Below are 144,179 nucleotides of genomic sequence, written 5' to 3'. Positions count from 1 at the left end.
AAGCGAAAGGAGATACCAGTGAGGGTTGTGCTGAAAGAGGCAGCACCTTACTGAGGCGCACTACCGGTGGCCGGAACGCCGAGGAGGTAAAGAGTTTCAAGCCATACCTCAGACCTACGGCAGGGCAGTTAGCTTTAGGCGGACTGTCTCACGCATCACCCAGGAAGGCAAAGGGGGGTACCAACAGGAGAGGGGCGCAGATAGAGTCCCGGAAGATCTCCGAGCCTCCCCGTCATACGGGTGCGTTCCTACCATAGTATCTGGAGGGACGAGGAAGATCATTGCGAATTAAGTTGTTGTGAGGGAACACGAGAAACAGACACAACAGTTGTGGGGTACTTTCCATAAGCACAGCAGGGAAGGACTGCAACACATAGCGCTAGAAGGAAGGCACCGATTTCCACCTGCAAGGAGAGCTCTGGAAGTGTCATTGGACCGGCCGGACTTGCGCAGCCTGGTGAGCCGTATTCTGGACTGAGGACCCAGAGAGCTTCAGTAAAGAGGTAAAGAGACTGCAACCTGGTGTCCTCGTTATTTACCGCGACCTGCACCCCACAACTGCACCGCTACACCGTTACTACACCACTTATTGCACCGGACGTCCCCCATTGACAGACAGGGCCACGGACCGGGTCTAGCCACCGTGACAACCCCAGGACTGAGACCTAGAGGCCCGGCTCCGGGTACCCCTCGGCCCTGCGGCGGTGTGGGGGCGCTCCATATCCAAATGTGATACTGTGGACTCGAGAAAAGTAGTATTTCTTGTCAGGAGACAAAGAGGCAAGCTACAATTCTAGCGCCTACCTGATGGACGGCACAGTTACACCTTCAAACTCCATGATTTTTGGTGTTGGAATATTATACTGCAAAGTCTGTTAGAGAAGCTGTGATATAGCTCTATAGCGAAAGAATAAGGGAATTTTACTGTACACGTGACATATTAAGGTCACTTTCTACCTGAGTGACACATTATGATGGGTGTCACACTTTTTACGAACTGCTTGAAGGGAAAGATTAAAAGCCTGAATGAGAATTTTATTTCATATTGTTCCCAAACAATAAAACCCACTGTATAGTCTACGTCCATTTAGTAAAAAAGGAAATGAGTGCACCCACAAGTCTTGTCTCTTGTCAGTCTAGAGAAATGCCTTTGTTACCAAATTGTGTCCCTGCTCCTGTGTTCTTGGAAATTATATATATTAGGTTAAAGGATCTCAATTGCTTTTCATTGTTAGGAGGAGCGTTAATGTGTAGGTGACATGGTTGGACAGGTTTTTGCAATTTAGACTTGTCATTTTCTCTTTGATCCCTTCCGAGTTCAAAGATTTTTATAGTGTTTGGTTCCTCATTTTTCTGTTGATACTTCTGTCTTTTCTGAAATGACGGCACCATTTAATGAGTCCTAAGTATCTGTACAGACTCAAGCCTTGATAGAGTCTGTGTCATGTAGGTAGTAGGTGAACTAGCTGATGGTGTATTCTAAATGGTTTTAGTGTAAAAACGTAACCTTTCGAAATATTTCAGTGTGTGTTGTATATACATGTGATGTAAGTATTTCCCCATGATAACACTTCCAGCTTAGTGCTCTGGAAGCTCCGTTTTTGCTGTTATGTCTACCTGGGGAGGCGTATTTTCCAAAGCCATTGGTGATGATGGGCAGATGTTTTGCAGCATGGACAGGTGATGTTGGTGCAGCAGAAACATCCAGGTGGAAGAATGGAAACTGTTGTGGCAGAATGGCAACATGAGAAGCAAAAGGGAATCACAGAATTTGAGAAAAAAAGAGTTGAGATGATGGCAATAGGAGTTACAGAGCTGTAATCCAAAAGAAAGCAGAGGAGATTCAGCGATGAAGAACTGGTGAATTGTACAACAATACGACTGCAAAACAGGCAGTGATATATCAGAGTTACCCAGCAGAGTATCAGAAATAATGGAGCTGAGTCTGTGACCGATAGCATTCCAGAGCTGACAGTTGTATGGCAGAGTTACACATTGATGTAACAGAGCTGTGATTGTCAAAGAGACCAAAGCAGAGTAGGCATAGTGATATAGTAGTGTCACCCAGCAATGTAGCAGAGCTGGGTCTGTTAGTAGTGATAGGCAGAGCTGGCACAGCAGTATGCACAATTATCAGGCAATTTGTATTTCTGATAATTGATTTTTATTATTGTACATTGCTGTTGGTCAATCCAAAAGGTTGATGAATATGAATAAACATTTATTTTCTTCTATTTAAGAAACAAAAAGTGAGGTTTTGCCTTTCTTAGGAGAATATCTATGTGTGGATAATTTTGGGGCAACTATTAGTGTGCAGAATTATTATGCAACTAAATGAAAATGTAAATATGCCCGTCTCAATTGTTTATTTTCATCTGTTTAAGTGAGAATAGTAACCAAAGAACTCAAAATGTACAAAATACACTTAAATATATATTTATTATTAGGGATCGGCTCTGCAGTAGACGCTGGTTCATACATGGGACTTACTTCGTTGGTTCAAAACAAACAAAAGAAGTTCATAAACTGTCCGCGTTACAAAATATAGGAGCCTCTTCGAGGTAAACAGAGGTATCACAGAACAAAATGGCAAATAACAAGTCCATATAACATACGGGTTCAGCTGTTTAAATGTGAGTCTTTTCCTCTCAAACTCCAGCAGAGTCTGAGCAGCGCATACAAGGCATCATCACCTTGCAACCCACAAAAACCCAAACCCATATTCTGGGTTCATAAAACCACTTATCAGCACTAAGTGTGCTGGAGCCTGCTTCTCCTGGCCCTACATCACCAAGACTGGGCATCTCGGGGACACACACTTCCCATCCACGACCTGTCCATCTGCTACTATATATATATATATACTGTATATGTATATATATATATATATATATATATATATATATATATATATATATATACTGTATATATAAATAAATCTATAAATATATTGTATCAGTGATCAATAGTCTGCCCCCTTCTTTTTAATAACACTCATAAACCTTCCATCCATGGAGTCTGTCAGCTTCGTAGTCTACTTCAGATCAACTTTTTTGGCAGCACCAACCACCTCCCTGACTTTATTGTACTGCGAGTTGAATTTGGGTTTATCATCAACCTGAAAATGTCCAAATAGTTCATCTTTAAGAATACCAGCCCCTAGCAGTATAGCACCTCCACCTTGTTGGAGTCTGAGTTGAAGTGGGGGTCTGTGCCATTACTGATCTAGCCACAGGCCCATCTCTCTGGGTGGTCAAGAGTCACTTTAAACTATCAGTCCATAAAACCTTTGATAAATTTGTCTACAGATATTTCTTGGCTCAGTCTTGACATTTCCACTTCTGTGTCTTGTTCAGTGGTGATCGGGTTTCATCCTCCTCACCTTGGACATGTGTCTGAACACTTTGTGCTTCTGGACAGAGGAGGTTGCAGTTCTGGAATCTGACAGCCCTGGAGAATAATGGCTTCTTGAATGCTTCACGTTTGGTTCTTCTCAAATCTTTGGCAATTAATGTACGGCTTTTCTTCTCAACATATTTCTTGCATCCCTGTTGACTATTTGCAACAAAACATTTTAGGGTATGTGCCCACGATCAGGAACTGCTGCGGGTTTGATGCTGCTTATTTGCAGAGATTGCAGTAATTTATTCCAAATGGTGTGCAACTAACTATTAATCTCATTGTGCCAACAATTTTATCGGGCCCATTTTTGGGGTTTTGTGTGAAATTATGTCCAATTTGCCATTTTTTTCTCAGTTTTTTTGTGTTGTTCCAATGCACACAAAGGAAATTTATATGTGTATAACAAAACGTGTAATTGCAAAAATTTTCGGGGAGGAAAACTTCATTTTCAGGAACAATTTCAAGGGTCCCAACACTTTCGGTCATGACTGTGGATAAGTATAAAATTATGAATCCATAAGTTTCCCTCTTATATCAATCTAAGTTTTCACTGCAAAAAGTTTAGAAGTTTCATTCATCTTCAGAGTACAGGAGAAGCAGTTTTTACATGGAGACACACAATAATATAGATGATCTTGGTTCTGTGGGAAAACTTTGAACTGTGATATTTTCCAGTTCAGTTTGCAAGGCAAATACAGTCCCTACATTGTATTCTAATATATATCTTTACATCGTTGTTTTTCAAGCCTTAAACCTCATCCGTTTTCAAATGTTATCATTCCTTTTTAATGCTTTTTTCATGGAGGAAAATCACAAAGTGCTGTGTATTTTACTTCAAAGGCCTGATTTGTTCAGGCTATTTACCTTATTACATAGTTTTATACTATGAAGAAAGTAAGGAATAGGTCACAAGGAGCGCAAACAAAAGCCATTCCTATGTGTTTGAATAGAGCCGGGTTTGTGCTGTTGTTAAGGTAAACGTCCCAGGCTATAATCATTTAGGGAAATATGAAATAAAGGCAGAAAAAAAGGGGGTATACTGTTACAAATGATGATCAAATGTGCAAAGTCACAGCCTGCCTCAGGCTGATATTAAAAGTCCTGAAGAGTGAATAATATAAAAGAAGGATTCTAGAACAGACGGATCTCACTTTGCGCGGTGATTGAGGTAAGTTACTTCAAAGTGAAAAGCAAGAAGAAATGTAATATTGGATGTTGTCATACTGCGTGCTGATGTCTGATGGAGCTCCTACTGTTTTTCTGTTGGTGGAGCTGTTGCTTTTGCTTACTAAAACTGTGGCAATCTTACGCATTATAACGTTTCATTTTGCCAATTCATTAAACAAATAAATTACTCAATTCTTGATACATATTACACATTAAATGGAACCAGTTCCCAGGGTTTACCAATATAAAGTATACCCTTACTGCCTGTTTTACAGTATTCTACAGTATTCTAGGAAGATGTATTTGAGTCTTCGACCCCCCCCGTGCATCATGCTCCCACATGGCGTGGTTTTTTAGTCCAATGGGTGTCACTGGTCTTGATCCGGCACCTCCTCTCTTGTCGCAAATGCCATCCTCCTTCCTTGCTTCATGTGGATGATGCGTCCTACTTCATCCACGCAGTGTCCTCCAGTCTCACACAGAGACAGAAGGCCGCATATGGTTATTTGGTTACCTGACCACTGAGGCCTGTGACTGGCTGCACTGGTCAGATGATTGGAATATGATGTCATCCGAAATGCTTCCAATAGCGTCTTCTTCCAGTCACTTGATTAGTGAAGCTAATCATAGGCCTCAGATGTCAAGTCACTGAAGAGCGGGAAATTATCTCTTCCTTTCCCAGTATGACATCACTGAAGGGCCTGAGAAATGAGGGATTAACCCAGACAGTATATCTTATTTTATTATTTTATCAGGTCTTTCATTTTTATTTATAAGCCAAATATTCCATCTTAAGCATAAATACATCAAACCACTTCCTGAACCAATATCATATACTATGCTGCACACCAAAGGCACAGTAATTTATTATACAGTTCCCAGACACCTCTGAATGAGGGTATTTTCACATGACCGTTTTCTCTCCATTCGAGAAAAACAGTCCAATTATTCTGATCATAATGTGCACAGCCCATTAAAATATCATGGGTTCCAGTGCTGCTCGTGAAAACCACTGGTAGTACTCATCTGAGACAATAAGTTGTGTGTCCAAGTCCTTATAGAGAGGGAGAGATGTCCCTGTATCTACTATGGGGTCAACGCAGTAGAGAAGCAGGAGCAAACTGGTCTGAAAAATGACAAATGGGGCAAAAAAGAAGGACTACTTAGTGCTATTAATTGACACCTCAAGGGGAAGATTACTGTTTTGTTGCTACGTCTTAAAGGGAACTTGTCACCCCCAAAATTGAAGATAAGCTAAGCCCACCGGCATCAGGGGCTTATCTACAGCATTCTGTAATGCTGTAGATAAGCCCCCAATGTATCCTGAAAGATGAGAAAAAGAGGTTAGATTATACTCACCTGGGTGGGCGGTCCGATCCGATGGGCGTCCGGGGCCTCCCATCTTCTTACAATGAAATCGTCTTCTTGTCTTCACACTGCGGCTCCGATGCAGGCGTACTTTGTCTGCCCTGTTGAGGGAAGAGCAAAGTACTGCAGTGCGCAGGCACCGTGAAAGGTCAGAGAGGCCTGCGCACTGCAGTACTTTGCTCTGCCCTCAACAGGGCAGACAAAGTATGCCTGCGCCGGAGCGGCAGCGTGAAGACAAGAAGAGGACATCATCTGATGAAGACAGGAGGCCCCGGTCAGACCGGACCGCAGCGGGACCGCCCCTGCTTGAGTATAATCTAACCTCTTTTTCTCCTCTTTCTGGATACATCGGGGGCTTATCTACAGCATTACAGAATGCTGTAGATAAGCCCCTGATCCTGGTGGGCTTAGCTCATCTTCGATTTTGGGGTGACAGGTTCCCTTTAATATTGAGAAACTTAAAAAGTTCAGAATAGTTCTAGCTAAAGTGTTAGTATTTTAATTTTAGCTGATAGAGATTCTCCTTGTGCCTATGTCATGTATCTGTTAACTTGCTCCAATGTTCTCTACTACAGCAATATGTTTTTATGGCATTTTAGAAAATATTTAGCCCATCATTAGTCTTGTTTAGGGTGTGATTCATTAAAGGACTTATAGTATTTAAAGAGTTTACTGGCAAGGCTACCATAAGCAGCTGAGTCCTGTGGTCAGCAGACACGTAAGCCTCCCAGAACCCTTTTTACTTTGTTACGTTAATTAATTGAATTTTAATTCCAGTTACATTCTTTCAATCCAAAGTTATTAACTCTATAAAACACAGTAATTACTTGCAAAAGCTGCTTAGAAATTAAGCCGTGGGGATCCAGGAAGCAGATTCCATTGTTGAGCTTTGAAGACATCACTAGACCGGTAGATCAATACCCTATGTACTGAAGAAAATGGCCCATTGTTCGCATCAATTTTATTTACAGTATACAAATTTTGTGAAGTTTTTAATTTCCTTATAGAGAATGTATCATCAGACACAATTTATTAAATCTTCAACAATAATTGAAAATTCATTTTTGTTTTAATCATATTTAGTGATATATTTTTTGCTGCTCTAAAAATGCAGTGTTGGCAATAAAACCGCTATGTACATTATGCCCATTTTTGATTATTTTGTTAATGCTGTTTTAATATGTTTTTTAAGCATTCATTTGAATGATTAAAAAACAGCAAACAACACTGAAAGAATTGAATACTGTCCATTTAAAAATGAAGCAAATCCATAAATTCAAGGAAATAAAATAGTGTGAGGGTATGTGCACCCGGTGCCATTTAGACGAACGGCAGAGCCTGCAAGGCAAAGGCAATTTATGAAAATACTGCAGTTGTTTTCCTGAGGTGGCTTCGCCAGTGGATTTGCCTTCATTCTTGTGGTACTGCTGGCGTTTTCCTCCTATACTATAATTATAGAGAAACCACAAAAGGAGGAAAAAAGAGGAAATAACCTCCACAATTCTAGAGAAAAAACCCAACAAAACAGGCAAAGGTGCTTACCTGTCTAGGCCTCAAATCAAATGCACTATCATGTTGCAGTGGGCCCAAGAAAAGATGGCGACTACAGAGGTGCTGTAATACCAAATGAGACAGCCTGCCTACAATCAGGGATTGGCTGTTTGGTACACCAGTGCAAACAGATAATCTGCATGTGGCAGTGTTCACACAGAAAATGCAAAGCATCTGGATCACAGCCTATTAATAATCACCCTGTGGTGGTCTGCCCAGTGCCATCTGTACTGCGTCCTGTGTTAACAGAGGCCACAATTTACAAAGCCATCTAGTGTTGTGAATTTGCTTTTTGGCTCCCTCTAGTGGTTACTAGTGATTTGACTCTGGATATGTCAGTCATCCCTTGTATGCTCACCTGGGCCGTTAGTTCAGGGGTGTTGCTATATAAGCTCCCTGGACCTTCAGTTCAAGGCCTGGCAACGTTGTAATCAGAGCTAATCTGTTGTGCTCTTGTCTACTGTTCCTGGTTCCTGCTAGATTAAGCTAAGTCTGCTTTCTTGCTTTTTGTTATTTGTTTTTGTTTGCATTTTTGTCCAGCTTGTACTTAATCTGTATCCTGTCCTTGCTGGAAGCTCTAGGGAGCTGGTGTTCTCCCCCCGGGCCGTTAGACGGTTCGGGGGTTCTTGAATTTCCAGCGTGGATGTTTGATAGGGTTTTTGTTGACCATATAAGTTATCTTACTACATTCTGCTATTAGTAAGCGGGCCTCTCTTTGCTAAACCTAGTTCATTTCTATGTTTGTCATTTCCTCTTACCTCACCATTATTATTTGTGGGGGGCTTGTATCCTACTTTTGGGGTCCTTTCTCTGGAGGCAAGAGAGGTCTTTGTTTTCCTCTTCTAGGGGTAGTTAGTTCTCCGGCTGGCGCGAGACATCTAGCGACCAACGTAGGCATGTTCCCCGGCTACTTCTAGTGTTGGCGTTAGGAGTAGATATATGGTCAACCCAGTTACCACTGCCCTATGAGCTGGATTTTTGTACTTCGCAGACGTACCTATTTCTCTGAGACCCTCGCCATTGGGGTCATAACAGTTTGCCAGGCCAGTATTAAATGTTAAATGCATTGCAGAAGCGGGATTATAAGAAAGAAAATTCTGAGTTTTTTTTTTTTCTCTCTCTCATTTTTTTTTCTTTTCCCCTTTACCTCTGAGTGGCTCAAGCTTGCTGCAGACATGAATGTCCAGACCTTGATTACAAGTGTGGACCAGCTTGCTGCTCGTGTGCAGGGCATACAAGATTATGTTACCAGAAATCCTATGTCAGAACCTAAGATACCGATTCCTGAATTGTTTTTCGGAGACCGATTTAAGTTTAGAAATTTCAGGAATAATTGTAAATTATTTTTGTCCCTGAGACCCTGTTCATCTGGAGACTCCGCTCAGCAAGTGAAAATTGTTATGTCTTTTTTACGGGGCGACCCTCAGGATTGGGCCTTCTCGCTGGCGCCAGGTGATCCGGCATTGGCAGATATTGATGCGTTTTTTCTGGCGCTCGGTTTACTTTATGAGGAACCCAATCTTGAGATTCAGGCAGAAAAAGCCTTGCTGGCTATGTCTCAGGGCCAGGACGAGGCTGAAGTGTATTGCCAAAGATTTCGGAAATGGTCCGTGCTGACTCAGTGGAACGAGTGTGCACTGGCCGCAAATTTTAGAAATGGCCTTTCTGAAGCCATTAAGAATGTGATGGTGGGTTTCCCTATTCCCACAGGTCTAAATGATTCCATGGCCCTGGCTATTCAAATTGACCGGCGGTTGCGGGAGCGCAAAACCGCAAATTCCCTTATGGTGTTGTCTGAACAGGCACCTGATTTAAGGCAATGTGATAGAAAAACCGCAAATTCACCTATGGTGCTGTCTGAACAAACACCTGATTTAATGCAATGTGATAGAATCCTGACTAGAAATGAGCGGAAAATTCATAGACGCCAGAATGGCTTGTGTTACTACTGTGGTGATTCTACACATGTTATCTCAGCATGCTCTAAACGTCTAACTAAGGTTGTTAGTCCTGTCACCGTTGGTAATTTGCAACCTAAATTTATTCTATCTGTAACTTTGATTTGTTCACTGTCATCTTATCCTGCCATGGCGTTTGTAGATTCAGGTGCTGCCCTGAGTCTTATGGATCTGTCATTTGCCAAGCGCTGTGGTTTTTTTCTTGAGCCATTAGAAAATCCGATCCCTCTTAGGGGTATTGATGCTACGCCGTTGGCGGAAAATAAACCGCAGTTTTGGACACAGGTTACCATGTGTATGACTCCTGAACATCGGGAGGTTATACGTTTTCTTGTTTTGCATAAAATGCATGATTTGGTTGTTTTGGGGTTGCCATGGTTGCAGACCCATAATCCAGTCTTGGATTGGAAGGCCATGTCAGTGTCAAGTTGGGGATGCCGTGGAAATCATGGGGATTCCCTGCCCGTGTCTATTGCTTCTTCTACGCCTTCGGAAGTTCCGGAGTATTTGTCTGATTATCAGGATGTTTTCAGCGAGTCCAGGTCCAGTGCACTGCCTCCTCATAGGGAGTGTGACTGCGCAATAGAGTTGATTCCAGGCAGTAAGTTTCCTAAGGGAAGATTATTTAACCTGTCGGTACCTGAACATACCGCTATGCGTTCATATATTAGAGAGTCTCTGGAGAAGGGGCATATCCGTCCTTCTTCTTCCCCTCTTGGTGCGGGATTCTTTTTTGTGGCCAAAAAGGACGGATCTTTGAGGCCTTGTATTGACTATCGGCTCTTAAATAAGATCACTGTCAAATTTCAGTATCCTTTGCCGCTGTTGTCAGACTTGTTTGCCCGGATTAAAGGTGCCAAGTGGTTCACCAAGATAGATCTTCGTGGTGCGTACAACCTTGTGCGCATTAAGCAAGGAGATGAATGGAAAACCGCATTCAATACGCCCGAAGGTCATTTTGAGTACTTGGTGATGCCTTTTGGGCTCTCTAATGCGCCTTCAGTTTTTCAGTCCTTTATGCATGACATTTTCCGGAAGTATCTGGATAAATTTTTGATCGTTTATCTGGACGATATTCTGGTTTTTTCTGATGATTGGGACTCGCATGTAGAACAGGTCAGGATGGTTTTCAAGATTTTGCGTGAAAATTCTTTGTTTGTTAAAGGCTCAAAGTGTCTCTTTGGTGTACAGAAGGTTCCCTTTTTAGGGTTCATTTTTTCCCCTTCTGCTGTGGAGATGGACCCAGTCAAGGTCCGAGCTATTCATGATTGGACTCAGCCCTCGTCAGTTAAGAGTCTTCAGAAGTTCTTGGGTTTTGCTAACTTTTACCGTCGTTTTATCGCTAATTTTTCTAGCGTTGTTAAACCTTTGACGGATATGACCAAGAAAGGCTCTGATGTAGCTAACTGGGCTCCTGCTGCCGTGGAGGCTTTCCAGGAGTTGAAACGCCGGTTTACTTTGGCGCCTGTTTTGTGCCAGCCTGATGTCTCACTGCCCTTTCAGGTTGAGGTGGATGCTTCGGAGATTGGGGCAGGGGCCGTTTTGTCTCAGAGAGGTCCTGGTTGCTCTACTATGAGACCTTGTGCCTTTTTCTCTAGGAAGTTTTCGCCTGCAGAGCGAAATTATGATGTGGGCAATCGGGAGTTGTTGGCCATGAAGTGGGCATTTGAGGAGTGGCGTCATTGGCTCGAGGGTGCTAAGCATCGTGTGGTGGTTTTGACTGATCACAAAAATCTGATGTATCTCGAGTCTGCTAAACGCCTGAATCCTAGACAGGCCCGCTGGTCATTGTTTTTCTCCCGTTTTGACTTTGTGGTCTCGTATTTACCAGGTTCGAAGAATGTGAAGGCCGATGCTCTGTCTAGGAGCTTTGTGCCTGATGCTCCTGGAGTCGCTGAACCTGTGGGTATTCTTAAGGAAGGAGTTATCTTGTCAGCTATTTCTCCGGATCTGCGACGTGTGTTGCAGAGATTTCAGGCTGGTAGGCCTGACTCTTGTCCACCTGACAGATTGTTTGTGCCTGCTAGGTGGACCAGTAGAGTCATTTCCGAGGTTCATTCCTCGGTGTTGGCAGGGCACCCGGGAATTTTTGGCACCAGGGATCTGGTGGCCAGGTCCTTTTGGTGGCCGTCCTTGTCTAGGGATGTGCGGTCTTTTGTGCAGTCCTGTGGGACTTGTGCTCGAGCTAAGCCTTGCTGTTCTCGTGCCAGCGGGTTGCTCTTGCCCTTGCCTGTCCCGAAGAGACCTTGGACACACATCTCTATGGATTTCATTTCTGATCTTCCGGTGTCTCGGGGCATGTCTGTCATCTGGGTGATATGTGATCGTTTCTCCAAGATGGTCCATTTGGTTCCTTTGCCTAAGCTGCCTTCCTCTTCCGATCTGGTTCCTGTGTTCTTCCAGAACGTGGTCCGTTTACACGGCATTCCTGAGAATATTGTGTCGGACAGAGGATCCCAGTTTGTTTCCAGGTTCTGGCGATCCTTTTGTGGTAGGATGGGCATTGATTTGTCGTTTTCGTCCGCTTTTCATCCACAGACTAATGGACAAACGGAGCGAACTAATCAGACTCTGGAGGCTTATTTGAGGTGTTTTGTCTCTTCTGATCAGGATGATTGGGTGACCTTCTTGCCGTTGGCTGAATTTGCCCTTAATAATCGGGCTAGTTCCGCCACCTTGGTTTCGCCATTTTTCTGCAACTCTGGTTTCCATCCTCGTTTTTCCTCGGGACATGTGGAGCCTTCTGACTGTCCTGGGGTGGATTCTGTGGTAGATAGGTTGCAGCAGATCTGGAATCATGTGGTGGACAACTTGAAGTTGTCACAGGAGAAGGCTCAGCGTTTTGCCAACCGCCGCCGCGGTGTGGGTCCCCGACTTCGTGTTGGGGATTTGGTATGGCTGTCTTCTCGATTTGTTCCTATGAAGGTCTCCTCTCCCAAATTTAAGCCTCGCTTCATTGGTCCGTACAAGATATTGGAAATCCTTAATCCTGTGTCCTTTCGCCTGGATCTTCCGGTGTCGTTTGCCATTCACAACGTATTTCATAGGTCCTTGTTGCGGCGGTACGTTGTGCCTGTGGTTCCTTCTGCTGAGCCTCCTGCTCCGGTGTTGGTTGAGGGCGAGTTGGAGTACGTGGTGGAGAAGATCTTGGATTCTCGTCTCTCCAGGCGGAGGCTTCAGTACCTGGTCAAGTGGAAGGGCTATGGTCAGGAGGATAATTCCTGGGTGGTCGCCTCTGATGTGCATGCGGCCGATTTAGTTCGGGCCTTTCACGCCGCTCATCCTGATCGCCCTGGTGGTCTTGGTGAGGGTTCGGTGACCCCTCACAAAGGAGGGGGTACTGTTGTGAATTTGCTTTTTGGCTCCCTCTAGTGGTTACTAGTGATTTGACTCTGGATATGTCAGTCATCCCTTGTATGCTCACCTGGGCCGTTAGTTCAGGGGTGTTGCTATATAAGCTCCCTGGACCTTCAGTTCAAGGCCTGGCAATGTTGTAATCAGAGCTAATCTGTTGTGCTCTTGTCTACTGTTCCTGGTTCCTGCTAGATTAAGCTAAGTCTGCTTTCTTGCTTTTTGTTATTTGTTTTTGTTTGCATTTTTGTCCAGCTTGTACTTAATCTGTATCCTGTCCTTGCTGGAAGCTCTAGGGAGCTGGTGTTCTCCCCCCGGGCCGTTAGACGGTTCGGGGGTTCTTGAATTTCCAGCGTGGATGTTTGATAGGGTTTTTGTTGACCATATAAGTTATCTTACTACATTCTGCTATTAGTAAGCGGGCCTCTCTTTGCTAAACCTAGTTCATTTCTATGTTTGTCATTTCCTCTTACCTCACCATTATTATTTGTGGGGGGCTTGTATCCTACTTTTGGGGTCCTTTCTCTGGAGGCAAGAGAGGTCTTTGTTTTCCTCTTCTAGGGGTAGTTAGTTCTCCGGCTGGCGCGAGACATCTAGCGACCAACGTAGGCATGTTCCCCGGCTACTTCTAGTGTTGGCGTTAGGAGTAGATATATGGTCAACCCAGTTACCACTGCCCTATGAGCTGGATTTTTGTACTTCGCAGACTTACCTATTTCTCTGAGACCCTCGCCATTGGGGTCATAACATCTAGGCCCAACTGCATCTGAAAAAGTAAAAATAAATAAAGTGCACAAGAATATATCAAAATATGTGAGGTATTTGTTATGGTTCTCAATGGCAAGAGAACATAGCCCAGCAAACATACGAACTAGCTCTTGGAAGGATGGAAACTAAACTGACCATGAACTAAACCTGCCGCACAACTAACAGTAGCCGGGTAGCGTAGCCTGCGTTTTATCCCTAGACGCCCAGCGCCGGCCGGAGGACTAACTAATCCTGGCAGAGGAAAATATAGTCCTGGCTCACCTCTAGAGAAATTTCCCCGAAAGGCAGACAGAGGCCCCCACAAATATTGGCGGTGATTTTAGATGAAATGACAAACGTAGTATGAAAATAGGTTTAGCAAAATTGAGGTCCGCTTACTAGATAGCAGGAAGACAGAAAGGGCACTTTCATGGTCAGCTGAAAACCCTATCAAAATACCATCCTGAAATTACTTTAAGACTCTAGTATTAACTCATAACATCAGAGTGGCAATTTCAGATCACAAGAGCTTTCCAGACACAGAAACGAAACTACAGCTGTGAACTGGAACAAAATGCAAAAACAAACAAGGACTAAGTCCAACTTAGCTGGGAGTTGTCTAGCAGCAGGAACATGCACAGAAAGGCTTCTGATTACAATGTTGACCGGCAAGGAAGTGACAGAGGAGCAAGGCTAAATAGCGACTCCCACATCCTGATGGAAACAGGTGAACAGAGAGGATGATGCACACCAGTTCAATTCCACCAGTGGCCACCGGGGGAGCCCAAAATCCAATTTCACAACAGGTATTAGTTAATATTATGGCCACAATGCCTAAAACTGGCAACCCACGTCAAGGGTCCTCACATTTGCCAGTCCTACTCTAACAGCAAAAACCACAAAAGGAGGAAAAAAGAGGAAAAAAACTCCACTATTCTAGAGAAAACACCAAAAAAAACAGGGGAAGATGCTTACCTGTCTGTTAGGGGTTGAGTTCCCGTCTCTGCACAGGGGGAATCTCGGGCCATCTCTGCTGCGGTCTCCCATTCTTCTACTGCCGCAGTGGAGTCTGCTCAGCGGAGACGTCGGTCCCAGCGTCTCGCTCAGTCTGACTCTGTACAGAGAGTTGCTGCTGCTTTTCCTGCTTCTGCCATTGAAGTCAGTGCTGGGCAGCGGCGAGCAGACGCTTCTGGGACTAAGTCCTGCTTTTCTCGTTCTGAGCATGCCCAGAGTAAGATCTCTCAGTGGAGATCGAGGGTCACATGATCAGACACTGCAGCTAAGGTCCTGTAGGTGCTCATGCTCTGTGGCAGCCTCTCATTGGTCCTTCCAAGAAGGTCCTGTACGTGCTGCAACTATTTAAGGCTCACATGGCCGCACGGCCATGCGCTAGTATTGCTCTTTATTTATGTACTTTGCGCCAGTGTGGTCTTGTATGAGTGTGTTCAGGGACCCAGCTGAAATAAGCCCCTAGAATGCTGGCACCTCCGGCGAGGAGTTTGTATGCTTGGGTATTCAGGGATCTGGCCGAAATAAGCCCTTAGAATGCTGGCACCTCCGGCGAGGAGTTTCGTGTGCATGCATGACCACTGACTGCTCTTGTTTTGGCAGTTAGCCTGTGCCTCTGTGGAGTCTAACAGGGCGTAGTGCTTTGAGTTCACGGCTGCTCTGTGAAGTAACAGAGTTAGCTAACACCGCCATTTAGTTCCGCTATTTACTAGCAGCAGGTTCTCCTGCACGGTGGACCCCGGGCTGCGAACGCATCTGTCATAATAAAATCTATATATTCATTAGGTGCATTCCACTAGCCCTAACATAATACTAGCGCCAGGGTCTGGCTAGTAAATGGCGGACATACAGCAATCTTTGCGGTATATCCAACAGCTGGAGGGTAGGTTGGCAGCTCTCGAGAGCTCAACCTCAGCTGTGGATATTTCCGCAGTTGCTGTAGAGGCTGCTAGCGTTGTTGCAGCAACCTTGTCCACTGCCACCCCTGTTCCGACATTTTCACGCCTCCCGCTGCCAGAAAAATTTTCTGGAGAAAGCAGATCTTGTAGGGGATTCGTGAGTCAGTGCTCTATTCACCTCGAGCTACTGGCTGCACGTTTTCCCACAGAGCGGGCTAAAGTGGGATTTATTGTGTCCCTCTTGTCGGACAGGGCATTGGAATGGGCTACGCCGCTGTGGGAGCGTGACGATCGTGTGGTGCAGAGTGCTCTGTTGTTTCTGAGCACTCTGAAACAGGTCTTCCTAGGACCTCAAGTCACCCATGATATGGCACTCCAACTGCTGGCATTAACTCAAGGTGAGTCCTTGGTCAGCCAATTTGCCATCCATTTCCAAACTTTAGCTTCAGAGCTGGAGTGGTCGGATAAAGCCCTTATCCCCATATTTTGGAGGGGGCTGGCTGATCATGTTAAGGACGCTCTTGCTAATAGAGAGATTCCAGCCACACTGGGGGAGTTAATAACTGTCTCTACCCGTATTGACCTCCGTTTTCACGAGCGGAGGTTAGAGCGAGTCCAGTGTAGGCAGAGGTTTCGGCTGGCTCCCACCTTCGCCAAACCTCTGGAATCCAGGTTCCTGAGTCACATGAGTCCAGGGAGGTGTCTCGAGTGGGTTCTAAGTCCCGGACCGCTTAGACACCCAAGGTCTGTCATGTTTGCCAGCAGTCTGGACATCTTGCCACCAGATGTCCCCAGCGGTCGAGGAGACGTCAGCCTCTAATGGTAGTCGGTGGAGGTACACTAGATACGGCGACGTTTGCCTCAAAATTGTCCTTTAAGGGGACAATTATTATTGGCTCATCTTCCCACTCAGTAGAGCTCTGCGTGGATTCTGGGGTGGAGGGCAATTTTATGTCTTCCGCCTTCGGCCAACGTCACGCAATACCCCTGGTTATGCTAGCGCAACCAGTTACGGTACGAGTGGTGAATGGGTTGACACTCCCCTCACAGATAACTCACCAGACCATTCCTTTTACTCTGTCCATGTCGCCATCACATCAGGAGACAATATCTCTGCTCGTCATACCTGAGGGAATTGATGAGGTCCTGTTGGGAATACCTTGGTTACGGTACCACTCTCCACATATCGAGTGGTCCTCAGGCAGAATTTTGGGATGGGGTGAGTCTTGTGAGGGTAGGTGTCAAAGGGAGTGCGTTCAGGTTGCTTGTTGTGAAATTGGATTCTGGGCTCCCCCGGTGGCCACTTGTGGAATTAACTTGTGTGCATCATCCCCTCTGTTCACCTGCTCCTATCAGGATGTGGGAGTCGCTATATAACCTTGCTCCTCTGTCAGTTTCATGCCGGTCAACAATGTAATCAGAAGCCTTTCTGTGCATGTTCCTGCTACCAGACAACTCCCAGCTAAGTTGGACTTTTGTCCTTGTGTGTTTTTGCATTTTGTTCCTGTTCACAGCTGCTGTTTCGTTACTGTGTCTGGAAAGCTCTTGTGATCGGAAATTGCCACTCTGGTGTTATGAGTTAATGCTAGAGTCTTAAAGTAATTTCTGGATGGTGTTTTGATAGGGTTTTCTGCTGACCATGAAAGTGCCCTTTCTGTCTTCCTGCTATCTAGTAAGCGGACCTCGATTTTGCTAAACCTATTTTCATACTACGTTTGTCATTTCATCTAAAATCACCGCCAATATATGTGGGGGCCTCTGTCTGCCTTTTGGGGAAATTTTTTATTTTTTTTTTCCTCTAGTTCTGAGTGTGCTCTTAATTGAATCACTTGCTAGTCTGCCTATACTGCAGCCTTCCTCCATTTTTCTCCTTCTAATCCTTGAATGGCTCTGTGTTCACCTGTTTCAAATGGATCTTCAGAGTGTAGCTACAGGTTTGAATAATCTCGCCACAAAGGTACAAAATTTGCAAGATTTTGTTGTTCATGCACCTATGTCTGAGCCTAGAATTCCTTTGCCTGAATTCTTCTCGGGGAATAGATCTCACTTTCAAAATTTTAAAAATAATTGCAAATTGTTTTTGTCCCTGAAGTCTCGCTCTGCCGGAGACCCTGCACAGCAGGTCAGGATTGTAATTTCCTTGCTCCGGGGCGACCCTCAAGACTGGGCTTTTGCATTGGCACCAGGGGATCCTGCGTTGCTCAATGTGGATGCGTTTTTTCTGGCCTTGGGGTTGCTTTATGAGGAACCTCATTTAGAGCTTCAGGCGGAAAAGGCCTTGATGTCCTTGTCTCAGGGGCAAGATGAAGCTGAAATATACTGCCAAAAATTCCGCAAATGGTCTGTGCTTACTCAGTGGAATGAGTGCGCCCTGGCGGCGATTTTCAGAGAAGGTCTCTCTGATGCCATTAAGGATGTTATGGTGGGGTTCCCTGTGCCTGCGGGTCTGAATGAGTCCATGACGATGGCTATTCAGATCGATAGGCGTCTGCGGGAGCGCAAACCTGTGCACCATTTGGCGGTGTCTACTGAGAAAACGCCAGAAAATATGCAATGTGATAGAATTCTGTCCAGAAGCGAGCGGCAGAATTTTAGACGTAAAAATGGGTTGTGCTTCTATTGTGGTGATTCTACTCATGTTATATCAGCATGCTTTAAGCGTACTAAGAAGCCTGACAAGTCTGTTTCAATTAGCACTTTACAGTCTAAGTTTATTCTATCTGTGACCCTGATTTGTTCTTTGTCATCTATTACCGCGGACGCCTATGTCGACTCTGGCGCTGCTTTGAGTCTTATGGATTGGTCCTTTGCCAAACGCTGTGGGTATGATCTGGAGCCATTGGAGGCTCCGATACCTCTGAAAGGGATTGACTCCACCCCATTGGCTAGTAATAAACCACAATACTGGACACAAGTGACTATGCGTGTTAATCCGGATCACCAGGAGGTTATTCGCTTTCTGGTGCTGTATAATCTACATGATGTTTTGGTGCTGGGATTGCCATGGCTGCAATCTCATAACCCAGTCCTCGACTGGAGAGCTATGTCTGTGTTAAGCTGGGGATGTAAAGGAACTCATGGGGACGTACCTTTGGTTTCCATTTCATCATCTATTCCCTCTGAGATTCCTGAATTCTTGTCTGACTTTCGTGACGTTTTTGAAGAACCCAAGGTTGGTTCACTACCTCCGCACCGGGAGTGCGATTGTGCCATAGACTTGATTCCGGGTAGTAAATACCCTAAGGGTCGTTTATTTAATCTGTCTGTGCCTGAACACGCTGCTATGCGAGAATATATAAAGGAGTCCTTGGAAAAGGGACATATTCGTCCTTCGTCATCTCCCTTAGGAGCCGGTTTTTTCTTTGTGTCTAAGAAAGACGGCTCTTTGAGGCCGTGTATTGATTATCGACTTTTGAATAAAATCACGGTTAAATATCAATATCCGTTACCACTGCTTACTGATTTGTTTGCTCGTATAAAGGGGGCCAAGTGGTTCTCTAAGATTGATCTCCGTGGGGCGTATAATTTGGTGCGAATCAAGCAGGGGGATGAGTGGAAAACCGCATTTAATACGTCCGAGGGCCATTTTGAGTATTTGGTGATGCCTTTTGGTCTTTCAAATGCCCCTTCAGTCTTCCAGTCCTTTATGCATGACATTTTCCGCGATTATTTGGATAAATTTATGATTGTGTATCTGGATGATATTCTGATTTTTTCGGATGACTGGGACTCTCATGTCCAGCAGGTCAGGAGGGTTTTTCAGGTTTTGCGGTCTAATTCCTTGTGTGTGAAGGGTTCTAAGTGTGTTTTTGGGGTTCAAAAGATTTCCTTCTTGGGATACATTTTTTCCCCCTCTTCCATCGAGATGGATCCTGTCAAGGTTCAGGCTATTGGTGATTGGACGCAACCCTCTTCTCTTAAGAGTCTTCAGAAATTTTTGGGCTTTGCTAACTTTTATCGTCGATTTATTGCTGGTTTTTCTGATGTTGTAAAACCATTGACTGATTTGACTAAGAAGGGTGCTGATGTTGCTGATTGGTCCCCTGATGCTGTGGAGGCCTTTCGGGAGCTCAAGCGCCGCTTTTCTTCCGCCCCAGTGTTGCGTCAGCCTGATGTTGCTCTTCCTTTTCAGGTTGAGGTCGACGCTTCTGAAATCGGAGCTGGGGCGGTGTTGTCGCAGAGAAGTTCCGACTGCTCCGTGATGAGACCTTGTGCTTTTTTTTCCCGTAAATTTTCGCCCGCCGAGCGGAATTATGATATTGGGAATCGGGAGCTTTTGGCCATGAAGTGGGCTTTTGAGGAGTGGCGTCACTGGCTTGAGGGGGCCAGACATCAGGTGGTGGTATTGACTGACCACAAAAATTTAATTTACCTTGAGTCTGCCAGGCGCCTGAATCCTAGACAGGCGCGCTGGTCGTTGTTTTTCTCTCGGTTTAATTTTGTGGTGTCGTACCTACCGGGTTCTAAGAATGTTAAGGCGGATGCCCTTTCTAGGAGTTTTGAGCCTGACTCCCCTGGTAATTCTGAGCCCACAGGTATCCTTAAAGATGGAGTGATATTGTCTGCCGTTTCTCCAGACCTGCGGCGGGCCTTGCAGGAGTTTCAGGCGGATAGACCTGATCGTTGCCCACCTGGTAGACTGTTTGTTCCTGATGATTGGACCAGTAGAGTCATCTCTGAGGTTCATTCTTCTGCGTTGGCAGGTCATCCTGGAATCTTTGGTACCAGGGATTTGGTGGCAAGGTCCTTCTGGTGGCCTTCCCTGTCACGAGATGTGCGAGGCTTTGTGCAGTCTTGTGACGTTTGTGCTCGGGCCAAGCCTTGTTGTTCTCGGGCTAGTGGATTGTTGTTACCCTTGCCTATCCCGAAGAGGCCTTGGACGCACATCTCGATGGATTTTATTTCGGATCTGCCTGTTTCTCAGAAGATGTCTGTCATCTGGGTGGTGTGTGACCGTTTCTCTAAGATGGTCCATCTGGTTCCCTTGCCTAAGTTGCCTTCTTCTTCCGAGTTGGTTCCTCTGTTTTTTCAAAATGTTGTTCGTTTGCATGGTATTCCGGAGAATATCGTTTCTGACAGAGGGACCCAATTCGTGTCTAGATTTTGGCGGGCATTCTGTGCTAGGATGGGCATAGATTTGTCTTTTTCGTCTGCTTTCCATCCTCAGACTAATGGCCAGACCGAGCGGACTAATCAGACCTTGGAGACATATTTGAGGTGTTTTGTGTCTGCGGATCAGGATGATTGGGTTGCTTTTTTGCCTTTGGCGGAGTTCGCCCTCAATAATCGGGCCAGCTCTGCCACCTTGGTGTCCCCGTTTTTCTGTAATTCGGGGTTTCATCCTCGATTTTCCTCCGGTCAAGTGGAATCTTCGGATTGTCCTGGAGTGGATGCTGTGGTGGAGAGGTTGCATCAGATTTGGGGGCAGGTGGTGGACAATTTGAAGTTGTCCCAGGAGAAGACTCAGCTTTTTGCCAACCGCCGTCGTCGTGTTGGTCCTCGGTTTTGTGTTGGGGACTTGGTGTGGTTGTCTTCTCGTTTTGTCCCTATGAGGGTTTCTTCTCCTAAGTTTAAGCCTCGGTTCATCGGCCCGTACAGGATATTGGAGATTCTTAACCCTGTGTCCTTCCGTTTGGACCTCCCTGCATCCTTTTCGATTCATAATGTTTTTCATCGGTCATTGTTGCGCAGGTATGAGGTACCGGTTGTGCCTTCCGTTGAGCCTCCTGCTCCGGTGTTGGTTGAGGGTGAGTTGGAGTACGTTGTGGAAAAGATCTTAGACTCTCGTGTTTCCAGACGGAAACTCCAGTATCTGGTCAAATGGAAGGGATACGGTCAGGAGGATAATTCTTGGGTCACTGCCTCTGATGTTCATGCCTCCGATCTTGTCCGTGCCTTTCATAGGGCTCATCCTGATCGCCCTGGTGGTTCTGGTGAGGGTTCGGTGCCCCCTCCTTGAGGGGGGGGTACTGTTGTGAAATTGGATTCTGGGCTCCCCCGGTGGCCACTTGTGGAATTAACTTGTGTGCATCATCCCCTCTGTTCACCTGCTCCTATCAGGATGTGGGAGTCGCTATATAACCTTGCTCCTCTGTCAGTTTCATGCCGGTCAACAATGTAATCAGAAGCCTTTCTGTGCATGTTCCTGCTACCAGACAACTCCCAGCTAAGTTGGACTTTTGTCCTTGTGTGTTTTTGCATTTTGTTCCTGTTCACAGCTGCTGTTTCGTTACTGTGTCTGGAAAGCTCTTGTGATCGGAAATTGCCACTCTGGTGTTATGAGTTAATGCTAGAGTCTTAAAGTAATTTCTGGATGGTGTTTTGATAGGGTTTTCTGCTGACCATGAAAGTGCCCTTTCTGTCTTCCTGCTATCTAGTAAGCGGACCTCGATTTTGCTAAACCTATTTTCATACTACGTTTGTCATTTCATCTAAAATCACCGCCAATATATGTGGGGGCCTCTGTCTGCCTTTTGGGGAAATTTCTCTAGAGGTGAGCCAGGACTGTCTTTTCCTCTGCTAGGATTAGGTAGTTCTCCGGCTGGCGCTTGGCATCTAGGGATAAAAAACGTAGGCATGCTACCCGGCCACTTCTAGTTGTGCGGCAGGTTTAGTTCATGGTCAGTATAGTTTCCATCTTCCAAGAGCTAGTTCTCATATATGCTGGGCTATGTTCTCTCGCCATTGAGAATCATGACAGTTGCTACTTCAGAGGTACCTGCAGATCTATCCTCTCTCCCCAAGCAATACTGGTCTCATGCGGACGTGTTCTCCAAAAAGGTGGCGGAGACCCTTCCGCCTCACCGCCCTTATGACTGTCCTATTGACCTCTTGCCTGGTGCTGAGCCTCCTCGGGGTCGAGTTTATCCGTTATCTCTCCCAGAGATGGAGTCTATGTCTCAGTATATCCAAGAGAATCTGGCAAGAGGGTTCATCAGGAAGTCAGTGTCGCCTGCTGGGGCTGGGTTCTTCTTTGTTCAGAAGAAGAATGGAGAACTGCGTCCATGTATAGATTACAGGGGTCTTAACGCCATCACCGTTAAGAACAAGTACCTATTACCCCTGATATCTGAGCTTTTTGATAGGCTACGGGGAGCAAGGGTATTTACAAAATTAGATCTGCAGGGTGCTTACAACCTGATTCGCATCCGTGAGGAGGACGAATGGAAGATGGCTTTTAACACCAGGGATGGGCACTATGAGTATCTGGTGATGCCGTCCGGGCTCTGTAATGCCCCAGCCATTTTCCAAGACTTTGTGAACGACATCTTCCGGGATATGCTCACCACCTCGGTCGTAGTCTATCTGGATGATATTCTCATCTACTCTCCAGATATTGACTCCCATCGGAGAGATGTTCGCAAAGTCTTTGACCTCTTATGGGCAAACTCCCTCTACGCCAAGTTGGAGAAGTGTGTGTTTGAGCAGGAGTCCTTGCCATTTCTTGGTTATATCATCTCTGCCCAGGGTTTGGCTATGGATCCTGCCAAGCTACAGACCGTGATGGACTGGCAGGAACCCCATTCTCTTAAAGCGGTGCAGCGCTTTATGGGGTTCATTAACTACTATCGACAGTTCATTCCACACTTCTCAACTTTGGTAGCTCCCTTGGTTGCCCTTACCAAGAAGGGAGCAAATCCCAAATTGTGGTCTTAGGAGGTCTCCAAGGCCTTTAATTCCATAAATGTAGGATAGCTGCGGAGACACCATCACGTGTTTCTCATATGCAAGCAGTGAATAGCCAGACCTTTCCCCGGGAAGGAACAACCACGGGAAGGGCAGCATCCAATAAAGGAAAACATCCAATACAGGAAAACCACCTATGCCAAGCATGGTATCCATCCACAGACAGCTGTTTCGGGGTGTTTGCCCCTCATCAGTGTGGAGTAGGAATCTGGCTATTAGGAGCAGTGCCTAGTGAAAGGCTGTAAAGGCACAGATGATTGGCCTCGGGGAGACCAAAACATCCAACACCGCGGAGACACCATCACGTGTTTCTCAACGCAGTGATCCAGAACACTGCCCCCATCCCTTATGGGAAATATGCAAACGCATGTAGGATAGCTGCGGAGACACCATCACGTGTTTGTCATGCGTTGAGAAACACGTGATGGTGTCTCCGCGGTGTTGGATGTTTTGGTCTCCCCGAGGCCAATCATCTGTGCCTTTACAGCCTTTTACTAGGCACTGCTCCTAATAGCCAGATTCCTACTCCACACTGATGAGGGGCAAACACCCCAAAACAGCTGTCTGTGGATGGATACCATGCTTGGCATAGGTGGTTTTCCTGTATTGGATGTTTTCCTTTATTGGATGCTGCCCTTCCCGTGGTTGTTCCTTCCCGGGGAAAGGTCTGGCTATTCACTGCTTGCGTATGAGAAACATGAGATGGTGTCTCCGCAGCTATCCTACATGCGTTTGCATATTTCCCATAAGGGATGGGGGCAGTGTTCTGGATCACTGCGTTGAGAAACACGTGATGGTGTCTCCGCGGTGTTGGATGTTTTGGTCTCCCCGAGGCCAATCATCTGTGCCTTTAATTCCTTAAAGTCACACTTCGCTAGTGCTCCCATCCTACATTGCCCCGATGTAGACAAACCATTTATCATGGAGGTGGATGCCTCATCTGTTGGTGCTGGAGCAGTTCTCTTCCAAAAAGATGCTCAGGGTGGGAAGCATCCTTGCTTCTTCTTTTCTAAGACCTTCTCACCAGCAGAGAGGAATTATTCCATCGGGGACAGGGAGTTGCTGGCCATGAAGTTGGCTTTCTCGGAGTGGAGACATCTCTTGGAGGGAGCTCGTTTTCCTTTCCAAGTCTTCACAGACCATAAAAATTTGGTGTACCTGAAGACAGCCCAGCGGTTAAATTCTCGCCAGGCTAGATGGTCCTTGTTCTTCTCCCGGTTCCATTTCACCCTCCATTTTCTTTCGGGGGAGAAGAACATTCGTGCCGACGCTCTCTCTCGCTCCGTTGTGTCATCTGTGGAGGAGGAAGAGGAGCCTCGGCTTATTGTCCCCACTGAGAGTCTTAGAACCATAGCTCCGGTTTCGCTAGAGTCTGTGCCTCCGGGCAAGACTTTCGTACCATCCAGTTTGCGACCGGAGGTTCTCTCGTGGGCTCATTCGTCCAGGGTGGGTGGACATTTTGGGACAAAAATGACATCTGAGCTGTTGGCGAGGACGTACTGGTGGCCACATGTGGTCCGTGATGTCAGGGATTATATTTAGGCGTGTCTCCTGGGCCAAAAATAAGTCTCCTCGACAATGGCCAGCTGGGTTACTCTATCCATTGCCGGTGGCAGACAGGCCCTGGGAGATGGTCGGGATGGACTTTGTGGTGGGTTTGCCCAAGTCTCGGGGCTGTACCATCATTTGGGGTATCACTGATCATTTTTCCAAAATGGTGCATTTGGTGCCGCTTCCTCGGTTACCTTCGGCACGGGCCTTGGCAGCATTGTTCATAAAGCACATCTTCCGCCTACATGGTATGCCAGACAAAATTGTCAGTGACCGGGGTCCCCAGTTTGCGTCTCGGTTCTGGAGAGAGCTTTGTCGTCTTCTCAGCATTGAGTTAAATCTCTCTTCCGCATATCATCCCGAGACGAATGGATTGGTAGAGAGGGCCAATCAGACCTTGGTCACATATCTGCAACATTTTGTCTCAGCCAGGCAGGATGACTGGGCATTCTTTGCTACTGTGGGCAGAGTTTGTGCTGAACAATGCGGTAGCCGACTCCACTGGACAAACCCCATTCCTCCTCAACTATGGTCAGCATCTGCGGGTACCTGTGCCTATGCCCGTGTCTTCTGCCGACTCCAGGGTGGCAGACTAGGCTGTGGAAGCATGGGATATTTGGGACCACACTCTGGATGCCATTCACTCCTCCAAGGAGAATGAGGTCCTCCGCTGATGCACATCGGCGCCCCGCTCCGACCTTTGCTCCTGGCGACTTAGTGTGGCTCTCCGCCCGTAACATCAGGCTGCGTGTTGAGTCCACTAAGTTTGCACCTCGCTACTTGGGTCCTTTCAAGGTCCTCGAACAGGTTAACCCTGTGGTCTATCGTTTAGCCCTTCCGCCATGCATGGGTATCACCGACACCTTTCATGTGTCTCTCTTGAAACCTGTATACATGTCCCGGTTTTCCGAGTCATCTGCCGGGACATCGGGTTCGTCTACGGACAATTACTAGGTGAATGCTATTTTGGGGTGCAAGGTGGTTTGTGTCACAAAAATTTTATTTGGTGGACTGGAAGGGTTACAGTCCTGAGGATAGGTTCTGGGAGCCTGCTGAGCGCATTCGGGCTCCGCAGCTCATTGCTGCCTTCGAGCATAGCGAGGTCCATGGAGGGGGGGCCCTAGGAGGGGGGGTAATGTTAGGGGTCGAGTTCCCATCTCTGCACAGGTGGAATCTCGGGCCATCTCCGCTGCGGTCTCCCATTCTTCTTCTGCCACAGTGGAGTCTGCTCAGCGGAGACGTCAGTCCCAGCGTCTCGCTCAGTCTGACTCTGTACAGAGAGTTGCTGCTGCTTTTCCTGCTTCTGCCATTGAAGTCAGTGCTGGGCAGCGGCGAGCAGATGCTTCTGGGACTAAGTCCTGCTTTTCTCGTTCTGAGCATGCCCAGAGTAAGATCTCTCAGCGGAGATCGAGGGTCACATGATCAGACACTGCATTCAGTTAAGGTCCTGTAGGTGCTCATGCTCTGTGGCAGCCTCTCATTGGTCCTTCCAGGAAGGTCCTGTACGTGCTGCAACTATTTAAGGCTCGCATGGCCGCACGGCCATGTGCTAGTATTGCTCTTTATTTATGTACTTTGTGCCAGTGTGATCTTGTATGAGTGTTTTCAGGGACCCGGCTGAAATAAGCCCCTAGAATGCTGGCACCTCCGGCGAGGAGTTTCGTGTGCATGCATGACCACTGACTGCTCTTGTTTTGGCAGTTAGCCTGTGCCTCTGTGGAGTCTAACAGGGCACAGTGCTTTGAGTTCACGGCTGCTCTGTGAAGTAACAGAGTTAGCTAACACCGCCATTTAGTTCCGCTATTTGCTAGCAGCAGGTTCTCCTGCACGGTGGACCCCGGGCTGCGAACGCATCTGTCATAATAAAATCTATATATTCATTAGGTGCTTTCCGCTAGCCCTAACACTGTCTAGGCCTTGAATCAAATGCACTATCATGGTGCAGCGGGCTCAAGTAAGGATGGTGACTACACAGGTGCGGTAATACTAAATGAGACAGCCAGCAGGCTCTAGTCTGCATTCCCTTTTCAGAAACCTCATTGGTCACTAAAAGTCTGGTTAGTACTACAGTAACAGAATATACAGAGGAGAGATGATGGAGGAGGGGGATGCTGCTGCAGTCTCTCTGCCTAGAGGAGTATATAGTGGGAGGCAACTAGAACTTCTCTAGCTACATACCTGGAAGATACAAAATGCAATGTATCTATCTATCTATCTATCTATCTATCTATCTATCTATCTATCTATCTATCTATCTATCTAACTATTATCTATCTATCTATCTATCTATCTATTATCTATGTATATCTATCTATTATCTATCTATCTATCTATCTATCTATCTATCTATCTATCTATTATTTATCCATCTATCTAATTATTATTCTAAATAAGAAAATATATTTTCAGCGAACAATTTTATATGAAAAACTACTTAAATGATTATAATTTTACACTTAGAAAATAAAGTACATTTCTGACGCCGGTTTCTTCTCTCGTGACTCATGTGAATGTGACAGTGGCCATCATCCTCATTAGGGACATGATGACATCTTACTATACAGAACTCTGACTGTGGTCAGTGATTGGCATTAACACGTGTTCAGCAATGTGTTCGCTGCCAGTGATTAAGTCATGATTTATTTATGTATAAAGTAACAAGTTTGACATAGGTAACACAAGCCGTTTTATCAGTGTATAATCAGAATGTCAAGCAGGGATCAGGCCCCGCTTGTAAGCATGTATAGCCGTCTACCTAAGGTAATATGACTCAAGATAAATATTTATCAGAGTATTTAGTAACTTACAGATGCCACATTATACTCCAGTTCTTGCTTCTAAGCCCATGTTTTATTATTAACCGAGACATAGTCAGATATATGTTAACATAGTACCAGAAGGCTGCTAACGAGCTGTCACAAAGTGGTATTGTTATCAGAAAGCATATGTAAACTAGTATATTTAGGTTTTCAAATCCTGGTATGATTCCCATCCTGTGCACCTAAGGGTCTCCAGGTCATTTAGTATTGAAGGACAGATATAATTGACTATCGCTTATTTAATTTAAGGCAGATGAGATAGCAGATCTAAGTTTGTCAGATGGAGCCAAGTTGGCACAGTTCATAGTCACAATTTAATGAGGGAACTGACTTAAGTTTATATGGCCATCTTAAGCCAGAGCTCGCTGGACTAAATGCAACAATTCATTGCATCTTTTTCCTCTTCGTTGGCCAGAAAGTCAAATCTACACAGCCACTTTTTTTGGAATAATTCATAGTACATTTTTAGGAAGCAGAAGCTTCCCCCCCTACGATATGCTCTGCTAACATTTCAGAACAGTGCTAAGAGTCACATGTAAAGCGCCATGGAATAAATGGCGCTATAATAGTAATAAATAATAATAATAATAATATGAGTGGCAGAAAAGTTGCAAAAGTCACCCCTTTTTTAGAAGTGAAACAGACGTGCACCAAGTTTGCAACTTTTTTTTCGCGTGGAAAACTAAAAGCTCAGTTTATCAAGACTAAAAGGTTCAGTTGACAATCAAAGGTACAATATTTAAGAAGTTAGTTATAATGCCATTTGTTATGTATTTATAAATTGATTATTTATTATCATTATATAAAAATCTACAAGGCGGGAGATTTACTTAGCTAAATGCTCCAGAGTTCTGTTGCCATCTTTCTTGACTTGCACCTATTTATTATGTGTTTTAGTTACTTTCTGTGCTTGTCCAACAAGGGGACATAGTTTCTTTTGAGGGGCTTAGTGCAGAGAAAAAGAAGAAAAAGGAAGGAGATCCAGCTCAACGATATAGTGAAAAGTCCATAGTTTTATTTCACCTCGAAAATAGCATCGTGTAAGGACAAAACATCAGCATACAAAAGAGTTAAAAGCCAAGATCAACGCGTTTCCGGTGACTTCAACGCGTTTCCGGTGACTAAGCACCCTTAATCATGATTAAGGGTGCTTAGTCACCGGAAACGCGTTGATCTTGGCTTTTAACTCTTTTGTATGCTGATGTTTTGTCCTTACACGATGCTATTTTCGAGGTGAAATAAAACTATGGACTTTTCACTATATCGTTGAGCTGGATCTCCTTCCTTTTTCCTGTTGTTCACGCCCTGACACAGCGGTTCCGTGCTCCGAAACCTGGGGAATGTCGGTATGGTGAGCTGGACTTTGTTCCTTTACTCAGAGAAAAAGAAGACATTGTCCAAAAAATGTGCAAATTTCTGGCACAAAGTAAGCCAACTATTAGGTGGTGTCAACACTTAGACTAGATAGTTTAAAGAGTGCCCGATTTGACGGTCTGGTCTAAGTTTGAACTGTCTAAGAATTAGATAGTGTTGATAAATTTGACCCAAAGTATCTCCAAGAACTACCCGGTGGTCTTGGGCAATCCTTGGCATACTCCCTATTCGATATTACATAATATATTATGTCTACCTGACCCCCATTGTGTATGATTTAGTAATAGGGTGCAGGGTATGCTTTTGTTTGGTTACGTTACTAGGCGTTGTCGTAATGTTTATGAAACTGTCGAAAAGAAGCGAGAAGTTTCAGTGTCTTATTAAAAATATTTTATTGACAGATTTTTGTATGTGAATTTTTCTTTATGACAATATATCAGACATACCATGAATGCTACAACGAATATCCCTGGAATGTTTTCTCTGAGTCTCTGGGTGTGGGTGCAAAGTGCTTACACCTTAACGGCTGTTCTTTGTATATTCACCTGACATTCGTCTGTTGTGGTTTAACTTCATTTTAAGTGGAAATGTTTAAACAAACATCAAAAAGGTAAGTAAAAGGAGCCTTTCACCTGATAAGATGTAATGTATTTACTGTCATGTCTGTACCCCAGTTAGCCAATCTATGGCTCTTTTGTTATGAGGAACTACAACTTGAAGCATGGACTTTGCAGGGGAGCCACAGATTGGACACCATTTTTCTATTGCATAGTTTAATAAGAAGGATAGAAATGTTTTAGGCACTGTGTCAATGGAGCTTGGCTTATATTTTAATGGGATGTAGCCAAATAGAAATGGGAAATGTTTAAGATGTGTAACAGTGCTCAAAAATGTTGGTGCAAAAAAATTGATCTAAAGTAAGCTAAAGTAAGTCAATCATGAAATGTTTGTTAGGAGAAAATGTTTCAAGAACTGTTACATTTATGAGACATGGGATGGATTTGAGTCATCTACTCTAAAGCCCCCCCATACTAAAAGAACTAATGTTGTCAGAAGCCACTGATATCCATGGGTTCCAATGACTAGCTAATGTGTATGGAGATCCCAAGCAACTGATTGTTGGCGAAGTTATGAATCCAGCGTCTCCAATTTTGGATTGTATTTTTCTCATGGAGACAAACTGCCGCATTTGATGGCAACATTCTCATAGAGAACAAGGTAGCTCTCATCTGAATGAGCACTCCTGTGTATGGGAGAGCAGGTGGAGAAGGCTGCAGGCCATAGATTGGCCAAAGCATTGTTCAGCTGATAGCCATCTCATGTATATGGTGGGCCGAATCCTGATATATCTAATTTTAAAGGAGTTGTCCATCACTCAGACAACCCCTTCTCAATCATTTTTCTCCCATGTAAATTAATTACTGCTATACTCCCCTCTGATGCAGGCACTCTTTTAAAACCCCTTACTGACCTCGGACGGGATAGTATGTCCGAGGTCAGCTCCCCTGCTTTGATGCAGGGCTCCGCGGTGAGCCCGCATCAAAGCCGGGACATGTCAGCTGTTTTGAACAGCTGACATGTGCCCGCAATAGCGGCGGGTGAACTCGCGATTCACCCGCCGCTATTAACTAGTTAAATGCCGCTGTCAAACGCAGACAGCGGCATTTAACTACCGCATCCGGCCGGGTGGCCGGAAATGAGCGCATCGCCGACCCCGTCACATGATCGGAGGTCGGCGATGCTTCTCCATTGTAACCATAGAGGTCCTTGAGACCTCTATGGTTACTGATCCCCGGCAGCTGTGAGCGCCACCCTGTGGTCGGCACTCACAGCACACCTGATTTTCTGCTACATAGCAGCGAACAGCAGATCGCTGCTATGTAGCAGAGGCGATCGTGCTGTGCCTGCTTCAAGCCTCCCATGGAGACTATTGAAGCATGGCAAAAGTAAAAAAAAAAAAGTTAAAAAAAATGTGAAAAAAATAAAAAAAATATAAAGGTTTAAATCACCCCCCTTTCGCCCAAATCAAAATAAATAAAAAAAAAAAATCAAACCTACACATATTTGGTATCGCCACGTTCAAAATCGCCCGATCTATCAATAAAAAAAAGCATTAACCTGAACGCTAAATGGCGTAACGAGAAAAAAAATTGAAACGCCAGAATTACGTTTTTTTGGTTGCCGCGACATTGCATTAAAATGCAATAACAGGCGATCAAAAGAACATATCTGCACCAAATTGGAATCATTAAAAATGCCAGCTCGGCATGCAAAAAATAAGCCCTCAACCGACCACAGATCATGAAAAATGGAGACGCTACGAGTATCGGAAAATGGCGCAATTTTTAATTTTTTTTTTTATAGCGAAGTTTGGAATTTTTTTTCACCACTTAGGTAAAAAATAACCTAGTCATGTTAGGTGTCTATGAACTCGTAGTGACCTGGAGAATCATAATGGCAGGTCAGTTTTAGCATTTAGTGAACCTAGCAAAAAAGCCAAGCAAAAAACAAGTGTGGGATTGCACTTTTTTTGCAATTTCACCGCACTTGGAATTTTTTTCCCGTTTTCTAGTACACAACATGGTAAAACCAATGATGTAGTTCAAAAGTACAAATCGTCCCGCAAAAAATAAGCCCTAACATGGCCAAATTGACAGAAAAATAAAAAAGTTATGGCTCTGGGAAGGAGGGGAGTGAAAAACGAACACGGAAAAACGAAAAATCCCAAGGTCATGAAGGGATCAATATTGTCAACCTTTGCTCTCATAGGGCTTGTTTGACATTGTTATGTCACGAGTAGAGATGAGCGAATATGTTCAGGAAATGATCGTCAAACATAAATTCGCCACGAATATGGTGCATTAATAAATAGGAAAAAGTCGGTAACATTCGGTACAAGATAGATTAAAAGCTGGCAACTCATGTGCTGCGTACAGTAAAATCACAAAGTGTCAGGTTAGAATAGAATAGATAGAATAGATATATACACATAGAATACATAGATATATAGATGTCAGTGACACACACACACATATATATGTATATTCAGTATATTACAAAGGTAGATAGAAGAAAAGCCAGCGATTCAGCAGCCGCGTAGTGTAAAATCGTTGCAGGAGCCGACAGGATAGAAGAGACGGACTACATACAGTAAATACACAAATAATAGGTAGGCAATGTGATAAATACAATTAGTACAGTGTTTTTTTTTAACTAGCATTGGGAAAGCCGACGGCTGGGGTTGTATGTTTATAGCCTGGGAAGGGGGTAATACCCATGGAGCATCCCATGATATTACTGTAATATCATCTCACAACTGTATACTTAGCCTTTACTGGCTACTTAAAATGAAGTACCCTAAAAAAATGACGTAGGGTCCCCCTATAATTAATAACCAGCAAAGGCTTTGTAGACAGCTGTGGGCTGATATTAATAGCCTAGGAAGAGGCCATGGATACTGGCTGTTAGGAGTTGAGTTCCCACTGCTGCACAGGGGGAATCTCGAGCCGTGTCTGCTGCAGTCTCCCATTCTGCATCGGTCGCAGTGGAGCCTGCTCAGCGGAGACGTCGGTCCCAGCGTCTCACTGAGTCTGATATTGTGCAAAGGGTTACTGCTGCCTCTCCAGGCTCTGCTATTGTACCCTGCACTGATCTGCGATGAGCAGGCTTTTCTGGGACTAAGTCCTGCTTTGCACACACTGAGCATGCCCAGGGTAAGATCTCTCAGTGGAGATCAAGGGTCACATACTGCAGCAACTTCCATTGGTCCTCCAGGAAGGTCCTGTACCTGGTCAAGTTCTGTGGAAGCCTTCAATTGGTCCTTCTTGGAAGGTCCTGTAGGTGCTGCAGCTATATAAGGTTCTCATGACCGCACGGCCATGCGCTAGTGTCAAATATGTATGAGCTCAGCGCCAGTGTGGTCGTGTGTGTGGTCAGGGACCCGGCTGAAATAAGCCCCTTAAATGCTGGCACCTCCAGCGAGGAGTTTTGTGTATGCAGTCAGGGACCCGGCTGAAATAAGCCCCTAGAATGCTGGCACCTCCGGCGAGGAGTTTATGTGTGAATTCAGGGCTGGCTAATAGCAGATAGAATTCTGGCTCCACCGGAGAGGAGCTGCATGTTGGTTGGACTGCATGACCATTGTCGGCTCTACACAGTAGCTGTGTCCCCTGTGAGCTAAACAGGGCACAGCGTTCTCTTTACTACGGGCTCTGTGAAGTAACAGAGTTCGTTTATTCTATTTTGCTTCGCCGCCTTACTTAGCAGCAGGTTCTTTCCTGCACGGAGGATCCCGGGTTGCGAACGCACCTATCCCATCTAATAAATATATTCGGTGCGTTCCGCCAACCCTAACACTGGCCCCCCCAGGCTAAAAACATCATCCCACCACACAGAAAAAGGTGAGGAATATTGTTTGTTTTTTTACCTCTTTTGCAGATGACAAGGGCATCGAGGAATAGGCGAGTTCATAAGTATGGTTTAATTAAGATTATTAAAGGAGTCTGTGTCTTTCTTTCAATTAAAGGACTTTTTCCTGTGTGTCTGTGTTTTCATACAATGTGATTATGGGGTTAATAATGGGGGTGTCTTATTGACGCCTCTCCATTACTAACCTCTGGGGTTGATGTCACCTGACAATACAAAGGTGATATCAACTCCTCCCCCCAACTATCACGCCACTTGACATCACTACAGGGCAAGTGGGAAGAGCGAGCCAAAGTGCCAGAATTGGCGCATTTTAGATATGCGCCTTTCTGGGGCGGCTGAGACATGATGTTTTTTTTCCTGTGATGGCCAGTATCCATGGCCCCTTCCTAGGCTATTAATATCAGCCCACAGCTCTCTGCATGGCCTTTTTCCTGGTTATTAATTATATGGGGATCCTACATCATTTTCTTAGGATCCCCCATTTTAAAAGCAAGTAAAGGCTAAGTGTACAATTGTGAGCTGATATTAATAGCCAGGGAACCTCCATGGGTATTACCCCCTTTCCAGGCTATAAACATCGGACCCCAGCCATCGGCTTTCCCTCTGCTGGTTATGAAAATTGCGCAGAAGCCCACACCATTTTTCTGAAAAATAATGTTTTATTAATTAAATACATGTACAGAAAGCTGCACACACACTGTACTAATTGTATTTGTCACAGACATCTGTATATCTACCTATTCTTTCCATGTTTACTGTATATAATCCATCTCTTCTATCCTGTCGGCTCCTGCAGTGATTTTACAGTACACAGCAGATGAATTGCCAGTCTATCTATCTATCTATCTATCTATCTATCTATCTATCTAATATTTAAACATATATATATATATGTGTGTGCCACTGACATCTATATATATGTATTCTATGTGTATATATCTTTTCTATCAATTCTATTCTAACCTGTCAGTGTGATTTTACTGTATGCGGAACATGAATTGCTGGCTTTTCAAAGGACATCAGTGCGTAAAAGTCAGACAGCACTCACATGGTCCGAGTGCTGTGAGATTTTTTTTCTCGCACTCATAGGCTTCCATTGGCGAGTCTTGGCCAAGTCTCTGTGGCAATCGCAGCATGCTGCGATTTTACATGCATGCCGAATACGGCTGGGAAAATAAATCCTGATGTGAGCTGCCCCATAAATTAACACTATGCTGAGTGCTATGCGATGTTTTCTTGCATAGCACTCGCCCTTATTCTATGGTAATGTGATGCTGGCCTTCATCAGCTGCTCATGCGGTGTAAATAAATAATGAAAAAATCCTGCATGGGTTCCCCTGTGGTTTTGATAACCAGCCAGGCAAAACCCACAGCTGGGGGCTGTAACCATCAGCTGTCAGCTTCAGCAAGGCTGATTAACAAGAATAGAGGGGTGCCCACACCATATTTTTTAATTATTTAAATAAATAATTTAAAAAAATGGCATGAGGTCCCCCCATTTTTGACAACCAGCCTTCCTCAAACAGACAGCTGGGGGCTAATATTCTCAGGCTGGTAAGGCGCCATGGATATTGCCCCACAGCCTAAAAATAGCAGCCTTCAGCCACACAGAAAAGGCACATGTATTAGATGCACCAATTCTGATGCTTTGCCTGGCTGTTCCCACTTGCCCTGTGGCAAGTAGGGTTCATATTTGTGGGGTTGATGTCACCTTTGCATTGTCAGGTGACATCAAGCCCACAGCTTAGTAATGGAGAGGTATCTATAAGACACCTATCCATTACTAATCCTATAGTTGTATGATAAATTAAGACACACTGAGAATAAAGTCCTTTATTAGAAATAAGACTAAACACAGTTTTCCATTTTTATTTAAAAATAACAAACACAGTTATACTTACCTAATGCCTAATTACACCGCAGCCCTCGTTCTCCTGTAATAAAATAAAAATTAAAAAAACAAAAATATACCACACCTGTCTGTCATTCTGTCCCACGCTGTAATCCATGTCTGGGGATTAATAGTTTTCAGCCTGGACGGTCGCATCTTGAACCACTGGTGAATGAGCTGCTGCAAGCGCAGCCTCAGTGACTAGCGGTGATGTCATCGAGGTTACCTCCGGTAGGCTGCGTTTCTAGCAGGGCTGAACTGCCATGACCTCTTCACCGTGGGAAAAAGTCAGCTATGTGGTCACCGCAGTTCAAGCTCAGTGACTTCACCGCACATCATAGATAAATCCACCCTTTATCTAATAATAACCACTAACAACCTCCAGCCATGCAGCAAATGGTATCTCTGATAATGAGTTCTAGCCTGGACCCAAATTCTATAGGAGCTGGGAGTTGCTAACAGTGCACGGCTGAGAGTCTTAACACTCCAGGAGCTCTCAACAGAGAATGTTAACACCTGCACTGACAAAAGAAATTTATACCATTTAATAAGAAGGTGAAGTGCTTCTAATCAGTGCAAGAGAAGGAGAAATTAGAAGCTGTGTTCTACTGGCTCCTCTCTGTCACGGGGAACCCGTGACACCAGGTAGGTTTAATTTACATACAAAACTAAATCATAATATATCATATTATCAGGGCTGTTCAGTACATATATGAACTGATAGGATTTTCAAGTGGCTGTTGCTTCAATCAAGTGAATGAGATTCTGCAATGTAAAAGGAAAAAGCTGATAAAACAGCCTTATAATTCATGGGCAATCAGGTAAGGGGACCGCTGGAATTCAAGGAGTGATGTCATGGTTCCCAATGGCAAGGGAACGTAAAAAACAAATAAGTAACGAACGAGCTCTCGGGTGATGGAAACTCGAGTTGACCGTGAGCTAAATCTACCACACAACTAACAGTAGCCAGGGAGCATACCTACGGCTTCCTATATGCCACGCGCCAGCCGGAGGACTAACTACGCCTGGTAGAGGAAGAAACAGACCTGGCTTACCTCTAGGGAAATACCCAAAAGATGATAGCAGCCCCCCACATGTAATAACGGTGAATTAAGAGGAAAAGACATACACAGTATGAAAGTAGATTTAGCAAAGAGAGGTCCACTTACTAGATAGCAGAAGGATACAAAAGAGGACTTAACGGTCAACTGAAAACCCTTTCAAAAACCATCCTGAAATTACTTTAAGACTCCTGTGTCAACTCATGACACAGGAGTGGCAATTTCAGCCCGCAAGAGCTTCCAGCTACAGAGAATTACAAAAACTGCAAACTGGACAAAAGGTACAAAACAAAAGGACAAAGTCCACTTAGCTGATCAGCAGACTAGTAGCAGGAACATGCAACCGAAGGCTCTGGTTACAATGCTGACCGGCAAGGAAATGACTGGAGAGCAAGGCTAAATAGGAAACTCCCAAACACTGATGGAAGCAGGTGAACAGAAGAAGCAAAGTGCAAACAAGTCACCAGTACCACCAGGGGAGCCCAAAAAGCGGATACACAACAGAGTGAAATGACGAGTGAAATCTAAACAAGTGCGTTCTACATATTATGTGTAAAAGTGATCTTATTACAAGAAAGATCCATCACAAGAAAGACCTTCAAGAGATATGCAGTTACCTTTCCATGTGTCCATCGGTGTTTGTTTGCGAGGTACTTGTGCTGTGAGAGTAGCGTGTCTTAGCACGCTGATGCGTATAGCCCTGGAACAGGAGTGTCGACTTCAGAGGAAGAGGTGGGCGGAGATGATGACGCAAACTCCCAGTGTCTGATGGGAGTTGATGACGTTCGCGTTCATGAGTGCGCATATGCAGTGATCCGAATGGCTAGAGACTGCTGAAATAAGCTGAGAATGAAGGGGAGACATGCGCAGAAAGGAGACTGTTAGAACATAGCAAAACGAGGGACATCAGTAAAACGTGCAGAATAGAATAAGGTGCAGAAAATTGGAGGAGTGCAGAAGTGATGTAAGAAGAGAAACCAAAAGAAAAAAATGGGAAGGAGAGTAAAAGATTAAAGAAAAGGGAAAGATATCTAAAAGAGCAGGAGAAGACAAACTCCAGTACCTCGTGGACACGTAGGAAGCGTGAAATAAAACAAAATATATTAAATGAGTTATATAAAAGGAGGAAGTATAGCAATTTCAGGCAAATTCCCAACAAATATCTATGTTTATTCAAACCATGGGGTTCTAAAGTTTGTTACAGTGCCTTGCGAAAGTATTCGGCCCCCTGTAACTTTTCAACCTTTTCCCACATATCATGCTTCAAACATAAAGATACCAAATGTAAATTTTTGGTGAAAAATCAACAGCAAGTGGAACACAATTGTCAAGTTGAACAAAATTTATTGGTTATTTTACATTTTTGTGGAAATTAAAAAACTGAAAAGTGGGGCCTGCAATATTATTTGACCCCTTTAACTTAATACTTTGTTGCGCCACCTTTTGTTGCGATTACAGCTGCAAGTCGCTTGGGGTATGTCTCTATCAGTTTTGTACATCGAGAGACTGAAATTCTTGCCCATTCTTCCTTGGCAAACAGCTCGAGCTCAGTGAGGTTTGATGGAGATCGTTTGTGGACAGCAGTTTTCAACTCTTTCCACAGATTCTTGATCGGATTGAGGTCTGGACATTCTAACACCTGGATACCTTTATTTGTGAACCATTCCATTGTAGATTTTGCTTTATGTTTGGGATCATTGTCTTGTTGGAAGACAAATCTCCATCCCAGTCTCAGGTCTTTTGCAGACTCCAACAGGTTTTCTTCAAGGATGGTCCTGTATTTGGCTCCATCCATCTTACCATCAATTTTAACCATCTTCCCTGTCCCTGCTGAAGAAAAGTAGGCCCAAACCATGATGCTGCCACCACCATGTTTGACAGTGGGGATGGTGTGTTCAGGGTGATGAGCTGTGTTGCCTTTACGCCAAACATATCGTTTGGCATTGTCACCAAAAAGTTTGATGTTGGTTTCATCTGACCAGAGCACCTTCTTCCACATGTTTGGTGTGTCTCCCAGGTGGCTTGTTGCAAACTTTAAATGACACTTTTTATGGACATCTTTGAGAAATGACTTTCTTCTTGCCACTCTTCCATAAAGGCCAGATTTGTGCATTATACGACTGATTGTTGTCCTATGGACTGACTGTCCCACCTCAGCTGTAGATCTCTGCAGTTCATCCAGAGTGATCATGAGCCTCTTGGCTGCATCTCTGATCAGTCTTCTCCTTGTTTGAGATGAAAGTTTAGAGGGACAGCTGGGTCTTGGTAGATTTGCAGTGGTATGATAATTCTTCCATTTCAATATGATCTCTTGCACAGTGTTCCTTGGGATGTTTAAAGTTTTGGAAATAATTTTGTATCCAAATCTGGCTTTAAACTTCTTCACAACAGTATCACGGACCTGCCTGTTGTGTTCCTTGGTCTTCATGATGCTCTCTGTGCTTCAAACAGAACCCTGAGACTATCATAGAGCAGGTGCATTTATACGGAGACTTGATTACACACAGGTGGATTATATTTATCATCATTAGGCATTTAGGACAACATTGGATCATTCCAAGATCCACAATGAACTTCTGGAGTGAGTTTGCTGCACTGAAAGTAAAGGGGCCGAATAATATTGCACGCCCCACTTTTCAGTTTTTGAATTTCCACAAAAATTTAAAATAAGCAATAAATTTCTTTCAACTTCACAATTGTGTTCCACTTGTTGTTGATTCTTCACCAAAAATTTACATTTGGAATCTTTATGTTTGAAGCATGATATGTGAGAAAAGGTTTGAAAGTTCCAGGGGGCCGAATACTTTTGCAAGGCACTGCATGTTTAAATCCAATAGGCTTCTCTCGCTTTTAGTTTGTGAATTCTATTGCCCCCTCGTCTGGTCATTGGAACTGTTTCCAAGATCTGTCAGAGTTTGGCAACATTATGTCTGGCAGATACAAAATGTGATAGAATAGGTAGCATGGTCTGTTTGCACCTTATGGTAGATTTATTGTGGAAGATGCAGTCTTGGATATGTTGTCTTCAACATATCGGTTGAAGACAAAATGTCATGAACATGAACATGAATATTAACATATCATGTCTTCAAGATATCTGAGAATGCATGGACATTTGATTAAGTAGACTACATATTAAGAGTCACAGGGAAAAAAAATGAATGGGAAAGCTTTTGCCAGACCTAGGACCGGAGAAGGTGAAAATATTCGAACATTGAGGCAATGGCGACACCTTTTCTTTTGATGTTGATAGTCAGCTACCCGTGGGTCTTCCTTATTTCAACTTAAGATGGCCTAGAAGGAAATAATGAAAAATATCATGAACTCTTCAAAATTGCATCAGAAACCATTTCTGAAAAAGAAAGACTCCAAACACTTCACCAAAAAAAGTGTTTCCTGGAATGGTTTACATTTGAAAAACTCGCTGTTTCTGAACTTCTCAAAGTCAGAGTGACTATAACTTTGTACATCAGATTTGGGATCCAATGTTGGTTTTTAATAAGATCCAAGATTTAATATATTACACTTTTTGACAGTTTTGCATCAACTCCATTGAAAAATAATCAATGAATACGATTAAAGATAAAAAAAGATGCAAAAAACGCAACTTCATAATTTTATCCACCACCCAGTTTGAAGCTCATTGTATTCTCTATACTGTAAATCCAGTAACATTTCCTATATGACACAGTCTCAATATGTTGACTGTCAGTTTCTTATGAATTAATTTTCGCTTGTCACAAGAAGATCTTTCACCACTCCACTTTGGAAGCAGAAATACTGTATATACATTGCTGGCAGGCAAATTTGAAGATAAAAAAAAAGATAAGAACTAGAATTGGTGTTGAAGGAATGAAATTAACTTTGGGACTGACAAGAATTGGTCTTGTTATCACAGCAAAGAGAAGGAGAAGCCCAGAAGAATTAATAGGTGAGATCTATCAGAGTAATTAGAGGTGTTATTAAAATGTTTCAGTGAATAATTCTTTCTTTACGACTAATGCGCACGGTATTCAATTTAATGATCACGGGATAGAATTAAGTAATTTCTATACAAAGGAACAGTTTTCTGGCAAGCATGAGTGACATTAAAGGTCAAAACTAAGTTCAAGCAAAGTTAAAAATACAATTAATAGCTAAAGTTCCTCTAAGAAAATTAAACTTTCCATTTTCCAGTGTTTAACATTCTCCTGATGTAGTTTAATATAAAGCAGAAGCAGAAAGAAAGCAACAAATTGGTTCAGCTTGGTCATAATTTAGCTGACTCACTGAATATTTTCTAATTTTCATTGGGCTAGTCTTCGGAGTCTAATGTATTGTATGTTTTAAATACTTTATTAAAGGGGTTGTCCACTATTTGGAAAACGCCTTGGATATCCCTATATTTCCCCCATTAAAATAACAACATATACTAACCTCTGGTGTTCCAGTGGTGTCGGCACTGGCTCTCCCGGGGCTTGCGTGACTTTGTCACGTGATCCCTGTGGCCAATCAGCGCAGGCTTCACTCTCACCTCCTATGGACAGATCAAGATATCCAGAGGATGTGTGAGCTGCTGTTGCCCTGTCACTTCCTCCAGATGTCAATTGCGTCCATAAGAGAGAAAAGTGAAGTCAGAGCTGATTGGATGCAAGGATTGTGTGACATAATGTCATATGAGCCTTAACAGAGCCAGAGCGGACATTGCTTGAACAGCGCCGACACCGGAGATGAGTATAAGTGTTATTTTACTGGAGTAAAACAGGGATTCAGAATGGGTTGTCTGAGTAGTGGACAACCCCTTTATATGGAATGTGATATTATAAAATGACCTAATATTTCATTCAAGACTTTGGCCCCGATGCTCTTGATTCAGGAAGTGGTGTACACCTCTTAATGAATCAGGTGCATCTGAAAAGTGGTGTCTCAGCATTTATCTTACTTCAGTCAGGGGCTGGATTAAGGTATGCTACAGCTTGTTATGAACTAGATGGGCTAAAGCACTGTAAGGTGCTAGAATGTAGTAGCGTTGGTCGAGCTGATGCTCCAAACTGCCCTGGCACTTGCAGGAAAATTGTGTCCCTGTCCTAGTGTGCTGTCTTGTATATGGTGCATTGCACTCATTTGCAGGCCACATGCCTCCTCTGTCTTCAATTCTCCATATTCAGGAACAGCTGCATACAACTCAGAGGACACCCCGTTCTTGGCAACACATAAGTTTAATGGACAGTTCAAGTACATCAAATTTTATTGGGGATAGCACCCTCCGTTTCTTGTTTCAGTATTACAGTATGTTTCCTGCTTTGCTTTCTGTTCTTCCTGAACTATCCCTATATCCACAAATCCTGTGAGCACCAGGGATTTCATGTTCAGTCCCGCTGTCTTTGCCTCACGCAGTTTCAAGTCCATCCTCCTTTGTACGGAAGGGGTTAAAGTGCTCTCCATAGCACTTGTTTCGAGCTGTAGGCTCCGAATGTCAGAGGAATGTCCGCAGGGAGTCTTGCAAAGCCTCATATCGCCCAGAACACTTTGTATTTGCTTCTGCTATCAGCCTACTGCACCTTGAACTTTACCTAGTCACTTAGCAAACAAACTCTCCATCTCTATCTGATCTACTATTGGGAAATTCTTTTAAAACAATGGCCCTCAGGCCCACATAACAACAGCTACCAAACAGTTCATGGGCACAGCCCAGTTTCTTCAATCTAGTTGAGACATCAAGTCGTCCATTTTTCTTACTGGTATGCATGACCCCGCACTCACTGAATTGGGACCCCAACATGCAGTGTCCAAGTTCTTCTAACTAGAAGCCCATTGACCGACACGCAAACAGCTCCAGCAATCCAGGAGCACAGTCCATAAAGTCCTTACCCGGCTCGAACATCGGGTTGTCCATTTCTTCCCCCTTTGCGAACAGTCCCTTCAATTGCACAATGCTGTCCCCGTGTCAGGCTCGCAGTCCCTTGGAGAAAAGTTAATGGATAGCATGGGGCAAAGTTCAGGGAAAATGGGACAGAGTCCATAGGGCAATTTGCACAGTTCATAGGGATAAAAAAAGGTTTGGGACCACTTAACAGTTCACAATCCCTTAATTCAGCAGAGTGGTACGCAAACGTGTACAAAACAAACAAAGAGGGAGGAAACACAAAAACTTTGACCATTCTGGCCAACAACTGGGGTTCCTGGTCAGTGCTGGGCCTCTTGCCCATGGGAATGCAGAACAGTTCCTTCCTTCTTTATGTGCAACGATCACTGCTGAAATCGGTCACAGCTGATCTGTTCTCCATGACCGCAATTTAAACTCCATGGCCGTCCTAAAACCCATATCTTCTTGGCACCTGATTTTCCCACATATATTGTTAAGTGGGACCTTTGGCAGACATACAATGCGGTTGCAGCACCTGTTGCTGTGGATAGGATTGAGGCCTTGGTGCTGCGCATGGAAGAAGCATGGCTGGATGCAGCGTCCCTGCTGCTTCTGCGGTAATGTATCACTGTTTCTGACAGTGTAGGGCTTATACATGTACGAGCCCTTTCTGCCCGTTGATCTTGCTGTGGTACGGTAGCCACCTGGAGGGTCGCATCTTACAGCCGCACTGCCTGAGGATCTTCCTCTGGAATCAGGATTGCCTCCACTGCATATCACCTCTGTGGCACATCTTCTTTGATGAAGCACACACAGGCCCACACTTGAAGAGTGAACACGTGCCTCAAGGATCTGACATTGGCATATACACGGTGGCTGGTCCAGGTCTATTGGATGAACCCAAACAACTGCTGGGGGCTGAAATACTGAATGTGACCATGTGTCATCAGTTCACTGACTTCTCCATCTCTGGGACACACCAGCTGGGCCCTCACCCACTTCTCCAGCTTCTACTTCCCTTTGATCATTTCGACTACCCACCAGGCTGTTGTGAATTTGGATTCTGGGCTCCCCCGGTGGCTACTGGTGGAATTGAACTGGTGTTTTCATCTTCTCTGTTCACCTGTTCCCATCAAGATGTGGGAGTCGCTATATAACCTTGCTGCTCTGTTAGTTGCTTGCCGGTCAACAATGTTATCAGAAGCCTCTCTGTGCTTGTTCCTGCTCCTAGACAACTACTAGATAAGTTGGACTCTTGTCCATGTTTGTTTTTGCATTTTTGTTCCAGTTCACAGCTGTAGTTTCGTTACTGTGTCTGGAAAGCTCTTGTGAACAGGAATTGCCACTCTGGTGTTATGAGTTAATGCCAGAGTTTTAAAGCAATTTCTGGATGGTGTTTTGATAGGGTTTTCAGCTGACCATGAAAGTGCCCTTTCTGTCTTCTGCTATGTAGTAAGTGGACCTCAAATTTGCTAAACCTATTTTCATACTACGTTTGTTATTTCATCTTGATTCACCGCCAATACATGTGGGGGGCCTCTGTCTCCTTTCGGGGTATTTCTCTAGAGGTGAGCTAGGACTAATATTTCCCTCTGCTAGCATTATTTAGTCCTCCGGCTGGTGCTGGGCATCTAGAATCAACGTAGGCATGCTACCCGGCCACTGCTAGTTGTGTGTTAGGTTTAGTTCATGGTCAGCTCAGTTCCCATCTTCCAAGAGCTAGTTCCTATATATGCTTATGCTATGTTCTCTTGCCATTGAGAACATGACAGTTTGACTGGCCACTAAAGGGTTAAAATCCTTGGCTGAGAAAGGAGAGAAATAAGAAGTCTGCTGAGAATTTTTTTTTTTTTTTTTTTTCTCCTTCTAATCTTTGAATGGCTCTGTGTCCACCTGTTTGTAATGGATCTTCAGAGTGTAACTGCAGGTTTGAATAATCTCGCCACGAAGGTACAAAATTTGCAAGACTTTGTTTGTCATGCACCTATATCTGAGCCGAGAATTCCTTTGCCGGAATTTTTCTCGGGGAATAGATCTGGGTTTCAGAATTTTCGAAATAATTGCAAATTATTTTTGTCCCTGAAATTTCGCTCTGCCGGAGACCCTGCACAGCAGGTCAGGATTGTGATTTCCTTGCTCCGGGGCGACCCTCAAGACTGGGCTTTTTCATTGACACCAGGGGATCCTGCGTTGCTCAATGTGGATGCGTTTTTTCTGGCCTTGGGGTTGCTTTATGACGAACCTCATTTGGAGCTTCAGGCAGAAAAAACTTTGATGTCCCTATCTCAGGGGCAAGATGAAGCGGAAATTTACTGTCAAAGATTCCGTAAATGGTCTGTGCTTACTCAGTGGAATGAGTGCGCCCTGGCGGCGACTTTCAGAGAGGGTCTCTCTGATGCCATTAAGGATGTTATGGTGGGGTTCCCTGTGCCTGCGGGTCTGAATGAGTCCATGACAATGGCTATTCAGATCGATAGGCGTTTGCGGGAGCGCAAACCAGTTCACCATCTGGCGGTGTCCACTGAGAAGTCGCCAGAGAGTATGCAGTGTGATAGAATTCTGTCCCGAAGCGAGCGGCAGAATTTTAGACGGAAAAATGGGTTGTGTTTCTATTGTGGTGATTCTACTCATGTTATATCAGCATGCTCTAAGCGCACTAAAAAGCTTGATAAATCTGTTTCCATTTGCACCTTACCGTCTAAGTTTATTCTATCTGTGACCCTGATTTGCTCTTTGTCATCTATTACCACGGACGCCTATGTCGACTCTGGCGCCGCTTTGAGTCTTATGGATTGGTCCTTTGCCAAACGCTGTGGGTATGATTTAGAGCCTTTGGAGACTCTTATTCCTCTGAAGGGGATTGACTCCACCCCATTGGCTAATAATAAACCACAATACTGGACACAAGTAACTATGCGTATTAATCCGGATCACCAGGAGATTATTCGCTTTCTGGTGCTGTATAATCTACATGATGATTTGGTGCTAGGATTGCCTTGGCTGCAATCTCACAACCCAGTCCTCGACTGGAGAGCTATGTCTGTCTTGAGCTGGGGATGTAAGGGGGCTCATGGGGATGTACCTGTGGTTTCCATTTCATCATCTATTCCCTCTGAAATTCCTGAGTTCCTGTCTGACTATCGTGACGTCTTTGAAGAATCCAAGCTTGGTTCATTACCTCCGCACCGAGAGTGCGATTGTGCCATAGATTTAATCCCGGGTAGTAAATACCCAAAGGGTCGTTTATTTAATCTGTCTGTGCCTGAACATGCTGCTATGCGAGAATATATAAAGGAGTCCTTGGAAAAGGGACATATTCGTCCATCGTCATCTCCCTTAGGAGCCGGTTTTTTCTTTGTGTCAAAAAAAGACGGCTCTTTGAGACCATGTATCGATTATCGGCTTTTGAATAAAATCACTGTAAAATATCAATATCCATTGCCGTTGCTGACTGATTTGTTTGCTCGCATAAAGGGGGCCAAGTGGTTCTCTAAGATTGACCTTCGTGGGGCGTATAATTTGGTGCGAATCAGGCAGGGGGATGAGTGGAAAACCGCATTTAATACGCCCGAGGGCCACTTTGAGTATTTAGTGATGCCTTTTGGTCTTTCAAATGCTCCGTCAGTTTTCCAGTCCTTTATGCATGATATTTTTCGCGATTATTTGGATAAATTTATGATTGTGTATCTGGATGATATTCTGATTTTTTCGGATGACTGGGACTCTCATGTCCAGCAAGTCAGGAGGGTTTTCCAGGTTTTGCGGTCTAATTCTTTGTGTGTGAAGGGTTCTAAGTGTGTTTTTGGGGTACAGAGGATTTCCTTTTTGGGATATATTTTTTCTCCCTCTTCCATTGAAATGGATCCTGTCAAGGTTCAAGCTATTTGTGATTGGACGCAGCCCTCTTCTCTTAAGAGTCTTCAGAAATTTTTGGGCTTTGCTAACTTTTATCGTCGATTTATTGCTGGTTTTTCGGATATTGCTAAGCCATTGACCGATTTGACTAAGAAGGGTGCTGATGTTGCTGATTGGTCCCCTGACGCTGTGGAGGCCTTTCGGGAGCTTAAGCGCCGTTTTTCCTCTGCCCCTGTGTTGCGTCAGCCTGATGTTGCTCTACCTTTTCAGGTTGAGGTCGACGCTTCTGAGATCGGAGCTGGGGCAGTGTTGTCGCAGAAAAGTTCTGACTGCTCCGTGATGAGGCCTTGTGCCTTCTTTTCCCGTAAATTTTCGCCCGCTGAGCGGAATTATGATGTTGGGAATCGGGAGCTTTTGGCCATGAAGTGGGCTTTTGAGGAGTGGCGCCATTGGCTTGAGGGGGCCAGACATCAGGTGGTGGTATTGACTGACCACAAAAACTTGATTTATCTTGAGACCGCCAGGCGCCTGAATCCTAGACAGGCGCGCTGGTCATTATTTTTCTCTCGGTTTAATTTTGTGGTGTCATACCTGCCGGGTTCTAAGAATGTTAAGGCGGATGCCCTTTCTAGGAGTTTTGAGCCTGACTCGCCTGGTAACTCTGAGCCCACAGGTATCCTTAAGGATGGAGTGGTATTGTCAGCCGTTTCTCCAGACCTGCGGCGGGCCTTGCAGGAGTTTCAGGCGGATAGACCGGATCGTTGCCCACCTGATAAACTGTTTGTTCCTGATGATTGGACCAGTAGAGTCATCTCTGAGGTTCATTCTTCTGCGTTGGCAGGTCATCCTGGCATTTTTGGTACCAGGGATTTGGTGGCAAGGTCCTTCTGGTGGCCTTCCCTGTCACGAGATGTGCGAGGCTTTGTGCAGTCTTGTGACGTTTGTGCTCGGGCCAAGCCTTGTTGCTCTCGGGCTAGTGGATTATTGTTGCCCTTGCCTATTCCTAAGAGGCCTTGGACGCACATCTCGATGGATTTTATTTCAGATCTGCCTGTTTCTCAGAAGATGTCTGTCATCTGGGTGGTGTGTGACCGTTTCTCTAAGATGGTCCATTTGGTTCCTCTGCCCAAGTTGCCTTCTTCTTCCGAGTTGGTTCCTCTGTTTTTTCAAAATGTTGTTCGTTTGCATGGTATTCCTGAGAATATCATTTCTGACAGAGGGACCCAATTCGTGTCTAGATTTTGGCGGGCATTCTGTGCTAGGATGGGCATAGATTTGTCTTTTTCGTCCGCTTTCCATCCTCAGACGAATGGCCAGACCGAGCGGACTAATCAGACCCTGGAGACATATCTGAGGTGTTTTGTGTCTGCTGACCAGGATGATTGGGTTGCTTTTTTGCCATTGGCAGAGTTCGCTCTCAATAATCGGGCCAGCTCTGCCACTTTGGTGTCCCCGTTTTTCTGTAATTCGGGGTTCCATCCTCGATTTTCCTCTGGTCAGGTGGAATCTTCGGATTGTCCTGGAGTGGATGCTGTGGTGGAGAGATTGCATCAGATCTGGGGGCAGGTGGTGGACAATTTGAGGTTGTCCCAGGAGAAGACTCAGCTTTTTGCCAACCGCCACCGTCGTGTTGGTCCTCGGCTTTGTGTTGGGGATTTGGTGTGGTTGTCTTCTCGTTTTGTCCCTATGAGGGTCTCTTCTCCTAAGTTTAAGCCTCGGTTCATCGGCCCGTATAAGATATTGGAGATTCTTAACCCTGTTTCCTTCCGTTTGGACCTCCCTGCATCCTTTTCTATTCATAACGTTTTTCATCGGTCATTATTGCGCAGGTATGAGGTACCGGTTGTGCCTTCCGTTGAGCCTCCTGCTCCGGTGTTGGTTGAGGGTGAGTTGGAGTACGTTGTGGAGAAAATCTTAGACTCTCGTGTTTCCAGACGGAGACTCCAGTATCTGGTCAAGTGGAAGGGATACGGCCAGGAGGATAATTCTTGGGTGAATGCATCTGATGTTCATGCCTCTGATCTGGTTCGTGCCTTTCATAGGGCCCATCCTGATCGCCCTGGTGGTTCTGGTGAGGGTTCGGTGCCCCCTCCTTGAGGGGGGGGTACTGTTGTGAATTTGGATTCTGGGCTCCCCCGGTGGCTACTGGTGGAATTGAACTGGTGTTTTCATCTTCTCTGTTCACCTGTTCCCATCAAGATGTGGGAGTCGCTATATAACCTTGCTGCTCTGTTAGTTGCTTGCCGGTCAACAATGTTATCAGAAGCCTCTCTGTGCTTGTTCCTGCTCCTAGACAACTACTAGATAAGTTGGACTCTTGTCCATGTTTGTTTTTGCATTTTTGTTCCAGTTCACAGCTGTAGTTTCGTTACTGTGTCTGGAAAGCTCTTGTGAACAGGAATTGCCACTCTGGTGTTATGAGTTAATGCCAGAGTTTTAAAGCAATTTCTGGATGGTGTTTTGATAGGGTTTTCAGCTGACCATGAAAGTGCCCTTTCTGTCTTCTGCTATGTAGTAAGTGGACCTCAAATTTGCTAAACCTATTTTCATACTACGTTTGTTATTTCATCTTGATTCACCGCCAATACATGTGGGGGGCCTCTGTCTCCTTTCGGGGTATTTCTCTAGAGGTGAGCTAGGACTAATATTTCCCTCTGCTAGCATTATTTAGTCCTCCGGCTGGTGCTGGGCATCTAGAATCAACGTAGGCATGCTACCCGGCCACTGCTAGTTGTGTGTTAGGTTTAGTTCATGGTCAGCTCAGTTCCCATCTTCCAAGAGCTAGTTCCTATATATGCTTATGCTATGTTCTCTTGCCATTGAGAACATGACACCAGGCCTTCTTGGGTTCTGGGTCTGGGGTCTCTTCCTATTTCATCAGTGGCTGGGTGTGAGGGCTGCTTCCCAGGCCAGTATCTCTTTAGGGGTCAGATGTGTGATCACCAGCATAGCCATCACCAATTCTCTCCACCCTGCTGCCAGGCCTTGGCCACATTGATATGGCTGCCTCCATCTTATAATTAGGTTCCAGTTCTTGAGCCTTCGCTGGGGTCTGGATCCTACACCGGGGTGTCTTCAGGGACGTCTGTGGCTCTCAATCCTACCAGTTGCACTTCTCCCTCCACCTGAGCCATCTTCTGCTTCCACTCCTCCATGCACAGAATGCGATGCCATAATATTGCCCATGACCCTCAACCGGGTGACCGTACTGCTCTATCACAACTTATTCGCTGCTCTCCTTGCTCACTATCAATGGTGCTGACCTTCTCTCCCATTGTCTACTATACCATTGCTCCGCACCTTCCTGGGCTGAGCTATCTTTTGGGTCATGTGCCAGTTTCGTTCTTTTCCACCGTGACCATCTGGGATGGATACCACTCATGACCTGCCGACCTCTCCAGACAGGACACCTCCCAAGCTTCGCGCCTTTTTGATCTCCCAACACCCATGATGGGCGGAGCTTCCTCTGCCTCATGCGCCACCGTTCGCTATCTTGGGCTTAGCTGCAGTTGCCGTCTTTGTTTTCTCTGGAATCTTCCCCTCATCCTTCAAATTTTCTTGGTGCATGATTTTGTTCTATCGACTGCACCACTTGTAAAGTGCCAGAGGGCGGTAACTGTGGTCGAGCTGGTGCTCCATAATGTTCTTTACAGGAAAATCGTGTCCCATTCTCAGTGTGCAGTCTTGTGTAGGGTGCATTACATTCACTTGTAGGCCTCTTGCATACGATGTCTTCAATTCTCCATATTCAGGAACAGCCGCACACAACTCAGGGGACACCCAGTTCATTTGAACACATAAAAGTTTACTGGACAGTTCAAGTACATCAGTTGTATCATGCAGTATTGGGTACAGCACCCTCAGTTTCTTGTTTCAATAATATAGTACATTTCCCGCTTTACTTTCTGTTCTTCCTGAACTATCCCTATATCCACTGAAACTGTCAGCCCCAAGGATTTCCCTTTCATCTCTACAGTATGTCCGAGATTAGTTACCTTTCCCTCACGTGATTCCACGTCCATCTTCCTCTGTACGAAAGGGGTTAAGGTGCTCTCCATAGCACCGGTTTTGAGCTGTAGGCTGTGGATGTAGCAGGAATGTCTGCAGGGAGTTTTGTAAGACCTCATACCGCCCTCTGGCACCTTACAGCATTACACCCCCGTCCCACCTCAGTTCTGCCTATTTTGGAGAAGCTGTGAGAAACTGTTGTGAAAACGCCAAAAGTTACAAAATATTTGCGCAACTCCAAGTTGAGTAACATTTTTGTGACTTTTCAAAGCTTTTTACACCACTTTTCTGTTTTAAAAGCTTTGATCATTTTTATGTTTAAGATATTAATATTATTTCTTAATTTTACAAATCACTTTTTATATTTAAAAAAAACATGAAATATTGCATTTTTCCTCTGGCCACTAAGTCCCTCCATTGGCTGGCATTTCCTGTTCTGTAGAGAGTAGTCCTCTGCAATCCTCTTATTACAATAACAGGCAAAATTACATTGAAGGATAGCACCTTTATGAAGGTAAAAACAGCTCACCTCCTCTCCTGCTTTCTGCAGAGCGACTTCTACAAAGATCATGCCCACAACATTGTTCCCTCTACTGTCTATGCTCAATGTGGTTAATGTAAAGTGCACATCTGAATAGCAGTTTAGGCACACTGATTGCCTCCATAATCATGTGCAGAGTATAGAATAAAAAATCAGCAATCAGAAAATGAAAACGGCTTTATAGATAAATTCTCTTTAAATGGATTGTTCAATTTGTTTGCATACCAGAAATCACAGCTCCTGACTAATATTGTTGCATTCAACAGAAATATCTGGGCCTTAAATGACAAAAGGTCCCTGAATTCCAAATTGACCATTAATCTTCATTTGGTACCTGATTGGTTACACATGGTGACCACCTGAGATTCCTTTACTATATAGTAGTATATGTGGCCATGATGCAATCTCTTAATCTCAAGCCTATTATTTAACAGGTCTATGTAAAAGGCAGAATAGACTACTCATTGGCATCTGTGCATTTACTCTTATGTAAAATGAAGTGCACCATGTTGGGAACAAGGTTTTTACATCATTACATGTTAAAAGAAATCTGTCAGCAGGTTTTTGCTATGTATTCGGAGGACAGCATGAGGTCAGGGTTAAAACTCCAAATTCAACAATGTGTCACTTATCAGACTGTGTGCTGCTGTTTTAGTGAAAATTGTATCCCTAGGACATTATCATTGCTGTGACTAGCTAGTATGTGCTTGCTAGTCCAACTCCACCCTTTCCTGTGATAAGTAGCTCACTGTCAATAGTCTATGTACACAAAGAGCCAGATGTGGGCCAGGTTAGCTTTCTCAGCTCTGCTTCATCTTATATCTAAAAACTCTGATTGTGTCAGAACTGCTGCACCCAGTAAACTAAGTGATAAATTGTTGGATTCAGGGTCTCTTTACCTACATCATGCTGCTCTCAGATGAGGTAGCAAAAACCTGCTAACAGATTCGCTTTATCTTTATCCCCTTCCCTACATTTGAAGTATGTATACGTCATGGTCGGGAATGACCTCCTGACCAATGCAGTATATATACGTCGAGTGATCGCCGCCGAGTGTCAGCTGAATCTGACAGCTGAAACTTGTTTCTCAATGCCAGGAGTGATGCCCACACCGCTCCCAGCACATTATCCCCATAAATGCTGCAATCACAGTATATAACGAGCAGGCAGACGGAAGAAAGCCCATCTGCCCTTGGATCGGCGTTCTGGAACTGTCATCGCGGGATGCCGATCATTGCCATGGTGACCAGGCATCATCATGATGACATACAGGACACCAGCAAATTAGTTAGATTATGCGCAGTGCATGACCTAACTAATTTGAGTCTGCAGCACTGACAGATTATAAGGTATAGCAAAGCACCTGCATTATAACTGCGATCAGACTGCAGAAAGTGAAAGTCTCATAGTGGGAATAAGTAAAAAAGTTTAAAAAAAGTTGTAAAAATATATTTTTTAAAGAATTACAAAATAAAAAAATATATATATATTGTACCCATTAAGAAACATTATTATGAATTTTTTTTTTTAAATAAAAAATAAAAGTACACATATTTGGTATAGCAGCGTCTGGAACAACCTGTTAGCCTCTTTGGTGAACACTGTAAAAAAAAAATAAAAAAAACAAGGCAAAAAAAAACAATGCTTTATCATCATACCACCGAACAAAAAGGTGGAAGAAAATGGGATCAAAAAGGCAAATGTAAATAAAAATTATATAGCTGAAAACATCATCTTGTCCAGCAAAAAAACAAGCCATCATACAGCTCAATCAGCTGAAAAATAAAAAAGTTGGGGCTCTCAGGATAAAGCGATGCAAAAATAATTATTGTTTCTATAAAATAGTTTTAATTGTGCAAAAGCGTAAAAACATAAAAAAAACTATATAAATGGGGTATTGATGTAATCAAACTGACCTGAAGAAAAAAAAAGCTGCCATATCAATTTTACCACATGCGGAATGGCATTAAAAAACCCAATTCCTGCATTGTTGGTTTTTGTTTATTATGCCTCCCAAAAATTGGAATAGAAAGCAATAAAAAAAGTAATGAGTTCGAAAATGGTACCAATAAAAACATCAACTCGTCCCACAAAAAACAAACCCTAATATGACTTTGTCAGCAGAAATTTTGACAAATTATAGCTCTCAAAATATTGTGATTCAAAAATTTATTTTTGAAAAAAAAGAGTCTTTTAGTGTGTGACAGCAGTCAAACATAAAAACCCAATATAAATCTGGTATCGCTGTAATCGCACCGACCCGAAGATTAAAGTTGTCTAATCACATATGCTGCTGGAGTAACGGTGAAAAAATAAATAAAACCAATTCTTCACTTGCTGTTGATTTTTTCATTCTTCCTCCCAAAAATCGCAGAAAGGATTGGCGCACATTTATTCTGCCATTTGTGCTGATCACTTATATCGATGTTTCCATGTAAATGTCTGAAATACGTGATTCAGATGGAACACTGGTGGAAGATTCCCTATTATAAGGCAGATAGAGACACTATGGATGTCGTCTGATCATGTGATCCAGCGACCGGCGGTGTCCGTTTTTTTAGGCATGCGTCAGCCACAGTTTTGTGCACCTCTCAAAAAAGGACACCACTAAACAGAGGCCAGATGGAATCCAGAGTAACTGTGCTGCCTCATTATATTGAGTGCCTCCCTTTGGGGTTTCATTTGAATTACGTCACTCAGAGATTTAGATGAAAACTCTGATGTAAGTGCTCAGCGTAGGGAGCCGGATAAATGTGATCCAAAATGTTATGTAGAATGTTCCCAATAAAAGCTTCAACTCAACCAACAATAAAAACAAGTCCCAACTCAAGTACGTCATCTGTTAATGGAAATATAGGGGGCTTCCACATTACTGGTAGCACAAAGGCTCTGGAAAAGCGAAATGGCCCTCATCCTCTAAAAGAAATTCAGCAAATTCTGTGCTCCAAAGTCCAAATGCCCCCTCCTTTCTGAGCCCCAGTGTGCCTAAACCACAGTTAATGTCCACATGTTTGGAATTTCTGCAGTGATGAGAGCGCGCCTAATTTACAGGTGCATGAGCTGGGCAGCACAACGTACTGGTCACAACAACGGCAATTTGCAATTTTCACTCACAACATCAAAATCGTCACAACACCTGTAAATAAATTCCCCAAAGCGTATCATTTCCAAGATAGGGTCACGTGAGGGAGGATTCTGCTCTTCTAGCATTTAGGGGCTCTGTATATGGATACCTCCTGTATAACAGTACTGCTTAGTTATATGGCAAGACTCGGGAGGGACGGAATGCTATTTGCCAATAGCGTCCCTCCCAAGTCTCACTGTCTGGCTAAATACAGGACAGTACTATACAGCCACTTACAGAGTATTTCTATAGTCAGCAGAAATTGGGGGACAAATTTGATGCCATTTTTACCCATTTCACAGTGTTTAAATGTAAAATCTGGGGCTAACACAAAATATTTGTGGTAAAAATTTAATTATTTTTTTCTTCATTACCCAATGGAATAAAATTCTGGTACCCACTTGTGGTGTCAATACGATCACTGTACCCCTAGATAAATTCTTTGAGAGGTGTAGTTTGTAAAAAGGGGTCTCTTATGGGGGGTTCTGCTGTTCTGGCACCTCAAATGCTCTGACAATGTGACATGGCACCCTCAAACCAGTCCAGCAAAATGTGAACTCCATTATGGTACTTCTTCCCTTCTGAGCTTTGCACTGTGCCTCAAAAGTAGTTTTCGACCACATATGGGGTACCATCAAATAAAGGCAGCAAGGCAGCACTCTGTAGTGCTATAGCTTGCAAACATGAAATATGAAAATTGAATTGCATTACTGCACTAGAAATCTGAAAAATTTAGAAAGCTTAGTGCATAATTTGGCCAATTCATGTGTACCAGGTAGCCATGTTAAGGCATTTCTCGTTACCAGGACCTATCAATGCCAATCCTCTATACCAGGTACACATCAATTGGCCAATTTATGAGCTAAGCTTTCTCAATTTTTCATATTTCTAGTGCAGTAATGCAATTCAATTTTCATATTTCATGTTTACAAGGTATGGCGTTACAGAGTGCTGCCTTATTTATTTGATTGTATGCAAGTTGGTGACTCTAGGTTAGCACATGTTCACACCTAGTCTATGTTTGGATGTGACGGTCAGTTTTTTTTAAAATTCAGATAGAAGGGTATGCTATCCTTGCAAAAATAAAAAAAATATTTTTGTGGGAAAATTTTAATTTTCACAGCTGAATGTTATAAACTTCTGTAAAGCACTTGGGGGTTTAAAGGTGCACAGTTCAACACACATCTGGATAAGTTCCCTGTGGGATCTAGTTTACAAAATGGTGTCACTTGCACTGTTTAGGCAAACCAGGGTCTCTCCAAACTTGACATGGCCTATGCTAATTATTCCAGCAAATTTTGCATTCAAAATGTCAAGTGGTGCTCCTTCCCTTCCAAGCCCTGCTCTGCGCCCAAACAGTAGTTTTCCCCCACATATTGGATATTGGCATACTCAGGAGAAATTGTACAGCAAATCGTATCATGCAATTTCTCCTGTTACCCTTGTGAAAATGCAAAATTTGGGGGTAAAAAAACATTTTTGTGGTGAAAATGCAATTTTTTGATTATCGCGGCTCAACGTTACAAACTTCTGTGAAGCATTGGGCCCGCTTCTTTTTAACATATTTATTAATGATCTTGTAGGGGGCATGCAGAGTTGAATTTCAATATTTGCACATGACACTAAACTCTGCAGGGTAATCAATACAGAGGAGGACAATTTTATATTACAGGATGATTTATGTAAACTAGAAGCTTGGGCTGATAAATGGCAAATGAGCTTTAATGGGGATAAATGTAAGGTCATGCACTTGGGTAGAAGTAATAAGATCTATAACTATGTGCTTAATTCTAAAACTCTGGGCAAAACCATCAATGAAAAAGACCTGGGAGTATGGGTGGATGACAAACTCACATTTAGTGGCCAGTGTCAGGCAGTTGCTACAAAGGCAAATAAAATAATGGGATGTATTAAAAGAGGCATAGATGCTCATGAGAAGAACATAATTTTACCTCTATACAAGTCACTAGTTCGACCACACTTAGAATACTGTGCACAGTTCTGGTCTCCGGTATACAAGAAAGACATAGCTGAACTAGAGCGGGTGCAGAGAAGAGCGACCAAGGTTATTAGAGGACTGGGGGTCTGCAATACCAAGATAGGTTATTACACTTGGGGCTATTTAGTTTGGAAAAACGAAGGCTAAGGGGTGATCTTATTTTAATGTATAAATATATGTGGGGACAGTACAAAGACCTTTCTGATGATCTTTTTAATCATAGACCGGTGACAGGGACAAGGGGGCATCCTCTACGTCTGGAGGAAAGAAGGTTTAAGCATAATAACAGACGCAGATTCTTTACTGTAAGAGCAGTGAGACTATGGAACTCTCTGCCGTATGATGTTGTAATGAGTGATTCATTACTTAAATTTAAGAGGGGACTGGATGCCTTTCTTGAAAAGTATAATGTTACAGGGTATATATATATTAGATTCCTTGATATTGTGTTGATCCAGGGAACTAGTCTGATTACCGTATGTGGAGTCAGGAAGGAATTTTTTCCCCAATGTGGAGCTTACTCTTTGCCACATGGGTTTTTTTTTGCCTTCCCCTGGATCAACATGTTAGGGCATGTTAGGTTAGGCTATGTATTGAACTAGATGGACTTAAAGTCTTCCTTCAACCTTAATAACTATGTTACTGTGTTACTATCTTAGGATTCAAAGTGCTCACCACACATCTGGATAAGTTACCTGAGGGGTATAGTTTCCAAAATGGTGTTACTTGTGGGCGGTTTCCACTAATTAGGCACACCAAGGACTCTCCAAATGCAACATGCGTTCGCTAATTATTCCAGCAAATTTTACATTCAAAAAGTCCTTTCCTTTCCAAGCCCTGCCTTGTGCCCAAACAATGGTTTTCCCCCACATATAGGGTATGCTCAGGAGATATTGCACAACAAATTTTGCAGTCCATTTTTTTTTTGCTATCCTTGAAAAAATAAAAATAATTGGGTCTAAACTAAACTTTTTGTTGCAAAAGTTAAATGTTCATTTTTTCCTTCCATATTCCAAAAGTTCCTGTAAAGCACCTGAAGGGTTAATGAACTTTCTGAATGTGTTTTTGAGCACCTTGATGGGTACAATTTTTAGAAAGGTGTCACTTTTGGGTATTTTCTGTCATATATGCCCCTCATATGTAATGTGGTCCCTAAAAATAATGGTTTTGTAATTCTTTGTGGAAAAATTATAAATCGCTGGTCAACTTTTAACCCTTATAATTTCCTAACAAAAAAAACTATGCTTCAAAAATTGTGCTGATGAAAAAATAGACATGTGGGAAATGTTATTTATTTACTATTTTGTGTAATATAACTCTGATTTAAGGGCATAAAAATTAAATTTTGAAAATTGTTACATTTTCGTCAATTTTTTTTTCACAAATAAACTCAAGTCATATCGAAGAAATTTTACCACTATCATAAAGTACAATAGGTTATGAAATAGCAATCTCAGAATCAGTGGGATGCGTTGAAGTGTTCCAGAGTTATTACCTCATAAAGTGACAATGGTTAGAATTGTAAAATTTGGCCTGGTCAGGAAGGTGAAAACAGGATCGAGGGTGAAGAGGTTAAGTAGCTTTTCATCTTATACATTACATTTTGAAGCTCTCATGTCGAGACTGATAGGTACAGGGTGGTTGGCACCTCACTGACTTTGTTTGTAATAATCGCCTGAGCCCCTAATACAAATACCAATTGTAATAATGAAAATATTTTTTTTCAAAAAGTTTCTGACCAGGCACTACATAGTTACCTAGTTATGTAAGTTGAGAAAAGAAGTAGATCCATCAAGTTCACCCTTTCTCCACCACCAGTTATACATTCTATAGATAACTTATTTATAACCCACAATGCCATTTGTTGCGAGAAAAGCATTTAGCCCTTTCTAAATGCTGCTATAGTGTTTGCCATTACTACCTCTTGTGGTAGGGCATACCACACTGACTACTCTAACTGCAAATAACTCTTTCATACTTAGCTTCTGTAAATAAATTAGACAAGTCTATAGATATTCAGATAAAAGGACAGATGTGTCCTTTGTTGTCTTTTTTCTTGGCTCGGCATATCCCAAGATATTTCGGGGATCATATTCCCATTGAGCTGATATTGTTGACTTGTCACAAGGATAGGTCATCAATATCTGGTTACCAGACAACTCCTTTTATCAAATTCAAGTAACTGCAAAGGTAGAGGCATCTGTATTGTATGATCTACTGTACCATCTCACATGTATGTAAACCCAGTGTTGAACCTAAAGAATAGGTATGCCATTTTCATAGAGCTTTCCTTTGGCGATTGTTCTCTTGACAGATAGAAAATACGTCCTTCACTATGCACAAGCCACTTGAGCACTGTATCACATAATATGACAATTGTGAAAGTTGGAAGAAGAGTAAATGACAGACATTTTTAGTTATTAAAGCTTTCGAAATTCCATCAAAATCTGACCTCTGGTCTGGTCGAATCTACAGACCCTTGAAGAGTATAGTCACAATTTCCAGATCAGACTTGTTGGATACCTTTTTTCAACATTCCATGTTGTTTACATAATATGACTTCCATCAAACCCTTAATGAAAGCTTCAGAGATATCAGAGCTTTCTATTTCATCAGGTGCAACGACTGGAAAATAGAGAGTTTTAGAAAACATCTCAACAAGTATCACGTAAGCCTAAAACATCAAATGCCAACATGCAGCCTGCGAAGTGTTACAGGTCAGTGAGAGACCTTTACATTCCTAAAGTCCAAGGTTTTAATTTTTCTTCTGTCATGTAAAGGTCATATGCTGAGCAAGTTAAGTATTCTAAGGGGGTGGGAGGATTACTCAACGCTTCAATTTTCCATTTAGGATTACAATGTTTCTAATGCATCAATCAAAATGCTCAAAAGGAATATGCTAGTATTCTAGTAGAAAAAAAAATAATAAAATATTTTGAGCTGTAGTAAGTTGGTCTCCTCTAGGATCTTTTAAATTCCAGATGAATATTTTGGAATAAAATACACAATTAATATATCATACCAATTTTATCTATCCATGAACGTTATCCCTTTTAGTTTCCCTCTGTATTTCTTTACAAGAAACATTTACAATTCTTACTGCTTTGACATATTGATTCCATCTTGTCAGAAGAGGCTGTTTTTTAAATGTCAGAAAATGTCAATATTCATTTATTTTGACCATTTGTCTATTGTGGATTATCCACATTTGACAGTTTCAGGTAAGGAATTGTGGAGAAAAACAGTGATTTTCTAAGGACCTTGTTACTTTTTAATACCACCATGTATAGTTAGTGGGTTAAAAAATGCCCTAACTCCATCAAGTTCAACATTTAAACTTACAAGTTCTAGTTGATCAAGAGGAAGACAAAAAATGCTTTGAAAGCAATGATTTACCATAGATTGGAAAGTTTCCTTTATCAACCCTAATCGCAATATGAGAAAACTCTGAATCAACATTTTGTATTAATAAAATTACCCTGTATATTGCGTTTTTCTAAAGAAGATGACCCACCCCTTCTTAAATCTATCCACACTATTAAGCCATCATCGTATCCTGTGGGAACATGCTCCAGTATTTTACAGTTTGGACAGTTACTTTATATTTTGGACTTAAAAGATTAAATGTCTTTTACCATACCAAAATAGTGACCGTGAGTATTCTGTAGGAGGCTACAAGAAGAAAAAGGTAATGCGTTAGTTTTGGTAGGGACAAATGTAGGCTGTCATTTACATATAATTTAAGAATGGTCAAACTATCAAACTATTAACTTACAGCTAGTGTTGAGCGATACCGTCCGATACTTGAAAGTATCGGTATCGGAAAGTATCGGCCGATACCGGCAAAGTATCGGATCCAATCCGATACCGATACCCGATACCAATACAAGTCAATGGGACTCAAGTATCGGACGGTATTCCTGATGGTTCTCAGGGTCTGAAGGAGAGGAAACTCTCCTTCAGGCCCTGGGATCCATATTAATGTGTAAAAGAAAGAATTAAAATAAAAAATATTGCTATACTCACCTCTCCGACGCAGCCTGCACCTTACCGAGGGAAGCGGCAGCGTTCTTTGTTTAAAATTCGCGCTTTTCTTTCCTTACGTGAAGTCCCGGCTTGTGATTGGTCGCATGCCGCCCATGTGGCGGCGACACAACCAATCACAGCAAGCCGTGACGTAATTTCAGGTCATTCAGTATTTTAAAATTACGCTCCGGCTTTGTGATTGGTTGCGTCGCAGTCACATGGGCGACGCAACCAATCACAGCAAGCCGTGACGTAATTTCAGGTCCTTAAGGATTTTAAACTTACGTCCCGGCTTTGTGATTGGTTGCGTCGCAGTCACATGGGCGCCGCAACCAATCACAAGCCGTGACGTCACGGGAGGCTGGACACGCGCGCATTTTAAAATGGGCGCGTGTCCAGCCTCCCGTGACGTCCCGGCTTGTGATTGGTTGCGGCGCGGTCAACCAATCACAAGCCGGGAGGCTGGACACGCGCGCATTTTAAAATGGGCGCGTGTCCAGCCTCCCGTGACGTCCCGGCTTGTGATTGGTTGCGGCGCGGTCAACCAATCACAAGCCGGGAGGCTGGACACGCGCGCATTTTAAAATGCGCGCGTGTCCAGCCTCCCGGCTTGTGATTGGTTGACCGCGCCGCAACCAATCACAAGCCGGGACGTCACGGGAGGCTGGACACGCGCCCATTTTAAAATGCGCGCGTGTCCAGCCTCCCGGCTTGTGATTGGTTGACCGCGCCGCAACCAATCACAAGCCGGGACGTCACGGGAGGCTGGACACGCGCCCATTTTAAAATGCGCGCGTGTCCAGCCTCCCGTGACGTCACGGCTTGTGATTGGTTGCGGCGCCCATGTGACTGCGACGCAACCAATCACAAAGCCGGGACGTAAGTTTAAAATCCTTAAGGACCTGAAATTACGTCACGGCTTGCTGTGATTGGTTGCGTCGCCCATGTGACTGCGACGCAACCAATCACAAAGCCGGAGCGTAATTTTAAAATACTGAATGACCTGAAATTACGTCACGGCTTGCTGTGATTGGTTGCGTCGCCGCCACATGGGCGGCATGCGACCAATCACAAGCCGGGACTTCACGTAAGGAAAGAAAAGCGCGAATTTTAAACAAAGAACGCTGCCGCTTCCCTCGGTAAGGTGCAGGCTGCGTCGGAGAGGTGAGTATAGCAATATTTTTTATTTTAATTCTCTCTTTTACACATTTTTACATTAATGTTGTTTCGATACCGATACCCGATACCACAAAAGTATCGGATCTCGGTATCGGAATTCCGATACCCGCAAGTATCGGCCGATACCCGATACTTGCGGTATCGGAATGCTCAACACTACTTACAGCCATAAAGACAACTCCTGCTCAAAGACGTTAATATGTCATACGTTTGAGAGAAGGGTACTAGTCTGAGCGACCACGTGTTACACAGATGACCAATCATTTGAACGTTTTAGCTGCAAGCTGCTTGCCAGTGGTTTAGAAATTGACAACTGAAAAGCATGGTCTCTTTTTAGCAAAAGCTCCATTTTTAATATTTTCCTGACATCCACCATATATGTCAATAGCAGTTTGGAGAAATGTATGGAATAGGCACATGAGCCAAGACCTGTCAATAGCTAGCTTTGATCCTAACAGTTTAACTGATAAGATGTTAAAATCAAAAGCAACCACTGCATCTAAGCAGTTTCACAGAGGTGTACCCCTAGATGAATTGAGATACATTTTGTAGATAAAAAAGACTCTGTCATTCCCCTAATATAGTTTTATTATTATTAAAGGGGTTATCCACTTCTTGTACAACCCTTTCTCATTCCTCATGTTTGGCATCGGTGTTGGCACTCGCGCTTCTGTGGCTCACATGAGGTTATGTCACATGAGTGCCCACCCAATCAGCGCTGGCATCACTGTCCCCACTTACAGACAAATTGAACATCAAGAGGAGAGAGCAGCCACAGTCCTGACTTCCCATTGATGCTGACACTGCTGGAATGGCAGGGCACCAGATGTCAGTATAAGTGATTTTAATTTAACTGGACTAACCATAAGGAATGAGAAGAGGTTGTCCAAGTAGTGGACAACCCCTTTACATTTTCCCGAAGAAATGCATTTAGGTACAGTATAGCTACTATGTTTACAACTTTTTGGAGGAAAAACATAAGGACTTGATGGAAACTTTAAAACTGGGATCTGTAATTGGCATGAAATTCTCACCAGATGCTGGTAACAACCTGTCATGGGGTTATTGCAAGAGGAGCCAGAAGACGGCAGCGTCTGATTGCTCCTACTCCTGCGCTGAAAGGAAGCACTTCTCCATCTTTTTAAATGGTGTTTATTTCTTTTGGCAGAACCAGGGTTAATCAGCCATTTTGGCAACTCAGGGAGTATGAGCTCTCAGCTGAGCTCGGTTAGCCACTCCCATCTGGGTCCTGATTCAAACCCATGTCAGAGCTAGCTTTTGCTGCATGGCTTGGAGAAGAGGTGATTATATGAGGAGTTTTGGAGGAGTTATCTGTTACTGTTGCATGGTTTGTAAGTGTGATAATTCCCTTCCCTCCTCTTACTTTGCTTATTCCCCCATCCTCTAGTCCCCGCTGAATTCCTCAGTTTTATTAATTATTTATAACATCATTTCACCATAAACTGGCAACAACCAGCTGCTCCCCGCAAGATTTTAGACAGAAAGAAAATAATTAACAGAAGAGTTATCCAAGAGAAAATGACCACCTGTGGAGAGCTATGGAAAGATCTGGAATCAGCAGGTACAATTGTTTCAAAGGAAAACAATAAGTCAACCTCCATGGCCTGTATGCACGCTCACCACACAAGACTTCATTGCTGAATAAAAAGCATGTTCAAGCATGTTTAAAGTTTGTCCAACAAAATTTAAACAAGCTTGTGAAATGCTGGGAGAATATAGTTTGGTCAGATGAGACCAAAATTGAACTCTTTGAATGCCTTAATACACACCATGTTTGGAGGCCAAAAGGCACTGTATATCACCCAAAATACACCATATCAATAGTGAAGTTTGGAGGTATGAACATCTTGGTTCAGGGCTGTTTTTCAGCATATGACATAGTCAAACTTCAAATAAATGTAGGATGATTGAATAAATGTACCAAAACATTCTTCATAAAAATCTGCGCTGCCATCTACCAGGATGATGAAGATGAAATGAGGGTATCCCAAACACACAGCCAAGTAAACTCTCAATTGGTTTCAGAGAAAGAAAATAAATCTTCTAGAATAGCGAGCCAATCACTTGACCTTAATCCAGAGGCATAGCTAGGGTTTTGGTTCAGGGAGGGTGAAACTTCTGAGTGGGCCCCTAAACAGGTAACTGGATTACAACTTGGTGACGCACTCTAATAGTGGAGGAGAACCTCAGCAGATGACCGCGTTATTACTGAAGATAATCTCTATATAAAGACCAGCATAGATATTACCTCCATATGGTCAGTGGTATGGTTGAGCGAAACGGATCGGACAAATTCAAAAATTGCCGACTTTCGGCAAAGTCGGGTTTCATGAAACCCGACCCAATCCTAGTGTGGGATCGGCCATGAGGTCGGCGATCTGCGCGCAAAAGTCGCGTCTCATATGACGCTTTCAGCGCCATTTTTCAGCCAATGAAGGAGGACGCAGAGTGTGAGCAGCATGATGACATAGGTCTCGGTCCCCACCATCTTAGAGAAGGGCATGACAGTGATTGGCTTGCTTTCTGCAGCATCACAGGGGCTTTAAAGGGGCCGACCGCCATCTTACCTCTGCCGATCTTAGCATAGGGAGAGGTTGCTGCAGCTTCATCAGAAGAAGGGATATAGTTATATAGTTAGGGAGGGAAGATTAACCCCCAAACTGCTTGTGCTGTAGCGATTTCCACTGTCCAACACCACCTTGTTTTGCAGGGACAGTGGAGGCTATATTTTTGTGCATCAGCTCTGTAGCTTATTAGGCTGCCTTATAAGGCTCCCTGATAGCTGCATTGCTGTTTGCACGCTGCTGTGCAAACCAACTGCTTTTTTAAAAGCAAAAATCCTGTTGCTCCTTTCTGCACAGTTATCTTGTTTATTTGTCCACACTTTTGTGTGCAGCAGTCCTTTTTATTGCTGCCATACTTGTCCTGAGATCATTGTAGGGAGATTGAAATTGTACTACAGTCCTTGAATTTTTTCATATATCTTCCAGCCACTTTCTGTCACTTACATTGTGTTGTTTTATACACTGGGCCTGAGTTTTGGTTCAGTCTCCAAAAAAAAAAAAGTGAGATTCAAATTCTCACAAAGTGGATATACTTCAGTCCTGTTAGTTTGTCGTATGTCAGCCAGCCACTTTATGCCACTTACATTGTGTTGTTTTATGCACAGGGCCTGAGTTTTGGTTCAGTCTCCCCCCCAAAATAAGGGAGATTTAAATTCTCAACAAGTTTATGTACATCTTCTACCTTGTTTACTGACTTCTCCAATTCCTCCATTTGCAGCTGCTGAATGTCCACCATAGGCCATTTTTATACCTCCCTAAATGGGCTGACTTCCCCCACAGGGCTATGGTCACCACCTGGCGCAAGCACCCGTGCGAGTGCCGTTTGCCTGGACAGGTGGGTGGGACGACTCTTGGGCGACGGCACTGGCACAGGGTCCCTCATAGTACAATGAAGTGTCTCTGACGGTGGTGATGCACAACCAACGTCAGACACACCGTCGTAATATGAGGGGCCCTGTGCCAGTACCGCCGCCCACGAGAGAGTGTTCCCCCCAGCTCGAACAGTGCTCTACCACTTGCAATACTTACCTCTCCCTGCTCCACCACTGTGTAGTCTGTGCTGTTAAATCCTTCAATGTCACTACCAATACAAATTTGTTGAAATGATAGATGATAGTTAAAATATACAGGGGCCCTGGCCTCCATTAAGACCAGTTAATACTTTGCGCCTACTACCACTGTCTGCTACTCAGCAGAGGAGCCCACCCCTGTACCTAGCTATGCCACCTGTTTATTTATGAACAGTTTTTTGACAGACATTTAGCCCACTTTATTATTTGGGCCTACTAACTGTGTCTGCCACTCATTACAGTTTTCCTCCACTGAACAAAGCAATGCCGCCTCTTTAGTCCTGTTACCACATTTGAACTGCATTTAGCCTACTTGATTATTTGGGCCTACTAACTGTGTCTGCCACTCATTACAGTTTTCCTCCACTAAACAAAGCAATGCCACCTGTTTAGTCCTGTTACCAATTTTGAACTGCATTTAGCCTACTTTAATATTTGGGCCTATATCTGTGTTTCCTCCTCATCCTGCCCATTGCCCAGCCACTGCTAGATGAGTCTGCTGGTACATTGACCCAGACCACTATATTCCCCTTGCACTCTACACAGCCAGAATCTGACCCTGCTGAAAGTCAGGTTCCCTTCCTGCATACTATACCACCTTACACGGGGACAAGAGGAAGGTGCAGATGAAAGTGCAGGTTCCTTCATCAGGTGGGGGGGCTGTTGTGAATTCCGTTCTCGGGCTCCCTCCTGTGGTCGTGAATGGTACTTTGGTGAGTTCTGTCCTTGGACACCCTCTGGTGGCTTTGAGTGGAACTGCTGATCTTTGAGGTTGGCTTTCTCAGCTGCTTTCGTTTATTGCTTCTGCTCGCTTCCCTATTTAACTCTGCCCAGGTCGTTAGTTCATGCCAGCTGTCAATGTCTCAGTACTGGTTCAGATCTCTCTTGGAATTCTCAGATGACCTGACTACTCCAGCAGAAGCTAAGTCCTTGCTAGTCATTTGCTGTTCATTGGTTTTTGAATATATTTTTCAGTACATGCTATGTTTCAGTCCAGCCTGCTATTATGATATTTCCTTGCTAGCTGGAAGCTCTGGGGGTGCAGAGCTGCACCTCCACACCGTGAGTCGGTGTGGAGGTCTTTTTGCACACTCTGCGTGGTTTTTGTAGTTTTTTATACTGACCGCATAGTTCCCTTTCCTATCCTCTGTCTTTCTAGAGAAGATTCGGCCTCCTTTGCTAAAATCTGTTTCATTCCTGTGTTTGTCACTTCCCTCTTAACTCACAGTTAATATTTGTGGGGGGCTACCTTTACTTTGGGGAATTTCTCTGAGGCAATGTAGGCTACTATTTCTATCTTTAGGGGTAGTTAGCTCTTAGGCTGTGAAGAGGCGTCTAGGGAGAGTTAGGTACGCTCCATGGCTATTTCTAGTGTGTGTGATAGGATTAGGGATTGCGGTCAGTAGAGTTACCACTTCCTCAGAGCTTGTCCCAGGTTTTCTGTTTTAACCATCAGGTCACTTCGGGTGCTCCTAACCACCAGGTCATAACAGTACAGCTGGCCCACAAAGTGTTAATGCAAGAGGGATAAGAGAAGTTCTGAGTCAATTTTTTTTTCTTTGCAGCTTGTTTGTCTTTCTTTTCCCCTTAACCTCTGGGTGGTTCAGGACTCAGGTGTAGATATGGATATTCAAGGTTTGTCCTCTTGTGTGGATCAACTCACTGCTAGGGTACAGAGTATTCAAGATTATGTAGTTCAGAATCCGATGTTAGAGCCTAGAATTCCAATTCCTGATTTGTTTTCTGGGGATAGATCTAAATTTTTGAATTTCAAAAATAATTGCAGACTGTTTCTTGCTCTGAAACCCCGATCCTCTGGTGATCCCATTCAGCAAGTAAAGATTATTATTTCTTTGTTGCGTGGTGACCCGCAAGATTGGGCATTCTCCCTTGAGTCAGGAAATCCTGCATTGCTTAATGTGGATGCATTTTTTCTAGCGCTTGGATTGCTTTATGACGAACCTAATTCTGTGGATCAGGCAGAAAAGATCTTGCTGACTCTATGTCAGGGTCAGGATGAGGCAGAAGTATATTGCCAGAAGTTTAGAAAGTGGTCTGTGCTTACTCAATGGAATGAGTGTGCCCTAGCAGCAATTTTCAGAAAGGGTCTTTCTGAAGCCCTTAAGGATGCTATGGTGGGGTTCCCCACGCCTGCTGGTCTGAATGAGTCAATGTCTTTGGCCATTCAGATTGATCGGCGTTTGCGTGAGCGCAAAGTTGTGCACCATTTGGCGGTGTCCTCTGAGCGGAGGCCTGAGCCTATGCAATGTGATAGGACTTTGACCAGAGCTGAACGGCAAGAACACAGACGTCAGAATGGGCTGTGTTTTTACTGTGGTGACTCCTCTCATGCTATCTCTGATTGTCCTAAGCGCACTAAGAGGTTTGCTAGGTCTGTCACCATTAGTACTTTGCAGCCTAAATTTCTCTTATCTGTTACTCTGATTTGCTCACTGTCGTCCTACTCTGTTATGGCATTTGTGGATTCAGGCGCTGCCCTGAACTTGATGGACTTAGAGTTTGCCAGGTGCTGTGGTTTTTCCTTGGAGCCTTTGCAGAGTCCTATTCCCTTAAGGGGGATTGATGCTACGCCATTGGCCAAGAATAAACCTCAGTACTGGACTCAGCTGACCATGTGCATGGCTCCCGCACATCAGGAAAATATCCGCTTTTTGGTGTTGCATAATTTGCATGATGTTGTTGTGTTGGGTTTGCCATGGTTACAGGTTCATAATCCAGTACTGGATTGGAAATCAATGTCTGTGTCTAGTTGGGGTTGTCAAGGGATACATGGTGATGTTCCTTTGATGTCAATTTCTTCTTCCACTCCTTCTGAAGTCCCTGAGTTTTTGTTGGATTACCAGGATGTATTTGATGAGCCCAAGTCCAGTGCCCTACCTCCTCATAGGGACTGTGATTGTGCTATTAATTTGATTCCTGGTAGTAAGTTACCTAAGGGCCGACTGTTCAATTTATCTGTGCCAGAACATGCCGCTATGCGGAGTTATGTAAAGGAGTCATTGGAGAAAGGGCATATTCGCCCGTCTTCGTCGCCGTTGGGAGCAGGGTTCTTTTTTGTGGCCAAGAAGGATGGCTCTCTGAGACCCTGTATAGATTACCGCCTTCTCAATAAAATCACGGTCAAATTTCAGTACCCTTTGCCTCTGTTGTCTGATTTGTTTGCTCGGATTAAGGGGGCTAGTTGGTTTATCAAGATTGACCTTCGAGGGGCGTATAATCTTGTGCGTATTAAACAGGGTGATGAATGGAAAACAGCATTTAATACACCCGAGGGCCATTTTGAGTACCTGGTGATGCCATTCAGGCTTTCTAATGCTCCATCTGTGTTTCAGTCCTTTATGCACGACATCTTCCGGAAGTATCTGGATAGGTTCATGATCGCATATTTGGATGATATTTTGGTCTTTTCAGATGATTGGGAGTCTCATGTAAGGCAGGTCAGGATGGTGTTCCAGGTCCTTCGTGCTAATGCGTTGTTTGTGAAGGGCTCTAAATGCCTCTTTGGAGTTCAGAAGGTTTCCTTTTTGGGCTTCATTTTTTCCCCTTCTACTATCGAGACGGATCCTGTCAAAGTTCAGGCCATTTATGATTGGACTCAACCTACATCTGTGAAGAGTCTTCAGAAGTTCCTGGGCTTTGCTAATTTTTACCGTCGCTTCATCGCTAATTTTTCTAGTGTGGTTAAACCTTTGACTGATTTGACGAAGAAAGGCGCTGATGTGGTGAATTGGTCCCCTGTGGCCGTTGAGGCCTTTCAGGAGCTTAAACGTCGTTTTACTTCGGCCCCTGTGTTGCGTCAGCCAGATGTTTTGCTCCCTTTTCAGGTCGAGGTTGATGCTTCTGAGATTGGGGCAGGGGCTGTTTTGTCTCAGAGAAGTTCTGATGGCTCCTTGATGAAGCCGTGTGCTTTCTTTTCTAGAAAGTTTTCGCCTGCCGAGCGTAATTATGATGTCGGCAATCGGGAGTTGTTGGCTATGAAGTGGGCATTTGAGGAGTGGCGACATTGGCTTGAGGGAGCCAAACATCGCGTGGTGGTCCTGACTGATCACAAGAATCTGACTTACCTCGAGTCCGCCAAGCGGTTGAACCCTAGACAGGCTCGATGGTCACTGTTTTTCTCCCGTTTCGATTTTGTGGTCTCATACCTTCCGGGATCTAAGAATGTGAAGGCTGATGCCCTTTCTAGGAGTTTTTTGCCTGATTCTCCGGGAGTCCCTGAGCCGGCTGGTATTCTTAAAGAGGGGGTGATTCTGTCTGCCATCTCCCCTGATTTGCGGCGGGTGCTGCAGGAGTTGCAGGCTGATAGACCTGACCGCTGCCCAGTGGAGAAACTGTTTGTCCCTGATAGATGGACTAGTAGGGTTATTTCTGAGGTTCATTGTTCAGTGTTGGCTGGTCATCCTGGGATTTTTGGTACCAGAGATTTGGTTGCCAGGTCCTTTTGGTGGCCTTCCTTGTCACGGGATGTGCGTTCTTTTGTGCAGTCCTGTGGGACTTGTGCTCGGGCCAAACCTTGCTGTTCTCGTGCCAGTGGGTTGCTTTTGCCTTTGCCTGTCCCGAAGAGGCCCTGGACACATATTTCCATGGATTTTATTTCAGATCTTCCTGTCTCTCAAAGGATGTCTGTCATCTGGGTGGTTTGTGATCGGTTTTCTAAGATGGTCCATTTGATACCCTTGCCTAAATTGCCTTCCTCCTCTGATTTGGTTCCATTATTTTTTCAGCATGTGGTTCGTTTGCATGGCATTCCGGAGAACATTGTGTCGGACAGAGGTTCCCAATTTGTTTCTAGGTTTTGGCGGTCCTTTTGTGCTAAGATGGGCATTGATTTGTCTTTTTCTTCAGCGTTCCATCCTCAGACAAATGGCCAAACCGAACGAACCAATCAGACCTTGGAAACCTATCTGAGATGCTTTGTTTCTGCTGATCAGGATGATTGGGTGACCTTCTTGCCATTGGCCGAGTTCGCCCATAATAATCGGGCTAGTTCTGCTACTTTGGTTTCGCCTTTTTTTTGTAATTCTGGTTTTCATCCTCATTTTTCTTCAGGGCAGGTTGAGGCTTCTGACTGTCCTGGTGTGGATTCTGTGGTGGACAGGTTGCAACAAATTTGGACTCACGTGGTGGACAATTTGACGTTGTCTCAGGAGAAGGCGCAATGTTTTGCTAACCGCCGTCGCTGTGTTGGTCCCCGACTTCGTGTTGGGGATTTGGTTTGGTTGTCTTCTCGTTATGTTCCTATGAAGGTTTCTTCTCCTAAGTTCAAGCCTCGTTTCATTGGTCCTTATAAGATTTCTGAAATTATCAATCCTGTGTTGTTTCGTTTGGCCCTTCCAACTTCTTTTGCCATCCATAATGTGTTCCATAGGTCGTTGTTGCGGAGATATGTGGCGCCTATGGTTCCTTCCGTTGATCCTCCTGCTCCGGTATTGGTTGAGGGGGAGTTGGAGTATGTGGTGGAGAAGATTTTAGATTCTCGTATTTCGAGACGGAAGCTTCAGTACCTGGTTAAATGGAAGGGCTATGGTCAGGGGGATAATTCCTGGGTTGTTGCCTCCGATGTCCATGCTGCCGATTTGGTTCGTGCCTTTCATTTGGCTCGTCCTGATCGGCCTGGGGGCTCTGGTGAGGGTTCGGTGACCCCTCCTCAAGGGGGGGTACTGTTGTGAATTCCGTTCACGGGCTCCCTCCTGTGGTCGTGAATGGTACTTTGGTGAGTTCTGTCCTTGGACACCCTCTGGTGGCTTTGAGTGGAACTGCTGATCTTTGAGGTTGGCTTTCTCAGCTGCCCTCGTTTATTGCTTCTGCTTGCTTCCCTATTTAACTCTGCCCAGGTCGTTAGTTCATGCCAACTGTCAATGTCTCAGTACTGGTTCAGATCTCTCTTGGAATTCTCAGATGACCTGACTACTCCAGCAGAAGCTAAGTCCTTGCTAGTCATTTGCTGTTCATTGGTTTTTGAATATATTTTTCAGTACATGCTATGTTTCAGTCCAGCCTGCTATTATGATATTTCCTTGCCAGCTGGAAGCTCTGGGGGTGCAGAGCTGCACCTCCACACCGTGAGTCGGTGTGGAGGTCTTTTTGCACACTCTGCGTGGTTTTTGTAGTTTTTTATACTGACCGCATAGTTCCCTTTCCTATCCTCTGTCTTTCTAGAGAAGATTCGGCCTCCTTTGCTAAAATCTGTTTCATTCCTGTGTTTGTCACTTCCCTCTTAACTCACAGTTAATATTTGTGGGGGCTACCTTTACTTTGGGGAATTTCTCTGAGGCAAGGTAAGCTACTATTTCTATCTTTAGGGGTAGTTAGCTCTTAGGCTGTGAAGAGGCGTCTAGGGAGAGTTAGGTACGCTCCACGGCTATTTCTAGTGTGTGTGATAGGATTAGGGATTGCGGTCAGTAGAGTTACCACTTCCTCAGAGCTTGTCCCAGGTTTTCTGTTTTAACCATCAGGTCACTTCGGGTGCTCCTAACCACCAGGTCATAACAGGGGGCATACTCGTTGGCGACATCACTGGCACAGGGCCCCTCATAGTACGCAAAAGTGTCTCTGCCAGTGGGAGGCGCCACCCGCCGTCAAACACACCGCCGTACTATGAGGGGCCCTGTGCCAGTGCCGAGTGGGCCCCCTCTGCTTGCTCAGGATCACAGCACTTGCAAAGTTTAAATACTTACCTCTCCCTGCTCCACCGCCGTGACGTATTCCGCGTTTCCTGGGCCCACAAAAATCTTGAGCCAGCCCTTCCCCCCCACAACTTAAGCCAAATGACCCCTAATTTTCAATGCCTGACTATTATTATAAAGTAAATTAAGATTGACAAGCTTAAGTAATAAGAATTGATGTTTTTGGCATTAAAATCGGCACTGTAGGTGTTTTCCTGTCCTCCACTCACTGCCGACTTTGATTCCCCATTGACTTGCATTGGGTTTCGTGTTTCAGTCGGCCCCCGACTTTTCGCAATAATCGGCCAATTTCACCAGACCCAACTTTTGACAAAGTCGGGTTTCGCGAAACCCGACTCGATCCGAAAAAAGTAAAAGTTGCTCAACTCTAGTCAGTGGTAGATACCAGTCCTACAGAACATATAAGAGCTCACAGCACAGTTACAGATAATGACTTACTGCTGACGTTCTTTCTGATGGAATCATTCATTTTTCCCGTCTTTTCCATCTGGCCCAGACTAACATGACAACTTCATCCAGCCACGGCTGCAGAAAATACAACAAAGACACATTTCACTTCTCACATTCCAGCCATCACCATCTATTCCCAACCTGCACAAATTCCTCATCCTGCTGATACCTCAAATACTGAGCCACTGCTGCCATATGTGACCCTATTACTGCACCTGCTGTGTGGTTCTCTATGCCTTCTAAATTCTAAAGCAACTCTCTAGAATATAGTAATGCCGGGTGCAAGTGCCCTACAAAACAGTGCCCATATTTTGCCCCCTAGAAAGTAATAATGCCCTCTTTGTGCCCCTTTGACAGTCACAGTAACATGAGTTCCCCTATAACAATAAGTGCCCACTTTACATTTAATAATATCCTGAGTCTCCTCCTGTACAGCTCCCCTATACACAGTCTGATGCTCTCTTACACAGAGTATAATGCCCCCTCACAGTACCACCCACACTGTATACTGACCCCTTAGTAGCCCCAAACTGATTGATGGCTCCAACACTGTATGATGGCCCCTTCACTGTAATCCACACACTGTATGATGGTCCCCTAGATAGCCTCCATATAGTATAATGCACCAGATAGTTCTCAATATAGTATAATGCACTCCTATAGACCTACTCTATATTGTATAATGCACCCCCCATAGGTAGACTCTATTCGACAAGGCAGCACCCATAAGCAGACTCTATAGCACAAGGCACCACCTGTTATGGACCTGGTGGTTAGGTGCACCATGAATGACCTGATAGTTAAACACGGAATCGGGATGAGCTCTGGGGAAATGGGAACTCTGCTGACCGCAAACCCTACTCCTATCAACACAACTAGAAATAGCCGTGGAGCGTGCCTGACTCTGCCTAGACGCCTCTTCACAGCCTAAGAGCTAACTACCCCTAAAGAAAGGAAACAAAGCCTCACTTGCCTCAGAGAAATTTCCCCAAAGGTAAAAGCAGCCCCCCCACAAGTATTGACTGTGAGTTAAGAGGAAATCACAAACACAGGATGAAATAGGCTTTAGCAAAGGGAGGCCAGTCTAACTAAACAGATTGAGGATAGAATAGGGATCTTTGCGGTCAACACAAAAAACTACAAAACCACGCAGAGTGTGCAAAAAATACCCCCACACCGACTCACGGTGCGGTGGTGCCACTCTGCACCCCCAGAGCTTCCAGCTAGCCAGACAGTTTCATGATAGCAAGCTGGACTAGAACTTTAGCAAGAAAAACCATATGTAACAAATGAACAAGCAGGAACTTAGCTTCGCTGGAGTAGACAGGTCCTCAGAAAGATCCAGGAGAGAAGATCTGAACCAGTACTAGAACATTGACAGCTGGCATGGAGTAACGATCTGAGTGGAGTTAAATAGAAATTCCAGCCTAGCCCTAAACGAGGGCAGGTGGGAAAGGAATCTCAGAACCAGCAGCTCCACTCACAGCCACCAGAGGGAGTCCATGGACAGAACTCACCGAAGTACCATTCATGACCACAGGAGGGAGTTCGAGAACGGAATTCACAACAGTACCCCCCCCTTGAGGAGGGGTCACCGAACCCTCACCAGAGCCCCCAGGCCAATCAGGACGAGCCAAATGAAAGGCACGAACCAAATCGGCAGCATGGACATCAGAGGCAACAACCCAGGAATTATCCTCCTGACCATAGCCCTTCCATTTGACCAAGTACTGAAGTTTTCATCTCGAAATACGAGAATCCAAAATCTTCTCCACCACATACTCCAACTCCCCCTCGACCAACACCGGAGCAGGAGGATCAACGGAGGGAACCATAGGCGCCACATATCTCTGCAGCAACGACCTATGGAACACATTATGGATGGCAAAAGAAACAGGAAGGGCCAAACGAAATGATACAAGATTAAGAATTTTAGAAATCTTATAAGGACCAATGAAACGAGGCTTAAACTTAGGAGAAGAAACCTTCATAGGAACATAACGAGATGATAACCAAACCAAATCCCCAACACGAAGTCGGGGACCAACACGGCGACGGCGGTTAGCGAAACGTTGAGCCTTCTCTTGGGACAAGGTCAAATTGTCCACCACATGAGTCCAAATTTGCTGCAACCTGTCCACCACAGAATCCACACCAGGACAGTCCGAAGGCTCAACCTGCCCTGAAGAAAAACAAGGATGAAAACCAGAATTACAAAAAAAGGTGAAACCAAAGTAGCCGAACTGGCCCGATAATTAAGGGCGAACTCAGCCAATGGCAAGAAGGTCACCCAATCATCCTGATCCGCAGAAACAAAGCATTTCAGATAGGTTTCCAAGGTCTGATTGGTTCGTTCGGTTTGGCCATTTGTCTGAGAATGGAAAGCCGAAGAAAAAGACAAATCAATGCCCATCTTAGCACAAAAGGAACGCCAAAACCTTGAAACAAACTGGGAACCTCTGTCAGACACGATGTTCTCCGGAATGCCATGCAAACGAACCGCATGTTGGAAAAATAATGGAACCAAATCAGAGGAAGAAGGCAATTTAGGCAAGGGTACCAAATTGACCATTTTAGAGAAGCGATCACAAACCACCCAGATGACCGACATCCTTTGAGAAACAGGAACATCTGAAATAAAATCCATGGAAACATGCGTCCAGGGCCTTTTCGGGACCGGCAAGGGCAAAAGTAACCCACTGGCACGAGAACAGCAGGGCTTAGCCCGAGCACAAGTCCCACAAGACTGCACAAAAGAATGCACATCCCGCGACAAAGAAGGCTACCAAAAGGACCTAGCCACCAAATCTCTGGTACCAAAAATCCCAGGATGACCAGCCAACACCGAACAATGAACCTCAGAGATAACTCTATTAGTCCATCTATCAGGGACAAACAGTTTCTCCGCTGGACAATGGTCAGGTCTATCAGCCTGGAACTCCTGCAGCACCCGCCGCAAATCAGGGGAGATGGCAGACAATACTACTCCCTCTCTGAGAATACCAGCTGGCTCAGGAACCCCAGGAGAATCAGGCACAAAACTCATTGAAAGGGCATCAGCCTTCACATTCTTAGAACCCGGAAGGTACGAAACCACAAAATTGAAACGGGAGAAAAACAGCGACCAACGAGCCTGTCTAGGATTCAACCGCTTGGCAGACTCGAAATAAGTCAGATTCTTGTGATCTGTCAAGACCACCACGCGATGCTTGGCTCCTTCAAGCCAATGTCGCCACTCCTCGAATGCCCACTTCATAGCCAACAACTCCCGATTGCCAACATCATAATTACGCTCAGCAGGCGAAAACTTTCTTGAAAAGAAAGCGCATGGCTTCATTACAGAGCAATCAGAACTTCTCTGAGACAAAACAGCCCCTGCTCCAATTTCAGAAGCATCAACCTCAACCTGAAAAGGGAGCGAAACATCTGGCTGACACAACACAGGAGCCGAAGAGAAACGACGTTTCAACTCCTGAAAAGCCTCAACGGCCGCAGAGGACCAATTCACCACATCAGCACCCTTCTTGGTCAAATCAGTCAACGGTTTAACAACACTAGAAAAATTAGCGATGAAGCGACGGTAAAAATTGGCAAAGCCCAGAAATTTCTGAAGGCTCTTCACAGATGTAGGCCGAGTCCAATCATAAATAGCTTGGACTTTAACAGGATCCATCTCGATAGTAGAAGGGGAAAAAATGAAACCCAAAAAAGAAACCTTCTGAACTCCAAAGAGACACTTAGATCCCTTCACAAACAAGGAATTAGCACGAAGGACCTGGAACACCATTCTGACCTGCTTCACATGGGACTCCCAATCATCCGAAAAGACCAAAATATCATCCAAATATACGATCATGAATCTATCCAGATACTTTCGGAAGATGTCATGCATAAAGGACTGAAACACAGAGGGAGCATTAGAAAGGCCAAATGGCATCACCAGGTACTCAAAATGGCCCTCGGGCGTATTAAATGCTGTTTTCCATTCATCGCCCTGTTTAATATGCACGAGATTATACGCCCCTCGAAGGTCTATCTTGGTGAACCAACTAGCCCCCTTAATCCGAGCAAATAAATCAGACAGTAGAGGCAAAGGGTACTGAAATTTGACCGTGATTTTATTAAGAAGGCGGTAATCTATACAAGGTCTCAGAGAACCATCCTTCTTGGCCACAAAAAAGAACCCTGCTCCCAATGGTGACGACGATGGGCGAATATGCCCTTTCTCCAAGGACTTGAAAAGTCGTCCCTTAGGGAACTTGCTACCAGGAATCAAATTAATAGCACAATCACAATCCCTATGAGGAGGTAGGGTACTAGACTTGGGCTCATCAAATACATCCCGGTAATCAGACAAAAACTCAGGGACTTCAGAAGGAGTGGAGGAAGAAATTGACAACAATGAAACATCCCCATGTACCCCTTGACAACCCCAGCTGGACACCGACATTGATTTCCAATCCAATACTGGATTATGGACCTGCAGCCACCGCAAACCCAACACGACCTCATCATGCAGATTATGCAACACCAAAAAGTGAATATCCTCCTGATGTGCAGGAGCCATGCACATGGTCAACTGGGTCCAGTACTGAGGCTTATTCTTGGCCAAAGGCGTAGCATCAATTCCCCTCAAAGGAATGGGATGCTGCAAGGGTTCCAAGAAAAAACCACAGCGCCTGGCAAACTGTAAGTCCATCAAATTCAGGGCAGCGCCTGAATCCACAAATGCCATAACAGAATAGGATGACAAAGAGCAAATCAGAGTAACGGACAAAAGAAATTTAGGCTGTACAGTACCAATGGTGACGGACCTAGCGAACCGCTTAGTGCGCTTAGGACAATCAGAGATAGCATGAGTGGAGTCACCACAGTAAAAACACAGCCCATTCTGACGTCTATGTTCTTGCCTTTCAGCTCTCGTCAAAGTCCTATCACATTGCATAGGCTCAGGCCTCTGCTCAGTGGATACCGCCAAATGGTGCACAGTTTTGCGCTCACGCAAGCGCCGATCGATCTGTATGGCCAAGGACATTGAATCATTCAGACCAGCAGGAGTGGCGAACCCCACCATAACATCCTTAAGGGCTTCAGAAAGACCCTTTCTGAAAATTGCTGCCAGGGCACACTCATTCCACTGAGTAAGCACAGACCACTTTCTGAACTTCTGGCAATATACCTCCGCTTCATCCTGACCCTGACACAAAGCCAGCAAAATTTTCTCTGCCTGATCCACAGAATTCGGTTCATCATAAAGCAATCCAAGCGCCAGAAAAAACGCATCTACATTACCCAATGGAGGATCTCCTGGCGCCAGGGCGAATGCCCAGTCTTGAGGGTCGCCACGCAACAAAGAAATAATGATTCTTACTTGCTGAATAGGGTCACCAGAAGAGCAGGGTTTCAGAGCAAGAAACAGTTTACAATTGTTATTGAAATTCAGAAATTTAGATCTATCCCCAGAAAACAACTCAGGAATTGGAATTCTAGGCTCCAACATAGGATTCTGAACTACATAATCTTGAATGTTTTGTACCTTTGCAGCGAGTTGATCTACACTAGAGGACAGACCTTGAATGTCCATATCCACACCTGAGTTCTGAACCACCCAGAGTTTAAGGGGAAAAGAAAGGCAAAACACACTGCAGAGGAAAAAAAAATGGTCTCAGAACTTCTCTTTTCCCTCTATTGAGATGCATTAACACTTTGTGGGCCAGCTGTACTGTTATGGACCTGGTGGTTAGGTGCACCATGAATGACCTGATAGTTAAACACGGAATCGGGACGAGCTCTGGGGAAATGGGAACTCTGCTGACCGCAAACCCTACTCCTATCAACACAACTGGAAATAGCCGTGGAGCGTGCCTGACTCTGCCTAGACGCCTCTTCACAGCCTAAGAGCTAACTACCCCTAAAGAAAGGAAACAAAGCCTCACTTGCCTCAGAGAAATTTCCCCAAAGGTAAAAGCAGCCCCCCCACAAGTATTGACTGTGAGTTAAGAGGAAATCACAAACACAGGATGAAATAGGCTTTAGCAAAGGGAGGCCAGTCTAACTAAACAGATTGAGGATAGAAAAGGGATCTTTGCGGTCAACACAAAAAACTACAAAACCACGCAGAGTGTGCAAAAAATACCCCCACACCGACTCACGGTGCGGTGGTGCCACTCTGCACCCCCAGAGCTTCCAGCTAGCCAGACAGTTTCATGATAGCAAGCTGGACTAGAACTTTAGCAAGAAAAACCATATGTAACAAATGAACAAGCAGGAACTTAGCTTCGCTGGAGTAGACAGGTCCTCAGAAATATCCAGGAGAGATCTGAACCAGTACTAGAACATTGACAGCTGGAATGGAGTAATGATCTGAGTGGAGTTAAATAGAAAATCCAGCCTAGCCCTAAATGAGGGCAGGTGGGAAAGGAATCTCAGAACCAGCAGCTCCACTCACAGCCACCAGAGGGAGTCCATGGACAGAACTCACCGAAGTACCATTCATGACCACAGGAGGGAGGTCGAGAACGGAATTCACAACAACCACCCCATAGGCAGACCCTGTAGTAAAAAGCAGCACCCCATAGGCAGACCCTGCAGTATAAGGCAGCACCCCCATAGGCAGACTCTGTAGTATAAGGCAGCACCCCCACAGGCAGACTCTGTAGTATAAGACAGCACCCCCATAGGCAGACCCTGTAGCATAAGGCATCACCCCATAGGCAGACCCTGTAGTATAAGGCAGCACCCCAATAGGCAGACCTTGTAGTATAAGACAGCACCCCCATAGGCAGACCCTGTAGTATAAGGCAGCACCCCAGAAGGCAGACCCTGTAGTATAAGGCAGCACCACCATAGGCAGACCCTGTAGTTTAAGGCAGCACCCCCATAGTGAGACCCTGTAGTATAAGGCAGCACCCCCATAGGCACACCTTGTAGTATAAAACAGCACCCTATAAGCAGACCCTGCAGTATAAGGCAGCACTCCCATAGGCAGACCCTGTAGTATAAGGCAGCATCCCCATAGGCAGCATCCCCATAGGCAGACCCTGTAGTATAAGGCAGCCCCCATAAAAAACAATAATTAACACACTGTCAGTGTCAGCGTCGGTGATGTCAGATGCTGATGGGGGATGATGGGAGAAGGAGCGTAGAGCTCCTTCTCTCATCAATGCTGTCAGCTGTATCAGCTAAATGCCAATACAGCTGACCTTGCAGTGATGGGTGGGGGCCCACTGCTGGCACCAAGCCCCCCTGCCTGCTCAGGGGCCCCATAGCGGCAGAGCAGTGAGATCAAATTTTCCTGCTCTGAGTGCTCTGATACAGCTACAGTAGCGTAGCTCTCGGTGGGCCCACTCTGAGCATCGAGCCCAGGGTGATGGCCCCCTCTGCCCCCCCGGTAGCTACGCTACTGCCTGAATCCAATAGAAGATTTATGGAAGGAACTAAAGCTCAGAGCTCACAGACCTTCGGAATTTGAAGAGTGTTTGTGTGGAAGAATGGGCCAAAATCATACCTGAGCAATGCATGTGACTAGTTTCTCTATACAGAAGGCATCTTCCAGCTGTCATCATTAACATAGGCTTTTACACAAAGTATCACGTTCATTTTATTAAGCGTGTTCAATATTTTTTCTCTGTGTGATTTCTCATAACTTAATTTATAGATATCTATGGTTTGATTTCTTTGCCTGTGTGGATTGGATGGGTTGTTACTGATATCTGATGAGAATTTCATAATTTTATGTCAATAGCGCCTTTATGTATATATTGAAAATTGGTGATGTGTTTAATACTTATTTAATCTCCTGTATATATTTATATGCTGGCCTACAAGTCACTGTTTTGTGACAGACAAGACTCTCCCATGTGAAATCTGTAACATCCACTTGTAAATGATCTGAAATTTTCTAATGAGAGGCCTTTTTGCTAAGCTGATGTTGAACATGATTCCCCAGAGGGAAGATCAATTGATTTTCTATGAAAAGAAGGAAATGAGAGATGAAGAATTACAAACACCAGCATGTCGAACTCTGCAACTATGGTTCAGCAGTTTACATCATTAATCATCCTTATACTGTGAGCGGTTTCAATTTATTTTGCCACATGGTTAGTTGCAGTATAATGCATTTTACTCCCTGACCTATGACACATGACATTTATACTTAACATTAAGAGAAGGACTGCATGCATTTATATACATAGTACATGTTTTGGGTTTAAATCTTTCTTTAGTCAAAAGAAGAATGTTACCTTGTTAATCTTATATTGCCACTTGTTCATATATTTATGGAATATGTCTGATTTTTCGAATTACTCACATAGAAATAAAGATTTATTGCCTATAACATACTGTAGGTAGTTGGATATTTATTCAATATGAGATCAATAAGTATATCAACAGACATCAGAAATTGTAACAAATTGATCCAAATTGGACATCTTTGCTTTAATAGAAAGCTATGATTGTAGCGATAATTGCTAGATAATACATTTAAAAGAAGTTTTCAACTTTTTGTTAGAAGATTTCCCCAATGACAAAACATGTTGCAGTTGTGTAACTAGTCTGATGTGTCCTGGTGCAAAATTTGAACCTGGGGCCCCACCTCCAAGTTGGTCTGATGTATTGGCCGTTGTAGCACTCTAAATCCTATAAGGACATACGTGACACCCCTCCCGTTATGTAGCATCATGGGCCCCTTCCTTTTATATATGTCCCCCATCCTCATATGTATGTCCCCCATCTTGGTAACATGTTCCAGCATTCCATACTGGTATATACAGTGGGGCAAAAAAGTATTTAGTCAGTCAGCAATAGTGCAAGTTCCACCACTTAAAAAGATGAGAGGCGTCTGTAATTTACATCATAGGTAGACCTCAACTATGGGAGACAAACTGAGAAAAAAAAATCCAGAAAATCACATTGTCTGTTTTTTTATCATTTTATTTGCATTTTATGGTGGAAAATAAGTATTTGGTCAGAAACAAACAATCAAGATTTCTGGCTCTCACAGACCTGTAACTTCTTCTTTAAGAGTCTCCTCTTTCCTCCACTCATTACCTGTAGTAATGGCACCTGTTTAAACTTGTTATCAGTATAAAAAGACACCTGTGCACACCCTCAAACAGTCTGACTTCAAACTCCACTATGGTGAAGACCAAAGAGCTGTCAAAGGACACCAGAAACAAAATTGTAGCCCTGCACCAGGCTGGGAAGACTGAATCTGCAAAAGCCAACCAGCTTGGAGTGAAGAAATCAACAGTGGGAGCAATAATTAGAAAATGGAAGACATACAAGACCACTGATAATCTCCCTCGATCTGGGGCTCCACGCAAAATCCCACCCCGTGGGGTCAGAATGATCACAAGAACGGTGAGCAAAAATCCCAGAACCACGCGGGGGGACCTAGTGAATGAACTGCAGAGAGCTGGGACCAATGTAACAAGGCCTACCATAAGTAACACACTACGCCACCATGGACTCAGATCCTGCAGTGCCAGACGTGTCCCACTGCTTAAGCCAGTACATGTCCGGGCCCTTCTGAAGTTTGCTAGAGAGCATTTGGATGATCCAGAGGAGTTTTGGGAGAATGTCCTATGGTCTGATGAAACCAAACTGGAACTGTTTGGTAGAAACACAACTTGTCGTGTTTGGAGGAAAAAGAATACTGAGTTGCATCCATCAAACACCATACCTACTGTAAAGCATGGTGGTGGAAACATCATGCTTTGGGGCTGTTTCTCTGCAAAGGGGCCAGGACGACTGATCCGGGTACATGAAAGAATGAATGGGGCCATGTATCGTGAGATTTTGAGTGCAAACCTCCTTCCATCAGCAAGGGCATTGAAGTTGAAACGTGGCTGGGTCTTTCAACGTGACAACAATCCAAAGCACACCGCCAGGGCAACGAAGGAGTGGCTTCGTAAGAAGCATTTCAAGGTCCTGGAGTGGCCTAGCCAGTCTCCAGATCTCAACCCTATAGAAAACCTTTGGAGGGAGTTGAAAGTCCGTGTTGCCAAGCGAAAAGCCAAAAACATCACTGCTCTAGAGGAGATCTGCATGGAGGAATGGGCCAAAATACCAACAACAGTGTGTGGCAACCTTGTGAAGACTTACAGAAAACGTTTGACCTCTGTCATTGCCAACAAAGGATATATTACAAAGTATTGAGATGAAATTTTGTTTCTGACCAAATACTTATTTTCCACCATAAAATGCAAATAAAATGATAAAAAAACAGACAATGTGATTTTCTGGATTTTTTTGTCTCAGTTTGTCTCCCATAGTTGAGGTCTACCTATGATGTAAATTACAGACGCCTCTCATCTTTTTAAGTGGTGGAACTTGCACTATTGCTGATTGACTAAATACTTTTTTGCCCCACTGTATGTCCCCTATCATGAGCATATATAGGCCCACCCTGGTATGTATGCCCCTCATCTTGGGCCTATCCTGGTATATATGTCCCCCATCCTGTTATATATGTCCCCTATCCAGGGCCCCTTCTTGGTATATATGTCTCCCATCCTGCGCCACTTCCTGACATGTATGTCTCCTATTCTGGGCCTTCTTCTGGTATATATTACCCCCATCCTGGGCCTCTTCTTGGTATATATGTCCCCCATCCTGATACACATGTACCCGATCCTGGTAAATATGTCCTCCATCCTAATATACAGGTCCCCATCCTGGTAACACAGGATCACAGCTCTGGCAAAAATGAAGAGACTACCACATCAAAACTCAGACCTGAACCCCATTGAAAACCTCTGGACTGTAATCAAGAGGATGATGGATGGTCACAAGCCATCAAACAAAGAAGAACTGCTTACATTTTTGCACCAGAAGCAGTGTGAAAGACTGGTGGAAAGCATGCCAAGACGCATGAAAGCTGTGATTAAAAATCTTGGTTATTCCACAGAATATTGATTTCTGAACTCTTCTGGAGTTAAAACATTAATATTGTTATTTCTAAATTATTATGAACTTGTTTTCTTTGCATTATTTGAGGTCTGAAAGCACTGTTTTTTTTTTAATTTTGACCATTTCTCCTTTTCAGAAAAAAACCCCCAAATTTATTGCTTGGAACTTCAGAGACATGTTGTCAGAAGTTTATAGACTAAAAGAACAATTTACATTTTACTCAAAAATATACCTATAAAGAGACATATCAGATAAACTGAAAATTTTGCAGAGGTCTCTTAATATTTTACCAGAGCTGTATATGTCCCCCATTCTGCTGCTGTTCTTTAAAACATAAAAAAGAGATTCTACTCACTTTCCTCCGCTTCTACGCCACATGGCATCCTCTTTTGTAGCTGACAGCTGACTACAGTATGCAAGTCATTGTCAGCGCATGATATCACTGCCATGCACAGCCAGTGACTGGCACGCTGATGTCAGCTGCTGGCCTCTGATTTGCCGGCAGCGTGTATTCCGGTGCAGGGACCTGGCGGGTCTCTGCGCGGCAATGCATTTCAGCTGAATGTGCATCCTCAGAGCTGAAAGGAGCTGGAGTTGGTGTTCTCAACAACCATTCAGATCATTGTTTTTAATTTTCTTATAAAAATTCAAACACAATTGAAGTGATTTGATTTGTTGTCAATTTTGTCTGCAATATCTTGTTTGGTATTTCTTAATATTACATTTTAATTTTGCCCAACGACCTTTACTATAGGCCCAGAATATTTTGGTATAATTTCGGTAATATTTTACAACTTGATACATTTTTTACGAACTTTTATTCAGTTATTTTTCTACTAAATGAAACTCCTCTGTGTATTATTGAATGCTAAAAATTTGTATACCAACAAGAATACGGTAGTTCATTGACTTGACTTGACTTGTTGATGGATTCTGTCCTCTTGCTTTTTAGTTAGTGAAGACATGTGCAAAGTGTATAAACCAGATGAGTGGTGTGTGGTTTTCGTGTTGCTGGTCAGCCATCCCAGATGTCTTATTGTTAGTTTAAATCACCAGATATAGCCTGGGCTTTTTCATTTAGGGTGGATTCACGGAAGGCAAATTTCTTGTAGAAAGTTCTGCAATTCCTCTGAATAAAACTCACAGAAATCCATGTGCTTGACACGAGGGGGTCCGATTTGGATATTTCTGTAACAAATCTGCAGTGTGTGAATATACCTCATGCACACAGCAGTGCTTGGAGCATGTGCAGATATGGAGTACAAAACAGAGAGGACTTATTGGGTTGCAATAAATAATCTGATGGACACTGTATGGAGGTGCCAGTTTTAGATAAAGTATGACCTTGGATGAAATTTAAAGTGGGGCCCCAAATGCTAACGTATTGTGCCATTACATAGAAGCATTCAGAGTATTTATACTACCAATATCTGGCTATTACATGATCACCGATTTACTGTATCCAGATGATTGTTGGCCATTTGTTGGCCCATTTACGAGGGCAGCAAGCCATGATAGGGATCATTGTGTCCGTATATACAGCAACATGTTATCGGCAGTGTATTACCTGTTTACAAGGGCAATGTGCTGCCACTAACACATTTTAGGCCAAGGAGAAAAAAATAGGTGGCTCTCCATGATGCAATAAAATAATCCTTTCTTTATTCAATGCAAGTAGTACATGGATGCAGGGGACCAGGAGCAGTGGAGGATGATGGCCGTTTCTGACCCGTTGAAGTGTCTGATCCTTGGCCTGTACTTTGTATGACTCTGATCGTTTCAGGTGTTACACCTGGGATTTTGCAAGCTGTACACTGCTGGTCCACTGAGTAATCTTGAAAAGGTATGTTTTAAGTTGTTTGGTGCTGTTTTTTCTCATTTTCCACTTAGGAATTTCATGTCAGCTGTAATAATCCTGTCACCCGATGAACAAGCATACACGTTCAGCAAACGCATACATTCATTTGGGTCAAGAAGCCCATGGTCAGCCAAGGTAAACAGAGATGCTTCATCGCGATGTGAAGTAACCTTAGGAATACTTTCCCATTTATCTCAATGGAACAATGGGTAGGTGAACAAAAACAGGCATCGCCTGGTAGTTGCGGTATCCAATGTAGAAGATATCTGATGATGGTCATGAGAAAGCTTCTTTATTACAGATAATAAACATAAAACTCATTTTGGGGATGTAATGCCCCCTCTGTGAGGTAAAAATTGGTGTTTTAACCAAACAGAACAGTTTGTCTCCAAAACACGTTGTATGTTTGTTCCAATGTTATGGGTGGTGTGTAATGGTTCACGCATAACCCAGAAAGGTGAGTTTCATCAAACATCTAATAATTACCATTTTTTCTTCTAATAGGTGTTGAACATTAATTTTTTCTCTTTGTGTGCGTGCATTCATATCAATGGGGAAAATCCATGCTTGGGCTGACAAACAAACACATTCAGATAAGCCAAACTATTAGGGTACCGTTACACAAAACGATTTACCAACGATCACGACCAGCGATACGACCTGGCCGTGATCGTTGGTAAGTCGTTGTGCGGTCGCTGGAGAGACAGCTCTCCAGCGACCAACGATGCCGAAGTCCCCGGGTAACCAGGGTAAACATTGGGTTACTAAGCGCAGGGCCGCGCTTAGTAACCCGATGTTTACCCTGGTTACCACCACTGTGCTCTGCTTTTACTTTCCGGCCGGCAGTCAGTCAGTGCGGGAAGCAGACGGCTAGGGACCTGACGGACACCGGAATGTGAGTATGTACGGTTTGGTTTTTTTTACATTTACGATGGTAACCAGGGTAAACATTGGGTTACTAAGCGCGGCCCTGCGCTTAGTAACCCGATGTTTACCCTGGTTACAAGCGAACGCATCACTGGATCGGTGTCACACACACCGATCCAGCGATGACAGCGGGAGATCCAGCGACGAAATAAAGTTCCAAACGATCTGCTACGACGTACGATTCTCAGCGGGGTCCCTGATCGCTGCTGCGTGTCAGACACAGCGATATCGTATGGATATCGCTGGAACGTCACGGATCATACCGTCGTAGCGACAAAAGTGCCACTGTGAGACGGTACCCTAAGTCTCCGTAATTTTCCAAGAAATCTGCCACATGTGAATATTCCGCTAGAGTTACAAAATGGCCACTTAATAAATTCATTCTCTTTAGGGTATGTGCACACTATTTCTTCTGCAGGCAGTTACATTCCAAAGCCCCCTTAAAAAAAACTCTTCCACAATGCTAAAAAGAATGAAAATATGCATTGCAATGTAAAAAACGACGTATACAGATGTTCAATCTTTAAAGCTTCTTTTAACTGCTTCAGGTTTCTAAAGCCATAAAGTGATTAAAAGAACTAATCTAACAATTTTTCAGGTGGTTTATACTTGGAAGCCACTCAATATTGTATACATTATGTCTAAAAAAAAAACAAGATCAGAACCAAAATTAAATTACGCAAAAGACACGAAAAAAGGTGCTACAAGAAAACATCACCTGTGTTTTCCTGAAGTGTCTTCTGCTTGAAAAACTAAGGAAAAGCATCAGGGTCTAAAATAATAATAATAATAATAATAATAATCTTTATTTATATAGCGCCAACATATTCCGCAGCGCTTTACGGTTTAACAGTTTTAAACACAACAGTCATAAATAAAAACGTTAACAATACAATAATTAAAGCACAATACGACGACCCTGCTCGTGAGAGCTTACAATCTACAATGAGGTGGGGGAGATACAAAGTACAGGTGTGTATTTACAATGATGTATTTACAATGATGGTCCAGCCATCTTCAGGGGGTGGGGGGTAGATGGAGATAGTGAATGGGCTACACACACACACAAACATAAAATGACTTTGGTTAGTGAACGTGATAGGCCGCTCTGAGCAAATGAGTTTTGAGCGAGCGCCTAAAACTATACAAATTGTGGATGGTCCTTATATCTTGGGGTAGAGCATTCCAGAGGATTGGCGCAGCATGGGAGAAGTCTTGGAGTCAGGAGTGGGAGGTATGGATTAGTGCAGAGGTTAGTCGAAAGTCATTTGCAGAGCGCAGCGGTCGGCGAGGCCGATAAACCGAAATGAAGGAGGAGATGTAAGGCGGTGCCGCACTGTGGAGAGCTTTGTGGGTGAGAACAAGTACTTTGAATTGTATCCTGTAATGAATGGGCAGCCAGTGTAATGGCTGGCGAAGAGCGAATGCGTCCGAGTAACGAAAAGACATCATGTGCACGTTCAGTATTTGGTCAGTATTTTACATCAGTATTTGTAAGCCAAAACCAGGAGTGGGTGATAAATACAGAAGTGGTGCATATGTTTCTATTATACTTTTCTTCTGATTGTTCCACTCCTGGTTTTGGCTTACAAATACTGATGTAAAAAACTGACTAAATACTGAACATGTGAATGTGGCCTAAAAGTACGTTCATGCAGCGTTTTTTTATGTGGATAAAATACTCATTTAAAAGGGAAATCCACATTGCTGTTCATACAGTCAGTTCTTTTCTGACAATGTTATGAAAACCTCGCCACAGGAAAAAATGTTTCACTTTTTTCACGCAGATCTGTTGAGAAATCTGTACAAAGATTGACACTGTCCGGTGAGGAGGCTGCTTAAAACGCCAGGAAATATACTGTAATCTTTTTAACCCTGTGAAACAAATCTTCCAAAACTAAAAAAAAAAACATGGATTCTTAGATTTCTCTTGAAAACAACATCATATTTATCCACCAACTCCATGTGAACGTGTCCTCAAGGTAGGTTCCCAATTTACGTGGGTGGATTTCTCTGGCTAAACACCACATAAAATCTTACTGGCAAAAACCACATAAAACACTTTTTGTCAGGCAAAAATACCTCTAGAAACATGGAACAAAACAGCACTATCTGACCTATACTGTAGGTGTGTTTTCCCATCAAATTCAATAGAAAACTTTTTTCGCAGATTACATGAATTGTCTTTGATGTTGATTTTGGAGCAGAGTCGGTTTCAGCCAACCTTAAAGGGTTTTATTCAGTCTAGGAGTAACAACTGGTTAATGAACAACCCCGTACATTAGACCAGGGCCACCATGAACCCGCAGCTTAATGACATTCAGATTGCTGAACAGATTTTACCACCTCTCGCACTGCAGCAATTTGAACTTGTAGCTTTTATGTTTTATTTTCTTCTCTTCTTAAAGGAAAAATAAGAGTTTAAAATAACAGACAGAATATGTTTTCAATTGCATTAAAGAATGATTATTTTTTGAAGCCTGATTATGGTATAAACTCCAGCAATCACCACTGATTTGTTTAGAAGCTTTTTTGGCAGCGGCTGCTTGAGTTGGACTTTCCAGGACTGGGGTGTTTTAGCACTGTTTGCATGCAATTCACTCCTGTAATTGATCTCTGCAGCTTTCTTGGGCATTGTAGAAGCCTGACAAGTGCTCCTTTGAAGTAATTTAATCATCTTATGAGCAATGTCCATAAATCTGTGGCCAAATACGGGAGTGTATACTAGCAAAGACTAGGTCACAAACAGACAAACGTTCTGACAAGGCTATCATCTTTAGGCCCCATTCACGTGTCAGTGTATCTGGTACGTGTGGTTATAGTTTTCACACATATCTGAGAAACTTACACACGTAGTGTAGTAGATCCATTCTTGTAAATAGGTCTGCGTACATGTCAGTGTGTCCATGGGCAAATATTTTGACATGTCCGTTTTTATCAGCAGCACGGGTGGCAAAACTTCCTGCACACGTATGCACTGATGACACATGGATGACATCCGTGTGTCATCAGTGTGACACGTACCGGCACCTGGGAATCAGTGGGACTGTTCACGCTGATCCCCAGTGCTGGCTGCGGAGGCAGCGCTCGTCATTATCCCCTGAGATCAGCATGAGCAGGGGACAATGTTGAGAGGTGTATTCAGCCCTCGCTGTCTCCATCGAGTGTAAAATAAAGAATAAAATAAAAAAAAACACATTATACTCCCCTTAATGCCTAATCTCCTGAAGCCATTGTCACTTGTAAAAAACAACAAAAAAACAATTTGTCTGAAGATGAAAGAATCCATAGTGTCCAAAGCCGTAATCCATCTGTGCGACATTTGCTCGGTGAACTGGGATGGTGTCACTGAGGTCAGCATAGTTCATGGGCCCACTCTCACTGCAGTGAGTCATTCTCACCTTTTCTTCACCATAACGGGTCGCCTCAGGCCATCACTCATGCAGATGAGCAAATGTAGCACAGAAGGATTACGGCGTGTAGAGAGCGGGGGCTGAATACAACTCCCAACATTGTCCCCTGCTCACGTTGATCACAAGGAGAGCAGGCGACAATTATGTGAGCTGTCTTCAGCATCTGGCGCCTGAGAATAGTGCAAATTGTAACGGCTTTTCTCAGGCGTCACTGCGTGTGATACTGATGTGACACATGGGCGTCACACGGTTGCCTGACTGATCACAGGTCTATGAGGCTGTAAGTTTAGGTTGGGAGCCCCCTTGTCAGTTTGAGCACTGTATACAGACCATGAAATAAATCCATCTGAACTCGGTCTAAAGGCCCCGTCTCACATAGCGAGATCGCTAGCGAGATCGCTGCTGAGTCACTAGTTTTGTGACGCAACAGCGACCTCAGTAGCGATCTCGCTATGTGTGACACGTACCAGCGATCAGGCCCCTGCTGTGAGATCGCTGGTCATGTCGGAATGGCCTGGACCTTTTTTTGGTCGTTGAGGTCCCGCTGACATCGCTGAATCGGTGTGTGTGACACCGATCCAGCGATGTCTTCACTGGTAACCAGGGTAAACATCGGGTTACTAAGCGCAGGGCCGCGCTTAGTAACCCGATGTTTACCCTGGTTACCAAAAAAAACAAACAGTACATACTCGCCTTTCGGTGTCCGTCAGGTCCCTTGCCGTCTGCTTCCTGCTCTGAGTGCCGGCGTACAGTGAGAGCGCAGCACAGCAGTGACATCACTGCTGCGCTGTGACAGATGAAACCCCCAATGGATTCATTCACTATAATGAGGCAGCAGAGTTACTCTGGACTCCGTCTGGCTTCTGTTTAGTGGTGTCCTTCTTTTCAGAAGTGCACAAAACTGTGGCACTTTTATGCAATCCTAAATAGACGGACACCGCTGGATCACAGGTCAAATGGCGTCCACAGTGCCTCCATCTGCCTCGTTATAGGGAATCTTCTGCCAGAGGTTCCATCTGAATCACCTATCTCAATGATTTACACAGAAACCCTGGTGTGAGCGCTCAGTGCAGAGGGCAGGATAAATGTGCGCCAAGCCTTACTGTGATCTTTGGGAGGCAGAATGGAAAACATCATGTGAAGAATTGGCTTTATTTATTTTTTAAACCGTTCCTCATGCGGTATAAGTGATTAAGTGACTTTGTTGTTTGGGTTGGAGCGATTACAGTGATACCAGATTTATATTGGATTTTTATGTTTGGCTGTTGTCACACACAAAAAGATGCTTTTTATTGCGAAAACTAGTTTCTGCTTCACCATATTTTGAGAGCTATAATTTTTCCATATTTCAGCCGACAGCGTCATTGTATGGCTAGGGATGAGCGAGTAGTGAAATATTCAGACTCGCTATACTCATAACTAGTAGGTCTTAATACTCGGGTATTCGTAACAAGTAGTGAGTCCAATGCAAGTCATTGGGAAATGCGAGTAATTTTATGCTGGACCCTCCAAAGCAGTCTGGGGGCCTGAGGAAAAGGCTGAAATGGGTGAATGATTGTTTAAAAGCAGGAGGTAAAAAGCTGTGTGTTGGTTAACACAGGAAGAAGCCATCCATCATCATCACAAGGGGTTCACAATTCTAAAGGTTGGACTACTGTCCTTGTTGTTCCACTGCCACTGCACATTGTGCAGGCATAGTGTCTTCAAAATATTAGCCCTAGGGGCTGTATCATGGTTGACGCTTGAAGGAGGCCTCAAGAGCCAGACAATTATGAAACTAGACTACTAGCAGGGTAGTTTCAGTGCCCAATGTGCAGGCATAGACATAGTGTTTCCAAAAATGACCCCAAGGGGCTGTATCATGGTTGACGCAGAAAGGAGACTTCCAGAGCCAGACAATTATGAAACTAAACTACTAGCACGGTATTCCTGTGCCCAATGTGCAGGCATAGACATAGCGTTTCCAAAATGAGCCCAACCAACAGTCCCTGAACTGTATAGAAATCAAAGAGAAGTGATGCCATAATTTGTGAATTTATTGAAAACGTGCTGACAATATATGTTCCAAGATGGTACAAAATACAAGGACTTAGTCCAAAAAAACATAACCCCTAAAGGGTTCAAGTGAAGAATATTTGAAGAGATTCAATCAAGTTGAAAGAAAGAAAGAAAGAAAGAAAGAAAGTTGTGGGGTCTTTTGTGACCTCTAGGATGAGTCATGACTGCACTCTTTGGGTAGGTTTGGTCGGCTGCAACGACGCCGCTACCATGAGGGGAGTTGAGCTCTTTGGCTTGGGCGGCAGATTCTGTCGGTGTAGTAACTGGATTTGCGTCGGAGACGCATGTTCAGTTACTACACTACACTATTGAGTCTATTCGGGGCTCCGTCCTGGATCTCCTCATCCAGCCCTCCCCAACTCAAGGTGACATCATCACAGGTTCTGACGCTGAAGTCGCTCTTCTCCATGCATCTCCTCGGGTTGCTCATGGATGGCTGCTCTGTGCACACAGGACCTGTGATGAGGTCACAGGAGGGGAGGAGTCAGCGGTCACATGATCAGGGTCCTCATGTATGCAGGACTCTGCTGTGGTGATTGTCATGGTGCTGGATGAGGGGAAGTTGATGTGTGGGGTCAGGAGGGGTTTGCAGGGTGGATGTAGCAGAGCCGTGTGTGTACAAGGTATACGGAGCAGAGCCATGTGTGTACGATGTGTGCGGATTAGAGCCATGTGTGTACGGTGCAGAGCCGTGTGTGTACGATGTGTGCGGAGCAGAGCCGTGTGTGTACGATGTGTGCGGAGCAGAGCCATGTGTGTACGAGGTGTACGGAGTGGAGCCATGTGTGTACGAGGTGTACGGAGTGGAGCCGTGTGTGTACGAGGTGTACGGAGCGGAGCCATGTGTGTACGAGGTGTACGGAGCGGAGCCGTGTGTGTACGAGGTGTACGGAGCGGAGCCGTGTGTACGAGGTGTACGGAGCGGAGCCGTGTGTACGAGGTGTACCGAGCGGAGGCGCGTGTGTGCAAGGTGTTCGGAGCAGAGCCATGTGTGTACGATGTGTGCGGATTAGAGTCATGTGTGTACGGAGCGGAGCCGTGTGTGTATGAGGTGTACGGAGTGGAGTCATGTGTGTACGAGGTGTACGGAGTGGAGCCGTGTGTGTACGAGGTGTACGGAGCGGAGCCATGTGTGTACGAGGTGTACGGAGCGGAGCCGTGTGTACGAGGTGTACGGAGCGGAGCCGTGTGTACGAGGTGTACCGAGCGGAGGCGCGTGTGTGCAAGGTGTTCGGAGCAGAGCCATGTGTGTACGATGTGTGCGGATTAGAGTCATGTGTGTACGGAGCGGAGCCGTGTGTGTATGAGGTGTACGGAGTGGAGCCATGTGTGTACGAGGTGTACGGAGCGGAGCTGTGTGTGTACGAGGTGTACAGAGCAGAGCCATGTGTGTACGAGGTGTACGGAGCGGAGCCGTGTGTACGAGGTGTACTGAACGGAGGCGCGTGTGTGCGAGGTGTACGGAGCGGAGCCGTGTGTGTACTTGGTGTATGACATGGAGCTGTGTGTGTACTTGTTGTATGGAGCAGAGCCGTGTGTGTACGAGGTGTGCGGAGCCATGTGTGTACAAGGTGTACGGAGCAGAGCCGTGTGTGTACGAGGTGTACGGAGCAGAGCCGTGTGTGTACGAGGTGTACAGAGCAGAGCCGCGTGTGTACGAGGTGTACGGAGCGGAGCCGTGTGTGTACGAGGTGTACGGAGCAGAGCCGTGTGTGTACGAGGTGTACAGAGCAGAGCCGCGTGTGTACTAGGTGTACAGAGCAGAGCCGCGTGTGTACGAGGTGTACAGAGCAGAGCCGCGTGTGTACGAGGTGTACAGAGCAGAGCCGTGTGTGTACGAGGTGTGCGGAGCCGTGTGTGTACAAGGTGTACGGAGCAGAGCCGTGTGTGTACGAGGTGTACGGAGCAGAGCCGTGTGTGTACGAGGTGTACAGAGCAGAGCCGCGTGTGTACGAGGTGTACGGAGCGGAGCCGTGTGTGTACGAGGTGTACGGAGCAGAGCCGTGTGTGTACGAGGTGTACAGAGCAGAGCCGCGTGTGTACGAGGTGTACAGAGCAGAGCCGCGTGTGTACGAGGTGTATGGAGCGGTGCCGTGTGTGTACTTGGTGTATGGAGCAGAGCTGTGTGTGTACTTGGTGTATGGAGCGGAGCCATGTGTGTACGAGGTGTATGGAGCAGCGCCGTGTGTGTACTTGGTGTATGGAGCGGAGCCGCATACAAAGCAGAACCATGTGTGTATGTGGTGTGTGGAGCCGTGCATGTACAATGTCGGTGTATGGTGGGAGAGCAAATTTCATACCTCCAAACCGTCCCGGATCCAGCGGGACTGTCCCAATTTTGAGAGGCTGTCCCGGCCGGGTGCTTACTTTTCCTGTGGACAAAGGAGTACGCGGCGGAGCCCCGAGGAGCAGTTTAAAACTCGCATGTGACGTTCCACCGGAAGTGACGTGCTGGAAGCTGACTGGAAATGATGTAATTTCGGGAGGAGATTGTGACGGAATGCTTCAGGGAATGCTTCAGATCCATCACCGTGTCCTTCTCCGACAGCGTGGACAGCGGGATCGCCTTGGAATCGGGGATGCCGGCCATGTGAGCGGATCATGATATGTCCTGCAGCGGGATGCTCAGATGGGCATTACAATGGGAGCCGGGCCGCTATAGTATCTTTATAGAATCTTTCTTTCTCTCTCTGTGTGTTCTTTCTTTCCCTCTCTAATCTTTTTTTCTTTCTCTCTCTGTTCTTTCTTTCCCTCTCTAATCTTTTTTTTATTTCTCTCTGTTCTTTCTTTCTCTCTCTGTTCTTTCTTTCTCTGTGTTCTTTATTTCCCTCTCTAATCTTTTTTTCTCTCTCCTTTCTTTTTTCTCTGTTCTTTCTTTCTTTCTTTCTTTCTTTCTCTCCCCGTTCTTTCTTTCTTTCTTTCTTTCTTTCTTTCTTTCTTTCTTTCTTTCTTTCTTTCTTTCTTTCTTTCTTTCTTTTTCTTTCTTTCTTTCTTCCTTTCTCTCTCTCTGTTCTTATTTTCCCTTCCTTCTTTTTCTTTCTCTTTCCCTCTTTCTTTCTTTCTTTCTTTCTTTCTTTCTTTCTTTCTTTCTTTCTTTCTTTCTTTCTTTCTTTCTTTCTTTTCTTTGTTTTCTTTCCCCATCTTCTTTCTCTCTCTGTTCTCTTTCTTTCTTTCTTTCTTTCTTTCTTTCTTTCTTTCTTTCTTTCTTTCTTTCTTTCTTTCTTTCTTTCTTTCTTTCTCTGTTGTGAATTCTGCTCTTGGGCTCCCTCCGGTGGTTGTAAGTGGTAGCGCTGCTGTCTCTGAATCGCAGCATTTATCAGGTGTGTTCACTTTTTGCAATTTCGACTGGGCTATTTAGTCTTGCTTCACCCTTTAGTCAGTGCCAGTTGTCCATTGTTCCTGGAGGATTCACATCCCTGCCTGGTCTCTTCTGCTTTGCAGTTCATTTCAACAAAGATAAGTTCTGGCCTTGATTTTTGCTGTCCACATGCTGTGGCCTTATTGTTCAGTTCTTTTCCATGTTTTTGTCTTGTCCAGCTTGGTCTCTATAAGGATTTGTTTAGCCAACCTGGTATCTCTGGAGATGCAGATATACCCTCCATATCTTTAGTTAGCTGTGGAGATTTTGTATTTTCTGTGGTGGATATTTTCTAGTGTTTTAATACTGACCGCATAGTACTCTGTCCTGTCCTTTCTATTTAGCTAGAAGTGGCCTCCTTTGCTAAATTCTCATTTCAGTCTGTGTATGTTTTTTCCCTCTCCTCTCACAGTCAATATTTGTGGGGGCTGTCTATCCTTTGGGGATTTTCTCTGAGGCAAGATAGTTTTCCCTTTTCTATCTCTAGGGGTAATTAGTCCTCCGGCTGTGTCGAGATGTCCAGGGAGTGCTAGGTACATTCCACGGCTACTTCTAGTTGCGGTGTTAGGTTCAGGGTCTGCGGTCAGTACAGGTACCACCTTCTCCAGAGTACGTCTTATGCTGCTCTTAGGCCACCAGATCATAACAGTACAACTGGCCAACAATGAGTTAACCGCATCTCAGAAGAAGGGAAGGAAAGTGCTGAGCCATTTTTTTTTCTGTAGTCTGTTGTGTTTTTTTTTCCCTCTTTACCTCTGGGTGGCTCAGGAGTTTGGCGCTGGCATGGATGTTCAGGGATTGGCTTCTCGTGTGGATCAACTTGCTGCTAGAGTACAGGGTATTTCCGATTATATCGTTCAGACTCCGGTTTTAGAGCCTAGAATTCCAACTCCTGATTTGTTTTTTGGGGATAGGTCCAAATTTCTGAGCTTTAAAAATAACTATAAACTGTTTTTTGCTCTGAAACTCCGTTCCTCTAGTGATCCCATCCAGCAGGTTAAAATTGTTATATCTCTGCTGCGTGGTGACCCCCAGGATTGGGCATTTGCCCTGGAACCTGGGAATCCGGCTTTGCTTAATGTAGACACCTTTTTTCAGGCGCTTGGGTTATTGTATGACGAACCTAATTCAGTGGATCATGCTGAGAAGACCTTGCTGGCCCTGTCTCAGGGTCAAGAAGCGGCAGAATCATATTGCCAGAAGTTTAGAAAATGGTCTGTACTGACTAAATGGAATGAGGATGCCTTGGCGGCAATCTTCAGAAAGGGTCTTTCTGAATCCGTTAAAGATGTTATGGTGGGGTTCCCCACGCCTGCTGTTCTGAGTGATTCTATGTCTCTGGCCATTCAGCTTGATCGGCGCTTGCGCAAGCGCAGAGTTGTGCACACTATGGCATTGTCTTCCGAGCGGAGTCCTGAGCCTATGCAGTGTGATAGGATTGTGTCTAGAGCTGAACGACAAGGATTCAGACGTCAGAATAGGTTGTGTTTTTACTGCGGCGATTCTGCTCATGTTATTTCTGATTGCCCTAAGCGTACCAAGAGAATCGCTAGTTCTGTTACCATCAGTACTGTACAACCTAAATTTCTGTTATCAGTGACATTGATCTGCTCATTATCGTCATTTTCTGTCATGGCATTTATGGATTCAGGCGCCGCACTAAACTTAATGGACTTAGAATTTGCCAGACGTTGTGGTTTCCCCTTGCAGCCTTTGCAGAGTCCTATTCCTTTGAGGGGCATTAATGCTACACCGTTGGCTAAAAATAAACCTCAGTTTTGGACACAGCTGACCATGTGCATGGCGCCAGCCCATCAGGAAGATTGTCGTTTTCTGGTGTTGCATAATTTGCATGATGCTATTGTGCTGGGTTTGCCATGGTTACAGGTGCATAATCCGGTATTAGATTGGAAATCTATGTCTGTGACTAGTTGGGGTTGTCAGGGGGTTCATGGTGACGTTCCTTTGATGTCAATTGCCTCCTCCCCCTCTTCTGAAATTCCTGAGGTTTTGTCAGATTTCCAGGATGTATTCAATGAGCCCAAGTCTTGTTCCCTTCCATCGCATAGGGACTGTGATTGTGCTATTGACTTGATTCCAGGCTGTAAGTTCCCTAAGGGCCGACATTTCAACCTGTCTGTGCCAGAACATACCGCCATGCGGAGCTATGTTAAGGAGTCCTTGGAGAAGGGGCATATTCGGCCATCTTCTTCACCATTGGGAGCAGGTTTTTTTTTGTTGCCAAAAAAGATGGCTCCTTGAGACCCTGTATTGATTATCGCCTCTTGAATAAGATCACAGTCAAATTCCAATACCCTTTGCTTTCTGATCTGTTTGCTAGGATTAAGGGGGCTAGTTGGTTTACTAAGATTGACCTTCGAGGGGCATATAATCTTGTTCGTATTAAGCAGGGTGACGAATGGAAAACTGCGTTTAATACGCCCGAAGGCCATTTTGAATACCTTGTGATGCCATTCGGACTCTCTAATGCTCCATCTGTGTTTCAGTCCTTCATGCATGATATATTTTGGAATTATCTTGATAAATTCATGATTGTATATTTGGATGATATTTTGATTTTTTCAGATGATTGGGAGTCTCATGTGAAACAAGTCAGGATGGTATTTCAGATCCTTCGTGATAATGCCTTGTTTGTGAAGGGGTCTAAGTGCCTCTTTGGAGTACAGAAGATTTCTTTTTTGGGCTTCATTTTTTCTCCCTCATCTATAGAAATGGATCCGGTTAAGGTTCAGGCCATTCATGATTGGATCCAGCCCACATCCGTGAAGAGCCTTCAGAAATTTTTGGGCTTTGCTAATTTTTATTGCCGTTTCATTGCCAACTTCTCCAGTGTGGTTAAACCCCTGACCGATTTGATGAAGAAAGGCGCTGATGTGACGAATTGGTCCTCTGCGGCTGTTTCTGCCTTTCAGGAGCTTAAACGCCGATTTACTTCTGCCCCTGTGTTGCGTCAGCCGGATGTTTCTCTTCCTTTTCAGGTTGAGGTTGACGCTTCTGAGATTGGGGCAGGGACCGTTTTGTCTCAGAGGAATTCTGATGGTTCCTTGATGAAACCGTGTGCCTTCTTTTCTCGAAAGTTTTCGCCTGCGGAACGCAATTATGATGTCGGCAATCGTGAGTTGTTGGCTATGAAGTGGGCATTTGAGGAGTGGCGACATTGGCTTGAGGGGGCCAAGCACCGTATTGTGGTCTTGACCGATCATAAGAATCTGATTTATCTCGAGTCTGCCAAACGGCTGAATCCTAGACAGGCCCGATGGTCCCTGTTTTTCTCCCGTTTTGATTTTGTGGTCTCGTATCTTCCGAGTTCTAAGAATGTTAAGGCTGATGCCCTCTCTAGGAGCTTTTTGCCTGATTCTCCTGGGGTTCTTGAGCCGGTCGGTATTCTGAAGGAAGGGGTGATTCTTTCTGCCATCTCCCCTGATTTACGACGGGTTCTTCAGGAATTTCAGGCTGATAAACCTGACCGCTGTCCAGTGGGGAAATTGTTTGTTCCTGATCCTGACAGATGGACTAGTAAAGTGATTTCGGAGGTTCATTGTTCTGTGTTAGCTGGTCATCCTGGGATTTTTGGTACCAGAGATTTGGTTGGTAGGTCCTTTTGGTGGCCTTCTTTGTCACGGGATGTGCGTTCTTTTGTGCAGTCCTATGGAACTTGTGCGCGGGCCAAGCCTTGCTGTTCCTGCGCTAGTGGGTTGCTTTTGCCTTTGCCGGTCCCTGAGAGGCCTTGGACGCATATTTTTATGGATTTTATTTCGGATCTTCCGGTTTCCCAGAGGATGTCAGTTATCTGGGTGGTTTGTGACCGGTTTTCTAAGATGGTTCATTTGGTACCTTTGCCTAAGTTGCCTTCCTCTTCTGATTTGGTTCCGTTGTTTTTTCAGCATGTGGTTCGTTTGCATGGCATTCCGGAGAATATTGTGTCCGATACAGGTTCCCAGTTTGTTTCTAGGTTTTGGCGGGCCTTTTGTGCTAGGCTGGGCATTGATTTGTCTTTTTCTTCCGCATTTCATCCTCAGACAAATGGCCAAACCGAGCAAACTAATCAGACTTTGGAAACTTATTTGAGATGCTTTGTGTCTGCTGATCAGGATGATTGGGTGGCTTTCTTGCCATTGGCCGAGTTTGCCCTTAATAATCGAGCTAGTTCTGCTACCTTGGTTTCACCCTTCTTTTGTAACTCTGGTTTTCATCCTCGTTTTTCTTCGGGGCAGGTTGAGCCTTCTGATTGTCCTGGGGTGGACTCTGTGGTTGACAGGTTGCAGCAAATTTGGGCTCATGTTGTTGACAATTTGGTGTTGTCTCAGGAGGGGGCTCAGCGTTTTGCTAACCGTCGTCGGTGTGTTGGTTCCCGGCTTCTGGTTGGGGATTTGGTCTGGTTGTCTTCCCGTCATGTCCCTATGAAGGTTTCTTCCCCTAAGTTTAAGCCTCGGTTTATTGGCCCTTATAAGATTTCTGAGATTATCAATCCAGTGTCTTTTCGTTTGGCCCTTCCAGCCTCTTTTTCCATCCATAATGTTTTTCATAGATCTTTGTTGCGGAAATATGTGGTGCCCGTTGTTCCCTCTGTTGATCCTCCTGCCCCGGTGTTGATTGATGGGGAGTTGGAGTATGTGGTTGAGAAGATTTTGGATTCTCATTTTTTGAGGCGGAAGCTTCAGTATCTTGTCAAATGGAAGGGTTATGGCCAGGAGGATAATTCTTGGGTTGTTGCCTCCGATGTTCATGCTGATGATTTGGTTCGTGCCTTTCATTTGGCTCGTCCGGATCGGCCTGAGGGCTCTGGTGAGGGTTCAGTGACCCCTCCTCAAGGGGGGGTACTGTTGTGAATTCTGCTCTTGGGCTCCCTCCGGTGGTTGTAAGTGGTAGCGCTGCTGTCTCTGAATCACAGCATTTATCAGGTGTGTTCACTTTTTGCAATTTTGACTGGGCTATTTAGTCTTGCTTCACCCTTTAGTCAGTGCCAGTTGTCCATTGTTCCTGGAGGATTCACATCCCTGCCTGTTCTCTTCTGCTTTGAAGTTCATTTCAACAAAGATAAGTTCTGGCCTTGATTTTTGCTGTCCACATGCTGTGGCCTTATTGTTCAGTTCTTTTCCATGTTTTTGTCTTGTCCAGCTTGGTCTGTATAAGGATTTGTTTAGCCAAGCTGGTATCTCTGGAGATGCAGATATACCCTCCATATCTTTAGTTAGCTGTGGAGATTTTGTATTTTCTGTGGTGGATATTTTCTAGTGTTTTAATACTGACCGCATAGTACTCTGTCCTATCCTTTCTATTTAGCTAGAAGTGGCCTCCTTTGCTAAATTCTCATTTCAGTCTGTGTATGTTTTTTTCCCTCTCCTCTCACAGTCAATATTTGTGGGGGGCTGTCTATCCTTTGGGGATTTTCTCTGAGGCAAGATAGTTTTCCCTTTTCTATCTCTAGGGGTAATTAGTCCTCCGGCTGTGTCGAGATGTCTAGGGAGCGCTAGGTACATTCCACGGCTACTTCTAGTTGCGGTGTTAAGTTCAGGGTCTGCGGTCAGTACAGGTACCACCTTCTCCAGAGTACGTCTCATGCTGCTCTTAGGCCACCAGATCATAACATTTCTCTCTCTCTCTGTTCTTTCTTTCTTTCTTTCTTTCTTTCTTTCTTTCTTTCTCTCTCTCCTTTCTTTCTCTCTCTCTGTTCTTCCTTTCCCTATAACCAACGAACAGAAAAAGGGTGTGGGGGTGTTAAAAAGGTACTACTGGCCTCTCAGATCCTCAATATTAATCTGTCAAAATACAAACTCAAAAGGCAGAAATATCCAAACTCAGCCAGAGGCATACGCATTATTGCCTCTCCATCAAATTTTACCCAATCAATGTAGACTGGTGGACAATATATACAATTCTAGCAAAATGAGTAACTAGTACCCATAGACCACCATATCACAAATCCCATAAAATTAGTAAAGTTTATTGAGAACAATTTAAAAACATTAATACAAAATGTAAATAGTTTCCAAAGAGGATCAATCCATGTCCCAGGTACAGTGGAAATTTAGTGCTCAACCATGTTAGTATATTTGTAAGAAAACATAAATCAACTAATACATAATTCTACAAAAACATCCTTTAAGGTAGTAACATATCCAGATCCCGGATGATGAGAATTCTATGTAAAGATAGTAAAAATACATCAGTGCTTACCCATGGTTTGTGTGCCACTGCCTGGGAACGCCCCGACGCGCGTTTCGCCCACGTGCTTTCTCAAGGGGAGTGTCACTCCCCTTGAGAAAGCACGTGGGCGAAACGCGCGTCGGGGCGTTCCCAGGCAGTGGCACACAAACCATGGGTAAGCACTGATGTATTTTTACTATCTTTACATAGAATTCTCATCATCCGGGATCTGGATATGTTACTACCTTAAAGGATGTTTTTGTAGAATTATGTATTAGTTGATTTATGTTTTCTTACAAATATACTAACATGGTTGAGCACTAAATTTCCACTGTACCTGGGACATGGATTGATCCTCTTTGGAAACTATTTACATTTTGTATTAATGTTTTTAAATTGTTCTCAATAAACTTTACTAATTTTATGGGATTTGTGATATGGTGGTCTATGGGTACTAGTTACTCATTTTGCTAGAATTCAATATTAATCTGACCTGATAGCAAAATGACTATATTTGCCCATAGGATGAATAGTATATACATGATCTTATTTATATGGTACAAATAAGTGGTGCTTATAAGAAAAGGATGTTATACCCATACATGTTATTGTGACTTACTTGGGCAAGTGGAGGACATATCCTGTGGGCAACTATAGTCATTTTGCTATCAGGTCAGATTAATATTGAGGATCTGAGAGGACAGTAGTACCTTTTTAAAGGGCGTCTGTCACCCCAAAAATCGTATATGAGCTGCAGCCACCGGCATCAGGGGCTTATCTCCAGCATTCTGTAATGCATTCTGTAATGCTGTAGATAAGCCCCCAATGTAACCTGAAAGATGAGAAATAAAGGTTATATTATACTCACCCAGGGGCGATCCCGGTCCGTTACGGGTCAGATGGGAGTCGCGGTCTTCTCCAGCTGTTTGCGGGAAGTCAAAAGTAACAGAAACACGCTATCAGGCCACGTTCACATGTTCAGTATGTTACATCAGTATTTGTAAGCCAAAACCAGGAGAGTAACAATCAGAGGAAGAGTATAAAGAAACACGTCACCACTTCTGGATCTCTCACCCACTCCCGATTTGGCTTACAAATACTGAGGTAAAATACTGACCAAATACTGAACGTGTGAATGTGGCTTTAGGCTGGTTTCACACATCCTGATATTTCCGGTACCGGAAAAAACGGTACTGGAGATATTCGTGTCCGTGTGTGTAATACATGTGGCAACTGTGTGCCGCATCTGTACGACACGGACGCCTGCCGGGGAAGAAGCGCTACAGTAAGCACTGTTCCCCGGCCAAGGGCACACTTAAAATGAAGCAAGTTGATCACTTCACCTCAGGCGGCATTTAGTCCCTGAAGAAGTGTAAAAATCGATGTTTCAAATATATTCCTATTTAAAAGTGTATGTATTTTCCATGTGCGTCAGGTTAGGCTAGTAAAGAGTAAACCAGATTTGTTTGTACTGATTTTATTACGGGGGGGGGGGGGGCGCCATTTTTCCGTTCGCCTCAGGTAGCAGAGAGGCTAGATTCACCCCTGGTTGGCTGGCCACTCCTGGGAAGGTTCACCACTGTTCCATGTTTGTGTCATTTGTGGATAATGGCTCTCACTGTGGTTCGCTGGAGTCCCAAAGTTTTAGAAACGGCTTTATAACCTTTTCCTGACTGTCAGATCTCACTTACTTTGTTTCTCATTTGTTCCAGAATTTCTTTGGATAGAGCTATAATGTTTTAAGGGGGGGTCATTCACTTTTCCCACTGGGCCCTGTAGGTTTGGATTTCTTTTTCCATTAATAATCAAAATCTTCATTTAAAAACTGCATTTTGTGTTTACCTGTGTTATCTTTGTTTAATATTTAAATTTGTTTAGTGATCTCAAACATTTAAGTGTGACAAACATGGAAAAGCACAGGAAATAAGGAAGGGGGCAAACACTTTTTACACAACTGTGTAATAGTAAAGTATGGAATTTTAGTAGAAGACTTCAGCTTAGGACCAAAAGGTCTTTTGAGTAAAAGAAATCCCATTACTCATTTTTTATGCTTTTTCATAATTTTATGACTTTAATATTGAATTACATCCTGGATTTCTTTTTAGATGTGTTCTCTGATGTATTTTCTATTGTTTTCCCACTACATCTTTGTTATATTTGTCATTGTACACATCAATGTAAATGCTACATCTAGGCTTTTCGATTAAACCTGCCTTATTTTCCTCCAGAGAATGTTAAACTTTGAATAGGCAGAAAGTTTTCTTTTTCTCCAGTTACATGGTTACATTTAAAATCCTTAGTGGCTGCTAGTCGTTTGCATTGCAAGCAAAAGGAGTAGACAAAAACACCTGGGACCAAATCTCTAGAAGCTAAATGTTGCATTGTCTTATCAGTCTAAATGTCATTTCACTACAATATATGTTTACTCCTGCTGAGTCGACTGGAATCATCTCCCTACTGTACTTCTAATTAACTCTCATTTTTACAGCTTTCTAAATATCCATTTCTTCAAAAAAGTTATTCTTTTTCTCTTAGTTTAACTATTTTCTGTAATGTAACATTTGTATAATAAGAAATCTCTGACATGGAAGTAATGTTGACTTTCTATGTGCACAAACTAGAAAAAAAAGCAAGAAACTAATACAATGCACTGAGAAAATCAGCATCAGCCAATAAAAACTTCTTAAAGGGAACCTGTCACCACGTTTTTGGAAGATGGGATAAAAATAGCGTTAAATAGGGGCAGAGGTGGGCATTACATTAGTGTGTGTGTTATGCGTTTATTACCCACCTAAGTTGCCGAAATAACTTTGCAAAGTCTCCGTTTTCGCCTGTCAATCAGGCTGGTCAGGTCACATGGGCGTGGTGTCTTCACCCAGATTTGGCGTAGTTTTCCGTTGGTGGCGTAGTGGTGTGCGCATGCCCAAAGTCCGGAATCCTCTTCCAGGGGATTTAAAATAGCGCGGTGTTCGTTATTGCATTGGTGATCGGTGGGCGCGGCCATCTTCCTTTGGCCGCGCGTGCGCAGAAGCGGCGCTCTGCTGGCCGCGGCTTCAGGAAAATGGCCGCGGGTTGCCGCGCGTGCGCAGATGGATATCGCGGCGACCATTTTCCTGAAGCCGCGGCCAGCAGAGCGCCGCTTCTGCGCACGCGCGGCCAAAGGAAGATGGCCGCGCCCACCGATCACCAATGCAATAACGAACACCGCGCTATTTTAAATCCCCTGGAAGAGGATTCCGGACTTTGGGCATGCGCACACCACTACGCCACCAACGGAAAACTACGCCAAATCTGGGGGAAGACAACGCCCATGCGACCTGACCAGCCTGATTGACAGGCGAAAACGGAGACTTTGCAAAGTTATTTCGGCAACTTAGGTGGGTAATAAACGCATAACACACACACTAATGTAACGCCCACCTCTGCCCCTATTTAACGCTATTTTTATCCCATCTTCCAAAAACGTGGTGACAGGTTCCCTTTAAGAAAAAAATCTTGAGATACTCTAGTTTTCACACTGAAGACTGGAGCAGACACGAGACTGACTCTTCCGTTTTCTTTAACTTCTCAACTTTACTGTATATGATAGAACAGAGTGCAAAGAGTCACTTCATTATCAACCAAGGGGATGTCCACTACTTTTAAAATTAGTTTTATAACGGTAGTATGGTAGTTTAAAAAAAAACCTAGATAACTTACCTGAGCCACAAGGAGCAGTCTCCTTACAGCTTGGAAGGGCTTATGGCCTCTCCAGTCAATCAGTGGCTCTTGCTTGGCTGCTGCAGTCTCCTTATGGCCCCCTGCTACAGAAGGAAGCCTGGAGATTGGGGAGGGATGACAGCAAAAGCAGTAATGAGGGGTGACAGGGATCTAGTAGGTAAGATTTTTTTTCATGTTAAAGGGAACCTGTCACCACGTTTTTGGAAGATGGGATAAAAATAGCGTTAAATAGGGGCAGAGGTGGGCATTACATTAGTGTGTTTGTTATGCGTTTATTACCCACCTAAGTTGCCGAAATACCTTTGCAAAGTCTCCGTTTTCGCCTGTCAATCAGGCTGGTCTGGTCAAAAGGGTGTGTTGTCTTCCCCCAGATTTTGCGTAGTTTTCCGTTGGTGGCGTAGTGGTGTGCGCATGCCCAAAGTCCTGAATCCTCTGCCAGGGGATTTAAAAGAGCGCGCTGTTCGTTTTCATTGGTGATCGGTGGGCGCGGCCATCTTCCTTTGGCCGCGCGTGCGCAGAAGCGGCGCTCTGCTGGCCGCGGCTTCAGGAAAATGGCCGCGGGATGCCGCGCGTGCGCAGATGGATATCGCGGCGGCCATTTTCCTGAAGCCGCGGCCAGCAGAGCGCCGCTTCTGCGCACGCGCGGCCAAAGGAAGATGGCCGCGCCCACCGATCACCAATGAAAACGAACAGCGCGCTCTTTTAAATCCCCTGGCAGAGGATTCGGGACCTTGGGCATGCGCACACCACTACGCCACCAACGGAAAACTACGCAAAATCTGGGGGAAGACAACGCCCTTTTGACCAGACCAGCCTGATTGACAGGCGAAAACGGAGACTTTGCAAAGGTATTTCGGCAACTTAGGTGGGTAATAAACGCATAACAAACACACTAATGTAACGCCCACCTCTGCCCCTATTTAACGCTATTTTTATCCCATCTTCCAAAAACGTGGTGACAGGTTCCCTTTAAGCCCATTTTTGCGAAAATAACAACAACGCTAACAATAAAGAATTACTATACAGTATAGTTTGTAAAATATGAATATTATTTATCTTCTAGTTACTTATTTACAATAAATTAATAAATTCATAAATTAATAAAACATTCGTTTTAAATTACATTTACTTTAGCAGTTTTCAAGATAGTCTAAAGAGTAACTGTCGTTTTTAATTTTTATTTAATAAATCTATGATACACATAAAAATAAGCAACTTTGTAATTTATCTTAGGCTTCTTTCACACTAGCGTCGGGCTACCAGGTTACCGACGCTAGCGTTGTATACGCCGCACAACGGGGGCAGCGGATGCATTTTTCCAGCGCATCCGCCGCCCCATTGTGAGGTGCGGGGAGGTGGGGGCGGAGTTCCGGCCGCGCATGCGCGGTCAGAAAAAGCGGACCGTTGGCAGCAAAAAACGTTACATGTAGCGTTTTTTTGTGCCGACGGTCCACCAAAGCACAACGCATCCATCGCACGACGGATGCGACGTGTGGCAATCCGTCGCAATGTGTCGCTAATGCAAGTCAATGGAGAAAAAACGCATCCTGCAAGCACTTTTGCAGGATGCGTTTTTTGTCCAAAACGACGCATTGCGACGGAGGACAAAAAACGCCAGTGTGAAAGTAGCCTTATCAAAGTAATTTGCTTTTTCTCCTTTTGGGTTGATTGTTCACCCTCAATTCAAGGGGGAAGTTAACTCCATACTCAATAAAAACAGATTTTCCCATCAATGAAATAGAAAATGACAATTGGTGATTTTAAAATTCTATGAACGGGAGGAAAGGAAGAGTGTCACTGTTTCAACCATTAGTGTGTCTGAGATGCAATTACTGACGGCTCAACCATCCAATCTGGTACAAGGGCTTTTTGAAGCTGTCAGTGCTTAGATTGGCAGCTCAGTAATCCAATCAGGTGCAGGGGCATGCTGAGATGTCAGTGTGTTGATTGACAACTCGGCCTTTCAATCTGAGACTGGGAGGTGCTGGGTTTCTCCAGGTGTTCATTGTCCCAGGTAATTGCCAAGCTAATTAACTGAGCCGTTTCTCTCAGACCTCTGCCAGACATATATTCAGCTACTGTGTGGTTTGTTTCTCTGTGTATTGCTTTCTGCTTACAGATCTTTCATTGACTGACCTTGGACCTCGTTCTGTTCATCCGTCTTTTTAACCCCTTCTGCTCTGATCCGCTATCCTCCTGGTATTCTAACCTCAGAATGTTACCTGACTTCACCATTGTCTCTTACTTCTGTTTAAGACATACTCTCCTGGCTTCTGACCTTGGACTCATTGACTATCTTGACTTACAGGTTGGCCCACAGAAGTAACTCAGCATCACAAAGAGAAGCTATGTACACAGACATTCTGCTGTATGTTCTCATACATATTGAGTTTTGTCACATGTTCGTTGGTTCCATCGTGGTCAATGTATGAACCCCACAGCAAAACAGGATTAGTCTATTATGGTGTCGACAAAGTGAACATGTGCTCTGACATGCATCATTTTTGGGCACATACGCCTACTGGAAGTGGACACTCAGATGTAGTAGACTGTGTTCAGGTGTCAATCTCCAGTAGGAGTATATTCCCATAAATGATGCATGTCAGAGTTACTTTTCACTCTGTCTACACCATTATAGTCTATGGCCACATCAGTGCATATGCCCGTATCCTGTTATGCGGGAAGGTGGGGTAGTTGGACGCAAGTCCTGCCGGCACCATTGAATGGGGGCCAAAATACAGTGTGAAAGCTGCCTTAGAGTTATCCATAGTACTTTATGAGCAGCAAGCATCGTCTCCTAGTAATGGGAAAGTTTGTATCCACTGAAAACAAATTTTACCACTGAACTAAGGATTTTGAGAATTAATGGCCAGTCCTGGATCAGACATGCATCATTTTTGGGCACATACGCCTACTGGAGGTGGACACTCAGACGTAGTAGACTGCATTCAGGTGTCCATCTCCAGTAGGAGTATATTCCTAAAAATGATGCATGACAGAGTGCATGTTCACTCTGTCTACACCATAATAGTCTATGGCCACATCAGCGCATATGCCCGAATCCTGTTATGCGGGAAGGAGGGGTAGTTGGACGCAAGTCCTGCTGGGACCATTGAATGGGTGCCAAAATACAGTGTGAAAGCTCTCTTACAGTTTTCCATAGTACTTTATGAGAACCAAGTATCATCTCCTAGTAATGGGAAAGTTTGTATCCACTGAAAAATCGATGTGAATACTTTTCTGCCCAATGATGACAGAAGTATTCTAGGAGTGATACCTTTATTGGCTAACCAGAAAATAATATGTTTGCAAGCTTTCAGAGCACAGTGGCTCCTTCTTCAGGCAAGATTACAAATAGATTAGTAAAAAACAAGCAAAACATTTAAAGAATAGTACAGCAGGACATATGTTAGGGGGTGGGAAGTGTGATGAGTCCATAGATAAGCCAAGGTAATCAAATTAGGCATTTTCTTACAAATGGAGAGGCAGTGGGAATAATGTTCTTAAGGTACCTTCACACTGAACAACTTCACAACGATAGCGATCCGTGACGTTGCAGCGTCCTGGATAGCGATATCATTGTGTTTGACACGCAGCAGCGATCAGGATCCTGCTGTGATATCGTTGGTCGGAGCTAGAAGTCCAGCACCTTATTTCATCGCTGGATCACCCGCTGACATCCCTGGATCGGTGTGTGACACCGATCCAGCGATGTCTTCACTGGTAACCAGGGTAAACATCGGGTTACTAAGCGCAGGGCCGCGCTTAGTAACCTGATATTTACCCTGGTTATCATTGTAAATGTAAAAAAACCCAAACACTTACATACTCACCTTCTGATGTCTGTCGCGTCCCCCGGCGTCCGCTTCCCTGCACTGTGTCAGCGCCGGCCGTAAAGCAGAGCACAGCGGTGACGTCACCGCTCTGCTTTAGGGCCGGCGCTTACACAGTGCAGGGAAGTGGACGCCGGGGGACCCGACAGACACCGGAATGTAAGTATGTAGTGTTTTTTTTTTTTACATTTTCACTGGTAACCAGGGTAAACATCGGGTTACTAAGCGCGGCCCTGCGCTTAGTAACCCGATGTTTACCCTGGTTACCCGGGGACTTCGGCATCGTTGGTCGCTGGAGAGCGGTCTGTGTGACAGCTCTCCAGCAACCACACAACGACGAAACAGCGACGCTGCAGCGATCGGCATCGTTGTCTATATCTCTGCAGCGTCGCTTAATGTGACGGTACCTTTAGTTATCTGGAGTCCGTCTGGTGGAGGTGTGAACTGTATCCATGTAGTGGATGAGTGTAGTATGAGTACATTCTACTCAGAATACTTCTGTCATTATTGGGCAGAAAAGAATTCACATCGATTTTTCGGGCTAAGACGGTACCACAATACAATTTGTTATTGTATAGTACATCATATCCACTGAAAACAAATTTTACCACTGAACTAAGGATTTTGAAAATTAATGGCCTGTCCAGGATTTCTGATAAGATATAATTCAAAGTTTTTTTATTCATTCATGTGTACTAATAATTTATGAAACCACTCTAAAAAACAATAACAAAAAACACCACAAAAAATCTTGTTGATGGTGGGTGGATGTGCAGTACCCGTTTGTGGTCACCATACAGTTCATGGAGATGTGCTGTGCAGCTCCACAACTGAGCACTTCCGGGTACAGCTGAATGATGTGGTTGCCGGATGTCGCACCCCCACTGATCAGGTATTGATTACCTATCCAAAGTATAGCCCATCAATATAAAAGTCCCTGACAACACCTTTAATAACAAAGGACAAGCTAAATAAGTCTTTAGCAGAAAGGAGGATGTGGGTGAAGGAATATACAGAGGACAGCCAGAGTTTCATTTTAATGACATTCCCAGCATTCATCTAAATTCCTATTTATAGTCAGTATCATCTGTATAAGGTCTCATTATAGCAGAACTGACTTTTCAGGATACTGAGCAAAAGAGCTTCACATAAACAGAGGAAACTATTGAAGGTTAATGAGTACCAGGATACTTTCCTCAGCTTCATTCCTACAGGACTGCTCGCATTTACAGTATATTAGTCACATTTACTAGAATGAGTATATCTACAGTGTATAGGCTTATTAGCAATGCTACTGACATTCACTGACAAAGCACGGAACTTACAGGATAAATCCATGTGTACCTCATCAAATCTTCACAGTTGTATGAAGATGCACATTTCTCAATTGGAAATAATTGTCTCATGCCAGTAAATGCATTTCACTGATTAGAAAACATGCTCTATACAGCGAGCACATTCTACCTCTTATACTGACCGGGTCAAGTTTCAACCTCAATTCCCATATTAATAATGCATTTGTATATGTAATACAACTATGCCAAAGGCTTTAATGTATGTATATTTTTTCCACTTTATTTCTATTTGGCTTTGGTGACTGCACATTTCACCAAATTATAGGACACTGCTACATAGCAGATAATAAACTGTTGGTGAACAATTTCCAGCCGGACTGAGGCAGTGGGGATGAAAAGTTGCAAAAAGTTAAAATTCCTGAGTCTATTGGCGCTATAAAGTCGCTTGGCTCCGTTACGGCATGAGGGGCATGCCTGCTGATGTTAATATTACAGCAATTTTACAGATAATTGGAGCTCTGATTTAGGGTTTAATATCAAACACTAGAGATGAGTGGATTGATCCATGTACAATGAAGTTTGAGTATAATTTTGTAAAATTTGGGATTGCACGCAAATTTGAACGGTATTAGATTCAATTCACAAAATAAAACACTTCCCCAGCACCATTTCCTACAATGCTGAAGCAGCAAAGAGCAGGCTAATGTCTTTTTGAATGGTCACTCATGCTTCCCCTTAATGCTCTGCAGCTATGACATCTAGAGGATTATCATACCTTGTACAATGGTGGTCAACACCTGGGCCATCACAGATCAGCGGTTCTCAGTGGAGCACAGTTTGTATGGTTGAGTCGTTTACAATCTACAGAGTCACTTGGTAAGTATCTCTCTCTCCTGTAAAATGCTAGCTGTTACATGGGGTCCTATCTAATTTCTATAGTGTAATTTCTTATGGTCAACGTGGTCCTCTCTCTTTCCTATAGAGTGTAAGTCTTTATGGTCAGCAGGTCTCCTCATCCCCTACATGTGTATTTTCCGAAACCAGCAAATTTAAATTTCACAAGATCCGTTCATCTCTAACAAAAACTTCTTAATACATTGTATGATTTGCTCTTTTATTCACAATCATAATAAACCCTCAGAGCCTATTTTTGCCATGCAAAACCTTATTTGCTAACTTTCCCAGTTGGTGCTGCGGTATCAATAAAAGAGTGTGGTACTCGAAGCTGAAACTGGACTTTTTGTCTGTTTTCTTCTCTTCCTACATGTAGGTCAAGACCTCAAATGTGCATTAGGGAACTACTAGAGCCTCCCAAAATCTGCTTCACAGGAGGTTTCAAAAGGCTTTGTGAAGGCCAAGAACTCCTGGGAGTCTTTTCTTTTAACAGCCTCTCAGAAATTCTGGGGGAGATGGAAAGTATGTACTAGATGATGACAGTGGTCACTTTTAAGGTTGTTAGGTCTATCCATTCCTATATAAAACACAGACCATTTGCACTTTCCTATGCTAACAAATTGTAATGTATTCATAAAAATCGGATGCAATTTGTTTCTCACACCCATCCAATTTCGCAGTGAAATCGCAGCATGCTGCAATTTTTTACCTCTGCTCAATTCCAGCTGAGGAAAAGGTCACAGATGAACACTGCCTCATTGAATAACATTGGTGTTAGTGCAAGGCAATTTTTTATCACATTGCACTTGGTGTACTTATACACAACTACGAGTGCGGCATTAGAGTAGTAGACAACAGAGCAAAACTAAGGTGGAGGGACTGTAATTGTGTTATAATATTGGGCACTGTATTAGCATATTTTTAAATATAAAGCTTTGCTTGACCCATTAGTATGGTTAGAGGTTTGTTCACAACTAGGACAACCCTTTCTTAAACTAAATGTTTGTCCCCGATAAAACAATAAAGCCTATACTCACCTCCAATGCTGGTGCCATTCCCGTGGTGACAGCACTCGTTCTCCCCAGGGAGACACGTGATGTCCAGCGCCGATTCAGCGCTGATGTCACCATCTCCACCTTTGCACAAGCTGAACATGAAGGGGAAGCCAGGGCTGCAGCCCAGATTTCCTCTTCATGTTCAGTTTCTCCAAAGGCGGAGACAGTGACGTCAGCGCTGAATGGGTGCTGGACATCACGTGTCATTCCACCGCATTACAGCCCCGGAACCACAAGTACCGACACCACTGGAACAGAACAGGGATGGGAGGTGAGTACAGGCTTTATTATTTTATCGGAGCCGAACATTTAGCTTAGGTAGGGGTTGTCCTAGTAGTGGACAACCCCGTTAAGCTAAAAGTCTGCAGTTACTCCTAGGTGAAGATTTCCTGTTGCCGGAAGCAGACTGTCATGTTACCGCAAGTACGTGATATGTATACTCCTGGCCACATTACGACTAGACTTGACCAGCCTCGCTCAATACACATCAAGCAAGGCTGCAAACAGATAGTTGGCATGTGACCACATGAATGCAGACCACATACTTGCAATCACGCATGGGCCACTTTTAAGGCTGGCTCCCGAGAATTGTCACAGCATGCAGTGCGTGTGATATGATTCACAAGTCTGCAGTCATATAAAATGACTGCACACTAGTAGCCTAAGGCCGGACAACCCCTTTAATTGTTTCACTGTTGTATCGACAATGTAGTAGCAACAACTATTCTGTGAGTACTGCAATGTGATTGAAACTATTTAATAAACTCTGCTAAGTGGCTGACACAGAATTTCAGTTTACTGTATGGCAGGCTGAATATTGAGAACAATTCAGTGTTAAAGCCATTACAATGTTAGCACTTTTATTTTTATATTTTTCATTAAAGGGAATCTGTCACCTCATTTTTCGCATATAAGCTGCGGCTACCGCCATTAGGGGCTTATCTACAGCATTCTGTAATGCTGTAGATAAGCCCCTGATGTATCCTGAAAGATAGGAAAAACTAGTTAGATTATACTCACCCAGGGGCGGTCCAGTCCGATGGGCATCGCAGGTCCGGGTCCAGCGCCTCCCATCTTCATGCAATGACGTTCTCTTCCTCGCTTCTGTCACAGCTCCTGTGCAGGCGTACTGATTTGCCCTGTTGAGGGCAGCGTAAAGTTCTGCAGTGCGCAGGCACTGGGCCTCTCTGACCTTTCCCGGCGCCTGCGCACTGCAGAACTTTGCTCTGCCCTCAACAGGACAGAGAATTATGCCTACACAGGAGCCGCGACAGAAGCAAGGAAGAGGACGTCATCGCATGAAGATGGGAGGCGTCAGAGCCGGACCTGCGATGCCCATCGGACCGGACCGCCCCCTGGGGGAGTATAATCTTAATCTTTAATCTTTTGTGGAGTCCACTATTTGAACTAAGGGCATCATACCTCTAGCTTAGGACAAAACATGTCATTGGGTTGTTTTGGTGTGCAACCAAAATAAATGTTAGTGGGTTCATATATTAAAGAAAAATTCTAGTGTATGTTTTACATTCCATCCATGAACAATACTTATAAATGGTAGATTATTGATTCTCTCAAAAAACAGACAAACACTTCTGCACTATGGTCCCTTACATGCAGTTGAAACCAGAAGTTTACTGTACATACACTATATGAAAAGATGCATATTCATGTTTTTTTAAATAGCTGACATGAAATCAGAATAAACCTTTCCCACTTTAGGGCAATTAGGATTACTATAAATATTAATATGTGCCAAGTGCCAGAATAATGCAAGAGAGAATGTTTTAAGGCATTTGTATTACTTATTGCAAAGTCAATGGTTTACATACATTAAGATTACTATGCCTTTAAACAATTCTGGACTGCCCATATGATGATGTTATGTGTTTGGAAGCTACTGTTTTATTGGCAACATCGGAGTTAATTAGAGGCACATCCGTGGATGTATTTTAAATCACACCTGAAACACACTTCTTCTTTGTGTAGCATCATAGGAAAGTCTAAAGAAAGCCAATATATCAGGAAGAGAATTGTGGACTTGCACAAGTCTGGCTCATCCTTGGGTACCATTTCAAGATACCTGAAGGTGCCTTGTTCATATGTACAACAATTTTACACAAGTACATACAAAATGGGAATTGCCAGCTATCATACTGCTCAGGAAGAAGATGAGTTCTGTGTCACAGAGATGGACATACTTTGGTCCAACAAGTGCATATCAACCCAAGGACAAAAGCAAAGACCTTGTGAGGATGATATCGGAAGCTGGTAAGATTGTGTCAATATGCACAGTGAAACGAGTACTGTATTAACATGGGTTGAAAGGCCACTCTGCCAGAAAGAAGCCATTACTCCACAAGAAACATAAAAAAGCCAGATTAATGTTTGCAAATGCACACAGGAACAAAGACCTTAATTTTTGGAGACATGTTCTGTGGTCTGATGAAACTAAAATTGAACTTTTTTGGCATAATGACCATCGTTACGTTTGGAGGAAAAAGAGAGAATCTTTGAAGCCTAAAAACAAAATCCCACCTATGAAACATGGGAGTGGCAGTATCATGTTGTGGGGTTGTTTTTCTGCAGGAGGGACTGGTGCTCGTCATGAAATAGATGGCATCATGAGAAAAGAAGATTATGTGGCAATAGTGAAGCAACATCTCAAGACATCAAGCAGGAAGTTAAAGCTTGGGCGGAAATGGATCTTCCAAATAGACAATGAATGGAAACATACTGCCAAAATGGTAATAAAGTGGCTTAACCCTCCGTCGGGGCAATATGTTTCATAACGAGTTTAGGGGCATTGCGCCTGTCCAGCACAGGCTAGAAAATCGGCTATATTTTCCTTTTTTAAAATTTCAATGCTCTAAAAGTGATCAGTTACCTTAATAGGAATGTAATAAGTGAGAATACACATAATCAGGTGGAAAAAAATGTTTATTAACCAGAAAAGTAATATGTTTCTATGTCTTGAGCATCCTCCTCACTCTCTCCATCTTGACCTGTATCAGACACATCTCGACATTCTTCCACATCATCTTCTGAATCAATGTCACTTTCATCCCCTAAATCTTCTAGCTGTAAGGGGTCTGTCTCATCATCAAGCAGTATATTTTGCACTTGCTCAACATGAAGGGCATTGGACAAGTCAAATATTCTCCTCGCCATTTCAGAAGAAAAGCTGAAGCAAGAGAGAGAATATGTGTTAGGGCGCAATGTGCCTGAGAAGCACACTCTTACTTCTAACATAACCTTCTATGACAAATCCACAAATTTAGCACTAGCTATTCATAAAACAAGCTAAAAAAACAATTGGGATGAATGAAAACAGCAAATTCTAATCGTCAAATGTGTGACGCGTTCAGGTGCAATGAGCCGGAGAAGCCAAAACACTGATATCTGATCTCCTGCAGCTCTGCAGCACAAGAGGCTTCTCAGGTTTCACACAGCCTTTAAAGTTAGGAAGGTACTGGGAGGAGGGTGTTTCCCAGACAAACCACTGGAAATAGAGAAATGAAACTAAAGGTACCGTCACATTAAAGCGACGCTGCAGCGATAGCGACAGCGATGCCGATCGCTGCAGCGTCGCTGTTTGGTCGCTGGAGAGCTGTCACACAGACCGCTCTCCAGCGACCAACGATGCCGAGGTCCCCGGGTAACCAGGGTAAGCATCGGGTTGCTAAGCGCAGGGCCGCGCTTAGTAACCCGATGTTTACCCTGGTTACCAGCGTAAAAGTTAAAAAAACAAACAGCACATACTCACCAGCGCGTCCCCCAGCCTCTGCTTCCTGACACTGACTGAGCTCCGGCCCTAACAGCACAGCGGTGACGTCACCGCTGTGCTTTCACTTTCAGTTTAGGGCCGGCGCTCAGTCAGTGTCAGGAAGCAGAGGCTGGGGGACGCGCTGGTGAGTATGTGCTGTTTGTTTTTTTAACTTTTACGCTGGTAACCAGGGTAAACATCGGGTTACTAAGCGCGGCCCTGCGCTTAGTAACCCGATGTTTACCCTGGTTACCAGTGTAAAATATCGCTGGTATCCTTGCTTTTGCTGTCAAACACGGCGATACACGGCGACCTAGCGACCAAATAAAGTGCAGACCTTCTAGCAGCGACCAGCAATTTCACAGCGGGATCCAGATCGCTGCTGCGTGTCAAATACAGCGATATCGCTATCCAGGTCGCTGCAACGTCACGGATCGCTGGCGATATCGCCTAGTGTGACGGTACCTTAAGGGTACCGTCTCACATAACGATTTACCAACGATCACGACCAGCGATACGACCTGGCCGTGATCGTTGGTAAGTGGTTGTGTGGTCGCTGGGGAGCTGTCACACAGACAGCTCTCCAGCGACCAACGATGCCGAAGTCCCCGGGTAACCAGGGTAAACATCGGGTTACTAAGCGCAGGGCCGCGCTTAGTAACCCGATGTTTACCGTGGTTACCAGCGTAAAAGTAAAAAAAAACAAACACTACATACTTACATTCCAGTGTCCGTCCCCCGGTGTTCTGCTTCTCTCCACTGTGTCTGCGCCAGCCGGAAAGCACAGCAGTGACGTCACCGCTGTGCTCGCTTTCCGGCTGGCCGGCGCTCACAGTGCAGAGAAGCAGAACGCCGGGGGACAGACACCGGAATGTAAGTATGTACGGTTTGTTTTTTTTACTTTTACGATGGTAACCAGGGTAAACATCAGGTTACTAAGCGCGGCCCTGCGCTTAGTAACCCGATGTTTACCCTGGTTACAAGCGAACGCATTGCTGGATCACTGTCACACAACGATCCAGCGATGACAGCGGGAGATCCAGCGACGAAAGAAAGTTCCAAACGATCTGCTACGACGTACGATTCTCAGCAGGGTCCCTGATCGCTGCTGCGTGTCAGACACAGCGATATCGTATGGATATCGCTGGAATGTCACGGATCGTACCGTCGTAGCGACAAAAGTGCCACTGTGAGACGGTACCCTAAGTGAGCTGCGCCTGTCAGATCAGTTGCCCCTGACGGAGGGTTAAGGAAAACAAAGTCAATGTTTTGGCGTGGCCATCACAAAGCCCTGATCTCAGTCATATTGTAAATGTGTGGGCAAAGCTGAAAAGGCAGGTGCGAGCAAGGCGACCTACAAATCTGGATCAGTTTTGTCAATAGGAATGGGTCCAAATTCAGACCAACTATTGTGAGAAACTTGTGGAAGGATATCCCAAATGCAGGATGATACAAGCTCCACTAGATGGCAATAGAGTGGAGGGAGGACAGAACAGAACTGCAGGGCTGTTGCGAGACTACCACCAGGTGGCAGCAGAATAGTCAAAGCAAACCAGATCAAAACCTAGAGAGTAACGCAGTACAAAGAAAAAATACCAAATACAGAGTCAGCGGGGAGCCAGGGGGTCAATACCAGTCAGAAGCCAAAGTACCAGAAGCAAAAGACAAAGTCGGGTCAGGTTCAAAGCAGCAGGACAAATCAGGGAAATACCAAAGTCAGATACTCAAGCTGAAGGCAGAAAATATAACTAAGACCATCTGCAGGATGCAGCGGACGTAAATAGCAAACCTGAACCCAGAATGAGGCAGAGGAAAGTTAACCCCTGACATGACCAGTCTGGGAAAGGGGTAGACAGGACTCAAAACCCGGTCTGGATCATAACACAATGATACCAAACACTAATTAAATGTGTACATCAATAATCCCACATCGTTACATGTGGAAAGAAGAAGAGATCCCATAAAGTTAAAACCAATATTTATTAAATATACTTTTTTAAAAATAACACATAAAAAAGCAAAATTGACCGTAGGGGACACCATATAACAAGGCTGTAACTACAATGATAAATACTGAATAGTGGCTAAATAACATGAATCAATATCCAGGCCGATACAACAGATGAATAATAGCATACACCAACAATAAGTAATATCACAGCATAGGTCAGTGGAATGGCACATCAATTTCCAAAGTATTCGCTGCCTATATAATAATAAAATATATAGCACAGTGGCCTCATGCTAGGCGGCAAAATCTATAGGAATACCTGTGACCAAAAACACCCGACCATAATAAATCAGCGTGAATACCCATATCGCATGCCAAGCAGTGAATGTATATTACCTTGCGAGAATGGCGTCCCCTCACCTCGACGCGCGTTTAGCCTCCTGCTTCTTCCGGGGGCGTGCCGAGGTGAGGGGCAACCGTGCTTTTATAGGAGAGGTGCTTAATACGGTCCATCGGCAGTAATCGGCGCATCGCGTGTGACTCCTCCCCCATCGTGATGCGCTTCCTGCCGACGCTCAATGACACGCAAGCATAAGCTATGCGTGTCAGGTTGTGAGCGTCCCAGAAAGCGACTCAGGGCAGGATCACAACGCATGCGCACCTGCCAATTTCTGTAATTGGCATTTTTTTAGGGGTTTGAGGGGTGTTTTTTATTTTCTGTATATGCATTTATTGCTGTTTTTATCTTCTAACGTTTACTTTTCTGTGTCTTTTCTAGTATATGAGAGGTTCTTGTCTATTGACCTGTTTATGGTTTTTTTTGATCTTCCTATCTTATGGAGTGTGTGTGATGGTTCCAGATATGCATTTTTGAGAAGATAAAAAAGAGAAGAAATGAAAAGAAAAGAATGAGAATATTATCTCTTAGTAGTTATGTGTGGAGGGGTATTTTGTTATATAGCCTCATTGGCATTGTGGTATAGTTATTGTATTAGCATTTAATTAGTATTATTGTAGTATTTAGTATCATTATGTTCCTTTATGGGTATGGGTGATCATAAGACATTTTACATTTATTTGGTCCGTTATGCTCACAGCTCACTAGTTTTGATAAATGTGTAGCAGTATTTTTTATATACTGTTTATATTTATTTAATTTTAATTCTATATGTTTTTTGTATATTCATTATCATGGCACTCTATGTCTATTAAATAGGATATACTTCACGGCCAAACATTGTTAATTTTAGCACATTTAATGTTGCATTATAATGGTAATATTGTGCATACTCTTGGTGCACATTTTTATTCACCAATCACTATTTAATAAATAACTTTGATATAGACACTCTTTGTAGTTTCTTTTATACACTGGCCATACATTATTAATAGGCACATAAGTCATTTTGGCTTTTAATATCTATTTATTGTGGTCCTTTGTCTTTCTATTATCACCATTTCTTCTCCTTTGCTCTGTTATATTCCTTTCATTGCCGCTCCGTCTGGCAGGTGTGCATACGTTGTGATCCTGCCCTGAGTCGCTTTCTGTGACGCTCACAACCTGACATGCATAGCTTATGGTTGCGTGTCATTGAGCGTCGGCAGAAAGCGCATCGCGATGGGGGAGGAGTCACGGGATGCGCCGATTACTGCCGATGGACCGTATTAAGCACCTCTCCTATAAAAGCGCGGTTGCCCCTCACCTTGGCATGCCCCCTGAAGAAGCAAGAGGCTAAACGCGCGTCGGGGTGAGGGGACGCCATTCTCGCAAGGTAATATACATTCACTGCTTGGCATGCGATATGGGTATTCACGCTGATTTATTATGGTCGGGTGTTTTTGGTCACAGGTATTCCTATAGATTTTGCCACCTAGCATGAGGCCACTGTGCTATATATTTTATTATTATATAGGCAGCGAATACTTTGGAAATTGATGTGCCATTCCACTGACCTATGCTGTGATATTACTTATTGTTGGTGTATGCTGTTATTCATCCGTTGTATCGGCCTGGATATTGATTCATGTTGTTTAGCCACTATTCAGTATTTATCATTGTAGTTACAGCCTTGTTATATGGTGTCCCCTACGGTCAATTTTGCTTTTTTATGTGTTATTTTAAAAAAAGTATATTTAATAAATATTGGTTTTAACTTTATGGGATCTCTTCTTCTTCTCACATGTAACGATGTGGGATTATTGATGTATAGCAGGGGTGGGATTCAGCCGGTACGACCCGGTACGGGGCAGCCGTTTACTAAAATTTCTATCTGCCAGCGTTCCGGTAATTGAAAATGCCATTTTCAATTACCGCGGAACGCTGGCAGATAGAAATTTTCAAAATGGTTACCACTGGCAGTGGCGTAGGAAGGGGGGGGCGGGCCGCCCCGGGCGGCACAATGCGGGGGGCGGCACAATACGGGGGGCGGGTCGCGCGCAGAATTTACCTGTTCGCATCTCGGCTTCAGAAAAATGGCCGCCGCGATCTCCATCTGCGCATGCGCGGCATCCCGCGGCCATTTTCCTGAAGCCCCGGTCAGCAGAGCACTCCACCTGCGCACGCGCGGCCTCAGGAAGATGGCCGCCCCCACCGATAACCAGAGAGAGCAGGATCGCGGTCAGGTAAGCAGAACTTTTTTTTTTTTTTTTTTATTGAGAGCGGCGATCGGGGGGGCCCAGGGCAGAAAGCTGGACACAGGGGGGCAGAAAGCTGGAAACAGGGGGTCAGAAAGCTGGACACAGGGGGTCAGAAAGCTGGACGCTGGGGCAGAACGATGGACGCTGGGGCAGAACGATGGACGCTGGGGCAGAACGCTGGACGCTGGGGCAGAACGCTGGACGCTGGGGCTGAAAGCTGGGGCAGAAAGCTGGACACAGGGGGGCAGAACGCTGGACACAGGGGGGCAGAACGCTGGACACAGGAGGGCAGAACGCTGGACACAGGGGGGCAGAACGCTGGACACAGGGGGGCAGAACGCTGGACACAGGAGGGGGCAGAACGCTGGACACAGGAGGGCAGAACGCTGGACACGGGGGCAGAATGCTGGACACGGGGGCAGAACGCTGGACACAGGGGGGCAGAACGCTGGACACAGGGGGGCAGAACGCTGGACACAGGGGGGCAGAACGCTGGACACAGGAGGGCAGAACGCTGGACACAGGGGGGCAGAACGCTGGACACAGGAGGGCAGAACGCTGGACACAGGGGGGCAGAACGCTGGACACAGGGGGAAGAAAGCTGGACACGGGGGCAGAACGCTGGACACGGGGGCAGAACGCTGGACACAGGGGGGCAGAACGCTGGACACAGGAGGGGGCAGAATGCTGGACACAGGAGGGCAGAACGCTGGACACAGGGGGGCAGAACGCTGGACACAGGAGGGGGCAGAACGCTGGACACAGGAGGGCAGAAAGCTGGACACAGGGGGGCAGAACGCTGGACACAGGGGGGCAGAACGCTGGACACAGGGGGGCAGAACGCTGGACACAGGAGGGCAGAACGCTGGACACAGGGAGGCAGAACGCTGGACACAGGGGGGAAGAAAGCTGGACACAGGGGGGCAGAACGCTGGACACAGGGGGGCAGAACGCTGGACACAGGGGGGCAGAACGCTGGACACAGGGGGGCAGAACGCTGGACACGGGGGCAGAACGCTGGACACAGGGGGGCAGAACGCTGGACACAGGAGGGGGCAGAACGCTGGACACAGGAGGGCAGAACGCTGGACACAGGGGGGCAGAACGCTGGACACAGGGGGGCAGAACGCTGGACACAGGGGGGCAGAACGCTGGACACAGGAGGGCAGAACGCTGGACACAGGGGGGCAGAACGCTGGACACAGGGGGGCAGAATGCTGGACACAGGAGGGGGCAGAACGCTGGACACAGGAGGGCAGAACGCTGGACACGGGGGCAGAATGCTGGACACGGGGGCAGAACGCTGGACACAGGGGGGCAGAACGCTGGACACAGGGGGGCAGAACGCTGGACACAGGGGGGCAGAACGCTGGACACAGGAGGGCAGAACGCTGGACACAGGGGGGCAGAACGCTGGACACAGGAGGGCAGAACGCTGGACACAGGGGGGCAGAACGCTGGACACAGGGGGAAGAAAGCTGGACACGGGGGCAGAACGCTGGACACGGGGGCAGAACGCTGGACACAGGGGGGCAGAACGCTGGACACAGGAGGGGGCAGAATGCTGGACACAGGAGGGCAGAACGCTGGACACAGGGGGGCAGAACGCTGGACACAGGAGGGGGCAGAACGCTGGACACAGGAGGGCAGAAAGCTGGACACAGGGGGGCAGAACGCTGGACACAGGGGGGCAGAACGCTGGACACAGGGGGGCAGAACGCTGGACACAGGAGGGCAGAACGCTGGACACAGGGAGGCAGAACGCTGGACACAGGGGGGAAGAAAGCTGGACACAGGGGGGCAGAACGCTGGACACAGGGGGGCAGAACGCTGGACACAGGGGGGCAGAACGCTGGACACAGGGGGGCAGAACGCTGGACACAGGGGGGCAGAACGCTGGACACAGGGGGGCAGAACGCTGGACACAGGAGGGGGCAGAACGCTGGACACAGGAGGGCAGAACGCTGGACACAGGGGGGCAGAACGCTGGACACAGGGGGGCAGAACGCTGGACACAGGGGGGCAGAACGCTGGACACAGGGGGGCAGAACGCTGGACACAGGAGGGGGCAGAACGCTGGACACAGGAGGGCAGAACGCTGGACACAGGGGGGCAGAACGCTGGACACAGGAGGGCAGAACGCTGGACACAGGGGGGCAGAACGCTGGACACAGGAGGGCAGAGCGCTGGACACAGGGGGCAGAGCGCTGGACACAGGAGGGCAGAGCGCTGGACACAGGGGGCAGAGCGCTGGACACAGGGGGGCAGAACGCTGAACACAGGGGGGGCAGAACGGGGGTGATTGTGCGGCCTGGGGGGTCCGATCGGCAGTGGGGGCCAGCTGATTTTGCGGCCCGGGGGGGCGATCCAATCGGCAGTGGGGGCCAACTGCTGCGCTGGGGTCATGACTGTGGCCTCGGGGGTATGAACGATGACAGTGCATGTGCTGCCGTTGTTGTTGGTGAATGTGCGGGGGGCCAGCTGCTGGGGTCGGTGAATGGGGGGGGGGATGCAGAACAGTGGCAGAGGTTGCAGAAGATGATGGGTTAGGATGGGGGAAGGTGGAGGATCCTGAAAAGTGGAGCTGTGTATACGGGGAAATGTGTATGTATATAGGAGGGAGAAGCTGATGTGTATATGACACGATCGTGTTCATATAGACATCACAGTGCCCCTAACACTTTCTCTCTTATTTTTAGCTACCAGCTGAAGCTGCTGGCTAGAAACACAGTGGATGCCACGTTGACATCATGGAAGACTCCTCAAGGTTTGTTTGGTCTTTTACTATTGTATAGAGAAATGCAGAGCTGTAGTACACAACCCGTATAACACCCCTCTCCCATATACAGTATCAGCGCCCTGTTCTTTGGTGCTAGCATTCTTAGAATTATAAAATTGTAGAGTTGGAAGGGACCTCAAGGGCCATCGGGTCCAACCCCCTGCGAATGCAGGTTTACCTAAGGGCAGGCGCACACGGACGATTTTGCTGCGATTATACGGTGCGTATAATCGCAGCAAAGCGGCTGTCAAACCTGATCTGCGAGCGGGTCTGAGAGTGCTGGAGCGCATACCTGCGTTCCTGTTCAAAGCCCGGAGTCGACCGCAAGTGTCCTGAACGGGATTCAAAGAGGCAGCATCGCGCTGCCTCTCTGAGTCCCGTTCAGGACACTTGCGGTCGACTCCGGGCTTTGAACAGGAGCGCAGGTATGCGCTCCAGCACTCTCAGACCTGCTCGCAGGGCAGGTTTGACAGCTGCTTTGCTGCGATTATACGCACCGTATAATCGCAGCAAAATCGTCCGTGAGCGCCTGCCCTAAATCATCCCAACTATATGTTTATCCAGCTTCCGCTTGACGACTCCCATTGATGGAGAGCTCACCACCTCTCATGGCAGCCTGTTCCACTCTCTAACTACCCCCACTGTCAGAAAGTGTCTCCTAATGTCTTCTTTGAATGACTTTAATACCGTATGTCACAACGTATTCTTGTCATTAAGGGAGACAAACTGCTTCCGAAAATATGAATCGTGCCACTGGGCGTGGCTTATTAGTATGGGCGGGGTTATTGAAAATGGGCGTGGCCAAAATTCCGGCCGCCGCGACTTAGAGGACCTGTTGTTAAAAATTTGAATCCCACCCCTGATGTATAGTATTATGAAGTGCCCTGGTATGGTTGTAGACAGGTGTTGAATTACTAATTAAATGTGTGTAAACTTTTGACTTTGCAGTAAGTAATAAAAAAGCCTTAAAACAATCTCTCTCTTTCTCTCTCTCATTATTCTGGCACTTGACAAAAATTAATAATTATAGTAATCCTAATTGACCTAAAACAGGAAAGGTTTATTCTTATTTCATGTCAGATATTGAGAAAAACATGCATATGTGTCTTTGTATATGGTGTATGTAAACTTTTAGTTTCGACTGTATAGCTCAAAAAACCATAAATGCCAACTGCTTATTAACATTAACAAGTAGAAAAATGAGTCTAAAACTGGTGCTAAATTAATTAGGAGGTGTACATTTCTTAACTAATTTGTTTTGCATTTTTCAGCTGAGGTGCACAATTATTCTTGTGAATGATGTAAGGGAGCTCTTACTTGCTACCACCTTACAGATGTGCCCCATCCTGGCTAATCCTGTATTTCTTTCACTGCGGACCTCCAGGTCTGCTTAACATTGAAAAATAGAAGATAGAAAAAGCGCCATAGCACTCACCAGGTTGGCAGTTCGAAATTCCTTTATTAGAATCACATACAAAAAAGTAGTATCTTCACGGCACGGGGATGTGGGGGAGTGCAAAACATGTCAGACGAGACGACGGCCGTTTCGCGCTGAAGGGAGCGCTTCCACGGACCCGTGGAAGCGCTCCCTTCAGCGCGAAACGGCCGTCGTCTCGTCTGACATGTTTTGCACTCCCCCACATCCCCGTGCCGTGAAGATACTACTTTTTTGTATGTGATTCTAATAAAGGAATTTCGAACTGCCAACCTGGTGAGTGCTATGGCGCTTTTTCTATCTTCTATTTTTCTATGATACACTGTTATATCCACGCAAGCACCTCCATGTTTGTTTCGGACATCCACCTAATTGGATTTAACTCACGATTACTCATGACTCTAGCATAAGGGGACAGTGCAGCTCTCTGTTTGCTGAACTTCTGCTTAACATTGAGCCTTGCTTTAACTCTTCCTGCTTAGGTGTCCCAACTTGTCTGCTGTGAGTAACTGTTGTCACTGTAGATTGCTTGCTGAATGACTTTTTTTCAACTGACTATATAAAACCCAGGAACTAAAATAGTGTCCATCTACTCCTCCCCAACTATGGGCCGGCCCTACAGCTAACCCTATCACTCCTGACTAACATAAACTGCAGGGTAAAAAATGCAAAAAAATACAATTTACACCCTATAAAACAACAGAGGTCTTCAGTGGGTGTGTTATGCCATCTTCCCCACCTTTACACTATTATAAAAAAAAAGTTTTAAAAGCTACACAGTTTTCTCTCTTGTTGGATACACCACAAGTAAATGAATGTAAGAAGGCTGAAGTGTAGACTATTAAAGTAACACTGCTGTAAGACAAAGAAGTGAAAGACTTCAAAGCCAGACTACACCCCATTCATACTGCCAAATCATATCTCTTGCTTTGCACTGATGAGGGGCAATAGCAAAAAATACATGTCTGCAAATAGAGATTCTGATTTGGCTATTATCCAAATTCATGTGGTAAGGCTCGTTAAAGGGTAGATATTGATTTTTAGGAATACTACTTCCAATAGGTAGCACTAGGGTTCAAGTGCTCTTCCTTTCTAAAGAGGCAATTTCTATATTTAATTTCCCACAGGAGCATTGCATGGCTTATAAGTCTCTTTACTCTTGCATGTCACTCTCCACAAGGAGACATTATACTCCTTAGACTTGCATTTAAAAGGGGACTGTCCAGACTACACAACTGGACTCCCGTTAGAAGGGAGCAAACTGCATAAGCGCACTACTAGGCAATTTTTTTTTAAATTTAAACTCTTACCAGAAAATGACACCACAAGTATCAATGAAAGCAAAAACGCAATTCCTTTTTGTCTCTAATTTGGCATTTCTCTTTGTATCTAGTCAATAAAAACTGTTAATATAAATGATAAATTATTTTTGGCATATTTGCCTGCTAATGGGTATGAAACCCTTTTTTCTATAGTTTATTTTCTGCCAGCTGTATATTGCAGACAGTCTCATCATGTTCCATTTGCACTCCTTCATTCATTGAAATGGAACTTGATGTCACTTGCATGAGTGAACTACCCAGTACAGCTGTTCTGGTATGCAGCATTGTGCTAAACTGTGATTTTGTAAAATTTGAATGCCGAAAACCAGCAGGTGTAATGTGACACTCAAAGCCTCCAGTCTCTCCAGAAAACACACTGCTGGGTTGGATATGGAAACACGATGTCTGAGCCAAGCGCCTAAATTTCACATTTTTCTTTAAACTCTGCCCAACTGGCATCGCTGGGCGTTGAAAGATCACACAGAATACAAACATTCAAATTACCCCAGAGTGACAGAAAGTATTTTTGTAAGCTTGGCTCACTGCTTCTGAATGTCTCGTAAATGGTATGCTTCAGAAACGGTGTGCAGCGCACAATATTTACAGCATAACGCAGACACGGGGACAGTTTATATGCAACAATTAGCAGAAACATAGTAACTGAGAAGTTTCAGAAAAGTTATTAAGTTCTATATGAAACTTGTGACAACTTTCAAGTAAAAGATTTAATCATGAAGAAAGCTGGAGTTGCCTGGTAACTGGGCTTATATTCTGGTGATGAGGCTTGCAAAAAAGCCACTGGGAATACAAAAGTTCCCTGTGGCTCCCCTGCAGGGTCCGTCAGCAAGGTTAGAAGATTCTTACTGCATTATTCTCATTGGCTAGCTGAAAACATTTACTAAGAAATTTCGAAGAAAAAATATTGAATTAATTGCTCGCCATGCAAGGAATGATGACATCTATCCTTGATGTGTGATGGGTGCCTTCAAATACTGCTGACCGCCAGATAAGGTGGATAATACATTTCTAGTAAAGTTTTAATTATTAGGCCGTAGTCACACTTGCAAGAGCAATGCGAGAAACTCGCGCAAGTCTCTCGCATCGATACCCGGCATTGCCGCCGGCACTCGGGGCCGGAACATTCAGCTTCATAGAAATACATGCAGCCGCACACTACAGCCTTCTACCTCCCTTCATCCACATTTTCCCTTCTCCATGATGGACATTTGTCTTTTTTCATCTACGGCATTGTGATATCACAGTGGTTCCCATTAGAGCTTCATATTTTAAACACGTGGATATCAGGGGTCTCAAAAAGCATGACACTTTAATGGAAAGTTCTTATGTTTGAAAGTTATCCTATATCCATTGGGTAGCGGATAAATTTGTGATCACTAGGAGTCTGACTGCTGGGCCTCCACCAATCCTGAAAATCAAGGGTCTGAAGAGCCCTGTGTGAATCCCCTGGGTAGATCATGCACACCAATGCTCCATTCATTCTTATGGGGGTGCTGTTTCATGGATTGGTTGGGTCCCAGTGGTCGGACTTGCAGCGATCAGGCAGTTAAACCGGGGTCACACTTGCAAGTGCAATGCGAGAAACTTGCACAAGTCTCTCGCATCAATACCCGGCACTGCCGCCGACACTCGGGACCGGAGCGTGCGGCTGCATGTATTTCTATGCAGCTGAATGCTCCGATCCCGTGTTCCGGTGGCTGTGCTGGGTATTGATTCGAGAGACTCGCGCGAGTTTCTCACATTGCATTCAGAAGTGTGATCTCGGTCTAACCTAGAGATAGGGGATAACTTTCAAACCTGAAAATCTCCATTTAATGCAAATTAATGATAAGCATTGTTTTATTGATTTTCTATGTAGCAGGCCCCTTGCCATTGATCACCCTTCTATCATCACTGGTAAATGATATATAGAGTGTATATGTATGTATATACTATATATATATATATATATATATATATGTGTATATACACTCACCGGCCACTTTATTAGGTACACCTGTCCAACTTCTTGTTAACACTTAATTTCTAATCAGCCAATCACATGGCGGCAACTCAGTGCATTTAGGCATGTAGACATGGTCAAGACAATCTCCTGCAGTTCAAACCGAGCATCAGTATGGGGAAGAAAGGTGATTTGAGTGCCTTTGAACGTGGCATGGTTGTTGGTGCCAGAAGGGCTGGTCTGAGTATTTCAGAAACTGCTGATCTACTGGGATTTTCACGCACAACCATCTCTAGGGTTTACAGAGAATGGTCCGAAAAAGAAAAAAAATCCAGTGAGCGGCAGTTCTGTGGGCGGAAATGCCTTGTTGATGCCAGAGGTCAGAGGAGAATGGGCAGACTGGTTCGAGCTGATAGAAAGGCAACAGTGACTCAAATCGCCACCCGTTACAACCAAGGTAGGCCTAAGAGCATCTCTGAACACACAGTGCGTCGAACTTTGAGGCAGATGGGCTACAGCAGCAGAAGACCACACCGGGTACCACTCCTTTCAGCTAAGAACAGGAAACTGAGGCTACAATATGTACAAGCTCATCGAAATTGGACAGTAGAAGATTGGAAAAACGTTGCTTGGTCTGATGAGTCTCGATTTCTGCTGCGACATTCGGATGGTAGGGTCAGAATTTGGCGTAAACAACATGAAAGCATGGATCCATCCTGCCTTGTATGGAGCATCTTTGGGATGTGCAGCCGACAAATCTGCGGCAACTGTGTGATGCCATCATGTCAATATGGACCAAAATCTCTGAGGAATGCTTCCAGCACCTTGTTGAATCTATGCCACGAAGAATTGAGGCAGTTCTGAAGGCAAAAGGGGGTCCAACCCGTTACTAGCATGGTGTACCTAATAAAGTGGCCGGTGAGTGTATATATATATATATATATATATATAGTACCTATAGAAGATACTTGCTGCACCTTCCCTGTCTTTTGTATACAGTTACTGCTGTAGGCATTAAAGTGTCAGTAACGTACAAAATTTCTAGAGTTGATGGGAGCACAGAAATAGCTACATTAAAGGGAACCTGTCACTAGTTTTTTACTGTGTGAACCAATGCCACCACCTTTCTGAGCTCGCGCCTGTACTAAATTATACAAATGTGTCCATCAACCCCTAACTCTCCCTCTATACCACCAAACATACTTGTTTTTTTCCCCATGCTGTATGCAAATGTTTTTTGATCCGGTCCGATGGGCGTCATTTCCTTGGCGCCTGTGCCTCCTCTTTGGCCATAAAAGCTGTCCTCTGGCTTTGATGTGGATGACACATCCGGCACCATCCACGTAGACAAAAGAGATCTCGTGCCTGTGCATTAGCATTGTTGGCTCGTGCATGCGCATATTGCTCTGCCGTACTGCTGGCAGAGCATGAAAGATAACTGGGAAATGTCATTTCGGCTCCTTTTTTTACGGAACCTATTAGCCAGAATGACATGGCACATGCATAAAATTTGGCAAAACCCAAACTTATACTGAATATTACTTTTTTGATGAGCGTATGAAAAATTGTCTGAGTTTCATATAGAAAATTCATACCATTTTCATCCATATCGTCATCCGTGTGTCCATTTTTTACGCCCATTTGACATCAATGTGATATTCAATTTTATACATCAACAGTTTGAAAAATGTTCATGGTCAAATACATTTTCTTAGGTTAAAAATTGCAATGTATCCTTAAAAATTGTATGCAATACAGATAATTCGTATGGGATCCGATTTAATTTGTGCACCCATGGATTTGAATGGGCAAGTCTCATCTGATATACGGAAGAGAATAGTGAACGCGGCAATTTTTTCACACAGACACTCGATCCATGTGAAAGAACTGTCATCTGAACAGAACAATTGAATTACATTGGTCAGTGTGCGGTGTGATTTTTACTCAGACAAGACACGTCCATATAATACACGCATCTGAACAAGCCCTAAAACTACCAAGTTTGCCTCAGTTATTCTATCTGTATTCTATTTTGCTATCGTGGGATCACACAAGTTTTTGAGGCACACTTTGAGCCAATGGCAGAAGTAAATCCTATAGGAAACAAAACTAGCTGTCTTTAATGTCTACTCTCCTTCTTTGTGGATCCATTCCTTTGATAGGTTTAAAGACTATTTTATAACATGGTTCAATATGTGCTTTTAATAATTTTTGGTGCAATTTTTTTTATGCATTATCTTTGTACTAAACACAGGAGAAGACACATAGACATATCAGTCTTTCCTTAATACTTTTCCTTTTTTTTTTAAATCCAATCCTGTGTTAAGCGAAAAAAAGCTTTAGAAACTAGAAGTGTGATCCTAGGTTGCTAGAGAGGTACCAGTGTGAATTATTTTTTGGCCATAACCATACCCTTTTCAACCAGGTCCCACCTTTCCTCTCACCTTAACGCTTTGTTTACCCCTCAATTGTGCAATTTAACATTAGGGTTCCATCTGACATCCCCACATAACGCAAAAGAAACCTTCTAGAAGTACTGTTGCTATTTCTCGAGAAATTTGCCAACTTCCAGAATTCTTGGAGGTCTCTCTTCTTTCTGGAAGCCTCCCAGATGCTCCAGGAAAATTGGCAAGTATTGATACATGTAGTCTCATAGACATTTCCTGTCTAACCATATGGTGCCTCTATTTTAGAAATTATGTATGAATCTAAAATTCACCCCCTTATCCCTTTATGTGAGATCAAAGTCACATGGTGGTACAATGTGGACAATACACAATCTTTGGACACCACTTTATGGATCTTTACAATATATATCAATTATATCCAACTAAGAAGAAAGAAAAATATTAATTATCTGGATCAAAATCTCATCAGTGCCAACAGAGTTACAAGCCATGAACCAGCCATTTTCAATCCATTTTAATATGGCCGTAAAAATAGATAATAGCTAAAGTAGCATTTTAATAGTAAAGCTCACCCTTAACCGTGGACCCAGTGGAACCTGTCAGGATCATGTGATTTTGGATTCTGGACGGAGTTAACTTTTAAGCCTCTTGTTATATGCTTGGCGTGCCATTTATCTAACATAGCTGTGAAGAAGACAGCAACACGGAAAGAGCTTCTTAAGTATTATTGATGTTAGAGTCTTTTGGTCTTCTACACATTTTTGATAACACTTTTTATAATCCTGTTGGCTTCTGCACAATTGCAGCACATGATGCACATTGGATCTGGGCTTGACCCTGGTATTTTAAAGACTTTGTAATATAAGGATACGCATTGAAAGTCTTTCCATTAGATAGAAGCACATGGTATCGTGTATTAGAATGATTGCGTTGACAACATGGAATCAATAATGGATGTATGTAAATATATAACAGATTTGTATCTAAGCCGAAAAAGAAAAAAAATGATTTTTTTTCTTTTTTAGGATTGCCAATAAAGTTCTTTTAGCTGGAAAAGCGATTGCTATGTGGACACCTGCCAAGTGAGAACTAGACCATCAAGTTGCTAAGCTCCGGACTGTAAGCAGCTGTTGGATGATAATGACTTTCAGTATGTCTTGGCCTAAGCTGGAATTTAACCCTGTGACTTGGAGTTCACTGAAGCCCATGTATCTGTCTATATCTGTCAGCCTTTGATGTAATTCAGATCCATTCTGCATGTTCATGTCTGCTGAATTATTGCTACTGAATATTAAAACTGCACGGCTCATAGTGTTTTTTTATCTCTGGTGCGCTTTCCATATGACCAAGAAAGAAGTCGAACGTCATATTTTTCCATAGATTTATATTTTGGTCTTAATTTACCTTATGATCGAGTTTAACGATTCTATATACGGTATTTTAGCACATATTTATTTTTCTCATCAAAGTAAGGCTTGTGTTTTTGCTGACTGAGTTGCAATTTTGAATTACATCATTCACTTTACAATTTAGTTTGTTTGCCTACGAACAGTTTTTGATGAGTTTTCGATGTTGCGCATTTTTGCTGCTTATAAAAGCAGCATCTTACAGTTCCAGAATAGGATTTATTGAAATTTCATGCACACTGAGCTTCTTTCTTAGGCCGGGGGCACACTTGCGAGTTGAATGCGAGAAACTTGCGTGAGTCTCTCGCATCAATACCCGGCACTTGGGACTGGAGTATGAGGCTGCATGTATTTCTATGCAGCTGAAAGCTTCGTTCCAGAGTGCCGACGGCAGTGCCGGGTATTGAGGCGAGAGACTCGCGCAAGTTTCATTGCACATGCAAGTGTGACCCCAGCCTTACGCTGTGTAAACTGATCTGCGGTTCTTGTTTCAAATATGCAACATGTGAATTTCTCTTGCAGGTACGCCAAGTTTTATGTGCAGATTTTAGGTACACTAGGTACTTTTGCACTTAATGTGCATTTTTATTGTGTTTTTGATGCTGTGGTTTTTGTCTCTTGCTTGTCTGTCATGTTTTCAATAAAGCTGCTTTGTTTTTGATACTGCCTGGAATTTGATTTTGCAAAAAATTGATACAGTCATGCATGGATTACTTGTGTTTTTGACTTTCAGATTTTCTACATCTAATACAAGTCTATGGGAAAAATCTGCACATAAAACTCAAAGGAAAATTGACATTTTGCAGATTTCAAACACACACCACACATACGTTTACATTGCGTAACAAAAAAAGTACAGTGGGCAAGAGATTTCTATAAATCCCATTTTCTTTGCAGGAACAGTGAAAATACACAGGATCAAAAACTCTCCAAAAACTCATTGTAGGCACACAGCTGCTGAACACTAACTGAATGACCTACGCACAGGTACTAAAAAACAAGGAAAGCTATTCTAAATGAGATTGAATAGTTAAAAAAAATCAGAATTTTGCCATTTTTGGTGCTTTTGTCTTCAATGTGAAGTAAAATCATCCTGTATAAAGGCCAGATCACGAGTGCTGCCACCACGATGCTCTCATTAGTGTAAGGATAGGACGCAGCTGGAGTGAGGGACAGATTCTGACTGCACACTCTGCGCAGTCCTCCAAGGATAGCAACACAATAAGCTGCAACAAGCATCAATTCAAGAGTCAACGTTCAGGCTCATATCAACAATGGCTTAGGTCTCTTGAGCTACCGAAAGACGCGTCTGGCCTAATCAAGAACAAATGCTGTGTTGTCACAACTGCAACAAACATGAATTCAAGAGTCAATGTTCAGGCTCATATGAACAATGACCTATGTCTCTTGAGCCTACTAAAAATGTCAGGCATAATTAAGAATAAATGCTATGTTGTCACATCCTGCTCTTACCCCCATTTTTCTTCCTTTGGAAGCCTCGAGCCCTTAGTTCGACCATTGTACAGCACTGAAGTTCGGGACCCCATTGCCTTATGTAGAGTTCAGTGTCCAGGTTCAAGTTTAGGTCAAGTTTGGGTCCTGAATCGGACTTTTTAAAAAGTCTGTCCGAACCCGAACATCCACTTGTTCGTTCATCACTACTGATGATGTCACTACTTCACACCAATAATTCCTTAGTAAACACTTGAGCTGTGAGGGAATGAGTTTAGGTCAGTAGATTTTTTTGCATCATTCTTTAATTGTGTGGTGACTTCCTTCTGCATGAGGGGCTTTGTGGAGATAATACATACATAATACATGCAAGGGGACTATGTAGTGAAATAATTCTTTGTAAGGGGGCTGTGTGGTGACTAGTGTTGAGCATTCCGATGCTGCAAGTATCGGGTATCGGCCGATACTTGCTGTATCGGAATTCCGATACCGGGATTCCGATACTCTTGTGGTATCGGGTATCGGGTATCGGAACAACATTAATGTTAAAATGTGTAAAATAGAGAATTAAAATAAAAAATATCGCTATACTCACCTGTCCGACGCAGCCGGGACCTCAGCGCAGGAACCGGCAGCGTTGTTTGTTTAAAATTCCCGCTTTTACATGGTTACGCGAAGTCCCGGCTTGTGATTGGTCAGGGCGGCCATGTTGCCGGGCCGCGGACCAATCACAGCAAGCCGTGACGAAAATACGTCACGGCTTGCTGTGATTGGTCCGCGTCCCGGCAACATGGCCGCCATTAACCAATCACAAGCCGTGACGTCACGGGAGGCTGGAAACGCGCTCATTTTAAAAAGGGCGCGTGTCCAGCCTCCCGTGACGTCACGGCTTGTGATTGGTTGCGTCGCGGTCAACCAATCACAAGCCGGGAGGCTGGACACGCGCCCATTTCAAAATGAGCGCGTCCAGCCTCCCGGCTTGTGATTGGTTGATCGCGGCGCAACCAATCACAAGCCGTGACGTCACGGGAGGCTGGACACGCGCCCATTTCAAAATGAGCGCGTCCAGCCTCCCGGCTTGTGATTGGTTGATCGCGGCGCAACCAATCACAAGCCGTGACGTCACGGGAGGCTGGACACGCGCCCATTTCAAAATGAGCGCGTCCAGCCTCCCGGCTTGTGATTGGTTGATCGCGGCGCAACCAATCACAAGCCGTGACGTCACGGGAGGCTGGACACGCGCCCATTTTAAAATGAGCGCGTGTCCAGCCTCCCGTGACGTCCCGGCTTGTGATTGGTCAGGGCGGCCATATTGCCGGGACGCGGACCAATCACAGCAAGCCGTGACGTAATTTCGTCACGGCTTGCTGTGATTGGTCCGCGTCCCGGCAACATGGCCGACCTGACCAATCACAAGCCGGGAATTCACGTAACCAAGTAATAGCGCGATTTTTAAACAAACAACGCTGCCGGTTCCCTCGCTGAAGTCCCGGCTGCGTCGGACAGGTGAGTATAGCGATATTTTTTATTTTAATTCTTTCTTTTACACATTTATATGGTTCCCAGGGCCTGAAGGAGAGTTTCCTCTCCTTCAGACCCTGGGAACCATCAGGGATACCGTCCGATACATGAGTCCCATTGACTTGTATTGGTATCGGGTATCGGTATCGGATTGGATTCCGATACTGTGACGGTATCGGCCGATACTTTCCGATACCGATACTTTCAAGTATCGGACGGTATCGCTCAACACTAGTGGTGACATATTTCTGCTGCGGCCTGTGTGGGGACACAATACTGTGTAAGAGGTCTTTGTAGGGACATCTTTCTGCATGGGAGCTGTGTGGTGACATAATATTGTGTAAGGGGTCAGTGTGGGGACATCATTCTGAGTAAGGGGCTGTGTAGGGACATAATACTTTATAAAGGAGCTGTGTGGGAACAATATACTGTATAAGGGGGACATCTATCTGAATAAGGGGCTGTGGGGACATAATACTGTGTAATCAGGCTTTGTGGGTATGATATACTGTGTAGGGGGGCTGTGTGTGGATATTATACTTTGTGAAGGGATTATGGGGAATTATATTGCATTTAGAGCTGTTGATCAAAATATAAGAGTTAAATAACAGGAGTATATGATTTTTAAATTTTATAAAAAGCAGTAAATTATATGGTTTTGATTAGCTACTACAGCTGTTGCTATTATTCCTCCTCAAAATAAATGTATAAATTTACATCTGCGCATTACCATTTTAATTGTCAAAAGGATTTGTTCCTACATAATCTGATAGCTGTCAGCACAGATTGGACAGTGGTAGGCAGGGTAGAGACACCCCCCAACTGGTTACACCCATTTGTCAATTTACTCATAAATTTCCTGGAGGAATATTAGAAGAATATTAGATGAACAGCACAGTACAGAGTTTTAAGAACTGTGACGTGATGGGAGACCTGGCAGGTCCTCGTTAAGAACTGCTGTTAATCTTGAATCACTTGGACTGAAAATTGTTGGTGATCATTCCAAATAGACCTTAAAAACACATGAAAATGTCGACACCATATAGCGAGTCTTTCATTACTGATTTTGTGTTAAATACAGTATATTATTTAGAATGAAATGATTTTTTTCCGCATAGCACAGAGACTATGATGCAAAGGCATAACAGCTCCCTTTGATTCCTCAGTACGGTGCTCAGACAACCAAGTAAAGTCCATTAAGTTTATGAGCTTCAACAATAACATTTCCAACAGAAGTACATTCACATGAAAAACACATCACAAGCATTTCCCAACACGTCTCTCCACCGAACAAATGTTATTTTCACTCTGGCAAGATTTTTTAGTGCTAACCTTTTGTATCACAGGGTTATGAATACTCGCTAATCCATAAGGTTTTTGCAGGATGACTGTGGATTTACTATTCTATTTCATTTGCCATCAGTTTACAACACAGCACATTGCTGAAAGGAATCAGCTTCCAAGTTAGAAGTTTTGTTTTTTTATTTTAATGCTTTTGTCTGGAGCTTTTTTTTTTTTAAATATGTTTTAATATGTTTTTTGTTGCTACATTCTTAAGACTAGAACTGGCTATTATAGCTTCCAGAAGTTTCTTCAAAGCTCATCAAGTTTAGATGGGTGAAAAGCACAAATGGAACAATCATCATGGCTGGAGACATTTTGTTGGAGCTACTATTTGTGTGCTCACATTTGATGGGGCTACTATTGGTCCTTTCTTTGTACCCAAAGTCCATCTTTATATAGAGAATTTAGCAGTTTATTACGCTTATAGAGCAGGAAGAGCTCATCAGATTAATATGTCATTTTGCAGAAAGATTCAAAATAATAATAAGAGTATATGAGTAAAATTACATACACTCACAATTCACATATACTAAAAGATTGGAATCCTTTATTGAGTGGGTTCACAGTGCCATTAAAAAGGAGTAATCAATGCAACAGCAGTCAATATTTCAAAACTTGCGACAAGGATGATACGACAACAGTGTTTATTCTTAATTATGCCAGATTTTACTTCACTAGGCCCAGGGACATGAGCTATGGTTCATCTGAGTCTGAACATTAACTCTTATTATAGGTTGAATTGATGTTTATTGATTTTTAGAATGGCTGCTGATTACCTATTGTATCCGGCCTTGCAGCTTATTGTTCTGCTATCCTTGAGGGACAAAGGCACAGGATAATTGAACAACCTATGTTTGTTAATATGTTAACTACCCAATGTATCAGTCCATGCAGCTTGTTGTTCTGCAAATATTGAAGGACAAACTATGCGGATTATTTGCACACTTGAACAATGAAAGATGGCCTCCACCTACCTTCCCCCAATCCTGTGGAAAAATGCACAAATAAGAGCTGTGATCTGTAAAAGGTGATCTGCTTCTGTTTCCATGCAGTTTTTACTGAACAGCAGGCAGGGAACCGTAGCACCAACTGGAGGAATACAGATTAGATTCACTGTCCATCACTGAACCCATGGAGCTGTTTAGAGAACCCAGGTTGGAACAATCAGGTCACCTGATCGCATACCTCAATGAACTCTGTCAGCTTCCTAAGCTTGCCACTACCTCCTCTCTGTGGGTTCCCACCAAAAGCAGGGTGCCACTGGTTGGGGTAGTTGGCCCTGGAATTCCAAAATTTGCAGATGTTCTAATTACCTGTGAGCCAGCGGAAGGCTGTCTCTGTCATTTGCACCATCATATGTACTTGCTGGGACTGTATTATATGTTATTGACTGTTGGTAATCTAATAAAGAATCACCCCATTGTATTGCCCTCATCCTGTGTTTTCTAAGTAGTATTATGCCCATGTTCAGTGGGATGAGCCCACTGTTTATAGATAGCCAGACCAGTGGACAAGAGCACCCACTGACCCTCATGTCTCTACAGTTGACTTTTTTACCACACCTGGGTCTTTTTTCCAAAGTAGTTAGAAGGAGTAAAGGTACCGTCACATTAAGCGACGCTGCAGCGATATCGACAACGATGCTGATCGCTGCAGCGTCGCTGTTTCGTCGTTGTGTGGTCGCTGGAGAGCTGTCACACAGACAGCTCTCCAGCGACCAACGATGCCGAAGTCCCCGGGTAACCAGGGTAAACATCGGGTTACTAAGCGCAGGGCCGCGCTTAGTAACCCGATGTTTACCCTGGTTACCAGTGTAAATGTAAAAAAACAAACACTACATACTTACATTCCTGTGTCTGCTGCATCCCCCGGCCTCAGCTTCCCTGCACTGTGTAAGCGCCGGCCCTAACAGCAGAGCGATGACGTCACCGCTGTGCTTTGCTTTCCGGCCGGCACTGACACATTCAGTGCAGGAAGCTCTGAGCAGCAGCGCGGACGCCGGGGGACGTGACAGACATCAGAGGGTGAGTATGTAGTGTTTTTTTTTTACTTTTACAATGGTAACGAGGGTAAATATCGGGTTACTAAGCGCGGCCCTGCGCTTAGTAACCCGATATTTACCCTGGTTACCATTGTAAAACATTGCTGGCATCGTTGCTTTTGCTGTCAAACACAACGATACACGCCGATCTGACGACCAAATAAAGTTCTGAACTTTCAGCAATGACCAGCGATATCACAGCAGGATCCTGATCGCTGCTGCGTGTCAAACACAACGATATCGCTATCCAGGATGCTGCAACGTCACGGATCGCTATCGTTATCGCTGCAAAGTCGTTTAGTGTGAAGGTACCTTAAGAAGAGAGAACATGGAATGGCACTTTACACTCACTTAGTAAAGGATACCCATTGTTTGTCATAGATTTGAAGAGTGTAGTGAACTTTGTTTACTTTGATTACTTGAGGCCATTCTTTTTGACTAGTACCTTACAGATTGTGTTTGGTCTATTCTTTTTAAATTAACAAGAAATATATGTTGAACTATAAAATAAAGCATTCCTTTGTGATTCACAACTATTTATGCATGCACACTCACACAGGAATGGCTGTCAAACCATGAGAAGGACCACCCAGTGGTATAAGTGAGTCCTCTTTAGAGAATATTAATATTACCCTAGTGCTCCTTAACAGTAATTATGATAGACATAATTTAAATGCCACCTTTATATCATACTCCACAAAAACATAAAGCTTACACTAACCTAATTTGAGGTATCTCATCCACTTCTCCCCTGCACATAGAGTGGGCTGTCACAGGATGAGCAAATCTTTGGCATCATTATAATAATAATCATCTTTATTTTTATATAGCGCTAACATATTCCGCAGCGCTTTACAGGTTGCATACATTATCATCACTGTCCCCAATGGGGCTCACAATCTAAATTCCCTATCAGTATGTCTTTGGAATGTGGGAGGAGAACCCAGAGGAAACCCATGCAAACAGGGAGAGAACATACAAACTCTTTGCAGATGTTGTCCTTGGTGGGGTTTGAACCCCACCAAGGACACTGCAAGGCTGCAGTGCTATCCACTGAGCCACCGTGCTGCCCATTGCATCCCATCATTGCACTCACTGGGTTGGGATGCAGACATCCTGCAGGTCATAGGCTTAGAGGATAAAGAGTAAATGGGCAGCCTGGAAGCCTAAGTGGGGCAGACAACCTGGCTCTTCCCCTACCCTGCTGTACCACAGGATCCAAGTGTATCAGTGTGATGTTGATGCCAATACAGTTCAAAGTGACGCTCATCATAAGGTCCAGCTGAACTCAGGCAGAAGTCTGGGGAATGTGCATGGCCCCAGATTTCACTAGCAACCTCATTGATATTTTTTTTTTCTGAAGTCCTAAAAATAATGTTCCTGTCATGATCCAGGGTTGGATCTGTGTCAGATCCGGTTTCCCTCAGATTAAAACCTTTTTTCCTTTCAGGTCATTGGGGGTTAATGCAGTTTTCCTTCCCTGCGGGCCGCTGGTGTTATTGAAATGCTTTACTGTCACGGGAAGCCAAGGTGGGCAAGAGCTAATAACCTGGGCCCCTGCAATTTCCCTCAGACTAGGGAAATCCTGACTGACCCTCTACCTAGAGTTTACACTGATGGTGTGCATGTCTAGGCCTCCACCCTCTCCCTGTCTCCTGTTTCAACCCTAGGCTGAAAACACCACCCTCCACCCAGTGAAGAGATACACCAATACCCACAGTTAGCACAGACAAGGATAACGGAAAATATACACCACGCCGCAGTCACTCAGGCATACACTATAAATGGACAGGGCAAAGTAAATACAAATATAGGAAGGAGTAAATAAGACAAAGGGAAATACACCACCAGATACAATACTCCAACTCCTAGCTCACCACTCCAGACCGAGATAACCAAGCACTAGACAGAAGCTATAATCGGCGATGCCCAATGTTCAGGAGAACTATTTAAAGGCAGTGGGCATGGCCCAGCTTCCAATCCGAGCACCAGGTAAATTAACCCCGGACCAGCTAGATAAAATCTAGCCGACGCCAATGAGCGCATAGTGGTCAAAAGCGGAATTACCGCTGTCTGTCGAACGACCTGGTCTGAACAGTGTCTGACATGACAGTACCCCGCCTTCTACGAGGGACCCCAGGGCCCTCACGGCTTATAGGACCCGGCTTGCCCGGATGGCGGCGGTGAAAAAAACCTGACCAGCCGATCCGCATGAATGTCCGAGGCTGGTACCCAGGACCTCTCCTCAGGCCCATAACCACGCCAGTGTACCAAGTACTGTAAAGTGCGGCGCACTACACGAGAGTCAGCCACCTTGGAGACTTCAAATTCCAAATTACCATCCACCAAGACTGGAGGTGGCATAGGCGCCGCGTCCACGGAACCCACCACCTTCTTTAAAAGAGACCTGTGGAACACGATGTGTATCTTATACACCGTAGGAAGCTCCAATCGGTACGCTACTGGGTTAATGACGGCGGTGACCCTAAATGGATCAATAAACCGTGGACCCAATTTAAGGGATGGTATTTTGAGTCTTATGTTTTTTGTGGATAACCACACCCAGTCATCCACACTCAGGTCCGGACCTGGCACACGCCTACTGTCAGCCACACGTTTGTACCTGGCACCCATACTCAACAGGCGCTGTTTAACTCTCCTCCAGACTGATGATAATTGTGCTCCTAACTGGTCTTCCTCCGGGACGCCGGAAGAGCCCCCCTGACTCAAAGTACAAAATTGAGGATGAAGCCCGTAAACACAAAAAAACGGAGACTCCCCAGACGACTCCTGGCGGTGATTATTGATGGCAAACTCAGCCAAAGGAAGAAACTTCGACCACTCCTCCTGGTTATCCAAAACAAAGCAGCGTAAGTACTGTTCCAAATTTTGGTTCATACGCTCGGTCTGACCATTAGACTGAGGGTGAAATGCTGAAGAATGAGACAACTTGATCCCCAGCCGTGAACAAAATGCTTTCCAAAATTTTGCCACAAACTGAGACCCCCTATCAGAAACGATGTCAGACGGAACCCCATGAAGTCTGACCACTTCCTGCACAAACACCTGAGCCACAGTCTTAGCGTTAGGCAACGAAGGTAAAGACACAAAGTGCGACATTTTTGAGAACCGATCAACAATCACTAAGATGACCGTGTTCCCAGCTGAGGAGGGCAAGTCAGTGATAAAATCCATGGAGATTTCCATCCATGGCTTACTAGGTACCTCGAGAGGAAGTAGTGTGCCAACAGGATGGGAGCGGGACGTCTTAGTCCTAGCGCACGTGGTGCAAGCTGACACGTATGAGATCACGTCCTGTCGGATCTTGGGCCACCAAAACCGACGTGACACCAACTCCAAGGTACCCATAACCCCTGGATGGCCAACCAGGACAGCATCATGATGCTCCACCAAAACCTTTAAGCGGAGATGGAGAGGTACAAACGTTTTGTTGATGGGAAGCTCAGATGGTACCTCCTCCTGGGCCTCGGCAATCTCAGCCTCAACCTCGGTAGTGAGAGCCGAAACCACAACACCCTTTTGGAGGATGGGTACTGGATCTTCCCGAGGCTCTCCCCCCGGAAAACACCAGGACAAAGCATCCGCCTTAGTGTTTTTAGAACCAGGTCTGTAAGTGACAACAAAGTTGAACCGCATGAAAAACAATGCCCAGCGAGCCTGCCTGGGAGACAGCCGCTTGGCAGACTCCAAATAAAGCAAATTCTTATGGTCGGTAATAACAGTAACCTGATGAACCGACCCCTCCAAGAAGTGTCGCCATTCCTCAAAGGCCAATTTGATTGCCAACTACTCTCTGTTGCCGATATCGTAGTTACGTTCGGCAGGCGACAGTTTCTTGGAAAAATAGGTGCACGGATGCAAACCGCTCAAGGATGAGCCTTGTGACAACACTGCCCCCACACCAACCTCAGACGCATCGACTTCTACAACAAAAGGTTTCGATACATCTGGCTGCACCAGATTGGGAGCCGAATAGTGTTGAGCATTCCGATACCGCAAGTATAGGGTATCGGCCGATATTTGCTGTATCGGAATTCCGATACCGAGTTCCGATATTTTTGTGATATCGGAAATAGGAATCGGAAGTTCCCAGTCTATGGTTACCAAGGTCTGGAGGAGAGGAGACTCTCTTTCAGGCCCTGGGATCCATATTCATGTAAAAAATAAAGAATTAAAATAAAAAATATGGATATACTCACCCCTCCGGCGGCCCCTGGACCTTACCGATGTAACCGGCAGCCTCCGTTCCTAAGAATGCAGTGAGTTTAGGACCTGCGATGACGTCGCGGCTTGTGATTGGTCGCGTGAGCGGTCACATGAGCGGTCACGCGACCAATCACAAGCCGCGACGTCATCGAAGGTCTTTCACTCCTCATTCTTAGGAACGGAGGCTGCTGGTTACATCGGTAAGGTCCAGTGTCCGCCGGAGGGGTGAGTATATCCATATTTTTTATTTTAATTCTTTATTTTTTACATGAATATGGATCCCAGGGCCTGAAGGAGAGTTTCCTCTCCGTCAGACCCTGGGAACCATCCAGGATACCTTCCGATACTTGTGTCCCATTGACTTGCATTGGTATCGGGTATCGGTATCGGCGATATCCGATATTTTTTGGATATCGGCCGATACAATCCGATACCGATACCTTTGAGTATCGGAAGGTATCGCTCAACACTAGAGCCGAAACAAACCTGTTTTTAAGAGATTCAAACGCGCACACAGCAGCCTCAGGCCAAACGGAGAAATTGGTACCCTTTTTAGTCATGTCAGTTAGCAGTTTAGCAATGATGGAAAAATCCTTGATAAAATTCCTATAGTAGTTAGAAAACCCAAGGAACCGCTGAAGTGCTTTAGGTTATCAAGCCGTTCCCAATGCAAAACTGCTTGAACCTTAGCGGCGACCATCTTAAAACCAGAAGCAGACACAATATAGCCCAAGAAAGGCAACTCCTGTACCGAAAATACACATTTCTCCAGTTTTGCATATAGCTTATTCTCTCTGAGAAGCTGTAACACCTGCCTGACATGATCTAAATGAGTATCACGGTCGCAAGAATATATGAGGATGTCATCTAGGTACACTATAACAAATTTCCACAAAACATGCAAGAACACATCATTTATGAAATGTTGAAACACTGCATGTGCGTTTGTCAACCCAAATGGCATCACCAAATTTTCAAAATGACCCTCAGGGGTATTAAAAGCCGTCTTCCACTCATCACCTTGACGGACTCTTATGAGGTTGTACGCCCCCCTGAGGTCAAGCTTGGTAAACCACTTATCACCTGCCACCTGATTGAACAAATCCGGTATCAATGGCATAGGGTATGGATCACGAACCATAATCTGGTTTAACTCCCTGAAATCCAGACATGGCCGTAGTCCACCATCTTTCTTCTTAACGAAGAAGAACCCTGCTGCCACTGGTGAGGATAAAGGCCTGATGTGCCCTTTGCTCAAACTTTCAGCAATGTAATCCTTTAGCGCTTGTCTCTCCGGACTGGAGATGTTAAACATCCTTGCTTTAGGCAACTTGGCCCCTGGTTTAAACCTGATAGAACAGTCATAGGAGCGATGTGGTGGCAACTCTGAACAACCCTTCTCAGAGAACACATCCACAAAATCCAGAAGTGACTCAGGAACGCTTGGAGTCACAGCAGAAACACATGTGGCAAAGCAATTCTCCTGACAGAAATCACTCCACCGAATTATGTCCTGGGTTTTCCAGTCAATAACTGGGTTGTGTGTAGACAATCATGGAAAACCCAGAACCAATTGTGCCGGAAGACTCTTGAGCACCTTATGTAACCTGCTCGAAATGAAGAACCCCAATGTGGAGTTTAATCTCAGCCACAAATTCAGTAATCTCCCCCTGTGGGAGAGGAGCAGAATTGATAGTGACCACGCGGATAGGATGAGGCAGTTTTTCGATCCTAAAACCAGCAGTGCGCGCAAACTCCTCATCAATGAGATTTGTGGCAGAACCACTATCCACAAAAAACAGTGATTGGCAGCTCTCTGCCAGCGACAACAACTTTGGCAGGGAGCATGCACTGAGAAACCATCATGGAGGATATACATAAGCTCAGATTGGACTCCTCCACACCCTCTGAGCTTAGAAGTTTTTCCGCTGTTGCATTTTTCTTTGACAGCAGAGGACAGATATTAATAAAATGACCAGTTTTACTGCAGTAAAAACAGGCTCCCTGCTTCCTGAGTACAGGGGCTCGATTCTTAACATGTGATACCCCTGCGACTTGCATAGGTTCCGTGGGCTCACCTGCAGCAACCTCACGTGAACCCAAACCTTCACCCACAGGCGGCATCTCATGATCCCCCTGACGCAAACTGCGATCAATGCGGACAACAAGACTCATAGCGGAATCTAGCGAAGCAGGAGTCTCGTACATCAGGAGGGTTTTTTTAACCCTATCAGAAACTCCATGAATAAAGTTACTCCGCAGCGCGGAATCATTCCACTGTGTGTCGACCGCCCAGCGGTGAAATTCAGAACAGTAATCCTCTGCAACTCGCTCCCCCTGGCGAATAGTGCGTATCTTAGATTCTGCTAGAGCCAATCTGTCAGGCTCATCGTAAATGTTTCCAAGAGAAGAAAAAAAACTCTCCACAGAGTCAAATGCAGCAGAATCAGATGGCAAAGAAAACACCCATGCCTGGGGATCCCTGTTTAATAATGACAACACCAGACCCACACGCTGAGCCTCATTACCGGAGGAGATCGGGCGCATACAGAAATACAGTTTGCAAGCTTCATGAAAAGAAACAAATTTACTGTGTTCCCCAGCAAATTTTTCAGGCAAAGGAAACTTAGGCTCAGCAACTTTACCTGTAACTCTGGCTTGCACATTAGACACTGCTAGTCCCTGTTGCTGCACTGCCCCCCTTAACTCAGTGATCTGAAGGGACAGCGCCTTCAACTGGCGGGTTATGGAAATCATGGGATCCATGGAAATAATGTTGGCCGATTATAA

The 144,179-nt window shown here is 44.5% G+C and overlaps 1 long non-coding RNA gene across 1 annotated transcript; it reads left to right on the top strand.

Moving 5' to 3' along the window:
- The first annotated feature begins 29,409 nt into the window (after positions 1 to 29,409).
- On the top strand, positions 29,410 to 132,165 carry LOC143809098 (uncharacterized). Its single transcript, XR_013222068.1, has 3 exons — positions 29,410 to 29,491; positions 58,250 to 58,350; positions 130,424 to 132,165. It is a non-coding gene; the product is annotated as an uncharacterized LOC143809098 (long non-coding RNA).
- Positions 132,166 to 144,179: the final 12,014 nt, after the last annotated feature.

Source organism: Ranitomeya variabilis, chromosome 2, assembly GCF_051348905.1.
Source record: "Ranitomeya variabilis isolate aRanVar5 chromosome 2, aRanVar5.hap1, whole genome shotgun sequence".
NCBI classification, from domain to species: Eukaryota; Metazoa; Chordata; class Amphibia; order Anura; family Dendrobatidae; genus Ranitomeya; species Ranitomeya variabilis.
The sequence above is the reverse complement of the archived record's forward strand: the minus strand, read 5'-3'. Positions and strand labels throughout refer to the sequence as shown.